This window comes from Haliotis rubra, unplaced genomic scaffold, assembly GCF_003918875.1.
Source record: "Haliotis rubra isolate DU_JTF1 unplaced genomic scaffold, ASM391887v1 Scf348, whole genome shotgun sequence".
NCBI classification, from domain to species: domain Eukaryota; kingdom Metazoa; phylum Mollusca; class Gastropoda; order Lepetellida; family Haliotidae; genus Haliotis; species Haliotis rubra.
In genome coordinates this window covers 450,761-584,955 of record NW_025767022.1, presented here as the reverse complement: position 1 = coordinate 584,955, position 134,195 = coordinate 450,761, and the positions used below count along the sequence as shown (strand labels likewise).

At 41.8% G+C, this 134,195-nt stretch overlaps 8 protein-coding genes and 1 long non-coding RNA gene across 11 annotated transcripts in view; 7 read left to right on the top strand and 2 right to left on the bottom strand.

Annotated features, from left to right (window-relative positions):
* Positions 1–12,673: 12,673 nt before the first annotated feature.
* On the top strand, positions 12,674–45,782 carry LOC124284915. Its single transcript, XM_046721046.1, has 24 exons — positions 12,674–12,813; positions 13,117–13,132; positions 13,240–13,342; positions 15,687–15,931; positions 16,079–16,178; positions 16,313–16,539; positions 17,867–17,957; positions 26,429–26,624; positions 26,724–26,791; positions 27,847–27,929; positions 29,756–29,846; positions 31,934–32,172; positions 32,502–32,589; positions 33,097–33,329; positions 33,473–33,563; positions 34,021–34,152; positions 36,189–36,326; positions 36,649–36,872; positions 37,311–37,456; positions 37,778–37,914; positions 39,165–39,255; positions 41,159–41,330; positions 42,118–42,229; positions 45,251–45,782. The coding sequence occupies exons 1-24, from the start codon at positions 12,674–12,676 to the stop codon at positions 45,394–45,396; spliced, it is 3,309 nt and encodes a 1,102-aa protein (XP_046577002.1). The 3' UTR covers positions 45,397–45,782.
* Positions 45,783–49,753: 3,971 nt separating this feature from the next.
* LOC124284921 lies at positions 49,754–65,756 on the top strand. Its single transcript, XM_046721053.1, is given in 16 exon segments — positions 49,754–49,869; positions 50,294–50,350; positions 51,030–51,145; positions 51,763–51,966; positions 52,139–52,320; positions 53,023–53,182; positions 55,149–55,272; positions 55,989–56,106; positions 57,486–57,657; positions 58,733–58,789; positions 58,792–58,907; positions 59,870–60,004; positions 62,217–62,261; positions 64,479–64,616; positions 65,217–65,330; positions 65,435–65,756. Coding segments are annotated over 15 exon segments (1,857 nt in total). The 5' UTR covers positions 49,754–49,869; positions 50,294–50,330; the 3' UTR covers positions 65,591–65,756.
* LOC124284923 lies at positions 60,019–61,754 on the top strand. 2 transcript variants are annotated; one of them, XR_006900671.1, is made up of 5 exons: positions 60,080–60,109; positions 60,288–60,392; positions 60,451–60,485; positions 60,810–60,914; positions 61,317–61,754. It is a non-coding gene; the product is annotated as an uncharacterized LOC124284923 (long non-coding RNA). The 2 variants fall into 2 exon arrangements; XR_006900672.1 differs by lacking the exons at positions 60,288–60,392; positions 60,810–60,914 and having other exon boundaries at positions 60,019–60,214; positions 61,387–61,754.
* A 15,957-nt stretch (positions 65,757–81,713) lies between the features above and the next one.
* Positions 81,714–83,416, top strand: LOC124284914. Its single transcript, XM_046721045.1, has 5 exons — positions 81,714–81,847; positions 82,013–82,110; positions 82,396–82,515; positions 82,696–82,772; positions 83,373–83,416. Exons 1-5 carry the CDS (start codon positions 81,821–81,823, stop codon positions 83,414–83,416), a joined length of 366 nt encoding a protein of 121 aa, XP_046577001.1. The 5' UTR covers positions 81,714–81,820.
* Positions 83,417–83,426: 10 nt separating this feature from the next.
* LOC124284913 lies at positions 83,427–84,537 on the top strand. Its single transcript, XM_046721044.1, has 3 exons — positions 83,427–83,623; positions 83,850–83,986; positions 84,368–84,537. The coding sequence occupies exons 1-3, from the start codon at positions 83,427–83,429 to the stop codon at positions 84,535–84,537; spliced, it is 504 nt and encodes a 167-aa protein (XP_046577000.1).
* A 3,389-nt stretch (positions 84,538–87,926) lies between these two features.
* On the bottom strand, positions 87,927–90,036 carry LOC124284912. The gene is made up of 5 exons (XM_046721043.1): positions 89,885–90,036; positions 89,371–89,511; positions 89,141–89,243; positions 88,819–88,998; positions 87,927–88,445 (listed from the first exon to the last, which is right to left on the bottom strand). The coding sequence occupies exons 1-5, from the start codon at positions 89,989–89,991 to the stop codon at positions 87,927–87,929; spliced, it is 1,050 nt and encodes a 349-aa protein (XP_046576999.1). The 5' UTR covers positions 89,992–90,036.
* Positions 90,037–92,780: 2,744 nt separating this feature from the next.
* Positions 92,781–121,299, bottom strand: LOC124284902 (sodium-dependent multivitamin transporter-like). 2 transcript variants are annotated; one of them, XM_046721032.1, is made up of 18 exons: positions 114,844–114,970; positions 113,743–113,815; positions 110,344–110,692; positions 109,483–109,551; positions 108,786–108,837; positions 108,318–108,385; positions 107,872–107,952; positions 106,840–106,913; positions 106,269–106,406; positions 105,512–105,647; positions 103,668–103,756; positions 103,171–103,283; positions 101,892–101,965; positions 101,217–101,303; positions 100,570–100,802; positions 100,121–100,221; positions 99,843–99,970; positions 92,781–93,815 (listed from the first exon to the last, which is right to left on the bottom strand). In XM_046721032.1, the coding sequence occupies exons 3-18, from the start codon at positions 110,680–110,682 to the stop codon at positions 93,732–93,734; spliced, it is 1,866 nt and encodes a 621-aa protein (XP_046576988.1). In that variant the 5' UTR covers positions 110,683–110,692; positions 113,743–113,815; positions 114,844–114,970; the 3' UTR covers positions 92,781–93,731. The 2 variants fall into 2 exon arrangements, with proteins under 2 accessions (XP_046576988.1, XP_046576989.1); XM_046721033.1 differs by lacking the exons at positions 113,743–113,815; positions 114,844–114,970 and adding an exon at positions 121,186–121,299.
* Positions 121,300–122,159: 860 nt separating this feature from the next.
* LOC124284911 (solute carrier family 49 member 4 homolog) lies at positions 122,160–129,517 on the top strand. Its single transcript, XM_046721041.1, has 11 exons — positions 122,160–122,682; positions 123,102–123,192; positions 123,851–124,014; positions 125,529–125,589; positions 126,241–126,335; positions 126,436–126,565; positions 126,717–126,885; positions 127,245–127,312; positions 127,956–128,074; positions 128,227–128,409; positions 129,311–129,517. The coding sequence occupies exons 1-11, from the start codon at positions 122,307–122,309 to the stop codon at positions 129,430–129,432; spliced, it is 1,578 nt and encodes a 525-aa protein (XP_046576997.1). The 5' UTR covers positions 122,160–122,306; the 3' UTR covers positions 129,433–129,517.
* A 2,576-nt stretch (positions 129,518–132,093) lies between these two features.
* Positions 132,094–134,195, top strand: part of LOC124284910 (glyoxylate reductase/hydroxypyruvate reductase-like) — a 3,519-nt gene continuing 1,417 nt past the window's right edge. Inside the window, 2 exon segments of the mRNA XM_046721040.1 lie at positions 132,094–132,230; positions 133,581–133,803. Coding sequence (XP_046576996.1) covers positions 132,120–132,230; positions 133,581–133,803 — 334 coding nt within the window. The 5' untranslated portion in view covers positions 132,094–132,119.

Below are 134,195 nucleotides of genomic sequence, written 5' to 3'. Positions count from 1 at the left end.
AAGTACAAGACACTGTGACAGTTAAAGGGATATGTCTCGTATCACCCACTTACTTCAAGTACAAGACACTGTGACAGTTAAAGGGATATGTCTCGTATCACCCATTTAATTTCTGCAAGTATAATACACAATTAAAGGGGCTGTGCCTCTGTATAACCCACTTACTTCAAGTATAATACACAATTAAAGGGTGTGTGCCATAGTTTAACCAACTTACTTCAAGTATAATACACAATTAAAGGGGGTGTGCCTTAGTTTAACCCACTTACTTCAAGTATAATACACAATTAAAAGGGATATGTCTCCGAAGAAACCACTTACTACAAGTATAATACACAATTCGTCCACATGTCGTCGACTGTAACATACAGTGATTATACAATCTATGCATCAATGACACGCAGCAATCCATGTTTGAAATGTATCTCTGCATGTATTTTCTATTTTCCCACGTATATCAAAATGAAAATTGTTTCTGGTTTGAATAAAATCAGTAAATGCCCTACTGTACCACTGGAATTTTCTTCTGGTTGTGACACGATTGCTAATGGGCCACTGTCGAGTAATACCGCCCTGCTAACGAGTTGCAATTTCAGCTCGTTCTTAATAAGTGGCAGAGGACCAAATGTGGCCATGGCCACAGACATGGCAACACCGGAAGTAGGACCCAGACGACCCCAGACTCCACCACAGAACGGGGTGGCCCTGGCGAGCAGCTTGAGGATCCCACAAACCAATGCCCCCGGTACCAACACCACAGGTACTCGGCCTCCAGTCGCTATCTGTGGCGCCCTAGTTCCTACACGACCCACCTCGTAGTAAAGCACATCTTAGTTCAACGTGGTGGAAGGCCTAGGAAGCGTCACGACGGCCGTCATTGTTGATCACAGAAGAAAACGACGATAATCAGAAGCCCGGACAATCCGATCATGGTCATCAACAAGTGAGCTAATTCCCAAATACTCCCCAATACTCCCCAATACTCGCGGTTTAACACCGATGCTTCTAGAAGAACACAATATGCTTCGAATCAGGTATACCTAACACAAGCACTTCACACAAGACAGTCCTACATGCCACAGGCACTTCACACAAGACATTCCTTCATGCCACAGGTACTTCTCACAAGACAGTCCTACATGCCACAGGTACTTCACACAAGACAGTCTTACATGCCACAGGAACTTTACACAAGACAGTCCTCCATGCCACAGGCACTTCACACAATACAGTCCTACATGCCACAGGCACTTCACACAAGACAGTCCTCCATGTCACAGGCACTAAACACAAGGCCGTCCTACATGCCACAGGCACTTCACACAAGACAGTCCTACATGCCACAGGCAATACACACAAGACAGTCCCACATGCCACTGAACACAAGACAGTCATGAGACTTTTTTAGGCTCTTCGATTTCGTAGAGGACGGAAATAGGCCTTGTCTGGTGTTTGTGCCTAACTTGTGTCAAATATAGCCTAGTAAAAAGTTGTCGGTGTGACGGCAATTTGCTATTTGTAATGGTTGCGTACGTGATAGACACATTGTGTGAACCTTTATGCAAAAGTAGTAAATGGAATATATATGGCACGGATATTATCTCAGGGTATATAGTAAAATGCATTTGTCTCACTTACAGACTTCCCATTGCTTGTAAACCAGCATAGTGATAGTGTTTCGTATGATAGAATTTCTGTAAAGATAATGAGCTTTCTGAGTTAATGTACGACATCCCTGCTCAGAACTACTTTTCTAAGAGATTATCAACAACATCAGTTTATTCAGATGAAATTACTGGGACCAGTGTATTGCAGTGAACACACAATGACGGTAAAAATAGCGTCAAGCAGTCTCTATTGTACTGGCATAAGACCAAACTCATGACAGCTCATCGACTGGAACTTGTAGTCAAAATGGTAGTTTTATGTTCAGTAATAGGTCTCCCGCTCAAGGGACAACTAGCTTGATTCTCCCTAACTCAAATTTGCGGTTGAATCAGCTCCGTGCGTAAGCCGAGTGAATGTGTGTAAACAACGGAATGAGGTTATTTGCCAAAGTCTTTATAGTAATTTGGGGTACATATTTTATTAAGCGCCGTGTGTGATGGCTGATTTGAGCCTATCGATCCCGAATTACAGTCATCAGGCCATAACTAACCACTGTATTCTTCAAGCAGGGACCGAGGGAGAAGGTGGCGAGGTATATAGGTACTGACAGGGCTGGCGAGAATGTCGGCTGAAGGGCGGTCAGAAAGGTCGGGTCGAGCGTGGAGAGGTCACTTAATGTAAAGCATTCCTACGTCACATGTACTGACATGGTCATCTCCGTCTTCATCAACTCCATCACAACAACATGCAAGTTGGCACACACCGTCGTATGTGTCAATATGGTCTGAAGAGGTTTTTCATCAATGAAACTGACGTTCGGTGTTAAATGAACAATGGCCAATATAATCAGGAACGACTTATGAACACAACGATTCAAATCATCAAAGAAGGTTTTGGACGAGGCGTGACCTTTGTCTGATCGTAATTGTTGTCATTTGCGGGAGGACATGAAAGGCCTGTGTTTTAACGTATCTCAGTGCTACAATGTTTAGGCGAAATGTAAGATCCTATATCTCAGCTCAGTCTGGTACCACATGGATGCCCCATTATGGACGTAGATTCGTAGAAATAAAAGCAAGATATTTTATGGATGACAACGTCATTATTATATTATGATGTGACGTCCTTCCTGGACACGGTATAAGAATCCTCACCGAAACGTAGCATCATAATATCAGTATCAATTGATATCCTCTCCGTTATTGATATGGGCACAACCACACCTCTCTTAAACGCCTTCAAGTCAAAACGCAACGTCAAACACAACGCATCCCCATTACGTGCCTTACTGTGCTGTAGGCGTTCTTGGGGATACAGTAAAAATCTGGTACTACAGTGCTGGAGGCGTCGTAAGGGATACAGTAAACATCTGGTACCACAGTGCTGGAGGCGTCGTAAGGGATACAGGAAAGATCTGGTACTACAGTGCTGGAGGCGTTGTTATGGATACAGTAAAAATCTGGTACTACTGCTGGAGTCGTTGTTAGGGATACAGTAAAAATCTGGTACTACAGTTCTGGAGTCGTTGTTAGGGATACAGTAAAAATCTGGTACTACAGTGCTGGAGGCGGTGATAGGGATACAGTAAACATCTGGTACTACAGTGCTGGAGGCGTCGTAAGGGATACAGTAAACATCTGGTACTACAGTGCTGGAGGCGTCGTAAGGGATACAGGAAAGATCTGGTACCACAGTGCTGGAGGCGTTGTTAGGGATACAGTAGAAATCTGGTACTACAGTGCTGGAGGCGGTGATAGGGATACAGTAAAAATCTGGTACTACAGTGCTGGAGGCGTCGTAAGGGATACAGTAAACATCTGGTACCACAGTGCTGGAGGCGTTGTTAGGGATACAGTAGAAATCTGGTACTACAGTGCTGGAGGCGGTGATAGGGATACAGTAAACATCTGGTACCACAGTGCTGGAGGCGTCGTAAGGGATACAGTAAACATCTGGTACCACAGTGCTGGAGGCGTCGTAAGGGATACAGTAAACATCTGGTACTACAGTGCTGGAGGCGTCGTAAGGGATACAGTAAAAATCTGGTACCACAGTGCTGGAGGCGTTGTTAGGGATACAGTAGAAATCTGGTACTACAGTTCTGGAGTCGTTGTTAGGGATACAGTAAAAATCTGGTACTACAGTGCTGGAGGCGTTGTTAGGGATACAGTAAACATCTGGTACTACAGTGCTGGAGGCGTTGTTAGGGATACAGTAAAAATCTGGTACTACAGTGCTGGAGGCGTTGTTAGGGATACAGTAGAAATCTGGTACTACAGTTCTGGAGTCGTTGTTAGGGATACAGTAAAAATCTGGTACTACAGTGCTGGAGGCGTTCTTGGGGATACAGTAAAAATCTGGTACTACAGTGCTGGAGGCGTTCTTAGGGATACAGTAAAAATCTGGTACCACAGTGCTGGAGGCGTTGTTAGGGATACAGTAAAAATCTGGTACTACAGTGCTGGAGGCGGTGATAGGGATACAGTAAAAATCTGGTACTACAGTGCTGGAGGCGTTGTTAGGGATACAGTAAAAATCTGGTACTACAGTGCTGGAGGCGTTCTTAGGGATACAGTAAAAATCTGGTACTACAGTGCTGGAGGCGTTCTTAGGGATACAGTAAAAATCTGGTACTACAGTGCTGGAGGCGTTCTTAGGGGTACAGTAAAAATCTGGTACTACAGTGCTGGAGGCGGTGTTAGGGATACAGTAAAAATCTGGTACTACAGTACTGGAGGCGGTGATAGGGATACAGTAAAAATCTGGTACTACAGTGCTGGAGGCGTTGTTAGGGGTACAGTAAAAATCTGGTTCTATAGTGCTGGAGGCGTTGTTAGGGATAACGTCAGAATGTTGTCTTGGTAGGAATAATGTTATATGTGGCCTTACACTGTTGCATGCTGGGTTAGGGATACTGTGAAATCTGGCCTTACGGTGCTGCAAGCGTTGTTATTGACACAGCGAAACTTATCCCAGGTAGGCCTTTACACAAATGACTAAATATGAACTGAACACGCCACATGCACACATCACGTGTCATCTACTTGTATTTCCTGGCGCTTGAAGGGTATTTGGTATTTTTTGCGGCTTCATCGTTCAGTTTCATGTGTAACGGAAACTGTAACGTCGTTTTTACACGTGTACGAGTGAAAGTAGTCCCTCCTCTTGTTTTAGCAATTGAACAAATGTGTTAGCCATTTTGGAAGAGTCGATGATGTTCGTGCAATGGAAGGGACGTAACTCTAGCTGAAAGCGTAATGTGTGTTATCCATCTAACATGTACTATTGAACAAGATCGAATCTTCATAAACATGTTCCACCCAGGTATTCCAAATTTCTGCTTATATCAGTTTTACAGTCTTTCGTTCGTCTGAAATAAATAAATAATTGTTACTTATTTGACTTAATAGTATTGCTAAAAATATTCAACATCTGTAATGCTCCAGACACATTTCTCTGGAGGTCATGCTACTCCGTGTATTGAAATCCACATGCATCACCGAGTAGGACAACTTGCTGTGTGGCCCAGCACAAGAGAGAATACTGCAGCAGATGTGGGTATTATAGTGAAACATTTGTATTCCCAACACTGGACAGTCTGATGTTGTCATCTGTCAAACGTGTGTCACACGCTGTACTGTCAAGGTACTGGGGTCAGTGTGTATATGTCCAACCATCGTAGACCTAATAATATTTCTACATCTTGCTTGTGATACAATGACTATCTACTATGCATGGCTGACCCCACTGTTTATGTTTACTATGCCTAGCAACAGCGTATTTATTTATTTAAGTTACGCTTCAGCGGTGTAATTCGCTTTTCGGGCTTCAGAAACTTATGATTCTGTGTTCGTATCTTGATTCGACCCGACCATGTTTCAATGTTTATTACCGTCATCCCAGTGGTCCTTCACGGCGACGGTGTGTATATAATCGAGGAGCATTCCTCCCACACAAACATTTCGCATTGTGATACAACTATTTAACTCTTTAAAACGGCGTAAAACCAAATTCACTCGCTACCTGACTTCCACAGCTACAGCTGCTGCTTCTACTACCACTACTGTTCACAGCTACAGCTGCTGCTTCTACTACTACTACTGTCCACAGCTACAGCTGCTGCTTCTACTACCACTACTGTCCACTGCTACAGCTGCTGCTTCTACTACCACTACTGTCCACAGCTACAGCTGCTGCTTCTACTACCACTACCGTCCACAGCTACAACTGCTGCTTCTACTACCACTACTGTCCACAGCTACAGCTGCTGCTTCTACTACCACTACCGTCCACAGCTACAACTGCTGCTTCTACTACCACTACTGTCCACAGCTACAGCTGCTGCTTCTACTACCACTACCGTCCACAGCTACAACTGCTGCTTCTACTACCACTAAAGTCCACAGCTACAGCTGCTGCCTCTACTACCACTACTGTTCACAGCTACAGCTGCTGCTTCTACTACTACTACTGTCCACAGCTACAGCTGCTGCTTCTACTACCACTACTGTCCACTGCTACAGCTGCTGCTTCTACTACCACTACTGTCCACAGCTACAACTGCTGCTTCTACTACCACTAAAGTCCACAGCTACAACTGCTGCTTCTACTACCACTACTGTCCACAGCTACAGCTGCTGCTTCTACTACCACTACTGTCCACAGCTACAGCTGCTGCTTCTACTACCACTACTGTCCACAGCTACAGCTGCTGCTTCTACTACCACTAAAGTCCACAGCTACAGCTGCTGCCTCTACTACCACTACTGTCACACAGCTCACCACTACTGTCCAACTGCTGCTTCTACTACCACTACTGTCCACAGCTACAGCTGCTGCTTCTACTACCACTACTGTCCACAGCTACAGCTGCTGCTTCTACTACCACTACTGTCCACAGGCTGCTGCTTCTACTACCACTACTGTCCACAGCTACAGCTGCTGCTTCTACTACCACTACTGTCCACAGCTACAGCTGCTGCTTCTACCACTACCACTACTGTCTACTACAGCTACAGCTGCTGCTTCTACTACCACTACTGTCCACAGCTACAGCTGCTGCTTCTACTACCACTACTGTCCACAGCTACAGCTGCTGCTTCTACTACCACTACTGTCCACAGCTACAGCTGCTGCTTCTACTACCACTACTGTCCACAGCTACAGCTGCTGCTTCTACTACCACTGTCCACTGCTACAGCTGCTGCTTCTACTACCACACTACTGTCCACAGCTTCAGTTGCTGCTTCTACTACCACTACTGTCCACAGCTACAGCTGCTGCTTCTACTACCACCACTGTCCACATGTCCACAGCTACAGCTGCTGCTTCTACTACCACTACTGTCCACAGCTACAGCTGCTGCTTCTACTACCACTACTGTCCACAGCTACAGCTGCTGCTTCTACTACCACTACTGTCCACAGCTACAGCTGCTGCTTCTACTACCACTACTGTCCACAGCTACAGCTGCTGCTACTACCACTACCGTCCACGCCACAGCTACAGCTGCTGCTTCTACTACCACTACTGTCCACAGCTACAGCTGCTGCTTCTACTACCACTACTGTCCACAGCTACAGCTGCTGCTTCTACTACCACTACTGTCCACAGCTACAGCTGCTGCTTCTACTACCACTACTGTCCACAGCTACAGCTGCTGCTTCTACTACCACACCACAGCCACAGCTGCTGCTTCTTCTACTACCACTACTGTCCACAGCTACAGCTGCTGCTTCTACTACCACTACTGTCCACAGCTACAGCTGCTGCTTCTACTACCACTACTGTCCACTGCTACAGCTGCTGCTTCTACTACCACTACTGTCCACTGCTACAGCTGCTGCTTCTACTACCACTACTGTCCACAGCTACAGCTGCTGCTTCTACTACCACTACTGTCCACAGCTGTACAGTAGATGAGGACTGGGAGTAGGCCTTGGAAGAACCTTGCTGCAACAAAATATAATAAATATAACATATTAAAATCAATATAATTCATATACGAAAAGTATCACAATGGAATTTCGAAACCACTGAGCGTGATATCTTGATGAAATACTGGGAGGTATTTTCGATGTATATTTTCAGAAACATCATACAGCACTGCTAACAAGAGTTTTGCTAAACGTTGAGTACAAAGGGGGGTCTTCAAGGTGTCAAGATAGATAACCATTTCGGTTGGCATGGTAACAGGTAAAAACAACACTTGTTATTTGAGACATACGCAGTGACCCGTCCCGTGACTCGGGAGTGAAGTCGAGTGAGGGTATTCTGTCTTTCTTCACACAACGTTCCAGTCTGGCAAACACCGACACTTGATGACGAAGCTGCGTCAGAGAACCTGTATGAACTGCAGCCGTCAACAACGTTCTACATTAAAGCATGTAATCATGAGGTAAGTGCTTTGTACTTGGCAGTTCTCGTGTCTGCATCTTCCTATTGTGTGTGCTCACCAGCTGCGTGAAGTCACAGACAAGATCCACGGGCACGAGCTTGAGGGCAGGTTCGTTTTACATGCTGTAATTACATTGAAAGTTAGCAATCTGAATTGGATCAAAACAGAAAGAATAGTATTTTATAAGATGCGGTATCCTTAGTGACACGAATGTGTTTGCATGTGCCATGTTTCTTTTTAAAGCAACCCGTGAAGGTCCGGGTGGGGTGAACCTTCAATAACCCGTGCTTGTCTCCCGTGAAGGTCCGGGTTAGAATGAACCTTCAGTAACCCATGCTTGTCGTAAGAGGCGACTAACAGGATCGGGTGGTCAGGCTAGCTGGCTTGGGTGACACATGTCATCGGTTCCCAATTGCGCAGATCGATGCTCATGCTGTTGATCACTGGATTGTGTGGTCCAGACTCGATTATTTACAGAGCGCCGCCATATAGCTGGAATATTGCTGTGTGCGGCTAAAACTAAACTCACTCACTCACCCTTTTTAAAGCAAGGGAACAAATCTGTGCACGTCACACAATGGTGTATGCCCATCCACGTCACGTGACATTGGCACATACTAGTATCTGAATTAACAAGGACTCAATAACATCATCATTGTCACCTTGCCTTGTGGATAGAGCACCTTGCCGATATGTGACCACATCTAGGCTAGTGGATAGAGCACCTTGCCGATATGTGACCACATCTAGGCTAGTGGATAGAGCACCTTCCCGATATGTGACCACATCTAGGCTAGTGGATAGAGCACCTTGCCGATATGTGACCACATCTAGGCTAGTGGATAGAGCACCTTCCCGATATGTGACCACATCTAGGCTAGTGGATAGAGCACCTTGCCGATATGTGACCACATCTAGGCTAGTGGATAGAGCACCTTGCCGATATGTGACCACATCTAGGCTAGTGGATAGAGCACCTTGCCGATATGTGACCACATCTAGGCTAGTGGATAGAGCACCTTCCCGATATGTGACCACCTCTAGGCTAGTGGATAGAGCACCTTCCCGATATGTGACCACCTCTAGGCTAGTGGATAGAGCACCTTCCCGATATGTGACCACATCTAGGCTAGTGGATAGAGCACCTTGCCGATATGTGACCACATCTAGGCTAGTGGATAGAGCACCTTGCCGATATGTGACCACCTCTAGGCTAGTGGATGGAGCACCTTCCCGATATGTGACCATCTCTATACGAGTGGATAGACCCGATTTCACCTGACCTCTCGATATGACCAGCAGTGCCGGACATCCGTAGATCTGAACCCATGACCTCAAACGATGTCAATAACTCAGCCTCGTGTAGTGTGTTGTGTTAGTTCATAAGCACCTAGCAAGAACAAAACCACATTTTATTCAGGACATACATGCATAAACAACATTCTACTGAATGGCCCTCTGGGTTGGCTGCTGAATGTAGCTTCAACAAGTGATTGAGGAAAGTCGTTGTTGTGTGTCATTTCGATGACGCCCTAGTATCAGCATGACAACGCCATGTGGGATGACATAAGTTGAATGTAGTGAAACCCACTTGACAGCTCGGCATGTTTATCACGCCAGGGTGACCCAGCCAGAACACCGTGTAGTCGCCGACTCACAGCGGAGGGGGATCATAATCGTTAACCCATAGAAGCGTCCATTCAAGACACATTATTCCGTTGGTCTGTCGTCTGTCAATTTGACCTCACGTGCAGAGGTTGTGATCGAGAGAGGCGACCGTTAATGTTCGAATATCATTACACTCAAAACGGTAACAATTTGGACATCATGCAGTCTAGACACATCACAGCCTATGAATCCGACACTTGGCATACGGTAGTCTAATGCTTAGTCTCTGAATATATATTATTTTGATAGTACCAAACAAGCCCGCATTTAAATTGAATAGGAGCCCCAGGGAGACCAGAGATTCAGAACCTGAGGAAGTCTAGACTTGCTTTATTTGGGGCTTTAGCACTGTAGACAGGGCTTGGCAGTAGGGACAATAATGTGGTTCAGGGACTGTGAGACAGACTAGGCATACGGTAAACATGTGAGCAAGTTCCCCGAGTTTCATCATGACTATAAGCCCGGAAGTATTTATCAGTTACGCTGAGTTAACTACAAAATATATATTTGAGACATTAAAACTTAACTCTCAACATTCGTAACTGATGACTCGACTCAGGTGCAGCCTGGCTAATGAGTGCAATACAATTCATGGTTTTAAATTAACTTTCATGGTGGCATAAATAGCAAAACAGTTACTGTTACGTGCAACTGAAAACCTAGCTTCAAACTTGGATAAATGTGTGTACACACGATAGGACCGACTTGGTGTGGCGTGTCAGGTTAAATGAGTTCCGACGGGTCAGCAGATGGTCTGTGTGTCATGACATGGGTTGTAATTGTTAAACTATACCAGTTATTCACGACTTAAGACTGCATTTTTGCAAAATGAGGATGGAATTTCAAACGACAGTCCATTTGATCCAAGGGGCGCTACTCCCATTTACAACACGAAGTTCAAGGTCGTGAGCGATGAATGTTGTGATCATCCGTCGACATACTGAAATACTCGGGATGCTCGAGACTGTCATCATAATGTCACGATGCTTGCACTGTTTGTTATTGTTATCAGGCCTTTCCCGATGAGGAATATCTTGCTTTAATCCTATTTACCGACACCAAGTCGAAAAATACGATTTCTTGTGCAAAAGAGTACATATTCTAAAGGCAAAATGTGTGAAAGACGGATGTATTCCCCTGGTGCCATGTCTTGTCATCACTGATTAACACTAATCCTTCCCTATAATCTTCAGCATTAGTCTGCTTCCAAACCCAAATGGAATTTGTTTCCACGAATACTCGAGGGTGCGTAATCTCTGCTCTTCAGGTTTTGTATGTGAAGCATGTAAACTATGAAATATGTCCGCTCAGTTTGCAAATTAATGTGTGCATTGAAGCCTAACTATGGACTATACAATCAGAAGTATCCTGTGAATTTTGTAATGCATGTCTTACAATACCGTATTCATTTAATTGCTATACTGTTACCTCACGTTTCTCACACTGGTTACAAGGACTGTGGACATCTGTCTGAAGCAAGAGTGAAATAAAATATACCAACATGTAACTGTTCTACCATTTACAATGAACGGAGACTTTCACCAGTCTAGGATAAATTGCGACATGCATGGTATCAGCAGTCCTGTCCCCATCGTCACATCCGCTTCTTGAGAGCACGAGGAAAGTTAAATTCAGCATCGGTTACCCACCCATGAACCAAGGCTCTAGAACAGTATGTTGTAAGCGGCGGTGACCTATTCTTGAATACTTAACAAAGACTTTGTTTTGTTTTACAGTGCAGCCTGGTCGCTCTCATCAGTGGAAGATGTTTGTTGACATGTTCAGCAGAGCGTTAGTCGTGTTGCTGGTGTCCTGGTTTACCGATGGAGGTACGTACATGGAGTGCTGTATACAACTAAGCACATTGGAATACCGTTTAAGTGTTGGCTAACCTCCAATATGAAGCTGACATGCTTTGAAATAACTAAAATACTAATCGGCGTACTCGTACAGAATATACCTGCATTTATTTACTACGTTCGTAAATGAGTGTGTTACCGTGCTTGTTTGTTTGTGTGACTACTGTGATTGATCGATTGCACATATCAAACCATACTATTATGTTCACATATTGACACCGTAATGCTGTCAACAAGAAGTAGACATGTAACACACAATATCTATCATGTACGTTCAGTGTAATTAGCGTTCAGGTGTACCTTTGTAATACCGCATTTAATCACAATAACATTCATCGTTGAACGGTTCACCGTACATACAGAACCAGACGTGTGTGCACCGACAGGGCACTTCTGTAGTTGAGCTAAGTACAGCCTTGAAGGTGCGTCTGAGACAGCATCTCAGGAAATGTAATGGCGAATTATGGGAACAACAGAAAGTGACGTCAATATCCGAAGTGTAATATCAAAATCAAAAAGTGTAATTTGTCAACCGTAAGCTTCAGTTAGACATGGGCGTGGCAGGCATAACAGACAGAACAGCTTGACAAGATCGCCTCATGACATTAATTGCACTGCGCAATGAATTCAAATGTGTCACTGTTATTAACAGAGAATTCTGTACCATTACAAATGCAGTAATTGCTGTTGGCGACGTTGCGACGATCGCTATGCAAGCGCAAATCCTCTTGGCCATGATCGGTATTGGGGCGGTATTGTCATCTTTGATAGGAAAAGTGTCACACATGACAGGCGAACTAGTTATTGTGAAAGGGTATCCGAATGGCCAGCACTATTCTTAGGTGATCTATTCGCAAGAACAATCCCCGGAAACCTTTACCTGCGAAATGACAATATTTATTAATGCCAGACCAAATTTGGTTCAGATGATCACTGCTTATCTACTATGACAAGAGTACGTAAACTACGTACACGTACCCTGACATACCCAGAGAAGACCCCTAATAGAAACGGCGCGGTTACCGATGTTCCAACGATGTTTCTTCTTAGCTTATCAATGTAAGCCCTAGAAGAGTTCAAAACATCATTCATTTTTCAATAATTTCAGTGACGTCTTATCCACAATTATCTTCCCCGTTCGATGAGTCTTCGTGTGTGGGAAGAGGACGGTCAAGTGGTCATCCCAGTGCAGGTAACAGGGAACTTCACGGACCCAGTGACACTGACCATCAACACCACGGATGTCACTGCCATCTCCCCTGGGGACTTCACTGCCCTCTCGTCACACACCGTCACTGTGACCCCTCCGGCCCGGGGGGACGCTCGTCACCATTGGGATTGTGATTGACGGGGTGAGACGAAATATACTTGTCATTATGAGATTATCTCAGTCAGGATTGGTGCAGTAGAAATGTTCCCAATATTTTACAACATTTAATGTCCAGTTAAATAAATACATAGATAATCCACAGTCCAAGAAATGATGTTTTCACAACATGTCATGAATCATACCAGTTCATATGTACAAGGTTAACAACGACGAACACTAGTTACCTAATGGTTACCGTTTCAAAAACCTCGCAGCATTGTGATTGATGGGGTGAGATACTGCAAGGGTGGCTTATTTCACGAGATGTACGCGAACATGAGGCATGTTGTTTATAACGGGTCCAGTGAGGAATATATACCTACACTTTCTTACTCCAGGACCCGGAGGGAGAGGAAACATTCAATGTAACAATTGAAGCTCCCAACCTGACCAGACTCGACCTGACTGTTTGTATTTCGGATGAGGAAATCGGCCATGACGGTAGGCACTAGGGGTTAATTATTGCCCAAAACATAATGTGATTACTTCAACTATATCAATAACATAGAAACTTTGGTTTGTGTGTATTTCGATATAAATGTACATACATACACATACTCTGGCTCCATGTGTGCAGTCATACCTCTTCATTAAACCGTGCTGTTTTAACAATACCAACACTTAAAGATAACTTTGGTTTAACGTTATTTGGCTGTTTTATAATTCAATAGCCTGCTGTCGAATACAGTTGCCACGTGTATTTAAATATTATTTCGAACTCCCTATGATGATGAGACCACAAATACCTAAAGATGGTAAACAAAATCATGTCAAACATATACATCCAGGCTTGTAAGGAGGCTGTTGTTTGTGAAGAAACGGCGAGTTGCTATCACTTCTCATTACAGACGTAATATAGAAAAAGGGCAACGAAAACTGCTGTGTGACACGAAGTACACAGCAGCATGTACGACGAAGACGTATTTCACTTTACACATAGAAATAACATACAGTTTATCAATGGATTTATTTCACTTTACTCACCAAATATAGACAATATGCACAGAATCATATATGCACTAAATGTATTTCACTTTACGAACAGAAATTGAACAATGTGCTCAACATTGTATTATGCCAAACACCATGAGTTTGTAGACGATGTGTGCAGTTAACTTTATGCGGTAAATGTGTTTGATCACAAACACGCAGAATGACTGTCACTGCAATCGGCGGGAAATGCTGTATCACCCCGACAACAACATCTACCTTCACTCGCAGTAGATTGTTGGGTGCACAAGACTTGTATTCACTGAAAACATGCACACTGAATAGAGCTGCATAGATAATCCCCTACACATGTACAGATACCGGGGCTTCACAGAGCATGACTGAATCTCAACAGTAAGTATAAAAGCGAGAAACATCCATCCGCATTCATAAGAAATCTCTGCTTAAATCAGAATCCATTGCACACAGCCACACAATGACGTAATAATTGGACTGCGCTGGTGGCGCCAGTCACAAACACATGCAACGGCAAGTGTAATGTTCTCCTGAACATAATTTATAACACTGGATTATATGGTTTCAGTCAAAAGGGATTTGCATGGGACTTAATTTTTGTCACTGGTGCGTCAAGTTTGAAAAAGTGTCTACGCATCTAAGAAATACTATCAGAAAGATAAGAGTGACACAACTTTTGATATAATTTTATATCTTTCTTTTTTAGATATATTGTTTATCAGTGTAACAGGATATCTGACGGAGATTTGCATTAGTCGTTGAGCGTCATGTGGCCATATATTTTGTCAAGATGATTGACCAATTCACAAAGCGCCTTATATCAGGTTATTTATCACGAAAAGTTAAACTCATTAATATCGCGTGAATTCGGCTCTATTCCCAAGACAATCAAGGATTGGACGAAGCATACTCGTAATCAAACGTCCACTGTCAACGTATTGCATCCCATTCTTCCTGCAGGGCAACGCCATGATACCAGTAATCCCGCCGCGCACACTTCACTGAGCTACCCCCACCCCCACCACCCGACCCCACCCCAAACAACAAACAAAAAAACAACAAACATCGCTACGGTATGGCAGCTACGGTGGGCCAGGTCACTGTCTGTTGCACCTGTCAATGAATGCATAGCCAACCTTGATCCGTCCGAAAACAACGTTTGCCCAAGAACGACTGCTCCAGCGCTGTCGCTTTTGACACCAACGGCAATGTGAACGGATGTGACGGTCAGTCAATTGTGGTGTTACACGTGGAGGTCAGGTATGGTGGTTTGTGTAGCCAGTGTCCCCACTCCACACCCTCAAACCCCTGTGTTTCTGTGAAGCTCATCTCCAGTTTGAGAGGTACTTTGACCAAGTGCAATATTTCACCAAAGACGGGTTCTGTTGGATATAGATCAGCACTGAATGGAATTCAAAATTGAATATTGACTTTCGACTATTATATTAGAAAATTTAGTCGTATGGCCTTGTGGGGAGTATTGTATCATTTCGTTTCGTCATGCATTGATCTAAATATGAAACAGATGAACTAGAGCCCCCGGAGATTCCTACGTTTCTTCTCCTGAATGTCACATAGATGTTAAACAAGACGAAGTCAAGCAATTATCGTTCTCTCGGTTTACCAAAGATAACATTTAAAGATGACAGTTACTTTCATTTTTAGACGATCTTTCATCGATATATATGCTCCCCAGGATAAACAAACAATAATATTACAAGGAGAGTTTTTTCCTGATTTTGATTGCCAAATCAATAACCTTATATATGTATATATAGGTTTATAGGTTGATGTAGAAATAGAACCTCTATGATTTCAGGTAACTCTCCTCCACAATTATCTTCCCCGTTCGATGAGTCTTCGTGTGTCTGGGAAGAGGACGGTCAAGTGGTCATCCCAGTACAGGTAACAGGGAACTTCACGGACCCAGTGACACTGACCATCAACACCACGGATGTCACTGCCATCTCCCCTGGGGACTTCACTGCCCTCTCGTCACACACCGTCACTGTGACCCCTCCGGTCCGGGGGACGCTCGTCACAGTTGGGATCGTGATTGATGGGGTGAGTTATAATGCTAGACTTGTAAATATGCTACCTAGATCTACTGAAATTACCCTTGACGAAAATATGTTCAATTTGATAATAGCACGCTAGCGCTAAATGATTCATGTAACATGAACATCTAATATATTGCACATAAAATGACAGAATCAAGAGGAAGAGGAAAGTTTCGAAGTGAGAATTGAAGCTCCTGGACTCAACACACTCGTTGTGACAGTCTGTATCAGTGATAAAGAGGTGACCAAAGGTACGTTCTGCACGACACATGTAATCGTGCATGCGAATATTTTAGCTCTTAATGATTGTGCCTATAAAATCGTCTAAGAAAATATGTATAGAAAGATGATCAAACCTATTTTATAACTTTGACCCTTTGCTCAGGTGACCTCCTGAAGCTGAGAGTGCCCAGAAGCATATCTGTGTCTGAAAACGAAACCGCTAAGATTCCAATATGGAGGGGACCCTTTGACACAGGCCCTCTGCCCCTGGCTGTGAAGTATGAGTTTGGCAGCGCCAGAGGGGGCCGGGATTATTCAGCTGTCAGCAGGCTGGCGTTTGGGGAGGGAGAAGCAAAGGCATGGCTGGAGATCCCAATACTCAATGACGAGGTACAGGAAATGCTGACACAAGATTCAGCGAATAGGGTGCATTTTACACCACTTTTAGTAACAATTCAGCAATAACACTGCCCTCGTCTATAGAAATGGCCTTCACACATAGTGTCTATACAGGCAATTGACACTACGGCTTGGCCGTGGCGAGCGTCCGATACAGTTTTTTCGGCTTCATTAGAATAATACATTTATGTTTTCTATAATACAAAACAAACTTTGTTTTATATATAAATAACATTTTGCACAGATTGCCTATGTAAAACGGTCCCTGTAACAGGAACCTTGCTACTCAGGCTCACTGTTAAGCAGCAAGTAACATCTTCATCAATTATAGTGAATGTCAAATTGTCATATCAGTTGAAGAACGTTTTCACTGTTTGTGCTCAATGAAAACAGTTACATGTCCAGATATTATAATAGTTGGAGATGTTCCTTGTTGTGTCAGTTACAGATACTCTCGTTGCGGTGGTGTTCAAAGCGTTCGCTCACGCCGAAGACACGGGTTCGATTCCCCACATGGGTATAATGTGTGAAGCCCATATCTGTTACGTCAGTTACAGTAGTCTCGTCTTATGGTTGTTACGGGTTCTGTGTGCTACGTCAGTTGCTGGTGTCTCGTCTTATGGTTGTTACGGCTTCTGCGTGTAACGTCGGTTACTGGTGTCCCGTCTTATCGTTGTTACGGGTTCTGCGTGTCACGTCAGTTGCTGTTGTCCCGTCTTATGGTTGTTACGGGTTCTGCGTGTCACGTCAGTTGCTGTTGTCCCGTCTTATGGTTGTTACGGGTTCTGCGTGTTACGTCGGTTACTGTTGTCCCGTCTTATGGTTGTTACGGGTTCTGCGTGTCACGTCAGTTGCTGGTGTCTCGTCGTATGGTTGTTACGGGTTCTGCGTGTCACGTCAGTTGCTGGTGTCTCGTCGTATGGTTGTTACGGGTTCTGCGTGTCACGTCAGTTGCTGGTGTCCCGTCTTATGGTTGTTACGGGTTCTGCGTGTCACGTCAGTTGCTGGTGTCTCGTCGTATGGTTGTTACGGGTTCTGCGTGTTACGTCGGTTACTGTTGTCCCGTCTTATGGTTGTTACGGGTTCTGCGTGTCACGTCAGTTGCTGGTGTCTCGTCGTATGGTTGTTACGGGTTCTGCGTGTCACGTCAGTTGCTGGTGTCTCGTCGTATGGTTGTTACGGGTTCTGCGTGTCACGTCAGTTGCTGGTGTCTCGTCGTATGGTTGTTACGGGTTCTGCGTGTTACGTTAGTTACTGGTGTTTGCTACAGGTGTTGCTTATTGTGTTGTACATGTTCTGCTTGTTATGCCTGTTACAGGTGAATGAGTCGGGAGAGACGTTCTATGTGACATTTATCGCGGAGGGATACTTCGATGAAACCATGAATGTCACAATCCTCGACGATGATGGTAAGACACAGTTTCCGTTACAGCTGCCCAACTGTTCACTGACATTTATTAAAAACATTCATCTTGTAATTGTTATGCTTTTCATGGAATTCTGAACTTAACATTTACGATTTGGTTTAAACATATTTCATTTAAATCAAGAAGAAAGAAAAGGATTGGCAAACAACCCTAAATGGCTTAAATTAATGCCGCTCCATAGTACACGTGAAGGTTCACATTCGTGCATAATGTTGTACATATTTATAGTGGTTATAACAAGTTATCTCTGAATGGTAACAATCATGGATATCAACAATTTATCTTGGTTTTGTTTCGTGGCCAGTTGATACAAATAGAAAATAAGAGAAGCTACAAAACTTTTATGAATCAAATCGTTTTGAGTAATAATGAATTGATGGACTTACCGAAGAATATCCATATTCGTCTGATGAGATACTAAGTTATTGCCAGTTAGCACATCCCGCAGGGAGAAACCTTTCGCATAGAAATATGATTCGTATCGAATGGTATTATATTTAGGACACATGAAAAAATAGTGGAATACATCCTCATAATCTTGTGAGCAGGAACAAGAAGCATTATCAGAAATGAAACGATTATACTTATCGCTGTTTAAGTCACTGCATCCCAATCTAAGGCGACAGTGTATTATTTGACAAAATCGACTTCCAAAAGTTAGATCGAACAATGTGTTGGCATTAACTTGTGGTGTGATGAGATTCTTAAACAGTCCAACAGAGGAAGCGTTTGTAGCATTTGTAGGTAGGCCATTCCACAGTTTAATTGTATTGGGCAAAAACGATTTGGCATAATTAGTAGATTTGCATCTTATAGTCTGATAATTTTCATTATTCCTAAGATTGTAGTTACTGTTATCAGAAACATTCCCTGGAGCAAGATCACAAAGATAGTCAGGAACCATATGGTTTACCATTTTGTAAAATAATGTTAATATAGAAGTTTCTCTCCGTTTCGCTAAGGAAGTCAGGTTTGTCTCATGATACAGTTTCGCATGGCTCTGCACTTCATTTATAGGGGTACCATTCATCGAGAGGGGTGGTTTCATAGAAGGTTTGGTTTTGTGTGAAAATTGGAAAGTTTCAGATTTGTTTGGATTAAATTTTACTTGCCAGGTTTCCTCCGATTTAGATATTCTGTCTAAATCTGAGTTAAGAATAAATGCACTCGTATGGGGATCGTCGATTATTATACTGAACCGCAAAAGAAACGCAAGTTGATGTAGAAATGTCAATATTTCTGAATCTATGGAACAAACAATCTGAACACTACGAAACAACAACAGACAAGTGATTGTTTAAGAAATGAGTCGTGATCTCCGGTGAAAACAACACTCAAGTTTACTGTAAAAGCATATGTAATCACTCCACCCTCACACACCAAAAATGTCACGAAACAGTGTGTCAATCAGTAGCGTGTGTGACCACCATTGGCTGCAATGCAGGCAGCACAACGACGTCTCATCGAGTCAACAAGTGTCTGAAAGAAGGCTTGGGGAATTTGATTCCATTCCCTGACCAATCTGGCTTCCAAATCTCTAAGGTTTTGAGGTTGAGCAGCTGTCTGTATCCGTCTACCAATTTCATCCCACACATGCACGATTGGTGCCATATCCGGGGACAGAGAGGGCCAGGGCAGTACAGCAATGTTGTTCCCTCTGAGGAAGTCCATAGAGACCCGTGCAGTGTGAGGACGAGCATTGTCTTGCTGGAACGTCTGGAGCTGAGGTTGGGCCTGGAATAGCGGTACAACGTGGTGTTGAAGGACCTGGTCTCTGTAGACTACAGCAGTCACACGTTGACGAAACACGTGTAAACGTGTTCTGTGGTGGTAGCTGAAGCCACCCCATACCATGAGACTCCCACCTCCCCAGCGGTCAGCTTCCACAACACAACAGTTGGCGTAACGTTCATTACGTCGTCTCCATACACGTAATCGGCCATCGGCGTGGGACAAGTTGAATCTGGACTCATCAGAAAACAACACTTGTTGCCATTGTTGACGTCGCCAGCGCCTGGTGTTGTCGCGCCCACTGTAAATTATTTTGGCGGTGACGTTGCGTCAGAATCGGTCCGACGTAAGGACGGCGACATCTGATCCCTGCTGCCCTCAGACGACGACGAACAGTGTCTGCAGAGATGTGACGTTGTGGCCCTTGAATGGTTGCAGCTGTCTTTGTTGCTCGTTGCTGTCGGTTACGCAGATGAGTAACCCGGATGTGACGATCTTGCGCTGGAATTGTTACCCTGGGACATCCTTAACGTGGTCGGTCTCGAACATTACCGGTTTGACGATACCTTGCAGATAGTCTTGTGATTGTTGTCACGTGACATCTGAAGTGCCTGGCCACTGCAGTTGGAGTGGATCCGGTCTGCAACATTCCAACGGCGATTCATCGTTGCTGTTCAGTTAGACGTGGCATGTTTTCTCCGCGTTGTCACAGTCAATTTTGTGTTCTATGGTGTTTTTTGAATGACCTGCCTTATAAAACTTCAAATTGGAGTGAAATGCACGCATTTTTGTGTGAAACACAAAAACTTCATGCGAAAAACACGAAAAACATGAAAATGATTGCGTTTGGGCGATATGGTCAAGAATAAGCGGCAACAACGGTAAAACCATCTTCGAATGCTTGGTTCTATAATGGTATACTTTGTTGTCCTAAAAGGAATGCATTTGGAACGTATGTTTTGAAAATAGTAACTTGCGTTTCTTTTGCAGTTCAGTATACATAGAGTGATGTGTCGTCTGCGAAAAGGCATGTATTGCTTTCGATTCCATCAACTATGTCGTTCATGTATATTAAGAATAAAAGAGGTCCAAGGACTGATCCTTGGGGCACTCCGGCTATTATCGGTTTTAATTCTGATTTGTAACCTTGAATAACTACTCTTTGCATTCTATTTTGCAAATAACTTCCAAACCAATTCAATAACTTCCCATCTATCCCACATGATTTTAGTTTATGGATAATCCATTTGTGCCAAACTTTATCAAATGCCTTGCTTATATCGCAAAATACAGCTCTTACTTCTTTTCCGTTGTCTTTAGCTTTAGCAATAAGATTATACAAATGCGTGAGTTGGTAAGCTGTTGAATCTCCTGGCATGAATCCAGATTGTAAATTTGAGAGGCAATTGTTATCTCTCATGAAGTTAAAGACATATTTAAATAAAAATACATTTTTCAAAGACCTTGGATAAACAAGATGTTAAGGCAACGGGTCTATAGTTCGAACAGTCGTTAATATTACCTTTCTTGTGGATTGGTATGACTGATTCTTTCCATATGTCTGGGAAAGCTGATGATTGAAGTGACTTGTTAAAAAGGATAGTTAATACTAGTGACAAGGAGGGGGATACCAAACGTAGGAAGCGGTTTCCAATACCATCTGGTCCACTCGCTTTGGTAATGTTTAACGATGATAGAACATCTTCAACATCCTGCCTTGTAAGATATAAATTCCTCATATATTTACTATTATTGTTTAAGGTCATATTTAGAAGATCCTTATTAGGGTCAGCGATTGTTGCCTGGTCAAAAAAGTAATATTTAAAACGTTTACTTTTGATTCTGGTTCTTGATAGACTTCGCTATTGTGGGTAATAGGAGGAAAGGAGGTACTTTCAGATTTTTTGTTCATATAGTTTTTAATTAAACGCCACCATAGTTTAGTGCTATGATTACTCTCCAGAAAGAACTCTGCGCTCATCACAACAACTGTTACTTGCTGTCCCGAGCTACAATCTCAAATCATTTGGCTCAATGACCTTTTCATATGCAGCAGCTTCTCTGTGGAACTCTCTCCCTATCGAGTTAAAATCATCTCCTTCCCTAAGTACATTCAAAACACGATGACTTCCAATCATCCGTACCTGCCAACTGTATATAGTTTTAACTTGAACTCAGGAAGCGCTTTGAGCATATCCCTGTGACGTGGAAAGGCTCTATATAAATGGCCTATTATTATTATTATTAATTTGAGTGTCTAATTTTGTTGTTTAATCTTTCTTGGCTTTTCTAACTGCAGAAGTCACTTGATTTCTTAGTGATCTAAAAGTAGCCCAGTCATTTTCACCATTTGTTTTGTTTCGCTATTTTATGTTGTCGATGAGTTTGCGAATGTTATTATTCATCCAGGGAGTATTTTTACATCTTATTGTAACAATTTTGTTTGGTATATTGGAATCGCAGATATGAGATAAGGTTTTCACAAATGCACCTGTGCTCACATTTATGTCAGGTGATGACAGTACGTTTTCCCAATCAGTATTATCAACGTGGAAGCAGATATCGTCTGTGTTTACCAATGTGTAATCATAAACTATTCTCAGATATGTTTTCGTTGACTTCATACATTATGTTATTGTTACGGATACTGGACAATGATCGCTACAAAAAGGTTCTAAAACATTTTATCAAATCAATAAGGGTTCTACTGTTTTGGGTGACTCTAGTTGGTGAGTTTATAAGTTGATGCAAGCCGTAAGCCACTTTAAGATTGCTTACTTTAGCGTCTAATTTGTTGTAAAGATCAATGTTAAAATCTCCAACAATGATTGTATCTAAATCCATATCCATTGCATCTCCAATCGATTGATCTAACAGGTTCCAGTACTGCTCACTTTTGTCTGCTCTATAAAATACACCCACTAGATACTTCCTGCTTTTGTAGCGGGGCTCTATCCATAATGCTTCCAGATCAATCTTATCTAAGGTTTCTACTCGTTTGGGGATGAATGTGTTCTTAACGTAGACAGCGACACCACCACCCCGTCTAGGTCTATCTTTTTCTAAAGGGACACTGAAAGCCTGGAAAAAGAGTATTCCTATCTAAAATACCTTCATGGAGCCAGATTTCTGTCAAACGGATAACGTCATATTCGTTCAGTTCTAGACCTATGATTTCAATTTTATCTTTAACACTACTAGCATTTAAATGGATAAGTTTAAGATCAGTATAACACGTTGGTCCTGGGTTGGGATGGATATCACCTCAAAGTAATAGTAATAAGGTTAGGAGTAGAGATATTCTAGCATCGTAAAGGCACGTCACCATTACTACAAACTTTCGAAAGTTTAATAGATGTATTTTTTCAGAAGAGTATTTTAGAGAGAACAAACCCACCGATTGCCTGTATTGAGAAATGTTAACTGGCATTATCGGTCGTTATGAGATCACATGAATGGCGACAATGGTGGGGATACAAACTAGAACTGGTATAAACTGACCACGAAACATGAATTAAGTCACGTCTGCAAAAGTGGTAACAATCAATTACATTCTGAATACATTAAAATATAACATTTAGAAACATACATGCACTATGTGAACTCAGATCAATTGTCATGAAGGGGAAAGTCACGAACAGTAATTGTTGTAAAGAACAAAGAAGGTAAAAAGTAAAAAGGCAGATTATAACCATGATCTGCCGGATAGAAAGGGGGGAAAAGGACACTCATGGAGTTTACAAGAAAACAACTCTTAAATTCAGAAACACAAACTGTGAAAAGAAATTATAACCCCGTTTACGAGATGTAAACCTGCATACTAAAACACATGCAATCAAAGAAGACATATATTTTGTCGTATAATGTTGATTAACTTCAATAACATGAAAGTGAATGGGAAAAACACACACAAAAGACCAACAGAAAAACCCAATACAATCAAACTAACATAATGAAAAAGAAACTTACACGTGAATCACGTCGCACCATGTCAATAACGCATGCTTTTCTCGTGCATAACTGTTTCCATGCCATTTCATATCACGTCGAGCATAATTAAAGCGGGCATCAGGCAGGATTAACTGTTTCTACAAGTTTATAAGTGTTGTGGCTGATTTGTAATACCGAGATGCATTGCATAGCATTGTGATGTAACTTGGTTTGCATAGTTTAAAAAACATTAGGAAGATATCTACAACAGGATATTAAGAAATATGATAGGATTGCAACGTTGAATGACGTAAATTTAACCACAGCGTCATCAATGCACTCTTCTCCCGGGCGGTATGCCGTTTTCGTGCTAGTTCAAACCGTGACATACATGATTAAGTCGGGAAACAAGATTTCCCCATTTGCAAAACATCACTGAGATGACTCCTAAATATAGCAACACATAATGTTTGTGTTCCCCGTCATGTAATAACATTATTAAGGTAATAAGTCATTCAGAGTGAGTGCATACTAAAACATTGCATATCAAAGAAGACATATATATTTGTCGTATAATGTTATTAACTTCAATAACATGAAACTGAATGGGAAAAACACACACAAGAGACCAACAGAAAAACCCCAATACAATCAAACTAACATAATGAAGGAGAACGTTACACGTAAATCACATCACGACATGTCAATATCGCATGCTTTTCTCGTGCATATCTGTTTTCATGCCATTTCATATCATGCCGAGCATGATTAAAGCGGGCATCAAGCAGGATTGACTGTTTCTACAGGTTTATAAGCGTTATGGCTGATTTGTAATACCGAGATGCATTGCATTAGTAAGGTACTAAGTCATTCAGAGTGAGTGAGTATGGTTTTACGCCGCTTTCAGCACTATTCCAGCAATATGACGGCTAGGGACGCCAGAAATGGGCTTCACATATTGTACCCATGTGGGAAAACGAACCCGGATCCTCGGCGTGACGCTTAAACCGCTAGGCTACCTTCACCGTCCCCAAGTCATTGGGAAGTGTGTAAGGGTTTTGAATAAGGATTGCAGAAGAACATCAGGATGTGTCATTGACAAGTGAACGGGATGTATGTTTACATGCTATTTCCATACATTACTGTTCAAGGTTAAATCGGACAGCAATCAATACACTTGTTTTCTGTTTCCTTAAAAACAAATATAAAAATACGTTATTGTGATACCAGTAAAGTATATTTTGACTGAATGTATTTGTTAATTATTAGTCATTCCCTTTGTAGAAAAACCTGGAGAAATATTCAGACATTTGCACAGTCGTGATTCAACGTATTACGCATTTCGTTTGAAGCGAGAACAACGTCTATTTCTGACTAAGGTTGATCACCATTTTCGACCTCGTGGCCTCGCAGACCTCCTGGAAGTGGGTATTGTTAGCAACTTTCTTTACAGTGCCATCCAAGAGTTTAATAAGAATAACACCCCTTGTAACCCAGGTTCCCTCGACTTTCTTCTCCTTGACATGTTCACGAGCTTGTCTGGCAATGGTAGTTCAAGGGCCAGTGAGATCTTCGTTTATGAAGATCTTAGGGGCTCCTGGTTTACGAGCAAACTTGAGTTTAGAACGTGATGCCAGAATGGCGCGCTTGGAGGCGTTACTGACAAATCTCACAATAATGGGACGGGGAGGGTCCTGGGGCGTAGCTGGGCGTCGGGGGACGCGGTGGCTGACGTCAATATCAGCTGGAGTCAGATCTACACCGATAGATTTCGCCACTTGTAACACAAGATTGTCAGTGTTGTCGTTCTCAGTCTCAAGTACACCCAAAATACGGAATATTGTTCACTGCGGTCGAGCTTTTGAGTGAGCGTTTCTATAACTTTATCTTGCTCTGTGATAGTGTTTGTCAACCCGGACACTTTCTCCTCCAGGGCTTTATGTTTAGCAACTAACTCTTCCATTTCTTGACGGAACATGGGTCGGATAACCTCACCAACAGCCGCGGATATAGCGGGAAGGACGTCCTTATTTTGAAAAGCCTTCAACATTTCACTGACTAAGTGAACAGAGTTAGGTTCAGTGTCACCAGCATGGAGCTGTTCACTTTCCTCGCTCATATTGACAAAACTATCACAAACGTTTAGCTCAGAGTTATTTTGACACTGGCGTTTCTGATCAAAATCAGAGTCAGAGTCTGGTCAAGTAAACACTTGTTCACGATTTCGTTTACTAGAAGATGGCGTACTTGTACAGGCGTTTTTTCCATAGGTTTCAGTTCAAAGTTAATTTGATATACGCAAAATAACATCAAGTACTCACTTTGGTAATTCAACAAATCCGAGTCAAATCCTCAGAAAACCAGTGAATCACATCCAGAGCACATTTCACTGATTGTCGACGCGTCATGCACAACCAATGGCGTGGGGCACGATTTTCACGATCGTATTCACTTTCTGACAATCTGACAGATATCGTCAAAAGTAAAAGTCATCTTCTCATAAAATTCAGCTTTCAAGGGCATTATACAATGCTACACATGATTTTGGGTGTTATGAAAGTGGATGCTGTGAATTAATCCATGAAAGCCTTTAGTTTGTTAGTTCAGTGAGAGAGGCCCCAGAACACGTCCGATCTCCATCATGACGTCACAATATCTCGAACATTCACGATTTAACTTAACTATTACGTTAGATGGAACCACGAACAGAGTAATGCATTCATGAGAATGTCATTATAAAAAACAACAAAACATATGCGTGAAAGTGAACGAACTGTTGTCAATATTTGTAGGAAAGGACACGGTACTGTTGGACTTCATCGTGTCTGATCAGAGGTGTATCTCTGAAAATGAAACAACCATCCAGCTGCAGGTGGGGCGGCCAGCCACAGACACGGGTCCACTGAATGTCTCTGTACAGTATGACAACGACAGCGCCGAGGCTGGCAGCGACTTCTCCACAACTACCACCCGCCTGGAGTTTGCTGGGAGTGACGAGAATGTTACGCTGCTGATTAAATGACGAGAATGTTACGCTGCTGCTGATTAATCTTGTCCAGGACGAGGTAAACTACATGGGGTGGATCCACATGACGAGAATGTTACGCTGCTGATTAATCTGGTCCAGGACGAGGTAAACTACATGGGGTGGATGAGTTTGCTAGAAATGACGAGAATGTTACGCTGCTGATTAATCTTGTCCAGGACGAGGTAAACTACATGGGGTGGATGAGTTTGCTAGAAATGACGAGAATGTTACGCTGCTGATTAATCTTGTCCAGGACGAGGTAAACTACATGGGGTGGATGAGTTTGCTAGAAATGACGAGAATGTTACGCTGCTGATTAATCTTAATCTTGTCCAGGACGAGGTAAACTACATGGGGTGGATGAGTTTGCTAGAAATGACGAGAATGTTACGCTGCTGATTAATCTGGTCCAGGACGAGGTAAACTACATGGGGTGGATGAGTTTGCTAGAAATGACGAGAATGTTACGCTGCTGATTAATCTGGTCCAGGACGAGGTAAACTACATGGGGTGGATGAGTTTGCTGGAAATGACGAGAATGTTACGCTGCTGATTAATCTTGTCCAGGACGAGGTAAACTACATGGGGTGGATGAGTTTGCTGGAAATGACGAGAATGTTACGCTGCTGATTAATCTTGTCCAGGACGAGGTAAACTACATGGGGTGGATGAGTTTGCTAGAAATGACGAGAATGTTACGCTGCTGATTAATCTGGTCCAGGACGAGGTAACTACATGGGGTGGATGAGTTTGCTAGAAATGACGAGAATGTTACGCTGCTGATTAATCTGGTCCAGGACGAGGTAAACTACATGGGGTGGATGAGTTTGCTGGAAATGACGAGAATGTTACGCTGCTGATTAATCTGGTCCAGGACGAGGTAAACTACATGGGGTGGGATGAGTTTGCTAGAAATGACGAGAATGTTACGCTGCTGATTAATCTGGTCCAGGACGAGGTAAACTACATGGGGTGGATGAGTTTGCTAGAAATGACGAGAATGTTACGCTGCTGATTAATCTTGTCCAGGACGAGGTAAACTACATGGGGTGGATGAGTTTGCTAGAAATGACGAGAATGTTACGCTGCTGATTAATCTGGTCCAGGACGAGGTAACTACATGGGGTGGATGAGTTTGCTAGAAATGACGAGAATGTTACGCTGCTGATTAATCTTGTCCAGGACGAGGTAAACTACATGGGGTTGATGAGTTTGCTAGAAATGACGAGAATGTTACGCTGCTGATTAATCTTGTCCAGGACGAGGTAAACTACATGGGGTGGATGAGTTTGATTGAACGCCGTTTTGAACACTACTTCAGTTACATCACGGCGAGTCAATCTGGAAAAACTCCAAAGATATTGTTGTTATTGTTGTTGTTATTGAGAGATTCTGGTCATAGGCTTGGGCATGATGACAGATGAAGAGCCAATCAGGGCAAGGGCGCGATATAAAAGGACAATGAATAGTTGGTAACATTTTTCAAAATATGAAAGTCGTTTCTGTCAAGAAACATGTTTCAACGTTCACGACGTTTACTCTGCTTGTATGCTTGAAATGACGTATTGATAGACAGACTAATCACACATTCCTGGGGACCAATTACAGGATACACTTCCAGTGCTGACTGAATTAACTGACAGCTGTGATTGGAGGAGTTTGTGTCAGACTTGTGTGTTTCTTTAAAGGTACATCTAGTAAATAAAACTGACCATATTTTATAATAGATTTTTACATGATGACTTATACACGATGTGACCACAGAGACCATCGAACGGTTGACATTTTGTGCGGAACTGGGGTTGGCCTGTTTAGTTTCCTGTACTCGGAAAAGAAGCTGGCTGATGGGGTCATATTTTCTATTTGTGTTGTTTCTTAAGGCCAGAGTATGCCCCTATGTACATGTAATAACTTATCTTAGTTTATGTTTTAAAGAATATAACAATACTATAGAAGTCAATGTGGAAATACTTGGTTTTGTGTAGCCCCAGCAACGCGATTAAATACAGATTATTTCAACACTTGAATCTTTGTGTTTCTGCATAGATGTGAAGATGTTATTGTGTTTGACAGTAAGCCAGTTATCGACAGTACTAGCGGTGACCATCTTGGTGAACACAATTAAGATGGACATCAAATCTATCGACTCGATCCTTGCCAAGACTGACAGTGACAGTAAACAGCATTTTACAGAAGTCCTTGACGGTGCTTTAATATTTAGTTGAAACATCTTAATAATCACATCTGAATGATCGGCCAGTTGATCGGTGATGACAAACACGGCATATTGTCAGCTGCTGAAATCTCCCCAGACACATTGGTCGTGTCGGTCATAATGACGTCCTCTGCTTGATGTGAATGTAGTACGACGCTCTGTCACTGCGACTCAGAAGTTGTTCGTAACAGGCGATTCTCGTCTAATGTGGATATTGTTTAAATCTATTAGTTGCAACAGAAGTATAATCGACTATATTGAAGTCCTATATGAGCTTACATACTCTGATCTCGTCTTGAGGGTGTATCTGTTTCTGCGATCCTACGGAATAGTCTGCCAGTGTAAACATGAGGTCACACGTACTAATTGTCTCTTCATCTTTCGAGGACCAAAATATTGACATCAAAACTATAAATATTATTACTTCCTCTTCGTTCGAGTTCACTGGAGTGTGAAGTTTTCATGAATGAGGGCCAAACTGGGGTCATTCAGTGTGTGAGTTATACGAACAATATGTCAGCGATACTATCACTACAATCGGTCAACTCACTCTATCAATGGTGAGTGTACTGCTGCTTGTAGAAACAAACAGATATATTTTTATAAACATTGGGGGACTACTGGTCGACTAAGACGAGCCTAACAGTTTAACCACCGCCTGTGATCTGTTCATAAAGACTTCACAGCTGTTTTGCGTTTTGGGCCCACTTATATATGTTGAGGTAGATACTTCACCTTTCTCTTGGGTTGGGTTACATTAACATGGTAACACATGAACGTATAGCTTACATGTAGGATATATCCTGGAATTGTGTTTCTCCTTGGTGGTGAAGGGAAGGAGTGATGAGTCTGTAATGATCGCCTTTATTTTCTCAGGTAATTGAGTCACGAGAAGTCTTCTTCATAACTCTGACCGCCGAGAGGTACTTCAGTAAAACTGTCAAACTCTGCATTTCTGGAGACACTGGTTTGTAACTTTAGAATACTGAGTTTAAACGTAATCATTTTTCCCTTGAACTGCATTATGTAAAGCAAGGCACTCACAATTGAATTTAGACTGAATAATTTCGTATTTGTATTTCCACCCCCACTCCCCCACCCCATGTAATGCGGGGGGATATAGCCGACGCCTCGTCCGTCAGTCCGTCCGTCCGTAATAATTTTGTTTCCGGAGCATAACTCAAAAACCGTTCAATATTTTTCAACATGAATTGGTGTACATGTATATATCAAACAGAACCTAAAGTGGTGCCTTTTGGTACTTACAGGTTTTGGTCATTTTCATTTTTCCCGGTTTCCATGGAAACGATTCAGACTTAGTCTCAAAAGGGAGGGGTGGGCTTCGTTTCCGGAGCACAACTCGAAAACTGCTCTATATCTTTCAGTAAAATTTTGCAGATATATGAGGCAGATCCAAAAGTGGTGCCTTTTACTATTTACAGATTTTCTGTATTTCTATTTTTCTCGGTTTCTATGGAAACGTTTTGGACTTAGTCTCAAAAGGGAAGGGTGGGCATCGTTTCCGGAGCACACCTCGAAAACCGTCATCGAAGGTTTGTCATCTTCTGATGACTCTTGTTTGTGAAGTTTAGAGTGAGTGAGTGAGTGAGTTGGGTTTTACGCCGCTTTTTGCAATATTCCAGCAATATCACGGCGGGGACACCAGAAATGGGCTTCACACATTGTGTCAATGTGGAGAATCGACCCCGGGTCTTCGGCGTGACGAGCGAACGCTTTAAACACTAGGCTATCCCACCGCCCCTGTGTGTGAAGTTTAGAAGCAAATGTGTGAAATATGAATTGTTCATAAAAAAATATATGATCGTAATGTTGAATCTATTCGAAGAGACAGCTTTCAGTAAGGCCATCTTCAATACCAAATATTTCACGTATATTATTCGAACTATTTTCCCTTGAATATGCGAACTGTCCAAAATAGATAAGCAAAATATAAACGTGTCATAGATTATTACTGTTAAAAAATCAAATGAAATAGCATAAAGACCTTTCTGTGATATATATACCCGTACGTATTTACGCTGAAATAACTTGTTAACTACGATGCTGAAATAAACAAAATATCTTCTATTGCAATGAATAGCTTATTGTTAATTACCCAAATGTTTTCCTAAATACCTATCTTTATGGGTCCCACCTAGTATCTCCAGCATAACAGGATACAACCTTCGTAAATCCAATGAGTTTCAGACAAATGCAGGGCGCTTATCCCAGTATAACCGATCGTTCCTGCCTTCTGTTGTTAAAGCATGGAATGCACTTGATATCAATACTAGAAATGTAGATTCCCTATCTAGGTTTCAACAATTCATTTCCACAGACACATTCCACATTCAGATTTCTTCAAATGTTACATACATTGCTAGTTATTGCCAGCGTCAATACCAAGTGATCCTATCCAGAATTAGGATAGGTTGTAGTGATATAAAAGCACACTTATTTGACAGATTCCTGGTTGATGATCCCACTTGTTCATGTGGCCATAACAGAGAAGAAGGTGTAATACATTTTTTTCTGTCATGTGCCTGCTATGCCCAGTTTAGACTTGACAGATACTTTGTCCTTAACCACCTCAGCATATATACTATACTTCACGGCAATGACAATTCATCTCCTTTAGACAATGAAAACCTTATAAAATCGGTTCAGAATTACATAACTGAAACTAACCGCTTTACGGAATTCAAGTAACAACCTATAAACATAAAATGCACTTGGTATCGTGTTCTTTATTTTCTTTATTTTATTTTGTTTTGATTCATTCATTAATGTCCTAATGTCTGCTCCATAGAATTGTGTCAAGAACTAACGAACTATATGCGGAGAAGCATTGACATAGGCCATATGGCCTGTTCGCTAATCCTATTTCCATTTTGTTATGTCGTGTAATATGAAACATGTAAACATTAATGGAAATAAAATATTGTTTATATCATAAATCCAATGTTTTGAATGATAGTGTTGTTACACATGTACCTGTTAGGGTGCTGTCTTCATTCTACAGCAGCTGCATCAACTCTGTCTTACTGTACACAGGTCATCTTATACTCAAGGAGTTCACTGTTGTGGGCAAGGATTGCTTCTCGGAGGACGAGGATGTTCCACACCTCCATGTACTGAGGCCCCAGTGCGACACGGACCCGCTGACTGTGACGGTCGAGTACAGTGACGGCACCGCCAGGGACGGCAGCGACTACACATCAAACATCAGGAGTCTGCAGTTCGCTGAAAGGGAGAAACAGTCAACACTGGACATATCGATATTAAAAGATAAGGTACAGGACTGAGACAGTGTTCGGAGCAACGTTCAAGACTCACTCACTCATGCTGAAATATGACAATATTAGATAAAAGGATTGTAACATTTGGCTGGGACATGATAACTTGACAAGAAACCATTGTAATTGGGCATGTGTGACTACTTTGAACTCGATAAATTTAGTGTTAGACACTATATCTCTAAGCCTAGACAGGATTAATCTTAGTTTGGACATGGTAAGTCCAAGCTTGGACAGGTATCTTATGTGTTGCTCCTATAGCCTTACTCTTCATCGATACAGGCTTCCCCCCTAACAGCAATGTATGACTATTTCGCAATTTCTAGATTTTGGAATCCAGGGAAGACTTCTCTATCACACTTCATGCGGATGGATATAAGAATGAAACTATACGGATCTGCATCAAAGATGATGGTGAGTGTTTGCTGTATCCTTCCTCACGTCAGTGGGCGGTGAGGAGCACTGATCTAGTAGCGTTGCACGACACTACTAAATGGTGCTAGGGACAAGTGAAACTCCAACACTGGCAGTCCTCAATAGTGGTAATTGAGGTAAAAAATCTGAACTGTTTCTCTAAGCGTCACTTCTACTGCTAATCAGAGCCAACTATAACCAACAGAAAATGTAAACATAGTATATTTTTGTTTCCTGTTCTCGAACAATTACCTACCAACTGATGAAATAATGTTTTTCATTGTCTCCTTGACATGTCATAAATAAAGGTTTCCGAGGCTGTAATATAAAGGGGTAATAAAAAGGATACCTTTTCAATACAACAGCGACAAAATGCACGCACGCTACGTCACTTACGTCAAAACCATTATCGGCATATTCATTTGAGCTGGCTCGTAAATCCACTCGTCCAAGATACATGGTGTATTCAACTATAGTTTACAGATTGACGTTTGTTTTGTTTTGCAGATAATCCTTTGGAGTTCACCATATATGGAGCTATCTATGTCCCGGAGTGTCTTGGTGCTATACGTCTTCACGTCTACAGATCCCAGCATGACAGAGGACCACGGAATGTGACGGTGCTGTATCTGGACGCAAGTGCCAAGTCTGGAAGCGATTACCTGACCACTGCGCGTACTCTTGAGTTTTATGAAAAGGAAAAATATGTAATTCTGGAAATTCCGATTGTTGAGGATCTGGTGCGTGCAAGTATAAATATACAATTTAGTTCCATCATTATATTTATGTAACATTCTTATGTTTAATGTATCCCTGGAAGAACTCAGGAGATAACAAATATACTGTAAATGTGTTTTCACATGCAAAGTGTTTATATTTTCAGAGGATTGAGTCCAAGGAAACGTTCTTGGTGACACTGTCAGCTGAGCACTATGCAAACACAACTATTCACATCTGTATAGAAGACGACGACGGTGATGATATACTCATCAGCAAAATAAACCAAAATTATGTTTAACTGTCAGACAGTAGGGTTTGTATGGCATAATATCTTTGGATACATTCTATATATAATGGTGATGTCAACAATCTACAATGCCAGTGTTGAGTGACACCATAATCTGAATATAACTAAACGAACATTTATTGCGGTAAGTCAAATTTGAAGAGGGGGGCGGCATTCAACGGGTATAAATATAGTTTTGTGAATACTGTGAGCAGATGGGTGGACATGTCGTCTAAAGGTCTGGAAGCATGCCTTGGTCAAGTCCCTAATTGGCTTTGATTTTTTTCCTTCCGCCAAACATGTGCTCGTAGATTTCCCGGAAGTGGTAAACGTCTTAGACAACCGCTTTCATCCCACCTCCCGATACAGGTGGCAGACACCCACTCAACGCGGCGCTAACTAACTCGTTGTTGTCTGTCATCTAGCTCCTGTGGACTTCGACTGCAACAGGTACGGCGTGAACTGTGCTGCCGGAACAACGTGCCCACCCAACGGCAAAACGTGTGATTGTTCGGGTGTTTCCGGCAGAATCGGCCCTGACTGCAGCATCATAGCAGGTGAGAGGGCCATCCCCTGGGTTAGCATCATGGTCATCGGAAATGTTTATAGGGTCGAAAACTAGCAAAGTATTTCCTCAAAATGAATGTGTTCATCTACAAAGCAGAGACGGACGACAAACTAATATACTAAATACTAAATGAAAACGCCCATGGTGACTAGCCGATCCACGTTAACGTCTTCTATCACGACAGCCTTGGATACGTTCACGTCAAGTATTATGACAGACTTGTTTTGGTACCGTTTAGAATACCGTCAGTGTTGTCGTCATCATTATCATAGCTGTATCGACAATCATTGGATGGATTAACAAACATTGTATGTTGTTCAGCAAACTTCTGTACATATGAAGGCAATTATGAATTGCTATATCATTATCCATTGCTTTAAACTCTTCCAATAGGCAACACGTAAACGTATCTCTAAGGCTTTGATAGATACATCTGAATGTTCTAACTACCGCACACGCTTCTCTATACTGTTCTGATCATCTGTACACTTGTTTCTGTCAGAGTTAGATTTGACAGAACATGAGGCAGGAACGTGGTCTGATTCTGTAAGTGTGTGTACCATTAAGACAAGAAAGAAATCAAATAATTCTGATGGAGGTAAAAAATAATCAACAAGGACCATTATTTGCAAAACAAGGAAAACTGCCACATGGACCATCAGAAAAACGACAGTTTAACCTGTGTTGCATGTGTACCATATAAGTGTATCAAATCTTTAACAAAGTCTTTCTGGGCATATTCAACATGTCGTCTGGTTTCTGAGTATATTCATTCTATCAATGGTATGTTAATATAATTATCACTTTCATCATCATCACCATCATAATCATGTAATATATATTCTGTCACTGTGCCTGTTCGCATCAGACAAATACCTTTAACATCACTGAATTCTGTCAGGAATGAAATACGACACGATTCAATGTAATCAGTCCTGCATAAGTATACAGGAGATAGAAGAAACACACCAAGCCAGGCGTGCAGAGATGGACCAGATATACGGCTGATAACAAAGTAGTGTAATCAGAAGATTCCGTCGTGCGTAAAGATTGGAATCACGACACATTGAGAAGGAGAGGAAAGTGTGCAATTGAGGATATATAAGTGCCTTCATTGTTAGCATGATCGCTAACATAAACATCCTTTAGAGAACCGAGAATGGATGCTGAGAAGGTCACATCTACTGTGCATAATACGACTCTCACAGTAGGTTGTTTTTTTAAAATATGTGAGATACGTAGGAAGCCCTCGCCAAGTACCGTCATGTCATTAGTGGGAACCGCATGACGGGTAACGAGCACAAATTCGTGAGAGTTGGATAATGAGATATTTTACCTCACATGACCTATAATATGGACTGAGCACAGTTATTATTTTCCGATGGTGTCAATAAGGAATTAGTAACTTTGTGTAAAGTTTAGAATGAATTATACGGAGAATATTAGTAAATGGCACTCAACCGACACTGAAACGCAAGACTTGAAAATTAAATAACTTAAAAACAGAACTCTCTATTCTTGATACATGTATAAAGTAGAGGTGATCATCACAAAATAAAGGGGATATTTCATTTTGGGGCGAAAGTATTTGGGAACCAAGTTGTATGATTGTATATGGACTTAGAATATCATTATTCCATTCACAGCGTGTTATGATTTTGTGCAAAAAATGCCATTCTCGCCAGAGCGTTTCCATAATGTGCACGTGGTCGGGTCGGGATAAAATATATATGTACAGTCCCTCTTATCTTTCGTGAAGATTGAGGATTACAGTTCCGACCCACATTTAAATTCGGGTAGCGGTGGGGTAGCCAAGTCGTTAAAGCGTCCGTTCGTCGCGCTGAAGACCCGGGTTCGAGTCCCGACATGGGCACAATGAGTGAAGTCCATTTCTGGTGTACCCCGACGTGATATTGCTGGAATATTGATAAGAGCGTCGTAGAATCATCTTCACTCACTACATTAAATTCAGAGGAACTTTCGCTTCAATGAACAGGTTTAGCATGGAATATGCTCTTTTTTCAGATGACGTCAACGGGACTGGCTGCCAAGACGTGGACTGTGGGAGTGGTGGTCAGTGTGTGTCCGTTAACGACACCGGGCAGTGCCACTGTTATCCCGCCTTCTACAGCGCTGGAGACAAGGCCTGCCAGATGAAACGTAGTAGGTTGACAAAGATGTAATAATATATTCTACTGATAAATACATAATTCTCAATCTGTCACAATACCGCAAATTGTAAAAATATAAGTATTTTATAAAAATAAGTATCAATGTGTGCTACCGCAGATAACACTTTCTCAACAGTTCGAACACCAGTTTTTGGTTTGTCCACTCCAAACCCCTATTGGTTGATCAAGATGGCAACGTCTAAAACCTTTGATCATCCACACACCTTAGCCGTCACGTGACATAACTCCAGTGCTGTTTCACAGCGTTAAACCCACCTACTCACTCACTCTGTCTCAACATCATCTCCCGGCAGCCATCATAACGTCATGTGACACCAGCAAGATGACAGTCTGCATGAACCCAATCAACGTATACCAGCCTCTCATCACCGTCTCTGGCTACACCTCGACTCAGTGCACGGCCAGGCCAGTTCCCCACCCCGATGACCCCACAGACAGGATCCCAGCAGGGGTCAAGGGTCAGTGTATAACAGTGGAGTTTGAGGGGAACTGCGGGAGATACCCCTCTGTGCAACGGGTACGTATTCTGCTTCCAGGAGTACTCGCTGAGTTCATACGAGCTGCGTGACTGGTCTCATGATCCACTACGTACCGCAGAGTGAGTCAGATGACTTAGCATCACTTTGCACAGGATATGTCCCTTGTCCCAGCACAATGTGGTGACAGAATCAGACATGTACCATTCTGATGTCAGCTATGATCTTGGGGCGGGGGAATTATAACTATTAGTACTACTCAGTCACGACAGTCTGTTTGACCTGTCAAGTCATTCACAGATGTAACTAGCCACCAGTTGTGCGTCACCACGCCTGGTCATCCGAGCCATTTTGTCACCTCATCCCTTACGTTTAGATTACAGTGGATCTCTTCTAACCCGGAATCCCAGCGAGTGCTGAAAGTTTAGTAGCCATGTCGTCCCGACTCACTCACGGAATACTTCCATCATTCTTTGCAGGAGAATGACTCATGTCACACAGTGTTGTACCGTATACAATACAATCCAATCCTGCTCGCTGCTTCCGACGAAATCATATTTGCGAAGTGTTGCCTTTCTCCAAATGGCACCGTGTCATTATCATCTGTGTATGCAGACGTGTCTCAGTAAGTACAAAACTAACAATACTATCGGCAATGTTCTGTTTGTCTCCAGATATTGTTAGGTACAGAGTGTTCATTGCCATGTATCGTACTGGCATTCAATAGCTTTTGGGATATATTTTGCAATGCATCGTTCCCTTCTGTAGTTGTTTCGTGATTTGACCTTTCACCCTAGTAAATACACAGTATGAGATATAATCTATATAGCTATCTTTGGCGTGTGTATAGTCTATTCACACAGGTCCTGTTCAATAAACTTGTAGAAGTTTAAATCTTACTTTTAGTCGTAGACAGACAGTAAAGTGTCAGATTCTTTATCTACAGGCAGTACTTCAACAAACAGTTTGAGGAGAAGTTTTATAAAGCCAAGCTGACTCTCACTCTGGCAAACGATCTTCCCGTTGTTGGACCGATACCTCTGAATCAAGTATACAGACTGTGTCTCGAGACAACAGCTGGGGGTATATACACATGTCCATATATATATACACACATCATAGCACATTGACAAGGTAGACAGACACATAAGTGTCAATAAAACAGACATTGAGTTTTGTCTGTGACAGAGGCATATCTACATCACATGTTAGAAATTCTGACAATGCTAAATAATGACGTTGGTGTTAAGTACCGAACTGAGAAAGTGACTCGGTAAGAATGTGTGGTGTAATGGTCAAATGAAATTATATAAACAGTTAAATCGGTAATCTCCTGTCATAACATATGAAAAGTTTGCGACTGTGAAATATCAACAAAACATTAGAAAAATAGTTCACATCAAAGCCTACTCCGAGTACTCACCGCCACCGAAGTTTTTCCGTCTTGAAATGTCGAACGGTTCGGTTCTTTTATGTAACGAGTAGATTATTTACTATATGTTGTTTGATAAGATACGACCACTCCTGCTCACGACTTTATAATTCGGACATCACGCTTCCAAGCTGCGCGAACCCATTCACTGCGCATGCACCATGATCGCAGTGCAGCGCAGCACAGCTGTTGAAACCACTTTTCACCCCAGCTGGGGTGAATTTAGTGAATCGTTTGAACTCCGATTTCGCGGGGTTTTTTTCATCGCGTTATTTTGCAACTTTATAAGTTGAATTTGCATTTTTGATCATTTTTACTGTAAGTCCATACCAAAAGGTATCAGAATCTGCAAAGTTGTGTTTTACGTTGCATGTGACCTTTAAGATAGTTGGTAAATTCTTTAACGCCACAATATAACCGATCTATTTGCTCTCGATATTTGAACATGGTTATAACATTCAAGGCCTTCAAAACATCTTCTGGAAGATGTGGAGAAAGTTTCTGAACTTGACGCACATTTTGCCTGTGCTGTTGTTGGTGATGGTAGTTGGTAGGATAGGCCTACCAGGTAACAGCGCTGAATCATAGTGATTCTTGAACACATGATTAGGACAAAGTCGGAATGGTACGATGGACTCGTATGATTGTTTGCATTATTAGAACCGAGCCACGTCACTTGTTAGCTGCAGGGTTTAAAGGAAGATCGACTGATTATTGTCTGATTGTAAGTAACTGAACATAGTTGGAAGGGGCACCGTTATGTAGTACACTGTCTATGTCTGTACACAGTAGTGGAAAAGTGAATAAGTACAAAAACTATGTACACGTTTACTCGTTGTCGATGTATAGGATTTTCAATGCACATACACCCCTAGATATAAACTTACTCTTGTCAATCCAGGGTTTGCCTATCTTGGTTTGGTGGGTGTACTCGGGCATAACGGCGCATCCGGTGCTTCGCGGAAGGTAGCTGTAACTTACGGCAGTGATGGGTAAGAGATACATGTATTTATAAATGTGGGTGAGTGAGTGAGGCAAACTAAGCAGCAGTTTCAGTGAAGCTTGGTGAGTATGGTGGATGCATTACGTACATCCCCAAAGCTACAGTAAAATATCCAAATTAGTTTTTGCCAAGTGTAGAATTTCTATGGCCAACCCCTCTACGTTTTCATATTAGAGGTATTGATATATGGAAAGAAAGAATAGAAAATAAATAAAAGTCCTTCATTCTTCCTCAAACTGTTTTCCTGCCAAACGTGAGGGACAACATGGTTCAGTGGTACACACGATGTCGTGATTGTAGGTGCGCTTCGGACGCGACACCAGCTGCCAACGAATGATTGGGGTTTAGGTGCTCTTTGATTAAAATCATCAGACACGGTAATGTAAGTGAGCCGGGTTTTACATGGCCTTTAGATATGGCATAGGAATATCACGACAAGAGAGACAAGAAATGAACTTCACACAATGTGCGAAATACTGAGAGAACTCACCAACCCATATGCATATAGAACAAGAGACATGTCGGGATGGCTCTGTCTGCCAGAAGGAATGTTTCATGATTACACAATGTCATTTAGAATGGCGGTGGCTGAGCGGGTTAGGCAGCTGACTTTGTGTGCTGGCGATATGGTGCCTGACTCTGGGGGTGTGGGTTCTAGAATTTGTTCTTTCCAAGGAAAGTGTAATCCCAAATATAACATATGTTTCATATATGTTTCAGAATGAACCTATATAGCACATGCCACTTATTGTTAAATATACATAGGGCAAAATATATTGTCAAAATATTGTCAAAGAATAACCAGTCTCAATCATTCGCCGAAAACTCTGACAACTATCACCATAGACGACTGTAAATTAGTGATGACGCCAGGTATTATCCTAAATGATAGCCTACCGGGTTCTGCCATGCGACAGCAGTCTTTGGAAATTCTAGACATTAAACGTCTGGCATTGAAAAAAACACTTTCTGCCGTCTTCATCGGAATTATGATCTATCAGATAAAGGTGACTATTTGCTCCACAATATGCCTCAAGAACAATGTGTAAACATAAATATACAAAGACAGGAACTTTATCATGAAATCTAATCACCGATGCTGTGATACGAATGATTTCCTTGTCGAAAGCTGAATAGCCGCTGTTCCTTGACAAAGACAAGATTATCGGCACTATGTTTCCACTATATATGTGACAATTATGTCTGTGATCACGCTAATATCTCTGAGATATAAGAAACTGAGATTTACGATTGAAGATAGTTTTTCAGATTTGAATACAATCTTCTTTATCTCTACCGGATCATCTTCCCTATCTGTGATTCTAGACGGCCTGTGGTATTTTCCAGAAACAGTTAGGTCTAAAGATATTAGAAACGTTATATTTGCATGTTTCATCTTGTCAAGCGTTCTTTGAGGTTTCGACAACAGAATGAAAGAATTACATTATTGAAATGTCTATCACACTAAAGCTCTCAGAATACTGAGTGTTTATTACAATAAAGGAAATGTACCCTGATACCAAAATTGCAGCGGCCACAAACGACAAAATATTCCACTGCCGTCACCTTACCATTGTTTACTTTTTGTGTGCTGTTTACCATTTTTCGCAAGCTAAATATGAACGCTGTAGGATACATTACGATGTTACAACTGTCAAATCTTGGATAAAGTATACAAACCCGTAACACGAAGAGCCCACCCATAACTAAACAACATTCGTATATATGTTCGAAACATGATCCAAATTCCTCTTTGATTCCTGAAAGCGTTTATTTCTCGTTAATCTTCATTTCAGAAACATTTCTTCTTAACTCGTATTTAATTTCAACAAGATCACTTTCACGGCGCCTTGTTGTTGAAATGGATGCATGTTCTTATCCGAACTCTTCAGCTGTCCAGACGAATCTGGCAAGTCTCTGGTCCACGTGTTGCCATGGAGAGAGACCGACACGAAGATCTGCATGGACTTCAAGCCTGGTTACTTCACCCCGGGGCCGTCGTCCATGATATACGACATCACCTACAAACTGTGCCTCGCTGACAGAAAGGAAGACTGCAATCTGGTACGTTTGGAAAGTACACCTACATAAAATATATGTCTTCAGACTGTGATCTTAGGTGTGACAACACACATACTCTCAGGTTGAGAGCTGACTAAGCGTTGATACCACCGACCGGACATTGAGACACAGTTAGTCCAGAGCTCATGTATTGATGGCAACACACGGACATGTCTCCACTTAACGTTAACAGTATGTAATGTGTGAATCACATGCATAATAGATACGGGACAGGAATGAAAACGTATCTTGATGGAGAAACGGGTGAGACGTGACAATGAACGGGACTGTAAACGTATCTTGATGGTGAAACGGATGAGACGTGACAATGAACGGGAATGTAAACGTATCTTGATGGTGAAACGGGACGGGAATGTTAACGCAATATGATGGTGAAACTGGTGAGATGTGACAGGACTGCCAACCTATCATTCTATTAGAACGTTGAAGTATACGGTGTCGAAATGACAATTAATGCACCAAATTATCATCAGTATTAAACATACTGCCCTATCCGTAGCATACCCGTTCATATGTTCGTATGTGTTCGTTGCTTGACGCGGCATAGCAGTACTTCTGTCAGTACTTTACAGGAACCAGACAATAAATGTTTGGCATTGAAGTTCCACTTTCTGCCGTCTTCATGGTCTGACTCAGTAATCAGATAAAGACCACTGCCTTTACAACAATTACTCTTGACTAAGACTAACAGAGGATAAGGTACACGGGTACGGTCAGGTGGTCAGTTGATGGTAGTGACATGTGACATTGCGTCTTTCAACTGTTGAAGATCCCGTGCGGCACTACGACCAGACGACGACGCCAGGCTCTCGACGGAAGCGTACAGAAGAAGACATCAGCTGTTGTGTATTTCCTCAAAGAATCCACAGATGAGGCAGCAGGTATTCTCTAGCTTCTGCTTCCGGTAATAATGTGTGCTTCTACAAGTGGTGCTACTTATAAGAGATCCATTCTACTCATTTACAGTATCAGACTTTAAATTGCAGGTATTCCTGGAGCCTTGATGGAGGTTCCTTCCCAAACAATCAAAAGATTTTGAACTGGCTCATTCTGCAGCCTATAATGTCCCAAACTTACTGTATGGGTTTAATATCTGAAATCCTGGTGGACCAACGTAGTGTCGCTATCGCCTCTTGATGTAAGAAAACAACAATGCACGTGCACGATGTTGCCGAACGTTGTCATCCATGGAGACTGGTTTTGAGGATGTTCATCGAAATGCGGGACAACAACCCTGTCTAGGATGTCCGTGATGTACCGCTGTCCATTTAGATCTCGTTTGATCGTCAAAAGGACAAGTGTACAGTCGTGTAAGAGGCACCACTGCCCCATCAATAATCCCGAGCGGAACGGTCCTTGCTCCAAGATATTCCAGTGTGGATATGCAGTGTTTCTGCGCCGCTAAACACGAGCTCGGCAATAAGTCAATAACAAAAGAAATCGACTTTGGTCCGACCAGCCGACCCTTCCCCATGACGTTAAGTTTCAGTCACGTCGAGCTTGACACCAAGCTAGTCTTACTGCTTTCATGCTCTGGGGAAACCAACGGACGTCTGAGAGGTCGTCTGCCTCTAACCCGGCCGATTGTAGGCGATTTCGGACCGTTCTGTGGTACAAACAGCAACGTGAAAGCCACTTTTTTTTTCGTAACGCCACTTGACATGAACGAGTGATGTCTTATGATTCTGAGGATTGTTACCTCCCGAAGCGTTGCCACTTGTCCTCTACCTGAACGCTGACAGTCTTAATGTCCTGGGTGCCGTTCCACTAACCGATCTTAGCCCTATGCCAATCGTAAACCCCTAAAATCCCAATCTTAGCGTGACGTTACGATCGGCACACCGTTCCACTAACCAATCTTACCTAAGTCAATCGTAAAGTTAAGATTCAAAGTCTAAGTTGCTCATGACCAACTTAGGATAGCTAAAATCAATCGTAGAGAAACCAAAATGGTGACTTTCCTATTCTTTGTGAAAAATAAGAGCGAGCATTTCACCGTAAGCGTCCCCTAAAGTCCCCCCATGAAATGAATTTGTATATTTCTGTGATGTAAACAAACACTGCACTGAAGCCTTACAAATGTCAGGCCAGTCTGACCACTGTCGTCATGGGAACACAACCGAGCGAGTCGGTGTAACACATTTGTACAACAATATTGCAACGTCATGGTTAAGAATAGGGACAGCCGTGAAGTGAACAATGTTCTGAAGCAAAAAGATACAAATATGTTTGATTTCACTGCGCATATTTGGTGGGGGATTCTAAAGGCAGGCCGCGTGTTATTCAAGACCACTGACAGATTCTACATACGTTATAGCCTCGTCACGCCTTGTTTATTCTGATTGACAATGTTCAGGCACATATTAAAAGCTCTGACACAATTGACATTTTTAAAGTCCAGACTTAAAACCTGTTCTCAGTATATTACTTATAATCTCGGCTGTAAATATTCTCGTGTAAATTATCTGTACACAGCGCTTTGAGCATGCCCAAGGATGTGGAATAGGCGCACTATAAATATGCATTTATTAATATTATATTATGCTTGATACCCAGCGTTCTCACGCACTTGCACCTGAAACCAAGGTGCTCACTACCCTAATATTTTGCTCTAGGTTTTTTCTCCACGTTTACACTTGGTTGGAAAAATACCCATGAAGGCCCGGGTTAGAATATTGAACTTCAATAACCCGTGCCTGTGGTAAGAGGCCACTAACGGGATCGGGTGGTCAGGCTCGCTGACTTGGTTGACACATGTCATCGGTTCCCAACTGCGCAGATTGATGCGCATGCTGTTGATCACTGGATTGTCTGGTTTAGACTCGATTATTTATAGCTAAGATACATAGCGTTCACTAACATGAACGCTCATGCTAGTGAACGCTATGCATCATAGCTAGATTATTTACAGACCGCCGCCATATAGCTGGACTATTGCTGAGGGAAGCGTAAATCTAAACTTACTCACTCACTCAGTTGGTTCGTAAACTACTCGTAGTACTCGTAGTACTTCCATCATTTGCTAGACTATGCAAAGGGAGATAACTCGTGCCTCGCATTCCTCTATCTCTCGCACGAAAGAGTCTCGATCTAAGCTTGGATCGGATCGTAAGATCGGGACCGGCTACGATCGGCCTAAGATCGGTTAGTGGAACGGGTGTAACTTTTAGCTAAGACGATTGTAAAATTGGCGTAACTTTCTAAGATTGATCTTAGTTAAGATCGGTTAGTGGAACGGCACCCTGGTCAATCGGCTGACACTCGATGGATGATAACCAACATCTCTTGTGATGTATCCCACGTGATGCTCGACTTTGATCGTATAGCATCTGAAATCATGGTGCGACTGACTGGTCAAAATAAGTATACGAACATAAATATGATATGATTATCCATTAATATATGGGGGTTCAAAATCATAGATGTTGCGATACGTATTTCTTTGTGCAATGTGACTGTACACCTTGACCCGTGAAGATCCGGGTTAGAATTGGTCTTCAGCAACCCATGCGTGTTGTAAGAGGCGACTAACGGGATCGGATGTTCAGGCTCGCTGACTTGGTTGACACATGTCATCGTATCCTAACTGCGTATATCGATGCTCATGTTGTTGATCACCGGATTGTCTGGTCCAGACTCGATTATTTACAGACTGCCGTCATATAGCTGGAATATTGCTGAGTGCGGCGTAAAACTAAACCCACTCACTCCCTGTACACCTTGAAGAGCCGCATCAGGCAGCTTGGATTGTATTCTTCGTGGGAACTGTACAGAGATCCGTTGACCGAGAAAAAAATATTAAAGTGTCGTCCTGAGCATAATTGAGCATAATAGGCGTACTTATCATGGCATTATTATTTGCAGTTTTTAATGACTATTGCTTTCTCCATCGTTGTTGTCAGGTAGCGCCTCCGGCAACCGTATCGGTTGTGAATGCACTCGAGAGTCGTCCGTGATGTTCCCCGCCATCATCGGGGTCAGCATGGTCGCCCTGATGTTGCTCCTGGTCGTCTTCGCCATGTGTATCCGCAACACGAGGTTAACATAAGGTTAACATAAGGTTAACAAGAGGCTAACACGAGCCTAACACGGTCAGCAGCTACATCCTCAGGGGACAGTGAAATCACGTGACGGAAACACATCGTCAGTTGGTGCCATGATGAGTTCCCCAGGACGAAGATACAGATAGTGCATTGCTGACACAGCACAACCACGACATGTAACTACGACTACAACAATTAACAATAACTGTAACATTAGACACTAGACACTAGACACTAGACCTGCAGTAATACATGGAACACTTGTAAATACATGACCAAGTTTCACGTTTCTGAAAACACAGGACCAACATTAAACTGTATGTATCTGTAAACACCTGTATTAGTTTTAAATCATTGGTAATAGCTCGTGCAATAAATGAACTACTTCGAACGATTTGTTTTTATTCATTCACTCAGGAATAGGATCATTCGGGCGTTAACGGAAGCAGCCGGTGCACCGACTCTCTATCTCAATTAACGAAACAGCGACCACAGACATTATGCTTTACATGCACATGCCTTTTCAACATTTTTTTCTTCTAAATTACCTTCACGTCAGGTATAGAAACTCTGGACTGCAGTTATTTCGAAAGCCAACATAGCGTGCACGTCCGTGAAGAAAACTCAATACTTGTGTTTCGACTGCACATGACGTCACACCGTGATGCCAGGGAAATGACATCAGACGCCACATCCCCAGGTTTCAAAATAAAACTTGAAATAAACTGTGTCGACTTCTGTCGCCTTTCCATGCCGACAGCACACTCACAGCAAACAGCTCTACTGTTTGCAACCTTTCATGGTACATGTATATGCTATTTCAAATTGTCTACCTACTGAGATTGAGAATGGAGACGTTTCTACAAATATTCATTTCCCTGATGGTATGGCAGTCAAGTCTCCCGTTTCAATCAGAAATGTCTCACTGACCAATCAGAATCCAATATCTTATAAACTAATGGTGGAGTAAACTAAAATGAAAGCACGACTCTCGATCCCACGGGTACAGTTGAAAGTAATCTGTGGTAAACGTAAAACTGCGGCATGGGAGGGTTACACAGAGCATCCTGGGCTAATATTCGTCTCAATCTTCACAGAGTTATTTTAGTCTGAACCCCAGTGCAGATCATGCCTCCCAACGCGCACAATAACACAGTAACTGATAACTTTCTGTATTCTACAAAACATCTTTTGGGCGATCTCTTCGAAGGAAACAGTAGTGTTTAATGCAGCTCTTCTTTAAAGTGAGTGAGTAAGTTTAGTTTTACGCTGCTGCTCGCTGAGGAATTCCAGCTATATGACAGAGGTCTGTAAATAATCGAGTCTGGGCCAGACAATCCAGTGATCAACAGCATGAGTATCGATCTACACAGCTGGGATACGACAACATGTGTCAACCCTGTCAGCGAGCCTGGCCACCCGATCCCGTTAGTCGCCTCTTACGACAAGCATGGGTTGCTGAAGACCAATTATTCGAGTTCAGTTGTCTTTTTAATGTTCTATATTGATCTATTTTAGTGTCCCCATACCATTTCTAGTTTCCTCTTGTCGTCTCAGTGTTCATTTGTCTTCACTGGTCTTTAGAAGTGTTTCTCGGTTCTATCAAGCGTTCTGTAAACACCCCAGCTGTTCCCTACTCTACACTAGAGTGTGGTGACTGAACGTGAGAGTATAAGTGCGTGTTGTTTCGCCGTTTACCAATATTCCAGAGTACTGGTCCTATCATCTCCAAGAGTACACGAGTGTAAGCTAAGATAAGATAATGCTTTATTATCCCGAAGGAAATTTGCTTCACACGGTTAACATTGAAAACACATACAACACGACAAGAGATGCATAATAGATAAGACCACAAAAATACCCATAGATATGTCAAATATTACTGAAATAGCTAGCCACAGGGCCAAATACATGAGGCAAAGATAAATGATGAATAAATAATAATAATTCAGATTTAGAGCTATAGTGGCGACATTAAAAGTTTTGCTGAGGTACATTAGCACTAAAAGTATATTAATACAACAGTTTGAAACAATTGATAAAGTAATATAAAATGATTAACAAAGATTAAAATAATTCATTTAAAACATTGATCCCTGTATGAATAGGATTGATGCATTTATGAATAAACGTCAATAGTAGATGTACAAAACCAGTAACACCAGCACGAACTAGGAATTTTAAGAAAATGACATTAAGAAATAATCACCTTTATGATATGTACTGGTCCAACTGTAACAGTGTGTAAATAAAAGTGTTTCATTTTAATGTGTTAAACTTCATTATTTTAAAGCTTAGGTATAAAACTTTATCATTACTAAACTGGCCTGTGTTAACACTAACACTTGCATTGTTTAACTAGCTCACTGGTAAGCTAGCTTGGGGTCTATTGTTAAGGTTAAGTGATCTGTGTCAGGTTCAATCTCTGCATTGGCCTGTTGTCAAGGTTCCTATTGTTTCAAAGGTTTCAGCTTCTCATCATATTTAAAGCCTTCTACTGCCTTTCATTTGTGGCAGTATACATTTTCTCCTTGAGACTTGCAATACCTGCACAGCACCAGCACATTATGGGGTAAGTTAAGTTAGATCTTTTAGTATTACATGTATAGTAGGGCTATTAGGATTTAGTGCATTAGATTACATGTTTTAAGGAATAGTGTTTTATCATATTTAGTGTATGTAAGGTGTTTGTCTATAAATATATGCATGCTTAGTATTTTAGACAAATATATGATGTATTGTGTACCAGTACACTAGTATACTACCATGATACAGTAATGTGTATCATGCATGTTTATTATAAGGTTTAGTTTCTACATGCAATATTTATGTATGTATAGGGTAAATAACTATTTATGTGTACGCTAATGTCATTTATGATGTATATCTGTATATACTAGCAGTATACTTAGGCAATAGTTTGTTTATTTAGGTTCACTGAGAATCAGATGTTCATATTAGCTGTTGGCCTATTCTGCCTGCGTCCCTGAGACGAGGTGAGGTATTGTTTTCAGAATGTGATTGTAAATATTAGTAATTATAATTGTTATATATGTGAGTAATAATCAGAGTACATGTCTTTACTTAAATCTGGATGATTGACAGTCATCAGATGTATTAATAGTATAGTTGTAACCATATTGAATGCATAACATGATACGTATTTTATGACAAGAGACATGTATTAATTGATGGATATTTTATTATTCAGGGCGTTTTGTTATAGTTCTGCCAAATGGGGATCTCCTTATCCCACGTCACCAGCGCCGAATAAATCCCTGAAACCCGAAACAAGTGTTCGTCATCATTGAACCTACATACAGTGTACGTGTACGAATACCTCTGTTACACAACCACGATGCCTAGGAGGCACAATTGCCAACATATACATGGATGTTGACCGCATCACTGGTTACTGTCACTACACAGTTCACAGTGTGAGTGAGTTTGGTTTTAGGCCGCTTTTAGCAATATTCCAGCAATACCACGGTGGGGACACCAGAAATGGGCTTCACACATTGTCCCCCAAGTGGGGAATCAAACCCGGCTTTTGGTGTGACGGGCAAACACTTTAACCACCAGGCTACCCTACCGCCCCCATGTAAAACAGATGCGAATCTTCATGGGCATGACGATAAGGAACGTATTTTAGGATTACTGGGTATTTGCTAAACCCACCACAAACCCTTTTTCTGACAGACTCTTGTACACACCCACCCCACCCACCTCGATGTACAAGTGTGATCGCAACGCACGCGACCAGCGAGACAGATGTATAGGGCCTACATCTGAATTAAACCATTTTGCCACTCCGAATATGAAACACAACAAGTATGCTTATTCTGGACGAGGATTCAATGAACCATCTATTTTCTGTCAAATAATGTTCGAAAGACAATATTTTAGTAGTTTTGGGTTAACACAGTAGCCGAAATCTGAATCATCATACCCGTCGTCCGTATACTATGGTCTCCGGGCTGAGGGACAGATAATCCGTAATTTCCGAGTGATATATTTTTACAAACTAATATTGAAAATAACTAGAACAGGCTAGCCAATTAGGAGGTAAAATATAATGAAGCTAGGTGAAAATTTCTGAGAATGTTGGCTTGCCCATATAAGTCTACTTCTTGTTTCTCCATCATTGTCCCTTTCTTTGAAATATGAAAAAGGCTCTAGGGTTTCAGTGGATGATATTAATATCATGTGATGACTTGTATAACATAACATGATGATACGATGAATTAGTCCTTTAATTTGTGTTCTGAAGTTACTGCTTATATTTTGTTGTGGTTGGCCATGCAAGATTCGCACAGAGTTACTGTTCTTTAATAACGAAGGGATTTCCCCGGTAGATGGCAAGAACCTGTGACGCAAGGATAGGAATTCCCGATGTTGTGCAAGGAAACTGTCGCTACGCTCTCCCTAAATCTGCACATGATCGCCAGTTGCCATATGTACCCATACTGCAAATATTGGTAAGAATTCTTAACGAAGCATTTATGACACAAGTTTTAGAATGGATATATTTTGGACATCATACGATTTCAGACGGACAAGTTAACGTGATTACTGGCGCTATACCGGGGGTGTGGCGTTCCGCAGACATTGTGTAAACATCACTTCATTCAGATAGTGAATTGTGTTGAGACGAAGAATTTTATGAGTTATGTTTACTAGTGTCCATGTGGTTAGCAAAACAGTACATATAGGGAAGACGGAGGAATCACACGGGCAGATCCGTCACCAATTTAACCTCGGATACGTTGTTTCGTGATTGAATTTCCATATAGGCGACATTATGTTTCATCCATATATTTATACAAGGCACTACTTGCAGCATATAGCTTCAACTCATGTATACTCAACTGCAATACGTCCATTTGTTTCTTAATTTTTCAGACCTTATTATTTCCTTCAGCACAGGACACTGGATGACATGGACTTCATATTTGAAAGGTAGACAATATCCGCACTTTAATTCTAAAGTACATTAATTAAGACCCTTGAAAATAATGATAGAGTTTCATATAAATGCTTCAACAACGTGAGAGAGAACCATTTCATCTTTTCTGTTAAGAAAGACAATGAAGGTATGTCAGTGGCTATAACTGGGAAAAGCTTGTACACAGGACAGTGCTTACATGATAATGTATATGTTTTCAATAGACAAAGAAGTTAACACCTGTAATGCTGTACATTCAGCTGGGTGAGGTCACTACATTAGTACCTCTCACCCTCCTCCAACAATCATCCTACCATCCTACAGCAGTGTTCTGCCAAGAAACAGTGGGTACTTAGACCCCTAGAGCTGGCTGAAGCAATATCTTCACTGCAACATTTTAAAGTCAGAAAGAAATGCCAACATTACCGACTTGTTGTGTAGCAATGGAGTTCTATTTCCACTGTTATTGTGCTGTATATCACATGACTAAGCATGGGTCCAGGTAGTGCTGTTGGTATTACTGCCCTGGCCAGAACCCACCCAGTGCCAGAACACAAGTTACACATCTCAAGTGATTACATGTACCAACAGTACCAAAACTCCTTTCTTGTCTTTAAAATATGGCATATATTTCTTTTATATTTTTGTTGTATTTTCCACCTGACTGGAATAAGTTGTGCGTGTGTTTGTCAGTCCCCAGAAGAAGGATGTGGACACTGAAGCTCTGAAGCTGGCCACACAGTCTCTACAAAATCTTGAACAACTTCGACTGAAGGTGAAAAGTTCGCCAGTGCAATACAGTGATGGAGGTTTGTGGAAGAGATAGGCCAATTTCAAATCATCTTATTAGTGTATAAATTTGGCATGCGATTGACTTGAATCAAATTTCATTATTGTATATATAATTATAAATTTTCTCTCAAAGCTGGTAAATGTATTGTTGTTTTAACAACATTCTATTTCACATTTTAGACTCCTGCTAATCTCTCAGATTGTTTATATGGGTAAAGAGCATATTCACAAAATTTGCTTCTGGGAACTTTTACCTCAGATTAGGGGTGACTATTGAGGGGGAAACAACTATTTGCGATAGCAATCCATTGATAATCCGTACAATACATCGTGACATCCCTACCTGAGAGAGATGACAAATGTAGTGTGCTAATCTGGTTGGTGGAAAGGATGATGGAAGTTTGTTGATTGTATGGTAAACTGCAGCATGATTAGACAATTGTCATTTAATGCTATAATTTAATCGGGTGTCAGTTGACATGAAAGGCCATACGTTCTGACATGTGCTGGAGGAGCTGTACATGATGAATATATTTACATAAGAGTTCTAGGTAGTATTTTCCTGTGAACACAACACACCTGTTTCTAATGTGAGATATTTAAAATATATTTGATAGCAATATTCCCCTTCTAGTTTCTGTGAAGATCAGGTCAACTCTTGACGAGCTGCGTGACATCAAATCCGAGGTGGAGGGAAGCTGTGACAACTATGTGGCGATGTCCATCCACGAACATCCTCTACAGGACCTCCGACAGCTCACCTTGATGCATGTACCCAGCTCATTGACCTCAGAGGTCAAGGACAAATTCTGTGCTCTGTTGTCACAGGTGTTTGAAGGTAAAAATATATCATGTGCAAGACAACTAAGGAAGAAGTTTGGAATTGGAAAAGAATATTTGAAAGTTATTCTTTACATTATTACAAACTAACATAGTCACTAAAAGGACTTTTGTGAAAGTATCCAGCATCTGATGTGACCTGGCTGAAGTTCTGACTTGATCTCCTCCAGGGCGGGCCAAGAAGATGCTGTCAGCAGTGTTGTTGACGTGTCCGTGGTATGCAGCGTCACAGCGGGAGCGAGGGGAACAGGCTCGACACAACATCATCCTGGTGGTGTACCTGGGGCATGACGACCAGTTCTTCACACCGGCTAATCCACACAATCAGATAGAAGGGAAGGTCATCGACCTGGTGAGAAGCAGCAGCATATTATCTTGGATATTGAGATATATTTAAACACTCACAGGTCATGTGACTAGGAAAGGTTAGGAATCTGACCCTGTATTGTTGAGGAATTGAAGGGGATTTGGGATATATTTAAGTGGGCGCAATCCAAAACACATACAATATGATGGAGGTAGTGTGGTTTTAAATTGCTTTTAGCAATATTTCAGCAATATTATGCAAGGGTCAGTTCATTGTCTGGGATATTTACTGACTGTCACAGTTCATTGTCTGGGATATTTACTGACTGTCACAGTTCATTGTCTGGGATATTTACTGACTGTCACAGTTCATTGTCTGGGATATTTACTGACTGTCACAGTTCATTCTCAGTGACTTTGGCTGTCGTCAAATGTGTCTTAAAGACAGAGTTCAAATGTTGTAGATATAGAAGTAGGTCCTATCAAAAGTTGATAGGATTATGAAAATGGCCTAATTCTGTTTGGGTCTTGCAAATTCACAGCAAAGTATGTTCTTATTGTGGCATAATTTTACACTTGATGCCATTGAGGTGTCTCAGCAAAACAGTGTTGAATAACGCACTTGATGTAGCTTAGATGCTTCTAAACAAAACAAGTGTTGAATAACGCACTTGATGCAGCTTAGATGCTAAACAAAACAAGTGTTCAATATCCATGTAGCATGTTCAGGATGTGTTATATTTTTCAGGGCTGGTTACAGGGTGTGGAGTTATCTCACTTCGGCCACTTTATGGCCAAGGGTCGGACACGCTTTGTGGAGTCTGTGTTGAATGACCCACAGGCCGTGCTGTACGCCAGTCCAGAGTGGACGGCGCTGACCACTACACTACAGCACACACAGGTCATGGGTGAGTAGGCTCTACATCTTACACTCACATTTCTACTTAGCTCATCTTGCTTAAATCATGCTTCATCAGTGGGAGGCCACGGTACAATACCTCACATGGGTGTACAGTGTTATCCTTATTCTGGTGATATGTCAGAAGAATACTTTAGCCCAACACACTCACATATCCATCAATGCAATTTAGTGTTGACTATTTTGTTATTTTTTTACACTGGAATTGAATGCATTGTTGTAATTGTATGTAAAATATATGTAGAGGTGTGTCAAGAGTCCAGTATATGTACATGGATTGTGACAGGTTCCTGGGGATGTGTGCGTGCATGCATGTGGTTTTCTGTGGCAGGTTCCTGTGGATTTGTAAATGTGTACATTGGTGGTTTTCAGTAACAAGATCTTTGGGATTTGTGGAGGTGTGACAGAGACCAGTGTATACATATTGGTGGTTTGTGGCAGGTTGCCGGAGATTTGTGGAGGTGTGACAGAGACCAGTGTATACATATGGGTGGTTTGTGGCAGGTTGCCGGGGATTTGTGGAGGTGTGTCAGAGACCAGTGTATACATATGGGTGGTTTGTGGCAGGTTGTTGGGGATTTGTGGGTGTGTGACAGAGACCAGTGTATACATATGGGTGGTTTGTGGCAGGTTGCTGGGGATTTGTGGAGGTGTGACAGAGACCAGTGTATACATATTGGTGGTTTGTGGCAGGTTGCTGGGGATTTGTGGAGGTGTGACAGAGACCAGTGTATACATATTGGTGGTTTGTGGCAGGTTGCTGGGGATTTGTGGGTGTGTGACAGAGACCAGTGTATACATATTGATGGTTTGTGGCAGGTTGCTGGGGATTTGTGGAGGTGTGACAGAGACCAGTGTATACATATTGATGGTTTGTGGCAGGTTGCTGCAGGGATTTGTGGAGGTGTGACAGAGACCAGTGTATACATATGGGTGGTTTGTGGCAGGTTGCTGGGGATTTGTGGAGGTGTGACAGAGACCAGTGTATACATATTGATGGTTTGTGGCAGGTTGCTGGGGATTTGTGGAGGTGTGACAGAGACCAGTGTATACATATTGATGGTTTGTGGCAGGTTGCTGGGGATTTGTGGAGGTGTGACAGAGACCAGTGTATACATATGGGTGGTTTGTGGCAGGTTGCTGGGGATTTGTGGAGGTGTGACAGAGACCAGTGTATACATATTGATGGTTTGTGGCAGGTTGCTGGGGATTTGTGGGTGTGTGACGGAGACCAGTGTATACATATTGATGGTTTGTGGCAGGTTGCTGGGGATTTGTGGGTGTGTGACAGAGACCAGTGTATACATATGGGTGGTTTGTGGCAGGTTGCTGGGGATTTGTGGAGGTGTGACAGAGACCAGTGTATACATATTGATGGTTTGTGGCAGGTTGCTGGGGATTTGTGGAGGTGTGACAGAGACCAGTGTATACATATTGGTGGTTTGTGGCAGGTTGCTGGGGATTTGTGGGTGTGTGACAGAGACCAGTGTATACATATTGATGGTTTGTGGCAGGTTGCTGGGGATTTGTGGAGGTATGACAGAGACCAGTGTATACATATTGATGGTTTGTGGCAGGTTGCTGGGGATTTGTGGAGGTGTGACAGAGACCAGTGTATACATATGGGTGGTTTGTGGCAGGTTGCTGGGGATTTGTGGAGGTGTGACAGAGACCAGTGTATACATATGGGTGGTTTGTGGCAGGTTGCTGGGGATTTGTGGGTGTGTGACAGAGACCAGTGTATACATATGGGTGGTTTGTGGCAGGTTGCTGGGGATTTGTGGGTGTGTGACAGAGACCAGTGTATACATATGGGTGGTTTGTGGCAGGTTGCTGGGGATTTGTGGGTGTGTGTCAGAGACCAGTGTATACATATGGGTGGTTTGTGGCAGGTTGCTGGGGATTTGTGGGTGTGTGACAGAGACCAGTGTATACATATTGATGTTTTTTGGCAGGTTGCCGGGGATTTGTCGAAGCCTCTCGGGGGCAGGCGGTAGGTGGCATCAGCAAGAAGAAGAAGACGGGCGGCCTGAAGTTGAAGGACACAACCACCTTCTTCCAGCTGTGTGAGTCGTGCAGGTAAACACAGACAGCAATATCATTCTTCCACGCCCATATGCTCAAGACGGTCCAGGGCTCGTGGGGTAGCCTAGTGGTTATATTGTTCACTCATCACGACGAAGATCTGGGTTTGATTCTCCACATGGGTACAATGTGTGAAGCCCATTTCTGGTGTCCCCCGCTGTGATATTACTGGAATATTGCTAAAAGTGGTGTAAAAGTCAAGTCACTCACTTACTCAAGAGGCTCCATATCCACCCAGTTGGGAGTAACTGACACATTGTGTACTTTGTGCAGTCAAAGGTATAATTCATTACCTTATGAACATTGTGTTAAAACATACAGGACGGGAGCCTTGTCTGACACTGCGTTGCTGGCTGCTGTACTGTGCCGGGTTCACGAATAGTGTCGGGCCCTCGGACAAATCCGGCAGATTCACCGACGGTCCGATGGAAGTCTACAACCCCTCCCTCCCAAGTGTCCTATTATATATTTCATAATGACTTTGATTGAAGCTAATATATGTGACATGTCACACTTGTTTGCTGTTTATAAAGTTTACATTTGTTAATAATTTCAATGCCAGTTATAAGAAATGTTAAATCTGAAATGTGTGTTTTATTTTCATTCGATGGGTCCTGTGTATTTTCAGTGGGTCAGACAGACATCTGAAACTTACAGGGCCCTATGTCATGTTGCTTTGAAACACCATTTGTGAACACTGTGTTGTATAGACTCCTGCACCACCTTGAGAGGATCCTAGCCGGTCGGTCCGTCTGTCGTCAGGTGGAGGAGGAGGACTTGTCTGACATAGCCAGGAGAGCTCTGGACATCCTCAAGTCAATGTATCAGGTGAGTGATAATTTTTGGGTGGGAATTCTGTGGTACCTGTGTCATTTGAAAGAGAAATCCCTGCAGTATTTTCAGAACTGTGACAACTATGTTTGCAAACAGGTGAATGATCAATTTTGAATGGAGCATTCAGTTATTGAAACTGTTGGCCAACACCAGCTTCCAAGTCTATTTGTGCTACCCTGCCATGATATTGCTGGAATATTGTTAAAAGCGGCATAAAACTAAACTCACTCACTCACTATTCGTGCTGCATGCACAAGGTATGAGGACCTATTCTCACTCAGTGATATGCTAGTGTGAAGCCCATTCCTGGTGTCGTGATATTGCTGGACTATTGCTAAAAGCAGAATAAAACTAAACTCACTCACTCAGTGATATACTACGGTAATCCTGGTTAACAGAAATATATTGTAGTAGAGTTCAGGAGAAATGAATTCCTTCTTCATACAGTCTGGTTTGATGCAGTGTCAGTGTGAGTACCAAGAGGGTAACTGAAATCAGCTGAAATTTAACATTCTCTAATTTCCACCAAATGTTTCCCATGGGATTTGAACAATTCACACGTGAATATAGAAAACATGACCTATAACAAAAATAAAGTATGGGGCCTGTTGTGCAGAAAATGTACAACCTGTGCAACCAAGTTGATCTTGATTGACAAATCACAATATCAAATATTATTTCATCACCCAAGAATGCCCAATTTGCTGAACCATCTTTGTCTACACTGCAGTTAAGTAAGTTAATTTTCCAATTCCTCCCAAAGGATTGAGGTAGATATGATTTGAATGTTTGAATATTATGAATAGAAAAAAGGTTTGTATTTAGCAGTGTTTAAAACTCCCAAAATTCCAAGCCAGACAGCCAGACTGGTAACTTAACAAATTTACCAGCCCGGATACAAACTTGCTTGTTCAGTTTTCAACAATGAAATAAAAAAACAGGTTTCTGAATACTTTACTATTTGGGAGCATCGCAATGAACAACATAGCACATACAGGCAATGCACCAAATTTAGGTAAACTAAAAGTACATGTGTTGTGATTGGCTGTTGTAAAATGAACTGTCCAGTCGTAAATAGTTTAACATAATTATCATAATACCTTAAACACCTCAAATTGACAACAAGAGAACCTGTCTGATATTATGAAATGTTTACTGTTCGGGACAAAAACATCTACCAGACCACCGAACAGGCTACTTTTGAAATTTGACCGTCCGAGATGAAAATAGACCGTTGCGGACGGTCGGGCAGGCGGGAATTTTAAACACTGGTTGCAGTTGTCAGTAAACCATGGAGTGAAGAACATTCACTCCAAGACAACACTAATAAGCCCAGTAGTGCTGATGAAGTTTATCATATATGTGTTTTACAGGAAGGTGGGGGCACCAAACATGAGTTTTTCCCCATCCTCGTCAAATGGAAGGAGGAGATCGATCCTCAACTCAAGTCTTTCCAGTTTACAAAGGCAGCAGAATTGGAACAAATCATTGGGGGCTGGATGGCTGAGACTAGGCTACAGGGGAGACAACTCATTCCTCTCAAATGTAGGCACACACTATACTAACAGGCAGTGCCTGAAGTTAAGCATTGTTCTAGAGATAAACAAGTGATTCAGCTGTAGAGTGTTCAGGGTTTAAAACTTCAAAGAGTATTAGGTTACTCACTAACAGTATAGTGAAGCAAACCACAAATAATGAAAGTTTACTCAGTGGGAAGTATCAGGCCTTACCACTCAACTGTTTTCATACTTTGAAGATTGTTTTCCTGTACATGCATATGTGATTTGTGTCATGTGATCTAACTGACGTGACATGTCCAATGTATTTTTGACCAGTATGTTTGCTGCACAGGAATGCTGAAATATAGGCTATACTCTGGCACTACATACATACCATATATTAACTACATGGTTGATTGTGTAGCCGTATAAAAACTGTTTATATCTGATGTTTTCTCATTTACATGTCTCTATGTTAACTTCATATCATCATGATTATCAGTAAAATGAGTTCACTCATTAAGTCATGATCAATAACCAGGCAAAAACTAGCCCTGAAATATCTTAAGTGTCCTCCATTGGATGGGAGAGCTGTCCCCGTCTTACTTTCATCTGAATATCATGGGACATTACTCTGTTAGTTGAAGGGACTGCATGATACCCACTAAGAAATCACGGAGGGATTCAGGGCAGATTACTACACAGGTCCCCATGTTTGTTCCCTGTCCGATGGGGGCGGTGGGGTAGCCTAGTGGTTAAAGCGTTGACTCGTCACGCCGAAGACCCGGGTTCGATTCCCCACATGGGCACAATGTGTGAAGCCCATTTCTAGTGTCCCCTGCCCTGATATTGCTGGAATATATTTCTAAAAGTGGCGTAAAACTAAACTCAGTCAGTCAGTCCCTGTCTGATGATGTAGCCTGAAATGATGTGACACCTGTTTAATCCTGTTGGTGTTGATGAATGTGGCACCTGTGGATTCGTCTTACTGTGATTGAGGGGAAGTGATGTGTCACCTGTCTGACCATGTAAACCTAAAGTGTTATGTTACTCATTCCCAGCACTATTCACTATATCTCTCCCCAATGTGCAATGTTGTGAGAGAGTTGTCCTCTGTGCAGGTATTGAGGACCAGCACTCCAGTCTGGTAAAGTTGATGGACATGATCGGAGGACCAGTCAAAAGATGGAGCCGAGCCAGATACTCCTGGTGGCCCGGGCAGGAAGTTACATGTATGGGTTATCTACCCCTGACAGTGATGTCGACTACATGGTGGTGTATGCTGCACCAAACATGGTACGTTGGAGGTTTGCTTTCCTCAAGTGTTGTTTCTCGGATTAGGGGGACAGGCAGCCCTGTTGTGTGAGGCCCCATATCTCACTTTCATTGCTTTCATTATCATGCCAGAAGAATATGATCTTGTTGATTTGAAACCCTGTTCACCCAATTATGTTGCAATGTCTGTGAGCATTGTGCCCATGCTCATGAGACCACAAGCAAATTGTAGCACAAATAGGGTTGCGCTATAAAGAGAAAATGACCAGTCTTCCCATATCCGACGAGTGAAGCGAGCAAAGGTTGGCAACGTGCTTCCCTCGCTTTGGGTTCGAAAATATTTTTAATATCCAAATAAAATATCGACATCATCAAAGGTAGACACCCATGTCCTCACAGAGTTGTGCTCTCAGATTTCCAACCTCATATTTAATAATTACTCACATACAATATATTTAATTCAACATTTTAAGCACCACTCGTGGCATGTCAAATTCTTGTTCCTTCACTGCGTTGAACCGGAAGCTGGCAGGGGTAATGGAGGCGAAGAACGATTTGACATCTACAATTTGCGCTTAAAATGTTGAATTAAATATATTTTACGTGAGTAATTATTAAATATGAGGTTGGAAATCTGAGAGCACAACTCTGTGGGGCAATGGGTGTCACCTATGATGATGGCGATATTTTATTTTGATATTAAAAGTATTTTTCGAACCGAAGCGAGGGAAGCACGTTGCCAACCTTTGCTCGCTTCGATCGCATATGGGAAGACTGGTCATGTTCTCTTTGTTGCTCAACCCTATTTGCGCTACAATTTGCCTGTGATGAGACCAAATAGATCCGCCTATGATTTAATAACATTTCAGGACAAAAGGGAGGGGTGTGCACCCTTGCACCCCTCCTCTGGATCTGCCTATGACAAACAACGTAAGAAAAGTATTCAAAATAATTTGCTTTGTGAATTAAATTGTGTTTTCCAGAAAGTGTTATCAGCATGTATCCAACTGACGGAGAGTGTGGAGAACAGAGGGCCGCAGAAGCAGTTCGAGTACGGAGCATACGAGGCCCGGCTGTTCTGTGAGATGGTGATGAAAGCTAGTGTGGTTATTCTGGAGGTCAGTAGATGAAAGCTAATGAGGTTATTCTGGAGGTCATGAGATGAAAGCTAGTGTGGTTATTCTGGAGGTCAGTAGATGAAAGCTTGTGTGGTTATTCTGGAGGTCAGTATATGAAAGCTTGTGAGGTTATTCTGGAGGTCATGAGATGAAAGCTAGTGTGGTTATTCTGGAGGTCAGTAGATGAAAGCTTGTGTGGTTATTCTGGAGGTCAGTATATGAAAACGGGTGAGGTTATTCTGGAGGTCAGTAGATGGAAGCTTCTAGTGTGGTTATTCTGGAGGTCAGTAGAAGAAAGCTTGTGTGGTTATTCTGGAGGTCAGTAGAAGGAAGCTAGTGTGGTTATTCTGGAGGTCAGTAGAAGGAAGCTAGTGTGGTTATTCTGGAGGTCAGTAGATGGAGATAGTGTGGTTGTTCTAGAGGTCAGTGCTAGTTATTCTCTGGAGGTCTGTAGATGAAAGCTTGTGTGGTTATTCTGGAGGTCAGTAGATGGATGCAAGTGTGGTTATTCTGGAGGAAGCAGTAGACTCTGGAGGTCAGTAGATAGGAAGTGTGGTTAGTCTGGAGGTCAGTAGATGGAAGTCTGTAGTTATTCTGGAGGTCAGTAGATGGATGCTAGTGTGGTTATTCTGGAGGTCAGTAGATGGATGCTAGTGTGGTTATTCTGGAGGTTAGTAGATGGAAGCTAGTGTGGTTACTCTGGAGGTTAGTAGAAGGAAGCTAGTGTGGTTATTCTGGAGGTCAGTAGATGGATGCTTCTGTAGTTAGTGGTCAGTAGATGGAAGCTAGTGTGGTTATTCTGGAGGTCAGTAGATGGAAGCTTCTGTGGTTATTCTGGAGGTCAGTAGAAGGAAGCTAGTGTGGTTATTCTGGAGGTCAGTAGAAGGAAGCTAGTGTGGTTATTCTGGAGGTCAGTAGATGGAGATAGTGTGGTTGTTCTAGAGGTCAGTAGATGGATGCTAGTGTGGTTATTCTGGAGGTTAGTAGATGGAAGCTAGTGTGGTTACTCTGGAGGTCAGTAGAAGGAAGCTTGTGTGGTTAGTCTGGAGGTCAGTAGATGGAAGCTTCTGTGGTTATTCTGGAGGTCAGTAGATGGATGCTAGTGTGGTTATTCTGGAGGTCAGTAGATGGATGCTAGTGTGGTTATTCTGGAGGTTAGTAGATGGAAGCTAGTGTGGTTATTCTGGAGGTTAGTAGATGGGTTAGCTGGAGGTCAGTAGATGGAAGCTAGTGTGGTTGTTCTGGAGGTCAGTAGATGGATACTTCTGTAGTCAGTGGTCAGTAGATGGAAGCTAGTTTGGTTATTCTGGAGGTCAGTAGATGGAAGCTTGTGTGGTTATTCTGGAGGTCAGTAGATGGAAGATAGTGTGGTTGTTCTAGAGGTCAGTAGATGGAAGCTAGTGTGGTTATTCTGGAGGTCAGTAGATGAAAGCTTGTGTGGTTATTCTGGAGGTCAGTGGATGGAAGCTAGTGTGGTTGTTCTGGAGGTCAGTAGATGGAAGATAGTGTGGTTATTCTGGAGGTCAGTAGATGGAAGATAGTGTGGTTATTCTGGAGGTCTGTAGATGAAAGCTTGTGTGGTTATTCTGGAGGTCAGTGGATGGAAGCTAAGACACATGTCACCAGAATCCATGTGTGGACCCCTTTATGTACAAAATATAACACAATGCTACAATTTCAGTGTTTCAATGTCCTGCCTGTTCAACCACATGAATCAGTCTGAATATTTACCGGGATTGTCAACTAGTAAAACATCAATATCTAGTGGCCTGGCTGGAACTAATCTGAATTTTAGATACAGCCAGTGTGTCATATGTCTTTTCATCTTGTTGAACTTAAAAAATAAATAAATAAATATGAAAATATCCATGAGCTGTCACCATGGTTCACCGTGAACCATTTGTAACTTTAATTAATATAATTGCCTGTTTGATACTCACCTATTTGAGCATTTACTGCTAGGATATGTCTGTTTTATTATGAAGCCACGTCATATTTCATGAAGAAGACAAGACTTCAAGTGTTTGAACGACTGGGTTACTAGGCAGTAGAAATGCTTAGTTTTACCTAAGACCAACTACTGATGTGAAAGAATCAGTGTGACTACCAAACATATATATCGTGGTGTTTTTATTTATTCAGTTCTTTTGTCAAACAAAAAGTTGAAACAAAATGTTTGTTAACCTGACAATGTTGAAATGTATATTTTCAGCTGATCTTCACAGACAGCCATGAATACATGAGCCCAGCATGGAAGGTACGTTCACTCTAGTATGTAGGTTTGTGCCCAGCATGGAAGGTACGTTCACTCTAGTATGTAGGTTTGTGCCCAGCATGGAAGGTACGTTCACTCTAGTATGTAGGTTTGTGCCCAGCATGGAAGCTAGTATGCTGCCCAGCATGGAAGGTAATGCTCACCTAATGTAGGAAGCCCAGCATGGAAGGGACGCTCACCTAGCATGTAGGTTTGTGCCCAGCATGGAAGGCACGCTTAGTATGTAGGTTTGTGCCCAGCATGGAAGGGCACGCTCAAGGTATGTAGGTTTGTGCCCAGCATGGAAGGTACGTTCACTCTAGTATGTAGGGTTGTGCCCAGCATGGAAGGTACGTTCACTCTAGTATGTAGGGTTGTGCCCAGCATGGAAGGTACGTTCACTCTAGTATGTAGGTTTGTGCCCAGCATGGAAGGTATCGCTCACTCTAGTACAGGTTTGTGCCCCATGGAAGGCACGCTCACTCTAGTATGTAGGTTTGTGCCCAGCATGGAAGGTACGTTCACTCTAGTATGTAGGTTTGTGCCCAGCATGGAAGGTACGTTCACTCTAGTATGTAGGTTTGTGCCCAGCATGGAAGGTACGTTCACTCTAGTATGTAGGTTTGTGCCCAGCATTGGCCCAGCATGGAAGGTAATGCTCACTCTAGTATGTAGGGTTGTGCCCAGCATGGAAGGCAATGCTCACTCTAGTATGTAGGTTTGTGCCCAGCATCATGCTCTAGGTATGTAGGTTTGTGCCCAGCATGGAAGGTACGTTCACTCTAGTATGTAGGTTTGAGCCCAGCATGGAAGGTACGTTCACTCTAGTATGTAGGGTTGTGGCTGCTTTAAGGAAGACTGCTTTATGGATGTCAATTTCTTTATTATGATGAACACAAGGTATTGGAGTGTAACAATATCATGCAAACCATGACAAGGGTTACAACAGGTGTCCTGCAGCCCATGACAACTAGTGGGACAGGTTGGTCTGACTTGGCTTACTTGGTTCATGCATGTCATCATAACCCACTCAGGAAGATTGATGTTCATCATATCAATCACTAGATTGTCTTGTCTAGATTCATTGCCCCCTGCCGCAACGCGGAATGGGCGACTATGTATTCAGCGGCATCTGTCCGTACGTACATATGTCCCGATTCTTGTTAACGTGATATCTCATGAACTGTTGATTTGCGTGACCTTGACTTTATTTTCGAGGTCACCACTACACTTTGACCACTTTTCAAACTGTTGTTAACGTGACATCTCATGCACTGTTGTACCCAGTGTCTTCAAATTTGGTGACAGCATATATTGGGGTATTACACAGACACCAGTTGATTTTGGTGACCTTAACCTTATCTTCAAGGTCACCATGACACTTTGCACGCTTTTAACTCTTGTTAACGCGATATTTCATGGACTGTTGTACCCAATGTCTTCAAATTTGGTGACAGCCTACACTGGGGGATTTCACAGACACCAGTTTATTCAGGTGACCTTGACCATATTTTCAACGTCACCACCACACTGAACACATTTCAAACTCTTCTTAACACGGCATCTCATGGACTGTTGTACCCAATGTCTTCAAATTTGGTGACAGCATACATTGGGGGATTACGCAGACACCAGTTGATTTTGACCTTGACCTTATCTTCAAGATCACCATGACACTTTTCACACTTTAACTCTTGTTAACGCGATATCTCATGGACTGTTGTACCCAATGTCTTCAAATTTGGTGACAGCATACATTGGGGTATTACACAGACACCAGTTTATTTGGGTGACCTTAACCTTATCTTCAAGGTCAGCACGATACTTTGACTACTTTTTAAAGGCCATATCTCATAAAACATTGCACCCAATGTTTTCAAGTATGTCGACAGCCTACATTGGGTGATTATGCAGACACCAATCATTTCAGGCATCTTGTATGTGACCCAAAAATAAAAAGTAATAAATATGGATATTCCATTCTTTAGCGGTGGGTGACATTGCCATACCAGTGGCAAACACTTGTTTATTTAAAGACCACTGTCACTCAGTCAGAATATTGCTGAATGCACATTTAAACAAACATCAATTTTTCTGGCTTGCAAACACATGATAGGTAATTGAAAGGCATTTAGAAGTGATACACATACGGAAGAGAGATTTTACTGAAACCATTCACTCTGTCCAAACTGACCTCAGTATACATTTTGCTTTATGAAGGCCCTGTCAGACAAGAAGTCCCAGTTTGTGACAGAGAGAGGCATCCAGCAGTACCTGGGCCTCATCAAGAACAACTTCAATCTCATTGAGAGCCAGAAACACATTGGGTCAGGCAGGGACAGGAAGCTGTTCTACCAGGTGAGCTAAGTTTGAGAATGTTACTAACAGGTCACTGAAGGTCTGTCAAGAAAATATGTTTAACATGAGGGCAGTGTATGTTCCGTGGAAGTGCCAGTAATAGATTGACCTTGATGACCCTGATTTACCCTGATGACCCTGATTTACCCTGACGACCCTGATTTATCAAGGTCATAAATATCCTGCATCACTTTTGGCTTTCTTCCAACATTCCGATACACAGGGATGGAGATGATCATGATGCCTTCTGTTCAAAGTAGGTTCACTCACTCACTCACTCACTCACTCACTCACTCATGATCTCATGATCTCACTCACTCACTTTTAACTACTCAGTTGAAAAATTTCAGACTTCTTTTGAAAACTAGTAAACATTAAGATGGTCAAACTGATACACAGTGACAAAATATAACATTCAAGTTATAAGCCACCAAATTGACAAAAATTGGCAGCGGGAGATTGTTGAGTAAGGAGAACTAACATGTAATGATGTAACTATTGCTGGCCATTGTTTGACATGGTTGTCACAGCACACCTGATGATGTGAAATACTGCTGTCGTTGTTTAACAGTTTCATGGTTGACATGTTTGCTGACACAGATATTCCACAAAGTGGACAGTGTGAACTACATGGCGCGAGGGGACTGCCCCCCGGTCAGGTGCGAGGGGGAGGTGCGAGACTTCATAATGAGGGTCCGGACACAGCCACTGGAGGTAAGAGTCATAGAATGAGTATATTAAGCTGACATAAAGATGAAAATGATATATGCTGTGTATACAATCATTAAACAATACTCACTCACTCACTTACTGTCCAGGGTGACCTTGAACGAGAGACACTCCATCAGTTGGCCAGAGCCAAGTTCAACACACTGGTGGGAGATCTGTCCAGGAGGGAGAACAGACTGGCTGAAAACACTGACTACAGACTCATGCTGAACTGGCTGAAGGCGGTCAGAGGTTTAGGCTCCTAGAAAAGAAGCTCAAACTCTTGCAACACTCATGGAGAGGTTCCAGCAACACAGACTGCTGACAGAAGGTTGTGAGAGGTGGAGACAGACTAATGCCCACTAGCTACAGGCCAGGTTGTGAGAGGTGGAGACAGACTAATGCCCACTAGCTACAGGCCAGGTTGTGAGAGATGGAGCCAGACTAATGCCCACCAGCTACAGGCCTACAACTCATGTAATGCTCAGTGGCGAACACTAAACCACAACCAGGTAGCTGTCTGATTGAACATCAGATAGTGTCCAGTACAGAATGAATCCTGTCTTTTTAAGATAATGCAAGTTCAACCTTTGAAAATGTGTTGCCAACAACGGACTTTAGAATGAGTTATTCCAGAACAGCCCTTCTCAACTGACCAAGAACATGTTGGTTTCTCGGCTCTTGTCGTTATCAGTGTGGGCATCCATGTGCCCAGGTTTCTGTTAGCACTGAACTGGAATCACTTTAGATTTGTAAATGTACCACAAAGCTAGCGTTTTATTTAGATGATTTCTTTTGAAACAACACCATTTAAGAACGGTAGACAACTGTTTCATTGGCTCTAAAGGAAAGCGTCTGTTTCAATAATATGATTTCTAAAGTATCTCCTTGACAAGCAACAATTTCTGAGGTTCTGAGTTGCATGAGATTACGTACACTAAGTTGGAGCACCATCGTGTAATGAAGAATATGAACGTTATGTGTGAGTTACATCTACATCATATATATGCTTCATTGTGACTAAGGTTGTGTTTTAGTATTGACATCACACCTCAAGTGTGCTGCTGGTGTTACATCGAAGTAAACTATCAGGTGAAATGTTCAGACAATTACAGCTGATAAAGTAGCAGTGTTACAGTACCGTGTTCAGTAAATATATTCATATTTATGTTTATAAGGATCAGTGTTTGTTGACTTGACCCTCACACCGCCACCAATGGGGGTCATCCTGCTGTCTCCGCCAGACACTGACTTGCATTGGTGCCTATTTTATATTTTATAGACAAATCCTCTTTTAAACAAATCTTCACCAGTTCACTCCATCTTATTCATGATGTAATGCTCTGATATTGATCTGTTACTTTTAATCCTTGTCTCTCTGCTATTCATCTGTTCATTTTATCTTTGAGAAGTAGATGAATCTGCTTATGTATTGCAGGTTTCTTCAAACACCTTTGATCCTGTACCCACCCTAACACCTACCCACCCTATATGGCACCCGCCCTTCCCCTACTGTGCCTCCCGTCCCCCTACTGTGCCTGCCACCCTGCCCAGAATCAGGTGTCTCTCTACCCTTTACTGTGGCTCTGTATATTGCAGGGCGGTGAAGTAGCCTAGTGGTTAAAGCGTTGGCTCGTCACACTGAAGACTCGGGTTTGATTCCCCACATGGGTACAGTGTGTGAAGCCCATTTCTGGTGTCCTCCACCGTGATGTTGCTGGAATATTGCTAAAAGCAGCGTAAAACCAAACTCACTCACTCATTTGTATATTGCATATCGGCCTTCTCCACAACTAGTTCAGCACAGCCTCACTTGTATTTAATTTGTATCAGGACCGGTAAAGAGGAACATGTTTTAAATTCAGAATTTTAATACAATACCAAGTTTTATCGTCTTTATGTACTGGGTTTGGAATGGTGGACACATTCCACTTAGGTGCGTCATTGGATATATATACATATACTGTTTCCATTGTAAGTTGATACTGTATATTATACTATTGTTGTGATAGTCATTATTGTTTTCGTTTTTAGTATACTGTCTGTGATAGATGTGTTAAATAATGTATATGTACTTTGTCAGGTCCCTTTAATAAAGTGTACACTCACCTGTGCATGTTATACTGTCACCCAAACACATGTGATGTGTGTTTCAGCTGTCATGTTCATCTTAGCCCCTATGACCTGCTGGCATGGTGCAATATGTCTCGACCCATCTGAGATCGTCGGAATTGGTCTTCAGCTACCAATGCTTGCCGTACAAGGCGACTAACGTGATTGCTGACTTGGTTGACACATGTCATCGTAGATCGATGCCCATGCTGTCGATCATTGGATTGTCTGGTCCAGACTCGATTACTTACAGACTGCCACCATGGCTGGAATATTGCTGAGTGCGGTGTTAAACAACAAACACAACAAACAAAGCAATATAACTCTATTAAAGAAATGTCAACTCTCTCACTTAGCTTATATTGTCATTTCAAACTTCCTCTGCACTTGAATTTTCATTTTTTATAGACATTTCCTTAGAATCAATTTGTTCCATTTCTGCTGATCATCATTTATACATACTGACAGAATATTAGTTCACATAAAAACCAGTTTTTTTCTCAACCCTTACCCCAATTGTCCAGCAGATAACATTATTTGTCTTTCTCCTGGCTGAATGTTTTGTTTATCAAAATATTATACATTATTCATATGCAACAATAAATCGTGTACTTAAATACTACTGAAGTGTTGGTTGTGTGGAAAAAAACTGTCGATGCGTGATCAAGGCTGTACAGATCTGTGATGTCTCGCTCTGCCTTTCCATCATAAAGTAAAGACGTGTCACAAAATACCATATTTAAATCATATTTACAGCTGGGTTTTATTTTTCACTGGTGTTTGTTGGTTTGTTGATATCATTCTGGCCTGTAACGTGTCACGATTCACAAACATCTGTACAATATTCACAAGTCTACGCGAGTGTGCATCTGACGTTGTGACCCTCATTCTGAAACATTCACCAGTCAAGTCGTAAACACTCGTCCATTTCCGCTACCACTCGGGTTGTCCTAATGACAGGCGTACCAACGATTGTCACCAACCATGTCACATGATTTCAGTCAATGCTGAACCATCCATACAATGGCCTGGACAAATAGGTTACACAGACAGTAAACTATGTACACAGACAGTGAACCAAGTCCATCATAAGTTCTCCAAGCGGGGATAAATGGTCTGTTTCCGGGTCATGTCCATCCCTGTCGGTGTGGTTCTTGCTTCATCTTCAAAATGTACCGCTCGGACGGGGTCTGGGACACTTAGTGAGGCTCTTGTTGCCATGCCAACACCGTGAGTTGGGGACAGGGATGTTGGGGACCCATCTTCAAACACAGAATCATTACCGTCATCAACTTCAAAGCCCCAGTTTTCATCTCTCCATCGTACACTGTTATTTGCTGGTGCGTCTTTCACTGACTGTAGACGGACGCGTGTCTCTGTGTCCCCCCACAATGAGTTCCGCTTCTGGTTGACCAGATTCTCCTTGGAGAGACTAGTGTTGCTGCTCTTCGACAGATGGCGCTTTGTCCGGTTCCGCACGCGGTATATCTTGGACTGTCCGCTGTAAAAGCGTACATATTGAATCAGCTTGAGACGAAGGAATACAGCATATCATCTGTTACAACTCTTACCTCGGTATCTGTTAAAACTGTTTACTTCGGTATCGGTTTAGATTATGTACAGACCTTGGTGAATACGACTGTAGTACCACTAAATGCGGTGCCAGGCAAACATCCTCATGACAAAGTCAGAATTGTATAATCTGTTCAAACTTGGGCTATTATTTCTCACGGATGTGGAAATGGGTTTGTCGTTTCTATTGACTTCGGTATCTGCTAATTGCCGCGGACTCAATTAGCGAAGTGTATATTACGAGTATTACTGCATACTGATCATACATGCAACTGATCATAGTGCCTGTCCCTGTCACAGGTCCCCCAGAGAAGCCAGATGACATACCTCCTGTTCTTACAGTAAACCTGCAACAGCAACAGCACCAGCAGAACAACCAGAAGAAGGCCGGCGACCACACCCACGCCGATGTACAGACCTGTCCAATGTAACGTCTAAACCATTAATAGTCAATAAAAAGTGCAGGTTATTTGGATGCATAGCAAAGCAATGGGAGGAGGGTTTCGGGTTTGTTTCCATTAACCTGATAACACGTGGGCCTTATCAACTGACTCCTGAATGGCAGATAGGGGACCGAGCTTGTGTTTGCATTTTTTCGCTGATTGTCAATAATTTCGTATTGCCAACAGGTTATATTGTGTTAATCATACAATGATTAGTCTCTGAAGGTATAATTGTTTGACAATATATTAGTTCAGGATAAGTGTCGAGTGATCCTGTGTTTGAGTGGTCGGATTTGCACAGAATGTCTTACGTTTGTATCCCCACGAACGCGAAAAGATCCTTGTCAAAATGAAGTCCATAGCGATAAACCATTGAATGAAGACTGGTGATTGTTATTGTTATCAATACCTGTGATATCTACTATCTAAGAGGATACAGTGCTTGAAAGCCTAAAGCCATGCCCCTTCACCATGCCGTGGCGGGGATGTTGATAAAAGCAGAAGTGAAATCACTCACGAACCCGCCCCTCAGCGCTACAATACAACTGAGCAGCAATGTGCGTAGCAGAGAGTATGCAATCAAATATACTCAGCAACAAAAGTTCTTGTGACGCTATTAAATATGGTGTAGAAAAACACATGAGAAAACGAAGTTAATACAAACACTTTTATTTCATAGAACAGACATTTGACCTGCTAATGACACCTTAATTTCGGATTAGTGACAATTTCAAAAGGTAAAACACCAATCTGAATGCTTAGGGGGTAAAATGAAAAGTCCCACTCTAATACCGGCCGGTATGACCACCAGCAGAGTTGATACAGGCAACACACCTCCGTCGCATGGAATTAATCAGTCGTGTATGACATCGTTGTGGGATGTTGTCCCAGACCTCACGAAGACGTTGTTACAGTTGCTGCAGCGTTACAGGCGGATTTGGTGAGCGTCGCAAGCGTCTTTCCATTTCATCCCACACATGCTCAATCGGTGACTTAGCTGGCCAGGGAAGCACATCAACATTGTTCTGAGCCAGAAAACGTTGAACAATACGGGCATTGTGCGGTCTAATGTTGTCCTGCTGTAAATTCATCCCTGGTCCATGTTGCCGTATGAACGGTAAAACGGCTGGCTGGAGAACCTCATCCCGATATCGCTGCCCTGTCAGATTACCAGCGATGATGAAAAGGTCCGTCTTGTTTGTAGCCGTAATTCCACCGCAGATCATCACGCTACCGCCTCCAAACCGATCAATTACCATTACACAATTGTCAGCATAACGTTCGCCACGTCGACGGTAAACTCGCACACGGCCATCAGCTCTGTGAAGCGAAAATCTGGACTCATCCGTGAAGAGGACATGATTCCACTGACCTTGAGTCCATCTCACATGCTGTCTTGCCTATTGCAGACGTTGTTGGCGATGTTGTAACGTCAAAATCGGTCGTCTTGATGGGCGTCGTGCGATGATCCCAAAACGCCGTAAACGTCGACGAACGGTCCAAGGATGGTTGCTGCCGTGACTGTTGCTTGCTGGAAGCGGTTCCGGAGGTGTGTCTGTCGAATCCAGTTGTCTTGACGTCGGGTCGTTACCGGGGGTGAACCATTACGAGGACGGTCTCTGACGTGATTTGTCTGTTGGTGTCGCTGCCACAAGTTCCATACTGTGTTTCGATGGACATTGAATCTGCGAGCACCTTCTCGTTGTGGCATACCGGATTGGAGCATTCCAATAACTCGCCAACGTTGTGCCGTGAACACGATTTTTATGATTTGTATACAAAAGTTAGTATTCATTAAAAAATATCCGTGTCACAAGATCTTTTGTTGCTGAGTATATGGTAACAACTGAAATATTAGAGATATAGAAACATACCAAAAGCACTCACCTTTCAGGTCTGTTACATCTTCATGTGGCTTACTGGCTTCTCTCGATACAGACACGTGGGCCACACCGACAGTTGTGTCAGTTTGTGGAGGCGTTGTTGCACTAGTAGTAGCATCTCTGTGAATCCCAGTCTCGGTGTTGGGTTTTGTCGATGCTGAGTCGGAAGATCCTGCTGCAGAAAACGACGTCGTCCTTATTGTCGATGACGAAGATGTCTTGGTGGTGGAAGGTGTGGTCGATGTTGGCCTAGCTGTGGTCGATGTTGGCCTAGCTGTGGAAGTTGTTGAAGATGGTGTGGATGAAGGTTCTAGAGGCAATGTACTTGGTGGCGTTGTGTGTCTGGGATCGGTTGTTCTGATACCGATTCTTGTAGACCTGGCAGACGTGGAACTTGGTGCAGGACTTGTGTCAGGAGCTGGGCTTGTGGTGGAGGTCGACGTTTGGGTTGTTGGTTGTAAATCTGGTGTTGGTAGAGGGTGAGTGAGTTAAGATTACAGTGAATGATGATACTGGAAACAGAGTGGTGGTATTAAATACTCTGCAAACAAACCTCAAACAAACGTAAATAAAGTAGATCATTTGAAAATATATGTTGCCGATATTCATACAAAATGAGAAAGGAGATAGTGGGGGAAACAGGGCATGGGATAGTGACATTCTACTAATCCGGGGAAAAAAGTAGTAATATAAATAATGATACGGGACGTTGGATAGTGATACTGCGATAATGCGGGACGTTGGATAGTGATACTGCGATGATGCGGGACGTGGGGTAGTGATACTGCGATGATACGGGACGTGGGGTAGTGACACCGTACTGAAACGAAACGTTGGGGAGTGATACTGTGTTGATACTGGACGTGGGATAGTGATACCATGCTGAAAACGGAAACAGGATAGTTCATACTACACTGCTTAGAGGTAAAGTATTATAACATTAACTATTACGGGGCATATGATGTAGATACTGTTAAGACCCTGCCCTTCCCCATCCACGAGTATATATATAGCCTATATGGGGTAGCGATTGTGTACAGATACCCGATATTGTGCACACCATTGTAACTCCTGGATTTTGCTATAGTAGATTCAAGTCACCAGCCCAAGTAAGCCCATGGTCCTGTCTACTCCCATTATCCCCCGATCTAACATCGTCTACAATCAGGTATGAGGTATTTCACCTGTAGCGCACACGACAATGGCTGAGGCGGAACAAGGTAACGTGCTGAGATGTATCTTCTCCCCGACGTCTTTGTATGCAGCCAGGCAGTCGCCACCATGGTCATCTGTATCAATGCGTTGTACCATGCCCTCGGCGCTGCTCCCTGCATAAGAGCGTAATGACAGGATTTGCAACGAGTACAAGAGCTATATGGACTTTGAAGAAAGTATCACTTACATCTTTGCTACCTCCTGCACGTTTTTTATGGCTCGTTCGAGTTACGTACTGTTTGATGATTGACTCGAATTCCGGTGATTCCTTCTAACAGCTAATCGACAAACTGCGTAAAGAGGTACACCCAGTCATTGCCATACCACTCATAACCTGAAGCGAATTTAGCGTCATTAATTTGAAAGCTTAGACAGAAGGATTACCTTGGTATACTGCGTTGTAGATTACGTATGTATTCGCTAATCTAAGTTGAATATGGACAAAAGCATGAGGTTACTTAATATGTTTTTAGATTTAAAGGTTTCAAATCAACTCTATATACCTCAAATTCACAACACTGCGATTAGCCCTCCTAACTGCCACGTACCATTACCCCACTGCCATACTGTGGTTCTGCTGAGACCGATCCAGTAGTATTCTTGTGTGCCTTGAATTTTCTCAAACGGTAGAGTGTCTCTCCTTGTCACATGGGCTTTCGTCAGCCCAGGACAAGCCTGTTCCCACGTGCTGTACGTCCTGTCCACCGATATGATGCCATCTGTACAAGGAAGTGCACCCATTCCAGGACCCATTGCACAAATTGATCTTAGCTTAAAGACCGTTTTAAGCATGTGATAGGGTAAAGGAGTTACGATAATCTGGCTTTGCGCTAAGATCACTTTGTGCAAGTGGGTCCAGTCCAGCTGGACGATGGGATCTCCTGTCTGATAAAGTTCTGTGCAGGTTAAACACTTAACGGATAACCAAATACAACATTGTAACATGTTATTGTAGAATAGACTGGGTTTCGTATGTTTGCAGACTGACCGAGAATCAGAAACGAGTCAAATTTAGGATTCGAACACTCAGTGAAGGTAACTCCTAGCCCGGCGACCTTACTCTCCTGGGTCCCGATCCACAAAGAGTTCGTAACGTTACTACCTGTCGTAACTCTATAGCTTGTCACAGGCTTACGAATGTCGTAGCACTACGAACGCTTTGTGGACCGGCACCCTGGTTTCACATTTCCTGCAGTTATTGATGTTACTCGAGCAACATGAATGCAGAGTGGGTGAATTAACAAAATATATCAGTAGCGAAATCAGAAGTCAGAACACATATCAAAGTGCACATTCAGCGTGAATATATTCAGAGCAGTATGAGCCTGTCTTGGGTTTTCGGTACCATATATTCGAATACAACTACAGGATACAACTAGAACAGTTACCGCGACCATTTTGGCAAAAGGCTGGTTTTTGAGTTGAGACTCTGGTTCCACACAGATCGGCCTTCATGACGACATTGTGTGGCGGGAGTCTGTACAGATATCCACATTGACTGTTGTCTGTATTCATAGCCAACCAGGGGTATATGTCGGCTGGAACACAACATGGGGTCGCAGATTGTAGTCTCATGACATGGTAACGAACATTACTCCACATACAGATGCTCAAATGAAGTTCATAAATACAAAAGTAAAAGACTTTGTTTTGTCAACGCTGTTAAAAAAGGTGAGGTGAAATGGAGTAACGCATCGTGTTTAAGACTATTACAAACACGTGCATGCTCGTGTGTATTGCTGTCTTAACCGGGCCGGAAGATAACATGCCGCTTTTGCGGCAGTATGACGATAACTGAATCCTGAATCCTGAATCTCAGAAGCGCCTAGACAAACCCTGTAGAACCCGTTCCCAGGCCATGAAAGGGTGTCAAATAAAGTAGGACATGTAAAGCCGCGGGAAACTACGCGCAACAGGATTTATCTTGCATTTGTTTTAGTATGCGTACCAAACACAAACCGATTACCACACATTTGAAACTCAAAATAGATACCCGAATCCCACGTACCAAACTTGGCCTGGGGCCCTCACTGATGGCATGTGGTGACATAAGGAACATACTGGGCGCTGCCCATATAGTTTGAGATTCAAACAAGTATCCGTCTTTTTCCTTGCAAGGGGAATCGACACGGAACTATCAACATCCATTTAAATACTGCAGTTAATTTAGTCAAGTATATCTAAATACATGTGTTGAAAGAAACGTTCAATGTTTAACAACGCGGTCTAGGCGTCTGACTTTGTGTGCTGGCGATTAGGTTCCTGACTCTGAGGGTGTGGATGGTACTCAACCCAAAAAGTACTAGAATCTGTACTTTACTGAGAAAGTGTAATCCCAAATATAACAGATGTTACGTTTAACAACTCATTTGTATCATTATATTCTGTACATTAATGGCCGTGGTCTATTCAAATAAAACTAATCGTAGGCGTTTCAAGCGGTTACTTGTAACTTGGCAATGCAAGACTTGTAAAGAGACGTGTCTGTATGAACGTATGTGGACAAGGAAGTAAGACCAACGTTGCCTGTAGATACTGCCGTAGCCTACACCTCCACAGCGCTCTCCGGCGTTGTGGGAACATCTGTGGTCGCACTTCCCTATGTCGGCTTTGGAAAGATTCCCTATATAATCCAGGCATCTGCACCTTGATTCCTTAAAAAACAACACATTTATTTGTTTGAATCTGCAAGGACTCGTTTCAGAAAAGAATTGCAAATAGTCTGATTTTTTAATAATATTTGATTTGAATTTCTTAATATCACAGGTGTGAATCAGTTCTATCACTCTCAGAACATGTTATATCACACAGTATCAATGTCTTATATCACACAGTCTCATAACATTCTGAATATGTTATATCACACAGTATCAATGTCTTATATCACAGTCTCATAACATCATATGTTCTTATACCAATGCCTTATATCACAGTCTCATAACATTCTGAATAATATGTTATATCATAACATCCTGAATATGTTATATCAATGCCTTATATCACAGTCTCATAACATTCTGAATATGTTATATCACACCTGACTCTGCTACAGCCCATTCTTAATCTGTTATCGTCCATACGCTGAATCTGTTCTGTCACAGTCTATCACCTGTGCTTGTGTACAGTCTATATAGTCGAAGATGAAGATCATGTATTGTCGATTACATCAAGTGTATAATGTGGATACCTATCTACATAGAAGTCTATTCACGTTCAACACATTGCCACCAGGTATGTGGTGGCACGTTGTACATATTGCATATTGCACTTTGTACACCCAGCACTGAGCAAGTCTCGGATAGGGACGGAATCAGGTTTTTAACGATAATAAGGATATCGGTCTATGAAATAATCGGCACATCGCCTCTGGTATATACTCACGCTCATGACCGCGAATGCATAGGCTTGTTTGCACTTGAGGTAACAGTCGAACACCTCTGTGACCCCCATGTGGTTCAGCGTGAGGGTCTGGGGGAGAACGTAGCACCCCACGTCCGTGTATAGTGGGGAACCATCTGCAACATGGCAGACAGACGGGGTCAGGAAAACAGCTGCTTGTGCAGGTAGCAATACTGTCTTGTTTATTTCGTCAGATACAATTTTACGAAACGGGTTGACACACCATGTATCTCAATACTAGGTCGTTCTCAAAACATGACAGGAGTTTCAAGTCGGGGAGGTGACAGAATCATGTGTATTGGAAACATGGACCCTCTCATTCACATATCTGGTCAAAAGTTAAGCCGTTATCGATCTGGAAAAAATGCCCAAACCTTTGACAATAACCCACAATTTTGTTCCCCTCGATAATAGTGGAAACATGAAATTGAATCACAAGACATTTTCGTAGGATACGGGAAAATATATTTTTATCTCTTTTTCTTTTCCCATGTTGTTTGTAAACACAGTAATTATTTTTTAAACATACACACCGTCCCCAAAGTCACATCACTACTAAGATGTCAGTGAAAGACAGTACCTTGCCACGCCCATGATGAGTGCATCTTCCTTCCCCCCAGCCACACACGTGTGGTGCCAGCCACCACCCCTCGAAGATCTTCCAACGACTCATCATGAGGAACAATCATCCCTCCTCTCGTCTCGCACAGGTTTTGTCCATTATCCCACGTACGAAGCAGAGAACACCCTGGAACGTCACGACACACAATGAACATTGACTGTGACTCTTGTGTACTATATATTTCAGTGACATCCACAATGGCCACCAAATTCACCAAATATGAAGAGCAATAACAACAATATTATGTTACGGTTTGTAACTAGAAGTACGTCAAAAGGATCGTTCCATGAAATAATGTCAGGACAATGATATAATGAGGTAAAAATTACTTACGTGCTGTTACAGAGAGAAAAACCAAGCTGAACGCTGAATGTAACGTCACAGTTGATAACATCTAAAATAGAACGGTACTATTTATCATGTGAACGAATCTGACACTCTTTAGAAAATAAAGACGATTATCATCAGCTGGAATTCATAGAAAAATGAAAATAATGGTCACCATTATCAGTTTTATATAAAAAAACGAGGTGTATTCATCTTGACTTACTGTTGGTCGAGTGTTTCAGCCGTGCTCTGGGTTGTGCAAGTGTCTATAAATCGGAGGTGCGCTTATCACACAAACTTTAACCACACCCTTGTGAGCAACTGGTCAGCGTTTCACCTCCGAATGGACATTCTAGTCCGCATTCCATGTGAGCAGAAACAAGAATTGATAAAATATCCAAACAAAAGAATTGTCCTTGTTTACACATCAGCAAGGTGGGAAGTATGTGAAGGGAGCTGTTGTAGTATACGATACAGGTCGACTCATAAGCAGGTAGCACTTCCTATATACACAAGTAGCTGACGGTTGATGCACTGGAGTCAACTTTGCGTTTTGTCACAGGAAAAGCAAGTATATTTGTGCATGTCAGCCTGTTTACTCTATCATGATATCAATATATTGCCGTTAGTGTTAGTGTAAAATGCCAATCATGTAAACATGTTATTCAACCACACGATACTACATTAATCTTAGCTTTCAACTGAAGGGAACTGATAAATATATACAAGATATTTTGTGGAATATATAATTTTCATCACTTAATCAGCCTTTGTGAAAATAGAGATATTCATTGTAATAAACACACGAAACAATATAATTAAGGTCATCACCTTATGGTGATGTCTGGGTTTGTAAACATAGAGCTATTCGTTGTTATCAACACACGAAACAATATAATTAAGGTCATCACATTATGGTGATGTCTCGGCTGTGGTTCTAATAATGTCTTCGACGTGGCATACCATGGACCTGTGCCACTTGTGTTTGTCCGATACTGTACCCGTCCATTTACCACCTGCCTAGGAAACATATACCAACACACTGGAGGCATGCAGGGCTGTTTTATCCTCCCGTATCTCTTTCTATAACACTGCCCCACGATCAATTAACAGACGCTCGCTTGGACACATCTTCGTAATGTGGGGCAGTCGTGACGACAATAGTCTCTGGTGCTGCCTCACCGGAAAAAGACGTGTCTAGGTTGTCAGGGAGAACACAGTTATCAGCTGTTGATTTTATTACTTTCAGTGATTAATATACATATATGATGGTTACAATGTCTTGACAAAAACTTGTTATCACCCAGTCCTTTCCAACATACCCAACATGTTGAAGAAATCCACAAGCCTAATGATAACGGCAGGCAACCCCGGTCTCTACAGACATCCTTTCAGACATGGTTTCGAATACAAATATTTGCTGTTTGCGTAGTTACAAGTGCGACTGAACAGGTACTCTGTCCCATAATAAAACCTAATTTTCTTTAAATTTTCTTAAGCTTCTGACGAATAATCATGTAAAATGTTTGTTTCTGGCATGTTTGGGAATACATCGACCCTCGGGCTTAAGAAAAACAAATGACCTTTAGTTCAGTGCCAAACGGAACAGTCGAGTTGAAGTATCCTAGTCACACCCGTAGTACGGGGAGAATGCTGACTGTGACTTGCAGTAGCAGTTTCTACTGCTGATAAGTTCAGGAAAACCACCCTGTGTCATCACTATGGAGCCCCAGCCGATTGACCTTAAAACCTAGGTTATCTCAGCATCGCGCAGTGGTGAGGTGTTTCGTATTACGAAGCAACTACATCAGACTGTCAGTATACAAGTGATGTTTATTCATATCTCCGTTATTTCCTTGTCTGTATCAGTTATCGGGACAAATGTGAACATGCAGTTCTCCCTGAAAGTATAACTTGGTAGTACAGTCTTCCGGAACTGTGAACGTTGCCCTGCATCTACTTTTTTGTTGTTGCAGAACCGCTATCGAATATAGTCCAACGATCAAAGTTCAAAATTAAAGATTGGGAATAACCTTTGCTGAACCTAACACAACTAACCCTTAAAATCGAGAAGGCCCTAGAAATCGCCAAAGCGACACTAAGATCTTTTTTTATTATAGATATCTGTTCTTTATGATAATATATAGAGGCTGGCGCATTCGGATCCTATAACGACAGACGCATGTGTTTCATCATTCAAACATCAATCATACGATTACACTGAAAGACTGAAGAAATGCACTCCGTCTACACCTCCCTGTATAGTTGTATGTGACATGCTGGACATAATACTGACACCTATCAGGAAGTAAGTGAAATGTCACCTAACGTGGAGGCAGTGTAAACAGATAACAATGAAGGTTTTCAAGACATATGAGGGAAAACTTTCTTGTAAAGAGTTCAATTATTTAATAGCTTTTCCTCGCCCGTCTCTCGGCGCCCGTGTTTCAGTACATCTACTGTTTGCCTGTGTTGACAATTCAAATCCCCGCATTTCTACAGCAGCATTAAGGTTAGGTTTCTTCGTGCTGGACATATCTGCTCCGATTTGATATATACCCGACTTTGAAGTCTACACTTCTGTAAATAGTTGGATCTTTGTCAGTGTAACTGTACGAGTATGGTGAATGTGAGGTTATGGCGACATTGATTACGTATGTTATAGGAATGAACTGACGTGATGGAACGTTTTCACAAAACATGTCTGCAAGACGTTTACACCCCATCTCCCACCACTCTCTGATGGTATACAACTATACATTGTGTCAGGACCATCCACACCATCCCTGATAGGGTGGACATTGATCACTATCCGATTCCTTGTATTACAGGCTAGCATGCAGGTTGTATTTAATTCTAGGCATGGCGTGAAGATCCATGTTTCATTGAAAGTAGACAGCTGTTTTTAAACATCGTCACTAGGCATTCAATCGCATGTTATATTTCCACTGTGCATAGGTTGTAGTTGGTGGTTCGACGGAGACTTGATCGGCCCTCTGTATGTAGAACCAGTTACGTGTTTCAGTCAAGAGACCCACAACAGCTGCTCTGATATCGAATATACAGTCATCTTTGAAATATCGATGTATTCGCTGATGTTTCATCAGGCTTGCCTGTTCTTCTACATGCCTTTATCTGTATACAGTAACAGCTCCATTGAGACCGTTTAGTGGCGTGTTTGTCATGTGTCAGGTAGTCATTGTAACTTCCAACATACCTCAACTCGATATAGATCAGTCTCAAACCTGAGTTGACAAACCTACAAGCATAATCAGGGTGTACCAGGTCTCGTACCTCGAGGGAGTCTTAGGCGTGCCCGCAGCACCCATCTATAAGCAGCTATTGTCCTGGGGCCTGCGTGAGGCGGCCCCTTGAGCTCCATATAGTATAGACACGAGTGTTGACAGCCATGTGTTACAGTGTTTACCATGTATTTACTGTATGGTTTTAACCATGGTTGTCGTAGTGTTCATTGACGTGGTTGAAGATTGTCATCGTGTCCCAGTTATGTAGATCGATGCTCATGATGTCAATCACTGGATTCTGTGGACCAGCCTCTATTATTAGCAGACAGATGGAATACTGTTGAAAAACAAACAGTAATTGAATTCTTATGTTATTTACCGTGCATTGCTCTCAAATAGAACGAACGATATTTCATCCGAATGTGTGATCGTCTGTTAGAATAATTATTCGTCCAGCTATCTATCCTCTCAATGACATCGCCAGACAATTTCTGACGTGACAAAGGGCGTTAAAATGGATACGCTGACTGACCCTTACTTCAAAGTTATTTGATATAAATACTGAGGATTACATATACAATAGTTTTGTTTCGGTGTATTGTGGACGCGTGCCTGAAAAGACTGTACATTGGGACAAAAGGCACAATCGTTATGGAGTAATTCTAGGCATGCTGTTTTTGTCCTACGGATAGTCATATTATTGTTTCTGAGTTATTCTGAAAAGAAAGTATATTGTACAAACATCCTGGTAAGGAGTCCTTGAAGTAGATTGGTGACGGAAATATGTCAGCTACGCGTCTAAATGTAAACCACTGAGTTAGAAGCAATTAAACTGGGTTCTACCGTAAGTAACAAAGGTATGTCGTTATACTGTCTGCGAACAAACATTATAATGAGGAAGTTGAAATGGAGTTAACATTCGCGTTCAAGATTATTCCACGGATGTACAATCACGTGTACGTGCATGCGTGTTTGGGTTATAATCACAAGAAATGTCTGTGGAAAGTGTCCATTGTACGATTACTGGTACATGATTTATCATCCAAAACTGTGTTCCACAGGAGATATCGCTTGTGTGAGATCAAACGATATCTCCTAGGAGATATCGTTTTGACAGTAGATTTTGTACAATGCCCTGACAATGCTATGACGTCATGTACTTGATGACGTCACAATGCTATGACATCACTGCACTGCAAGTGTAATGACAATACCATGTTCAGAGATGTACATTTTTCATTGAAAATTAATGAAGAGTGATTTTAGATGATAAATAGAATCTCACCCTCGTGTCTTCTGATATCAAATATATCAACACTCGTTGATAAAGTAAAAATATCCTCGGCAAGCCTCGGATATTTGTAACTTTATCAACTCCTGTTGATATAATTGATATCAGAAGACACTTGGGTGAGATTCTCTATTTATCATCCAAAACTGTGTTCCACAGGAGATATCGCTTGTGTGAGATCAGACAGTAGATTTTGTACAATGCCCTGACAATGCTATGACGTCATGAACTTGATGACGTCACAATACTATGACATCGCTGCACTATAGATTTGCAGACAGGCCAAAATTGATTCGCAAGTCCGAAAATTCTGTAAGCTGCGATCGGGTACTTAGGTTTTTATATGACCCAGAGCTTAGACACATAGAAGGCCATGTTCAAGCGTCAATGAAGGACAAATCCTACCGAGTGCAGGTCAGTGCTTTACATTTTTGGCGCGAAATACGAACATTATTATGAATGAAATGTGTTGTAAAAGTATTCATTGGGAAATCAAGAAGGTATAAGTTCCGTGTGTCTGTCTGTAGAAACCAATAATTTCGAGAATACAAAAGCCAACTGTACACTGTTTACTTACAGATTGAACTAAATGACCTCTATGGGACGGACGTGACCAGGTGTGATTGTCCAATGGGTAATTTCTATTGCCACCATGTCGCCGCTGTTCTCCTGTTTGGGTGAGTGATTGAATTTATGTGTGTTCATTTGTCAAGAATATTTCTTTTAAATTGTGCAGTATTTTCAATAATATTTGCTGAAAAATATACCAGTTATATTACTTGTGAAAGTCTATATCAAGCTGAAAGTGACAGAACCATTATTAAACTCGGGTGTACCGTGTATATTTTTATGAACTTAAGCATTTATATCAATAAAGTTTTAGCTGTCATAATGACATGTAAACAACAAAACAATAATTCAGGTTATTTCTTAGAGTTGTTGTTTTCACTTTTACTTTGTAGATACAAGCGTGCAAGCAAGACAGATGTTAAGTGCAGCCGGCTGAAGAAACCAAAGTCTAAGATGAGGGCTGACACTGCAACTATGGAGGACCTGTTTCCTCCAAGAAAACCAGGATACAGGTAACTCAAACCAACATATTTCCACATGGAAAACATTACAATAATGTCCAAATCTTACAATTTTATCCAATAGACTAGTATATATGTTTTTCAGTTACCTCAGTAACAACTCATGAGCTGTTTGTAAATGAAAGTATCTGTAATAGTAATGTTTTCCTGTTACTTTTTTTATCTAAACAGAGCACTAAATAGAGAGGTTACTCAAGAAGATCGAGACCAGTTATGTAGTGAACTGGAGAAGCTTGGAAGATTTACTGGTTATTAGTCTCCTCAAATTTGTGTTGTGTTATATTACTGTGTGATGTTTCTCCTTTTATTCTGATGTTATTATATTTTTTGATTGTGAATGAATTTTACCTGTTGTTTTTCTTATTTGTTCTTGTCACCTTCATGTTAGAATTGGGAAAGATTTCTTCATGTTCTTTGCTGTTGTTTTTGCTTCAAATCAAAGACCACAATTATTTGGTGTAACAACTGAGTTTTGTTTTGAGATAATTGGAAGGAGCGTAAGGCCAAACAAAAAAATGTTCCGATTTCCTACATTTCAGAACTAGGGTAGGTAGGTAGGTTTTGGGGTGGTTTTGCAATATATTTTTACATTACTCATGTGTCAGAAAATAAATTTAATTTATTATGTGGTGAGTAAAATTGTTAGGCTCGGCGGGAATATTTAGGGTCGGTCGGGAAATCGGAACAAGCTTTTTTTAAGGCCTAATCATAATTGCAACTATTATACTTAATGATAACAATTAACATGAACAAGATTTAACAAGTCGGAAGTATTCCTTTGTTATCAACTAACATCTACCAGTTTTAAGTGAAAGTCCACATTTATTAATTTCATTTCCCCCTTTCAGCTTTGCATTGGATACTCTCACCAGAGCCAAAGGGAGCCTGTTGAGGATGTTATTATGAGTGCAGGATATATCCAAGCGTTGTGTAAGAGGACATTTCTGGCTAAGACCCTTCTCCTTTCACCAGAGAAAGTGAAGACCATAGCATCAGCTACCTCAGGCCAGCGAAGCAATCCTATGTGGTCTATCGTACGTAGACACAGGATTACTTCATCAAACTTTGGATTCATTTTGAGAGCTATCCAAAGAAACAGGTACGTAATGTTTTGTTACTTTGTTGATTTTATACATATTGTGTGAATTGGTTTATTCATTTAAATTATATATTCATTCATTATGTAATTGATGACTTTTTTGGGGTAATTTGGGATTACATGCAGTACATGTTTGAAGTGAAAAAGCATGAAAGGAGCATTGCATTTATCAAGTTGATACATTGCATGATCTTTTAGTTGTACAAGTATCATTTTAATTTTTCAGCTACCCACCTTCATTTTGGAAACGCCTCAGTTCCCCTCACAACTTGGAGAAGAAGGACTCAATCGCTTGGGGGATCAACCATGAAAGGAACGCTATTGACAAATATCGTAAACTTGGGGCTAAGGTTGAAGAAACAGGTAGGAAAATATATACAAGAAAACTGTCGCAGGTGGTGTTGTCAGTGAACTGGTTTCAATCACAAGTTGAATTTTACAATATTCATGAAGAGTGCTCCAAGGGACAAAGGGAGGTAATTCTATGGGGTTCGCAAGAAATACTGTTCAACCAGTTCGGTCGAACTTTTTATTGTAATATTGTAATCTAAATACGTAATTTTAATTGGAATAAATTATATGGTAGCTTCCTTGGGGATTGATAGTATTATTGAGAGAAATGCAATATATACTTTGTAGAGATGTGTGGCGTGATATTGTTGCCTTTTAAAAAATGAAAAACAAAGTGTAAAGAGAAACAATTTGGTTGTTGGATTTTTTCTTATGTTACATGCATCGTTGTAGGCATATGGCTTCACGAATCAGGAAGTCTCGGCGCTTCCCCAGATGGAATTGTGGTTACCCCAATTCCACAGTCTGCAACACCACCACCAGACATCATCGAAGTTAAGTGTCCATTTTCGGCCAGAGACAAGCCACCGTTGGATGCCATTGGTCAAAGAATTTTTGCTTAGGTATTAACAGAAGTTTAAAGTTTGTTTAGTACTGTGAAATTACAAATACCTCTTCAGTGTATTACCAGTTGATATAGAATATGTCAAATTACATGCCAAAAACAAGAACATCAAAGTTTGTTTTTATTTAAGTTATGGGAAAATAGTATAAAGATACACTCAAGATTCTGTTATTGAAATGGCATGTTACTTATTGAAATGATATTGCTTTGCAGTCAGAACTGATGGGAGAATTACTTTGCCAAATGACCATGAATACTACCACCAGATCCAAGGCCAACTGTACATCATGGGGAAGACATGCTGTGACCTCCTCATTTGGACACCCCGTGGACTTCTCATACACAGGATATACCCGGATCCAGAATGGGCTTCAAATATCTCAAAGCTGATAGATTTCTTTTATGACAAGTACTTTCCAACCATATTGTCTTAGTGTGGGTAGCTAGTCAACAGAAGACCAAGTGACTGCAGAGGATATGAAGAAGGATCAAGGCTATCCTGAAACAAGGTATCAGCACCCCAAGGATCGGCTCTGGATCACCAGTAGACTGTTCACCACAACATAAACAGCAACACGAAGCTGAGTATTCAACTTGTTTCCATCATGTTACACATATCTTATAGTAATATGAAGCTTTTGTGTCGTTTGTAATTGAAGTATGTTTAAGAGTTTCATGAAAATATAATCTAATTCTTTTTTTTTATCCAAATATTTTTTTATTGGAGCCTTCATTACACTTCAAACACACCAGTGCCTTGTATACACATAGTAGCCTATTATTGTCTTATCATGCTTTACTAACTGACAATCATTTGTTTATAAGAAACATTTTGCAGTAACTAGGTAGCCCTTTTTAAATGTATTGATTACTGTTGGATTTTCTGGCTTATAAAAGACTAATATTTTTAGATGTTCACTTACTTTATGCCTTCTGAAACAATTCTTCATGGTTTGTCTTATGAACAAGATGAACTTTGTTACATGATTAAATAATCTCCCATGTTAAGTTATAATTATAAATTTCTTTTTATTTCAGCATGGCCATATGGAGATATTGTGAATGGTGACAACAACGCTGACATTTTGAAAAAAGAGACTATGTTCTTTTAGTGTGCAATTGATGATTTGTTGTAAAATTCAGGTCGGTTTGTCTCAGTATCAACTTAAACAATGCCTTTAATTATTATCCTGAAACATTTTTGTTTCGGGTTAACCACCCATGGGCTTCATGCAAGGAGCATGATTTGCGGATACATGACGCACCATGACAGTTATTGGATACCCCAGGGGTAGGTTGATCCCAAACACCTGTATTGAATGGTTAATTGTTTAGGGCATGGTGTAAGTTGATCATGAAACAAACTTGTCTGAACCAATGGGTATGGTTGTATTTGAATCTTGTACAGTTTGTCAATTGTAAATTTCAACTTCCATTGTAACGTGTATCAACTTATTTATTTTTACGGGAAACTGTTACTGAACATATCTTTATCAGATGCCCAACCACAAAAAGTACTCAGTGCTTATCCACAGTCCATGTATTTATTTACAAGTGATCTCATTTTACAACTTAGCTATAACAATGTACAAATGTTTGGTGAGAAAATCAGTCATCCATTATGTTTAAAAAGTTATTTTCATTAGTATCTGTACAGGACACATTGTAAAAATAATATACATTCAACTAATATACATTCAACATCTTGTTGTATTGTGTCTTGAGCTTGTCCACAGTGTTCCTGAAATGAAAATACACTTTTTAGTATGTTACATCTAATTAAAGTACAGTCGAGCACCGTTGTCTCGATGTTCATGGGACCAAGAAAAATATCGAGTTACCCGAACTTCGAGACATCCGACCAGGCCGTATCACTATGAAAGAAAACAAAACGCTTCTCAGTGTGTTTTGATTCGAAACTATAATCCGTTATAAGTAGTGTGTAGTCGTAACAGTGAGTACTTCCCTAATTAATTCCTTCTTAATTAATCCTAATTAATAACAAACAAGTGACACCTTCAACTCAATTAGCCCTAATTAGTTTACACTACCACATCCCTTTGATTCATGCCGCACCATGTGTAAACGTGTGGAAACAACCTCAGTTCAGAGGGATACTTGCCCATGCAGTATGTGAATATCGAGTTTGTTTGCAAATATCGAGTTAAAAGGGTAATATTGCTTGTTGGGACGATGAAATTATATCGAGATATCCGAAATATCGAGACATCCGTAACGAGTTAAAAGAGCTTGAATAATGATTAATCATGAAGGATTTTGCCGGGACCGAGATGTTACATCGAAACAACCGAGATATCGAGTTATCAGAGTTCGACACAACGGTGCTCGACTGTATGTTAATATTCAAAATGTGTTATTACATATGGAGGGAAGCGATAACACACCATCTACTCCAAGCCTTGCATTATGTGTTTCCAGAATTTTCATGAGTATTTTATTTTATATGTAAATGTCTGGAAATTATGAAAGGGTTATTATGATGATTAGATGTATCCTTAGGTTTTTCATACACATGTAATGGCCTTAAGTTATGGTGTGATTTTAATATATGTACCATATCAATATGTGAAGAGCCTGTAATAGGCACATAGACTCTCACTGACTTAATTACATTTAATATTGTTTACTTAAGACACTTGTTTACATGAATCATGCCCTGAATATATCATACAAAAAATTGCTTCATTATAGTGGATTTTGTGAATTTTTTGTATTAAAATGTCATTCATTTCGAACTTGTTATCTGATAATTTTAGACAAATAAGGTACTCAGCTTTAGAGCTAGTAGCAGAGATTCCTCGTCCCATCCCTAGTGGTAGGCAACCAGGCAATGTTCCCAGCAGGAGTCAACTTGAAACACCTCACCTATATCAATGGAAAAAGATGGCTGATTTATGCAGATTTCAGAAATACATTGATGAAAATACTTGAATATTTGCAGTTGTGAAATATATATTAAAATATACTTCAGATTGATCTTTTGTGTTCTTGTTCTTTCATTTCTTTCAAAGGTTGGTGATAATTGTTAATGTTCAATCTTTATTTATTTCTTTGAGTAATGGAGCTTGCAAATTTATCAAAAAACAGCAAACCTGAAAAATCTTACTGGAGATAGGGCGATAAATTGCAGGAATGTGGTTTAGAATATCAAAGTTTTTAATGCGCTCATTCGCCCTTTCTATGTGTATCCTGGCTCTTGCAATCTTGTAACACATTTTACCTTCCTCTTTTGTGAAAACAGACTTACCTGACAGAAATGGAGGGATATTTAAACTTACACCTGGTGGCAACATTTCATGAATAGTAAAACCCTTATCAGCTAAAATAAGATCACCTGGTTTGAAAGAAGACAACATATTTGAATGGCTAACAATAGCAATCTGATGTTGACCCAGGATACAGACTGGTGCAATATGTTAGAGCGTCATTGGGTGCCACAGCTGTCACAGCTTTAACAGTATGGCGGAACTTGTAGTTGCTGTACGCTCTATTTTGACAGTCAAGGTCTTTGGGGATATCCTGAGACATCTCTATAGCATCGATAGATGCCCTAGCACTACCAAAATCTTCAAAAGACTTAGGCATGCTGCCTTTACACTTAGTCTGACTGGGCATGTAGTTATCCATAACACCTGAAAAGAGTTCATGTAAAGCATGGATTAGGGTATTGAAGATACTGGAAACCTTAGCACGACTGATTTGAAATCTTTGGGCCAAATCGAGATCTTTGCTGTTCATGGTAAGTTTCATGAGAGTTAGCAAAAGCTGATTTTCCAAGGATACAATTGATGGTTTCCATCCAGCATAGTAGTTGAGGTCGAAGCGTTCCAGCATGGAGCAGATGATCTTGAAGACATCGTAGGGTATGCTTGTGTAGAGTAGCATCTGTAAACACACATTCAAATTAATACCAGTACTCAAAAATTTAGCACCCAGACCTCCTCTCACACACACACACCAACACTCATAAACATATTTGAGGTTTACTTAGATTGTTGCGGTTGCATTTAACATACATTGTTAACTTAATTGTAGTGGCAACAATATTATTAGCACACCTGAAAGCCCTCCTTTAATAAGAATAGGTATTATACATTTTAAGTGTTTTTTTAATGTGTACAGGAGAATGACAAGTGACTTAAGTTCCCATTATTTTCAATTTTGTAATGGCCAAGGGGTAGAGATAAATGAGAAAGTAAAGACAAAATTATTATATACATTTGTTTATGCTGTTTAAATCTGTTATTTGTTAACCAACCTTTTCTTCACTGTCACTTATATCGTTGATAGAAAAGGTTGAACGCCTTAGGTTTAAGGAGTGGATTTCCTGCTCCAGGGACTTTATTGTGGCCTTCAAGTCTTGGACTTCAGCGGTTAACGAAGTCAGCTTCCCCACACACTGGTCTCCACACTGTATGGCGTAACCATGTTCCATCACCTATGGTACAAATATTGGTATTGGAACAATAAATTCAGCACAAAGATTTAGAGAAGTAAAAAATAATGAAATAAGTGAGTATAATGTGCTATATGTTTTTTAAACAAACATTGATTTATACTGACATGAAAAAAATACTTACTACATCCGTCCTTCCATTGTGTTCAGGTTCAGCTTGGACATCAGGACTCTGAGCCAGTGGGATTGCCGGTACATCACTGCACTCCAAAGGCACACTCCTTTTTCTGTAGGAAAAATATATAATAATGATAAATATATACCCTAAATACAAATAAATAAAATAAATACAAATTTAATTATAGATTACTCATTTAAATTGCAAATGTATGTCTTAACTGCAAAATATTATACCTCTGTGGTTTGGGATCCTTGAACTGAAACAGTTTTCCTTTGTTGTGGGGGAAAAATATGGGATCACCATCCTTTGTGCCACCTTCAAAATGACATGAACAAATCCTGTCATTCTCGGATGTTGGGCATCTGTCGAGCCTTCTGAAATTACAGAATGATTTAAAATAACAATTAAAACCGATTAAGCCTATCCATTATAAAGGTTGAAATACTTCCAATAGCATATGTTGTATGGCCTCACTACACGAGATCCATGACATTGTGTGAAAATCAAACCTCAAGAGTCAATTTAGTACTGTAGTATTTTACATTTTAATCCCATGGCTATCTGATTCGAATTATTCACAAAGAATTATCCATTAACTGACCAACTACATATGTGTTAATACATGAACATTTTACAGCATAATTTCTGTAGGCGTTTTAGTCAGCACGGCAGTAGGGGTCTGAGATGACTCGACTACGGACATGTCCGAAAAAAACATGCTAAACCCGTTTACTCTGGTAATCTTACCTTGACAGACGACCCCATAGGCTTCGTTTATTGTCCGGAAACCTGAAAAAGCTGCAGGAATCCCTATTGCTTCGGTGATTACACCCAAACACGAAACAAATAACCATGCTTTTACCGTTCGAAATTTCCCGCGGTGAGAACGACTTGGCAACATTCTCCTTGGCGGGCGAATAGGAACGAATGTGACGTAGCGCAACTGCATTGTATAACCGGTCCTCCGATTGGTTTGTTTGTCACCGGAAGTTGGACACCGGAAATGAGAATACGCGAGACCTACACCCCCTATGGCAGTCCAGTGTTCAAAGATGTACATTTTTCGTTGAAAAAAATGAAGAGTGATTTTTGATGATAAATAGAATTTCACCGTCGTGTCTTCTGATATCAAATATATCAACACTCGTTGATAAAGTAAAAATATCCTCGGCAAGCCTCGGATATTTGTTACTTTATCAACTCGTGGTGATATACTTTATATCAAAAGACACTCGGGTGAGATTCTCTATATGTTTGTCAATCTCAAGCTAACAGTGATGATACCAGGTACAAACGGGAGAGTCTACCCTTCATCTGACATAAGTTCAGTGAAGCTTGTAATGTGGAGAAGTCGAAGCTCCGGTTTGGAACCATTACTAATGCTTGAATGTGGTAACCGTGATAATATTTTTACCCAGAGTTGCATAGCGGTCTTTGTAATTTGTGTAGATATTTCTGGTGATGCAGTTAATGTAGATACCAGAGGCGGAAATACTGCCGGACATAAAAAAACAGTTTAATCTGAATCGTTATGCATATAGACTCAGCAAAAGCGGAAACGCAAAAGTAGAAAACTTGGAAACGATTGCGTTTTGCTGATATCAAAATCTCATGTCTGCATGCATCGGGAGTGAATTTGTGCGTGTAGAATATAGTATGGCCCCAAAATACCGAAAAAGTTTGGGAAACGCAAACAAAGCAACCACGTGAGAGCGTGGCGGCTAGACAAGAACAAGAAATGAACGTGGATTATTGGTCTATGAAACCTATGGGATTTTATTTCTCTGTGATCACAATTGTACGGGTTCGTCACCTACGTGATATACTCACTATGACAATGGCCTTTTTAGGAAACAAAACATCCATGTACTGCCATGGCGCTCAAGGTATCCAGCTCTAAATCCTACCGACCATTCATAGGACACTCTTGACTTGACAACCGGAACACCATTTCTGCACTGGTGAGACGTTACCAGAACACAAATGACGTCATCGATCGGCCACGTTCTGGACGTCCATGTGTAACAACGCCAAGACAGGACAGATGGATAAGGGTGACCCATCTTCGCCACAGGTTTCAGACTGCAGTGATGACTGCCCGAACCATCCCAGAACTTCGCCGTATCCATCCCAACACAGTTCGACAACGTTTACGTCATCACGGGATCACACCACGACGTCCCGCCATACGGCCTATCCTGACACAACGTCATCGACAGGCTCGCCGAATGTGGTGCCGAAATCATGTCCGCAGACCCTTGTTTTGGTGGAGAAATGTTGCTTTTACAGATGAGTCCAGGTTTAACATTTCCCATAGTGATGGACGTCAACGTGCCTACAGAGGTGTGGGAGAACGTTATGCACAGGCCTGTGTCTTGGAGAGGAATAGCTTTGGTGGTGGTTCCGTGATGATTAGGGATGGAATAACAGCACGCCAAATAACTCCTTTGGTGATTGTTCAGGGCAACCTAACTGGTGTGGGCTACAGGGATCAGATTCTTCGACCTGTGGCAATTCCTTTTCTGCAACGTCATGGCCCTGGGTTAACATTCCAACAGGACAATGCCCGCCCTCATACGGCAAGGGTTGCTATGGATTTCTTGCAACACCACAACGTTGACTTACTGCCTTGGCCTGCAAATTCACCGGGTCTCTCCCCGATAGAGCATGTTTGGGACGATATGGATCGACGTCTACGCCGTCTTCCTCATCCGCCGGATAACGCCTTTGACCTTGCAAAAGAACCTGAGAGAATCTGGCGTGAGATCCCGCAAGCCTTCCTTGCACGTTTGATAGGCTCTATGCGTCGTCGATGCACTGCTGTTCTCAATGCCGATGGTGGACATACCCGTTATTGAGCTTGTGACATGGTCGTTTGACCCCTGTCCCGCTTGTGGACTCGTGACGTCATTGTGATTGACTTTTCAGTTGAAATTCTCCCGACTTGTTATGGTCTCATGATCCCTCCATTAAAGTTTATATGTACCTTTGACATTGTTATCATGTTGACAATGCACAGTTTCTTTATGTGGCTATTATATATATAATACTTGGATTACACACCTGAAAAGTATATATGAATGAAATGTGGCAATTTCTCTTGCAGCTCTTATTTCTAGTTCAGGTGGGTAACGCAGTGGAAGGACATACATAGTGGCTAGTGAACGATATAAGAGTACACCTGATACAGAAGGTTGTAATCCCACGGTGAAGGAGGCAGCTGAAAGTATTTTGGTTCATGTTTCAATAACTGATCGTAGTTTGTTCTGTCAGAGTCACCCATTATTCCGTGATCCACAAGTTGGTAGCAATATGATGAATTTTACATCATCACCTGCAAAGTCCGCACTCAGCAACCCGTCCCTGCCATTGATCAATCTGGGTGAATTGGTGTTCGTGTAGGGAAATGGAACTGTAGGTGGTTGTTGAAATTCGTACTGTGCGGCATTTAGGAAAACTATTGTCCATGTTTGAAGCTTCAAATCTTGTTTCCAAATTTTAAATCTGTTTCTAATGTCGTATGGTAACGTTTTGGTTTGGTCAAACAAGCAATATTAGGAAAAGTAGGATATCGTGTTCCAGTCGGACGTGTGCCAACAGGATATCAGGCGGCTGGAATATCAAGAAGATAACATAAAGCAGATTTAGATTGGTCACCTTTATTAATAATGCCACACTGGTATGAGTGATGTTATAATTAGTCATGTGTAAACCGTACACAGCAAAAGTTACCACCATAAATTAGTCTTGATGTTTAACAGATTCCATCTGGAAATATTATATAAAGACATACTACAAAGACCCACTTCCGTTACTCCCCGAACAGGACAACAATTGGTATGCACTAAACGAACATTTACATGGTGCATATGTATGAGAGGCAGGTAAGTTACGGGTAGGGCGCATAATGCTTGTACAGACTTCGGGAACACCTCTTGTTATCACCGATATTTAGTGATCTGTTCGTGTGCATTTCGCCCCTATTTTGCCCTTAACACCCCTGGGATCTGTTTCGGAAGATAAATGAATTGGTTATTCTCTGGCGTTGATGTTGCTTTTCATATTTACTTGAACTCATCGACGTTTCTGCCGGTTAGCTGAAGTTCCCGAGTTTCACCATAAGCTGAATAGGATTGATCAGTTTACCACAAAATAATTTTTAATCCGATACTTTAAATTGCCGGGCTGTTTATAAAGGAACATGTGAAATTAAAATTTTCTTTACTTATAAGCAGATGTTTTGCACGTGTACACAGCGGACGTAAATTGGAAGTAGCATAGTGTTTTTTATTTCAGGAAATCAGTAAATCAGGTACCGTGTCATTTGATTATCTGGTCCATCACTAGACTGTCTTGCCTCGTTTCAGTTGCCTACAGACTGTCGTCGTATGGCAAGATTCCCATGAATAACGCCAATGACTGGGCGCATCGGTGGAGTTCCGATCATGTCATCAGCCGCTTGAAATGAAATTAAAGCGACAAATAGACCACACTCGTTGATTAGTTGAAGACACCAGGTGTTGCACCTTTACGAGTGAAGAAGTTCTTGGATGCTACACAGTTGACAGTAGGAAGAGTCTATAACAGTGTCTGGTCATATTCGTGTGTCATACTGAGGGGGTGACCCATTTTTGATGAAGGGGTCCTGGTGATCTTCGCTGGGCACTCCAAGGTCCAACTGTGAATGAAAATGATAAGTTTAAAACAGGGAATTATCAGACAGTGTTTTTAGGTATGCATGTCTCCCTGGATATTCACTACGCGAGGAATTCATCAGACCTATTTATGACCAAGGGGATTCAACTAACAATCGGGTGGTGAGGATGCACCGTCAGGTCTACCCCTCTTAATGAACAACAACCGTTTATAGTAAGAATTTCTCAATGAGATTTAGAATAACGGATAATTAATAGGTATCTGATGAATATGAGATGTTCTGTTTTGTGCCTATATATAATGTTTGTTTGTCCATTTCTAATGTCATGAAAATAAAATATTTTATGTATCACCACCTTGCATGTACTCCATATATCCGAGCTGTACTGGAGCTTGGGTCGAGTGTACCGAAGTACATAAGTCCCCTATGGGCGTGGATGCTATGGCGCTCAGCAACGACAGGATACATACAATATTTGCCACACGTATATTATTTCAGAACAAAACACGAAGTTCATTATGAAATACACAATGCCATTTTAGAAAGTCGCCAAATGTAACATGTGTTATATTTGGGATTACACTTTCTTAGTAAAGTACAGATTCTAGTTCTTTTGGGTTGAGTCCCATCCGGGATTCGAACCCGCACCCTCAGAGTCAGGCACCTAATCGCCAGCACACAAAGTCAGACGCCTAGACCGCTCAGCCACCGCGGCTTCCACAAAAATGTTATGAGACTGTGATATAAGACAATGATACTGTGTGATATAACATGTTCTGAGAGTGATAGAACTGATCCACACCTGTGATATTAAGAAATTCAAATCAAATGATATTAAAAAATCAGACTCTTTTGCAATTCTTTTCTGAAACGAGTCCTTGCAGATTCAAACAAATAAATGTGTTGTTTTCCAAGGAAACAAGCTGCAGATGCCTGGATTATATAGGGAATCTCTCCAAAGCCGACATAGGGAAGTGTGACCAAAGATGTTCCCACAACGCCGGAGAGCGATGTGGAGGTTTAGGCTACGGCAGTATCTACAGGCAACGTTGGTCTTACTTCCCTGTCAACATACGTTAATATAGACACGTCTCTTTACAAGTCTCGCATTGTCAAGTTACAAGTAACCGTTTGAAACGCCTACGATTTGTTTTATTCGATTAGACCACGGCCATGTATGTACAGAATATAATGATACAAACGAGTTGTTAAACGTAACATCTGTTATATTTGGGATTACACTTTCTTCGTAAAGTACTTTTTTGGGTTGAGTTCCATCCGGGATTCGAACCCACACCCTCAGAGTCAGGCACCTAATCGCCAGCACATGTACCCCTCTGATAAGTGTTAATTGGCACGGCTCCCACGACCGAAAGCTATGAAATACACAATGCCAAAAAGTATTAGAATCTGTACTTTACTAAGAAAGTGTAATCCCAAATATAACATATGTTACACGAAATTCATTGTCTCTAGTACTACGATTCTAAGTAGTTCAGAATGAGCTAAAATCATGGAGTAATGTCAGGATCTGAACTAATCTCAAGTGTTGCCCCTGGTTGTCATGGAGTAATGTCAGGATCTGAGCTAATCTCAAGTGTTGCCCCTGGTAGTCATGGAGTAATGTCAGGATCTGAACTAATCTCTAGTGTTGCCCCTGGTAGTCATGGAGTAATGTCAGGATCTGAACTAATCTCTTGTGTTACCCCTGGTTGTCATGGAGTAATGTCAGGATCTGAACTAATCTCTAGTGTTGCCCTGGTTGTCATGGAGTAATGTCAGGATCTGAACTAATCTCAAGTGTTGCCCTGGTAGTCATGGAGTAATGTCAGGATCTGAACTAATCTCTAGTGTTGCCCTGGTAGTCATGGAGTAATGTCAGGATCTGAACTAATCTCAAGTGTTGCCCTGGTTGTCATGGAGTAATGTCAGGATCTGAACTAATCTCAAGTGTTAATCTCCTGGAGTTGTCATGTCAGGATCTGAACTAATTCTCAAGTGTTGCCCCTGGTTGTCAAGGAGTAATGTCAGGATCTGAACTAATCTCTAGTGTTGCCCCTGGTTGTCAAGGAGTAATGTCAGGATCTGAACTAATCTCTAGTGTTGCCCTGGTTGTCATGGAGTAATGTCAGGATCTGAACTAATCTCTAGTGTTGCCCTGGTTGTCATGGAGTAATGTCAGGATCTGAACTAATCTCTAGTGTTGCCCCTGGTTGTCATGGAGTAATGTCAGGATCTGAACTAATCTCAAGTGTTGCCCCTGGTAGTCATGGAGTAATGTCAGGATCTGAACTAATCTCTTGTGTTACCCTGGTAGTGTGTCAGGATCTGAACTAATCTCTAGTGTTGCCCTGGTTGTCATGGAGTAATGTCAGGATCTGAACTAATCTCTAGTGTTGCCCCTGGTTGTCATGGAGTAATGTCAGGATCTGAACTAATCTCTTGTGTTACCCCTGGTTGTCAAGGAGTAATGCCTGTCAGGATCTGAACTAATCTCTAGTGTTGCCCTGGTAGTCATGGAGTAATGTCAGGATCTGAACTAATCTCCTGGTTGTCATGGAGTAGTCATGGAGTAATGTCAGGATCTGAACTAATCTCTAGTGTTGTCCTGGTTGTCATGGAGTAATGTCAGGATCTGAACTAATCTCAAGTGTTGCCCCTGGCTGTCAAGGAGTAATGTTAGGATCTGAACTAATCTCCTGTGTTTTCCTGGTTGTCATGGAGTAATGTCAGGATCTGAACTAAGCTCTAGTGTGCCCCTGGTTGTCATGGAGTAATGTCAGGATCTGAACTAATCTCTAGTGTTGCCCTGGTTGTCATGGAGTAATGTCAGGATCTGAACTAATCTCCTGTCATGGAGTTGTCCTGGCCCTGGTGTCATGGAGTAATGTCAGGATCTGAACTAATCCTCTCAAGTGTTGTCCCCTGGTAGTCATGGAGTAATGTCAGGATCTGAACTAATCTCTAGTGTTGCCCCTGGTAGTCATGGAGTAATGTCAGGATCTGAACTAATCTCTAGTGTTGCCCTGGTAGTCATGGAGTAATGTCAGGATCTGAACTAATCTCTAGTGTTGCCCTGGTATGTCAAGTCATGGAGTAATGTCAGGATCTGAATGTAATCTCTAAGTGTTGTTGCCCTGGTTGTCATGGAGTAATGTCAGGATCTGAACTAATCTCTAGTGTTGCCCTGGTAGTCATGGAGTAATGTCAGGATCTGAACTAATCTCTAGTGTTGCCCCTGGTAGTCATGGAGTAATGTCAGGATCTGAGTTAATGTCATGGATCTGAATCTGAACTAATCTCCTGTGTTGTTGCCCTGGTTGTCATGGAGTAATGTCAGGATCTGAACTAATCTCTAGTGTTGTCCTGGTTGTCATGGAGTAATGTCAGGATCTGAACTAATCTCTTGTGTTACCCCTGGTTGTCATGGAGTAATGTCAGGATCTGAACTAATCTCTAGTGTTGTCCTTGCCAGGATCTGGTTGTCATGGAGTAATGTCAGGATCTGAACTAATCTCTAAGTGTTGAACTAACCTCTGGTAGTCATGGAGTAATGTCAGGATCTGAACTAATCTCTAGTGTTGTCCTGGTGTCATGGAGTAATGTCAGGATCTGAACTAATCTCTAGTGTTGCCCTGGTAGTCATGGAGTAATGTCAGGATCTGAACTAATCTCTAGTGTTGCCCCTGGTAGTCATGGAGTAATGTCAGGATCTGAACTAATCTCTAGTGTTGCTTCTGGTTGTCATGGAGTAATGTCAGGATCTGAACTAATCTCTAGTGTTGCCCCTGGTAGTCATGGAGTAATGTCAGGATCTGAACTAATCTCTAGTGTTGCCCTGGTTGTCATGGAGTAATGTCAGGATCTGAACTAATCTCTGGTTGTCATGGAGTAAGTGTTGCCCTGGTTGTCATGGAGTAATGTCAGGATCTGAACTAATCTCTAGTGTTGCCCCTGGTAGTCATGGAGTAATGTCAGGATCTGAACTAATCTCTAGTGTTGCCCCTGGTAGTCATGGGGTAATATCAGGATCTGAACTAATCTCTAATGTTGCCTCTGGTAGTCATGGAGTAATGTCAGGATCTGAACTAATCTCTAGTGTTGCCCCTGGTAGTCATGGAGTAATGTCAGGATCTGAACTAATCTCTAGTGTTGCCCCTGGTAGTCATGGAGTAATGTCAGGATCTGAACTAATCTCTAGTGTTGCCCTGGTAGTCATGGAGTAATGTCAGGATCTGAACTAATCTCTAGTGTTGTCCTGGTTGTCATGGAGTAATGTCAGGATCTGAACTAATCTCTAGTGTTGCCCCTGGTTGTCATGGAGTAATGTCAGGATCTGAACTAATCTCTAGTGTTGCCCCTGGTTGTCATGGAGTAATGTCAGGATCTGAACTAATCTCTAGTGTTGCCCCTGGTAGTCATGGAGTAATGTCAGGATCTGAACTAATCTCTAGTGTTGCCCCTGGTAGTCATGGAGTAATGTCAGGATCTGAACTAATCTCTAGTGTTGCCCCTGGTAGTCATGGAGTAATGTCAGGATCTGAACTAATCTCTAGTGTTGTCCTGGTAGTCATGGAGTAATGTCAGGATCTGAACTAATCTCATGTAGTGTTGAACTAATCTCTAGTGTTGCCTCTGGTAGTCATGGAGTAATGTCAGGATCTGAACTAATCTCTAGTGTTGTCCTGGTTGTCAAGGAGTAATGTCAGGATCTGAACTAATCTCTTGTGCTACGCCTGGTTGTTATGGAGTAATGTCAGGATCTGAACTAATATCTAGTGTTACCTAGGGTAGTCATGGAGTAATGTCAGGATCTGAATTAATCTCTAGTGTTGCCCCTGGTAGTCATGGAGTAATGTCAGGATCTGAACTAATCTCTAGTGTTGCTTCTGGTTGTCAAGGAGTAATGTCAGGATCTGAACTAATCTCTAGTGTTGCCCCCTGGTAGTCATGGAGTAATGTCAGGATCTGAACTAATCTCTAGTGGTTGTCCCCTGGTAGTCAGTGGAGTAATGTCAGGATCTGAACTAATCTCTAGTGTTATCCTGGTAGTCATGGAGTAATGTCAGGATCTGAACTAATCTCTAGTGTTGCCCCTGGTAGTCATGGAGTAATGTCAGGATCTGAACTAATCTCTAGTGTTGCCCTGGTAGTCATGGAGTAATGTCAGGATCTGAACTAATCTCTAGTGTTGCCCCTGGTAGTCATGGAGTAATGTCAGGATCTGAACTAATCTCTAGTGTTGCCTCTGGTAGTCATGGAGTAATGTCAGGATCTGAACTAATCTCCTGTGTTGTCCTGGTTGTCATGGAGTAATATCAGGATCTGAACTAATCTCTAATGTTGCCCCTGGTAGTCATGGAGTAATGTCAGGATCTGAACTAATCTCTAGTGTTGCCTCTGGTAGTCATGGAGTAATGCCCGGATCTGAACTAATCTCTAGTGTTGCATAGGGTAGTCATGGAGTAATGCCCGGATCTGAACTAATCTCTAGTGTTGCCTCTGGTAGTCATGGAGTAATGCCAAGATCTGAACTAATCTCTAGTGTTGCATAGGGTTGTCATGGAGTAATGCCCGGATCTGAACTAATCTCTAGTGTTGCCTCTGGTAGTCATGGAGTAATGCCAGGATCTGAACTAATCTCTAGTGTTGCATAGGGTTGTCATGGAGTAATGCCCGGATCTGAACTAATCTCTCGTGTTGTATTGTGTTGTATTGTAACGTCGTATTGTGGTTTCACACTCTGAAGTCTGGACTCCCAGTGTTTTAATACAGCAACCAGGTACACCTGGTGCAGGCTTCGTTCAATAGTACTGACATTATAGATGCCTCGACGCTGATGGGCTGCTGAAGTCGATGACCTGAAGCGTCTATCGTTGAGGTTGTCCTCCAACCTTCACTGGTAGAGCGTGAAACTCAATCCTGGTGTCACTCGCAGTAACATTGCCGGAATATTGCCATAAACGGTATGTAGAAGATATTATATTACAGTAAATGAACTGATTGGAAATAAATGGGACAAACAAGAATTTGAGTAATGTGCTTAACCTTTTCCGTGACCTCTCGGGCGTCGGATTCTGTCTGTGAAGGCTTTTCCTGCCCGCCATGTTTGCCGCAGCACGTGGCTAGAGACGTTGCCAGGTAACGTGGGTCAACGGGGTCATCTTTGTTGCCACCTGTAGACAATACAATACGTCGTCACACAGCAACATGGAAACTACAGCACGCCATATGACTCAATTCCCGGGAACACTATCAACACATAAAAATACTGAATACAGTACAGCTTGGACGTGCCACCGCCATGATGGTAAGGATATGCGTACCTGTAATCAGACTGACAATGGAACCCATGCTCATGACCGCTGCTATGGCAACAACTCCATACCATGTGTATGACAGTAGGTACAGTCTCTCGACACCCGTCCTGGAACAAACAGACACATGTGAAGCATAATTGACGCGAAAGGCATAGGTGTCCATCATGACGTTGTGTACTGGCAGCGTATTCTAGACCCTTGTGTCTTCAACACAGGGACTGGATACAATACGAAAATTAAATTAAAGAATTAAAACTTGCAATCGCTTTTCTAGTCACAGTGAAGAAGACTATTTATCGAAAGTTCACAGGTTTTGCCTTACATGTGACTAACAAAAGATCGAAAGCCTATACTCGACCACTATTTGGCAGTGGTGAGTTTCTAGCTCTGTGCAAGTATACAGGGGTCAGCCACCTCGATCCGGAGTAGCACAAACAATTGTTAATTATACTTACACCTTATCTTTCCATGCCATGGCCGACTCCGGAGTGGTTGCTATTGTAGTAACGTAGTCGCCGAACACCGTCACGTTGTCCACAGTTGTGTTGAACACGTTGGTGTAGTTGAAGCAGGCAGCAGTGGAGGCGGCCGGTAACCACGGCGTGGTCTTGATTGCCTTAGAGAAGGTGGTGCCTATGAAGATCCACCCAGTGAGCACAATGCTGCTGCCTACCCCTGCCACTACGCCCTGTAACACATCTACACTTTACATACGTGGAGGGTGGGTGGGGGTCAACTTTCGTAAAAGACAGATGTCAAAATCTGTTCTTAAACTGTTACAAACACAAACAACTAACAAAACTCGGACATGACCATCTGCATATACATCGCACAATCAGCACGTGGTGCTTCATGATTCAGTAGTTAATAAGTAAGTGTGATCCTCTCATGCCCGTTCTGTATATTTGGTGGGGTAGACTAGTGGTTAAAGCGTTGGCTCGCCACGCCGAAGACCGGGTTCGACACCCCACATGGGTACAATTTGTGAAGCCCATTTCTGGTGTCCCCCGCCGTGATATTGCTGGAATATTGCTAAAAGCGGCGTAAAACTAGACTCTCTCACTCACTGACTCTGTACATGTGGGTAAAGGTTTATTCTCACCTTGTCGTTTGCCCAAGGACATAGTGCTGCTAAGAGGAACATTCCACTCAGGGGTCCATATGTCAACGTGAATATAGTAAAGGCGATCTGTCAAGGTAGACAAGTGTGCGTCATATCGTATGATGATACTGAATGGTGTATATAACACATGGGCAATAACACATTCTTACTACACTGCAGGTAACCCTAGGCAGGGCGTCTGCCCAGACCTACTTTAATTCTCAAATATCCGACCCGTGAAGATCCGGATTAGAGCTGATCTTCAGTAACCCATGCTCGTGAGAGGCGACTAACTGGATAGGGTGGTCAGGCCATCGTATCCCAATTTGGTGGATCGATGTTCATGCTGTTGATGTTGACTGGATTATCCAGACTCGAATATTTACATACTGCTGACATATAGCTGGAATATTGCGGCGTAAAACGAAACTCACTCACTCAAGTATCCTGAAACATATGATATATTAGAATTACACTTCCTTAGTAAAGTACAAATTCGCGATTCGAATCCACACTGTCAGTGTGACATACCACATCGGTCACGAAGTCAGCAATCGAACCCACTCAACCACCGAAGTTTGTACAGAAATGAAGGTCGATATTCTAGAGCCCATACATTTTGTACCTCTCTAACAGTTTATTTGATGAGTACCATGCTGGCAACGTATAACCTACCTGTGGTAATGTTGTAAGTTTCAGCGATGTAATGCAATAGGCGACAGCACAGGACAACACCCCGCACACCACCACTGTAACAAAACAATAGGCATTCCCTTGAAGATCGCAGAGAATCTATAGTGGGGACTGTCTGGTAAGACATCAGTTCATGTTATGTCACTGGTGTTTTTGCTTTCCAAACTTATAGATTTATTCTTTGCTTTTGGATAATGAAGTATTGTAGTTTACATTTACACATTAGATCCAATCAATCTTCTATCATTTTCACAACCCTAGCTTCAGCGGCAAAAGGTTGTCAAGAATACATCTGTTATATTCAAGGTACACAAAAGATCACAAGCTATTTTAATAACCTTTCTGGTGATTGTATCAATTATCTGTTACAGGGATAACAAACATAACAACACGTGGAATGTCTTCGACAAATGGTTTCTTGGGTGTTTAAATTAAAGATACTTTAACACTGCAAAAAATCCAAAATGTTCAGTTTTCTGTTTGTATTCTAAATCGGTTGCAGTGAAAACGCAGTGTAATTATGTCATAATTATTGTGTTTATCAGTGTCGAAGTTTTTTTTATGTGATACGAATGAGTGAGTGAGTTTATTTCAGTTATACAATGGATATATCTGGAGGTATATTTACTACTTAGTTGACCACTGGAAGCGATCCTTATCGTATTACCTGAGTTTCACAGTACATGACTAGGTGACTAGTCAGCATCCGCACAAGTGAAATGTATTGACCTGGACGACATATCAGAAACGTTCAGAAACGATACCGGGGAAGTATGGAGCCAGACCAGGAGGGTAGTAGGAAGAAAGGTTAGAAAAGAAAGAATTCCTTATGAGTATACAACACAGCGTGCCATCCCGGTGTTGGATGACATCTACATAATGAATATCTCAACAAACACCCCACACACACACACACACACAAACACCCTCTCTCTCACACACACAAAAAAACCACACCCCTCTCTCTCACACACCTTCTCTCTCTCTCTCACACACACACACACACACACACACTCACGCACGCACATGGCGTTACATATCCCCGACTCTGACAAAAGCTCAAATGACAGTGCTTATATTCCATTTGATCAGGACACATGCGTGCTGTACAGGCATATAAAGGGCACAATATAGCCTTGGGAAAATGTACAATGTTTGGGTTATTTAGGAGTAACGTTGTGTAAACTATACCAACGATGTGTCAAACAGACAGTCCTATTTGATATTAGCCACATGTACCGCAACTGTTTACAGTGCTGACCTGACAATTTGGCCACGACGACAGCTCTCTTCTCGGAAAAGGTCGGCAGCAAGGGCTGGAGAAAGTCCCTCCACATGTTCGCAGAGAAGCTACTCATGGAGGAGCTGATGGTACTGAAATACGACAGTTTCATTACAATACCGTGTCTTTAGTAATCAGGGCTCTGTTTCACAAAGCTCTCGTAAGCATTAAATCTCGTAACTGTCCTCGTAGCATTCCTACCCCCTATAGCGTAACACTGACATAGCGCTACGAGAGCTTTGTGAAACGGGGCCCTGGACTTTTACTTTCATACGAAGGATAGGATCAGCCACATTGCAATGCCGTGATTATCATCATGCTGAGTATTGATATCATGAATACAGGACTACCGATGCACAGCGTGATGCTGCCTTTTCTGAAAAGGAAATTCTCAGGCATTTCCGGCAGACGGGGCATATAGTACATGGGGGAATGTGATACAGGTGACAGTCCTGGAGTTGAATGTAGACACGTACCTGAGAGCAGCGCTGAATAGAGATGCAAGAAACACCCCAGACATTCCTGGCACATCCCAGAACAAGTCCTTCACCAACAGGAGGATAATCTACAAGGGGGCAGATACCACACTTGATATCAGGATAATCTACAAGGTGGCAGATACGACATTTGATATCAGGATAATCTACAAGGTGGCAGATACGACATTTGATATCAGGATAATCTACAAGGTGGCAGGTACGACACTTGATATTAGGATAATCTACAAGGTGGCAGATACCACACTTGATATTAGGATAATCTACAAGGTGGCAGATACCACACTTGATATTAGGATAATCTACAAGGTGATAGATACGACACTTGATATCAGGATAATCTATAAGGTGGCAGATACGACACTAGGTATCAGGATAATCTACAAGGTGGCAGATACGACACTTGATATTAGGATAATCTACAAGGTGGCAGATACGACACTTGATATTAGGATAATCTACAAGGTGATAGATACGACACTTGATATCAGGATAATCTACAAGGTGGCAGATACGACACTTGATATTAGACCATACTTGATATCAGGATAATCTACAAGGTGGCAGATACCACACTTGATATCAGGATAATCTAGAAAGTGGCAGATATCACACTTGATATTAGGATAATCTACAAGGTGGCAGATACTTGATATTAGGATAACACTTGATGATATCAGGATAATCTACAAGGTGGCAGATACGACACTTGATATCAGGATAATCTACAAGGTGGCAGATACGACACTTGATATTAGGATAATCTACAAAGTGGCAGATACCACACTTGATATTAGGATAATCTACAAGGTGGCAGATACGACACTTGATATTAGGATAATCTACAAGGTGGCAGATACGACACTTGATATCAGGATAATCTACAAGGTGGCAGATACCACACTTGATATTAGGATAATCTACAAGGTGGCAGATACGACACTTGATATTAGGATAATCTACAAGGTGGCAGATACGACACTTGATATTAGGATAATCTACAAGGTGGCAGATACCACACTTGATATTAGGATAATCTACAAGGTGGCAGATACCACACTTGATATTAGGATAATCTACAAGGTGGCAGATACCACACTTGATATTAGGATAATCTACAAGGTGGCAGATACCACACTTGATATTAGGATAATCTACAAGGTGATAGATACGACACTTGATATCAGGATAATCTACAAGGTGGCAGATACCACACTTGATATTAGGATAATCTACAAGGTGGCAGATACCACACTTGATATTAGGATAATCTACAAGGTGAGCAGATACCACACTTGATATTAGGATAATCTACAAGGTGGCAGATAAAACACTTGATATCAGGATAATCTACAAGGTGGCAGATACCACACTTGATATTAGGATAATCTACAAGGTGGCAGTTACCACACTTGATATTAGGATAATCACGGGGCATCTATCTCATGGCGTGGATTCAAATGTATGATTGAGGAGGGAATTCAGAGAATTGATAAATTTAAGATATTTGATAAATGTAGCTTCATTTAATAGCGTCAGTATTTTCGGCAAGGACACGTGCAACACGTTTATACACGTGCATGAATGTCTGTCGGCTGGTTTGTTAACGTTAGTTGTGCATGTACCCCACGACTCACGATAGCACAACGTTGAGAGGCTGTTGAGATGATGCGGGGGTTATTGTCGCAACGTTAGGTCGATGCTCATTTCATTGCCAGAAACACCAATTGAACACTGTTGGGATGGTATCGTTCTTTCACTTCATGTTGTGACTAGTGTACCTTTAAGGGAGCTTGTCATGCCTGTAAACAGTAGTCTCTCACCTGATTAGGACTAGACAGTTGCCCCGACTCAAACGGATCGCACTGAATTTTGTCATAGTAAGCGTATGCCACCAGTCCCATCAACAACGCCAGCCCCGTCATCAGAGGGAACGCAGGCGCTGACACTAGCATCATTCTGGAATCGACGAAAAGTGTCGCATAATATTGTTTGATGAATCTGTGTCAGATATAAAAAAAATGATTACGAATGAGAAATCCCAATCCACTGTAACAAGAAACACTTGTTACAGAGGAGCCCAGTGTACGATTCCGACAAAATCATGAGAATGTTTCTACCATCAAATAGTGTTGATAACAGGTGTTTGCGAAAAGGTGAGCGTATCAGTTAAAGAGGGTCTGCTGCCCCTAGACTTCTGGCGGTAGGTACACTTGCTACTTTGCAACCGTCCTTGAAGACTGGCCTTGTGTTCAGAGGTGAGTGAGTGAGTTTGGTTTTACGCCGCTCTTAGCAATATTTCAGCAATATCACGGCGGGGAACACCAGAAATTGGCTTAACACATTGTACCCATGTGGGGAATCGAACCCGGGTCTTCGGCGTGACGTGCGAACGCCTTAACCACTAGGCTACCCCACCGCCCCTGTGTTCAGAGGATGACCATCAAAATGTGATTACCCTGTCTAGGATGTAAGTGATGTAAGTAATTCACCGTATCTCCATTTAGATTTGCGATGAAAGATTACAGTGAAATCCCCCATGTATATATATGCATGCCTCTGTACACGTGATAGACGTACTTCTTGGCTTCTGTCTCTGACGATGTGGAACTGACCCTTTGAGCGGATGACTGACTGAAAACAAAGGCGGACTCCCTCACGATTGTTGCCACAAACAGTCCCCAGAAGGTGTGTCGAACTGTGGGGTCGGGGTCAAAGCTGGAGCAAAGAAACCCACGAACTGGTAAGAGTAATATGTTATTATCTAATTACGGTAATATAATTTCCCCGTCGTATCATAAAACCTTAATATTCCTCATCCATTGTAAAAGCGTTGAGAACGTTGCCAGCACAGCTGAATCACCACCTGAAGAATGTAGCATTTGGGAAGTAACGCCGCTCTTAACATCTTTCATATGGCGACCGGTAAACTGATGCAAGTAATACACGAGTACCGGTATGTGGTGATGCAGGGATTCGAACCTAAGATCAGTGTACTCTGGCACTACTAATGGACCCAACTCCCAACAACTTAAACTAAAGACTCAGAAAACTAGCTCCCAAACGGGACCCTTGATATTGTGTGTCGCATACGTCAGACGGTTAACCTGTTATAATCGTAGAGCTAAATGGTTGACATAGATTCACATACTTGAAGAAGTTCATTCTGCCACCAGCAACCGATCGTGCCATGACCTCATGGCCACCACCAACAACCTCACACCCCTGCAACATGACATATGCATGACATTCATTGACCGTGATACTATACAATCTCGGTACCTCACCCGAACATACTAGCATACTAACCCTGATGATGATGGCGATTATGACAGACTCACCCTGAGGATGACGTTACATGACAGACTCACCCTGATGATGATGATCACGACAAACTCACCCCGATGATGATGGCGTTACATGACAGACTCACCTTGATGATGGCGATCACGACAGACTCACCTTGGTAATGATGACGTTACATGGCAGACTCACCCTGATGATCATGCGTTACATAACCGACTCACCCTGATGACGATGATATTACACGGCAGACTCACCCTGATGCCGATGCGTTACATAACCGACTCACCCTGATGACGATGATATTACACGACAGACTCACCCTGATGGTGATGGCGATCATGACAGACTCACCTTGATGATGATGCGTTACATGACAGACTCACCCTGATGATGATGCGTTACATGACAGACTCACCCTGATGATGATGGCGATACATGACAGACTCACCCTGATGATGATGCGTTACATGACAGACTCACCCTGATGATGATGGTGATCATGACAGACTCACCCTGATGATGATGCGTTACATGACAGACTCACCCTGATGATGATGGCGTTACATGACAGACTCACCCTGATGATGATGCGTTACATGACACTCACCCTGATGATGATGGCGATCATGACAGACACACCCTGATGATGATGACGACTCACCCTGATGATGATGACAGACAACCACACCCTGATGATGATGCGTTACATGACAGACTCACCCTGATGATGATGGCGATCATGACAGACTCACCCTGATGATGAATGCGATCATGACAGACTCACCCTGATGATGATGACGATCATGACAGACTCCTGATGATGATGACGATCATGACAGACTCACCCTGATGATGCTGGCGATCATGACAGACTCACCCTGATGATGATGGCGATCATACCAATGAACATGAGTACACATTGAAACACGTCCGTCCAGATGACTGCTTTCATTCCTCCCTGAAACCAAATAGAGAGTATCATCCACAACGTTACTATTGCTTTACTGCGAGGTGAGAGGGGCACTGGTTACAGCGGTGTACAATCTGATTTCATTGTCTAAGAGGAATCAATTTGTAAATCAATTTCTTCTATGCATGCATTACCCTATATTAAAGCAATCATTCAGCATTATGGGTTCTGTAGGAGAGAATCAACATGCTTTCCTCGTGCGACATGACGTGATTGAGCTGCTATTGACATTCATTATTAATAATCAAACAGTAGGCACACCATGTGACGAATCGAACCCGTGACATTGCCTCGACAAATGACCGATCAGTAGAAATAACTCATGACATGGTAAAAGACGGACTGTGACTCACCAGAGAGGTATAGACTACGGCGAGGACAGTCGACAACAGCATGGACGTCTCCACGGTCATTCCCACGGCTGAGGCATGTGCAAAGGTAATTGTAAATTTCGTAAGTTTCATTGGTCAAAGTGACAGATTGATATTGCTCATTTGCAATAAGTTATCCCAGCTAACAGGAAGATATTTCTTTCAATGTATTCACAAAACCATAAATAACATTGATTTTGGATGGGAAGGTTCCCAGGCCTGTGACTGGTGTCGCTCTTTATATATCGGCCTGTTATTGGACCAAGCAACGTCAAACAAACCATTTCGGTTATCCATTCAGGGTAAGGCACCCTAGGTACATGTAACAATAGACGTTATCACTCGGGGGGTGTACTGTGTACATTGACGTTAGGGAGCCTCGGTTTACCACATTCTTGACGAAACCGAAATCATGAAGCGTGTACAATGCATGCAACGTGTTGCCCTTACCAGCCTCCAGTGTCAAAGACTGAACAAAGATAACGATGGCGATGTAGGTGATCTGCAACAAAGATACATCTGATTAGGCCGTGCAGTGAGTGAATGAGTGAGTGAGTATATGGGTGAGTGTTACACAACACAACAGTCCCAACCTGGATAGAAACGATCTGATGTGTAGCAATCATATGCCAAGTTTGGGTCCTCATCAAATAAAGAGTTTAGGTATATCTAACATTATCACAGGCCGGGATCTATATTTGCCACGTGGGGAATCAACAGCCGTAACAGTGATCAGCAACCCCTTCACCCACCTGGCTACCGAGCCTCTTTACAATATATAACTGGCATTTCCTGTATTGTTTTGGTCAAAACCCCACCCCAACCCACCACACACCTCACACACCCACCCCACACCCCCTCTCCAATTAAAAATTTTGAAGGGGGTGACAACCATTATTGACATGAGTATATGTCACTCATGATAGCCACCACAGACAAAACACGATGTTCTTCAGTCAACACGACGTTCTTCAGTCACCATAATGTGCAATACGAGAAGGTAACAGATGAACGTACAGGCATTCCAAACCCACCAGAGGTCCGAATATATAATATATTTGAAAGGAACTATGTATGTTTCCTGGAGTACCAGCCAGCCAGTGAGGTGCTATGCGCGATGTCGGAGGATGTATCTACAGCTTGTTACCTGCTGCAGGATCCCCAGACCTGCCCCAATCAGCCGCACCAGCCTCGACTTGAACCTCACTTCCAGGTACTGGGAATGCAAAAATACAGGTGTTATATCAATGAATGTTAACACACACTGATTACACGTCACTAAACATCATTCTGTCTGGAAGCAAATCCACGAGACCTTCTACTCCACTTCCTTACATCAGAAATGCGCAATTCACACTGTAAATGCGTGCCTACAGTATTACCGTAAAGCAAAATAATGTTCCCATTTATTCCGCACCGTAACAACACCCTAACGTAATACCCTGGTCAGGGGACTAGTAAGCACTCTTCTTCATTCTCAAATCCAATGGTAGTCACCTTGCGATCCCATCCTGCCGGGTACCCATGCACTATCTTCAACAAGGACACCAACGTTTGTACTCTAGTGTCGGGGAAAGGGGGAGGGGGGCTGTTGCCAAAGACCAAGACACTCTCAGGAGGCATGCAGTAATCCAGCTACTGTGCGCAGTGCAGTTTCACTTAACGATATTGTATGTGTCCTATGTGCACATACTCCCGTACTGGCGTTTTTTTAAAAGGACTTCTGGTCTAAAAAAACATCACCTTTAAAAGAAATGATAAATCGTGACCCTTAGACTGGTTTACCTAAAGTCACATGACCTCAACACGTGACAGTGGATTTCAAAAAAAACGTTTATGACAACAACTGCAATATCTTAATTGAACTTATCGCACGAACAATACATTTTTTACAATGCTAAATATAAATATACATAAGACGTTTTACCGAACAGCGCCTGTAACGAACACTACACTACACTACATTCGCATAGTTTTAGTTGATTGGGTGTTTCATCATTGAGATTACCTCATAGATACTTGTGATATTGAGCCGGTAGATCATCGGGACGAACATGTAAGTGGCAAAGATTTGAGCGACAACAAACCCCATGGAGGACATGAACCACTGTACGCCGTACACATAGGTTTCAGAAGGTTTGCCCAGCATCATGATAGACGACTCGAACGTCGCCAGGTACGACAGCGCTACGGGGAGGTAAGGGGCTTTCCGGCCCGCGAGGAGAAAGTCCGACGTTGTTTGACGACGGCGTGATCGAAAAGCGAAGAAGATGCCAATACCTAGTGTGAGTAGTAGCAGCAAGGAGAAGACCACGTAGTCAACGGTGCCGTAGCCGGGAGACGCCATGGTACCCGATCTGTCGACAGAAGGCGCTGTTACATTGGTTACCTGGTACGTGGGGTTAGGTTGTAAATCTAAGCTGCATGTCAGTTGCTGCAAAGACTCATTGATCAATATTGACAATAATATACATTGTAAGTAAATACTATTCAACCAATATGCATTGTAATTATATAACATTCAAAGTAAATATACATGGTGATTATTAAAAGACAACGCCAGCTAAAAGCCAGGCTCGATTACCTAACTAAATAGAATCATCTGGGCATAAAAGCCAAATAGTGGTGAAAATTTGACAGTGCGCTGCACTTCTAAGACTGGAGACTCGTGACCTCTTAATCAAAATGTGTAGCGAAAGCCGTACATGCATATTATAATTAACCGATGTCAACAACGTATACCTGCTTACATATTTCATATACTCTCTATACTTGATTTGGGAACAATAAAACAACAACAACAACAACAACAACAAAACGATTTTGCTAACTTCCTGTTCTCGACATTACATAGTCGATACCAGTGGATGCTATATATGTGATATTTCTGATATCTGCTCAGACGGCAGCGGTTGTCTTAAAGGAGAAGTGTACATGAAAAAATCATTTTTTTCTTGCATGAATCAAAATGCAGGTTTAGAATTAGTGAATATTCATGATTGGAAATATGCAGTCATCTTTTTCATATTTACAGTTGGAACCTCATAATAGGTGTGAAAATGGTGCGCCGTTATAAGGCCTTCGATTTCAGAGCTAAACAAGCCTGAGTTACACCCCTACATATGACGTAGTTGGTGCCAATCCAACTGGTTTGTCTTATGTGACGTGAAAGACATCCAGAACCAGTTTACTGTTACACAACATGGCCTCCGACACATCGTCTGATTACGAAGAAGTTTCACTGAACCTACAAGAAATCGTACAACCCTATGCCTTTGAACCCACACCGGCTAATTTACCGAACTTCAAGATAAAGTGAGTGAGTGAGTTTAGTTTTACGCCGTTTTTAGCAATATTCCAGCAATATCACGGTGGGGGGACACCAGAAATGGGCTTCACACATTGTACCCATGTGGGGAGTCGAACCCGCGTCTTTGGCGTGACGAGTGAACGCTTTAACCACTAGGCTACCCCACCGCCCCCTTCAAGATAACGACGAGATACGGAAGCAATCATGAAGTGGAAACGAGTGACGACCATTTCATAGTGTCGTCAAACTCCGACTCATCGAGACCACCATGGTAAGATCATAATACTACTTCTAGCTGAATATAGTACATTTCAAGAACAGAACCATATTTGTAGAGATGCTTGTTATGCCAAGTAACCAGCACTCTTCGTTTGCTTCTCACCTTGTTCAACCCTGTTACTAGTGTCAGTGGCGTCACGACGGCAGTGTCTTCAACTATATGCCTCTCCATACGGTTACTCTTGGTATCACCTACATGTTACTTCACAGGCTGTTTACACTATTATTACCGTTTTTCTTGAGTAGTCTGCTCATTTTCTTCCCCAAATACGTAGTTCTGATCGGATTTTTTTTCCAGCGCACAATCATTACCATGGGCACATAACATCCGGATATTACAATGTTAACAAATCAGACAGCAAATACGCAATTTTATCATGTGAACACCATGTCTGCTTATTAAAAGTGTTTACTATATATGTCGATTTGTGTTTGTTACAGTTTTTTTTCATTACATTAATTTGTGCGAAATCTTCACCAACTTTCCGGTTTACTATGTTTACTGATCACAGCCAGGATCAGAGAACGACTATTAACGCCTTGAACGAACTTTAGTTGACAGAGAAGGGATATATTTTTTCCAGTACCATGTTTTTACTCGATAAAACACGTTTCTACATCCACATTATATTATGGGCTGACACTGACATACGTCTTGTTTGTGAACAGGCACATTCATTGATCACGAGATATTAGTGTTTCTGAATTTTGACTTTGTATGAAAACATTGTAGTAGCTCTTGGAAACTTTTAAAAAAGTTCTTCATTCAGATATTATTTATATATATTCAATAACGATAAAGGCCCCATAATTTATGCCTCAAAAGAAACAGCGTATTCATGAGTCTGTAAGTCAAATAATATAACAGTAAAAGTATATCTGATGCAATAATGCTACAGGTGAACTTATGGTCACTGTGTTTACATGCAGTTTGAGGTAGATGAGCTATGTTGTCTGGTACTCCGATCAGGAATAAGCTTCAAATCACGTAAATTGGATTACTTCTGGATTAAGATAAATGAATCTTCAGGACGATGGCACGGTTGCAGGCCGGAGTCAGTAAATCATCTGAACTGTATGTACAGCTAGTATGTACATGTACGTGTCTAGTTGACAGTTAATCGCTGTTGTTACCACATCCATTGTTATGTATTGCACATCTCCCGTACGTAAATATATCACTGGGTTGATGTACGTGGTACATATGTCACAACAACTGTAATGACGTGTACAATTCTCCTGTGTTAGTGTCAACTCACAGTCAACTGTGCGCCAGGGTACTCGCACCATGTTCTGAACACCCGGTGTCATGACTAGCTGTGAATGATTCATATCTCTTACCATATTCGGAATCGTTTAATGGAGGGTAAGTTTTAGTAGAGTTTTCTAAAGGCTGTACATTTTCCTTTGGCTGCTTTATTTATCGACATATCACCTCTGTCCTTGACTGAATGTGGTGAACACCATTACTAAAAGGTCTTGCTAACTAGACGAACTGACGTGAATAATATAACTACAGTTACTTGGATACGGGCATCAGTGTAAACTAAGAGAACACACTTTGTACATTATAAAGTAACAGCATGTGTAAAACGAAAGAATATATTTTTCAATGAAGCTAAAAATCAGAGAAGTATGTAGCGCTCGATATTTTCAACTTGAGCATGCATTGAGTATGGCCGTTGATTCCCAAGCTGAAACTACAAATTATCCGGAAATCAGGCCGTAAATAAACCAGGTGTGAAACTAACAAACAAAATGTGGTGTAACTAATAATTATATTTAAAGTTCACAAATCAATACAAAGTTATCACTTACTATATATGTACAGTATTACAACTAGCAGTTAGGTCAGGCAGGTATGCTGATCGTCACACACAAGGCTGCTCTTCTGAAGATACAATGGATGATGGAAGGCAAGTGTTACCTCCCTTTATATACACAAAACTATGTTGCTAGAAGACTCTACGCCAAAGGAGACATCTGTACAATAGTCTTATCCAGCTGGTTATGGGATAATGAGTTATATTCCTTAAAATAGAAGTCAGTGATTAGTCCAAAGAGATGTTTCAACATATATTGTGGGGTCAAGTATGTTGTACATAAATACATATGGTTAAAAGATCTTCAAACAATAATCTTATACATATTGCGACTGGTAATTAGCACATCAAACGGTAGAGCTTGTATACATTACAATATGTTTCTTTCAGTATAATATAACATTATTGATCACCCGGGAACTATTCATACAAATCATTTTACACATACATCAATTATCCTTCAGCTGTCGTTTCAAAACCGTGTTAGCATGTACGCCGAAACGTCGTATCTATTGCAACAAAGAAGCTGTCTATCCATAAAAAGGTGTTCGTCTTCATCATACCAGCTTCTAAATGTCACTTGAAGAAGAAAAATAAAACACATAATGACTCTTTTCATTTCAATTTTGGTTGGTTGACATAGATCAAGTATTTTTACTAACAGTAACTGGGTCCACAACCATTTTTCGTTTTTCGTTTGATTTTATACTGACGAGTATCCCAAACGATGAAGTGCACACTGACCTTATTGCATAAAGTATGTATTTAGGGAATCCACTCTTACGATGAAATGTGAGATGAGAGGCAATAGCTAGCTCCCCTTTTATACAAGTTGCTAGAAAATTCTACCCTAAGGCATATCCTTGTATCAGAGGATGGTTTTAATACTTTTCAGCACAAGTCTAAATATAGCACCCCAATTCCTGAATCTACAGGTACACCGTATTACAGGCGAGACATTATTGACACAACGTATTAGACTGCCACATAACATTATGCAGTTCATGAAACAATGCTACTGGTTTTGATTTAAACCCGAATTAGGTCAACTCACTTTCAAAAACGTTTATACATATGCTAACCCTGTCTAACATACCTTGAACACCTCTTCTACTCCGCCAAGCAAACGTGAAACTGATTCGCACTGAGAGTGAAAACTGAATTTACGTTGGCCCAATCCAAGAGTCCATCTGTTCCACCACCTTATCATACAGCACGGCGATTGCTTGTTGATGGACAGATTTCATTGGGACAGTAACATGCATATTCATGACCTGACGTGGAGGCGGATGCAGCTATTGTTATGGCTACTGTGCTGCCTGCTGTTACACTGACACGACTGATGCACCTGATATACGGTACAGTCTGTCAGATACGGATGCACACCAAGTGCTTAATTTAACATGATATTTCAAGAACATAAATAAAGGTGTTCGTGGTTAGAATAATTCAAGCATGTTCCGAATTACATTCACGTAGGCATAATTCCGAAGTGAATATTACAGAATAGTCTGCCAACAGAATAGTAAGGCTCCAGTAAAACACACATTTATTATATTGCTACTTATCAAACGGGGAGAATTTGTGGGTGTAGATCGCCAGCAGCAAAGGTCGTATCACCTTACTAGGGGCCGTGGAAACCCTACTATCTTGATAAGAATGACATAAACACACCTTCTACAAATAAAACAGAGAAGTATCTGAAATACTTTGAACGTTATAGAGTTACGATGACTCGGAGAGGGGACAATAATTTCAATCCCCTTCCAGGGTACAGCCATTAAGTGTCTCAGCGATTTATATGTACCCATAAATAAGAAATAAATGTTTTCGGTTTGTGCATCAAAACGTATCATACACATCTATTTCGTTAAGAAAACCAACAAATGATTAAATTAGGGTTTATATTTCTAAATCCTAAACTGAAATTGTTTGGAGATGTAAATTCTCCGTCGAAAGCAACACAAGGGATGTAAATTTGAGAATCATGGATTGATAAGCCTTGGATTTGCATTAAATATCTGATGTTGATTTTTTTTTACCAGTTTTTTAAAGTTGAGGTGAGTTAATATTTAGCGCCACATCGACAAGATTGCAGCCATATTGTGACGAGAACAATTTTATTTATATCACTTTTAAAATGAGAAAACTAGAACGTAAAAACCTATCATCGAGGGACAGTAAAATACTAGATTATCACAGCTCTTAATTTCAAACTAGTACGCTATCATAAAAATAAATCATTTGAGACAACAGTAAAATATAAAATATATATAAAACGGGCTATAGATCACCAGCAACCGAAGGGTGATCACCTTGCTAGGGACCATGGGGACTTACAGTACTTTTGCTACTTTTAGCTGGATTTATATCAACTCTTCAGCTGGGCACAATGTGTGAAGCCCATTTCTCGTGTCCCCCACCGTGATATTGTTGGAATATTGCGGCGTTAAACCATACTTACTCACTCAGTCCTCAACTGTTCAGCATCTGGAAATTGTAGTCAAATTTAGCCCAAATTACTATGGCATATACGACATTTATAACATCTGGTAAATTTAAATTTGATTTGAAAGTTTCGGGACTTACGCACCCTCTCAGTAGGACAATACTTGTACAATACTTAAACTCCCCTTCAGGATACAGTCACTAACAATCTAAACTACTAATCATTAAAACACATCTATCTACAAAACATATCAATCAAAATTTAACAATAATTAAAGGAAAATTATCAGAAGTAAAAAAAATTCTTAACAGTTTTTGCATTGAAATATTTATCCCTTGTGATGGAAAAATCAATACAGTCAAGTAGGACATGCTTGACCGTGATTCTCTCATCACAAGGGATACAAATCGGAGGATCTTCACCTTTGAGCAAATATTCATGAGTGTATCAAAATGGGCAATCGTCGTATGAGGGCCTCTTAAAATCTGGACAGACAACCCAAGTAGATGTAACCAATATAGGGTTTTATAGCATGTAATTTATTAATACCTACGCGAGTGTCCCACTTCTTCTGCATCCGATCACGAATGTACGATCTAACGGTTGCTTTGTAATCGGAGTATGGAATGAGAAGTGGTGTCACAGATTTGTTGAGTCCTGCCTTAGAAGCAAATTCGGCCATTGCGTTACCAGAGACACTAACATGGCTGGGTAGCCAACAAAGGACGATGCGTACTGGCAAGTTGCAAGTTCATTATATAATTCAGTTATATCGATTAAAAGTGGATGTTTGCAAGAGAGATTCTTATAGCCTGGGGGCAAGAAAGAGAGTCTGAAAATTATGATATATTGTTTATATTTAGGATGGTTTTTAATCTATGCACCTCGTCATAAATATCGTACCACCCACTGGATCAACAACCTCATAAAAATGGTGCTAAGAAAAGCACATTAAACTGTTTAGTTGGCCCCATGTGAACGTTCAGTCTGAAAATTGACCGAATTTGAGCACTAATTGAAGGTTTAATTGTATCAAACTAAAGTTTACTAAAATCACCGTAAAATAAGGTGAAATACGTATGGGGTCGTTACAACACATAGTTCACATTTCCTTAATGTTGAACACACTAGTAACTCAGTATCTGGTGTAACGGCCTCGCACTTGGATAACATTTCTACACGCCGTCGCATGCTGGCCACCAGACGTCTGATTCTCTGTTGGGGCATCTGCTGCCACTCATCATGCAATGCATGGGTGAATTCCTGAAGGTTCTGAACTGGAGGATCCCTTGCTCTCACCCTACGTCCCAAAATGTCCCATACATGCTCAATAGGATTCATGTCTGGACTTATGGCTGGCCATGGTAGTGTCTCAATGGCGTTGTGTTGGAGATGCTCGAGCACGATGTGATCTGGCATTATCGTCCATGAAGACTGGACGTGTGGCGAGAGCATGGTTATCAAATTAGGCAATACAGCACCGTCTAGGATCAAGTTCTGGTACCTATGTCCATTCAATGCCCTGGGAACTGTGATGAGGTCAAGTTTACAGTAATAGGAACAACACCCCCACACCATGACGGATTCACCCGCAAATGGAACTTCAGCTTGAATGGTCATCTGATCATATGCTGTGCCTCTCTGCCTCCAAACTCGTGCCCTCCCGTTTGTATGAGGCAGCACAAATCGGCTTTCATCGGACCAATGGATCCTTTTCCTTGTCCTTAGGTTCCAGCGAGCACGTGCTTGACACCAGGCTAAACGGACATGGCGGTGCTGATTTGTGAGGAGTGGACGTCTGATTGGTCGTCATGCTCTCAATCCTGCAGAATTTAGGCGTCCTCTGATGGTGCTGATGGACACTCTGTTGTATGGATGCCATCCATGTCGCAGCTGTGTACAGGTAGACATTGGGCTTTGTCTGGCATGGCGTACGAGAGCACAATGTTCCCTGTCATTAGTTTTTCTTGGACGTCCAGACCTCGGTGCATCCTTCACTTCACGGGTAGCAGTATGCTTACGTATCAGCCTGCTGATGACAGTGTGATTCATGTTCAGTTGTGCTCCAATAGCAAGGCGTGACATACCAGTCTGGTGCATACCAGTAATTTGCCATCTTTGGTTCAGAGGCACTGGACGCTTGGGCATTTCACTGGATGGTCAAAATAAAGCTTAATTTATGCTGTTAATATGGCATTTGCTTCTGCTGTGAAAAAAGAATTATCGCCTGGTAATCTAGAAGAGATTCTTCTGGATCCCATAACAACTCCATCATCATCATCGCATCCTCCTGTACTATACAGATGTACATCATAGGTATCTTTGTTAGTGTTAGTCTATCTGTGGCTTTACAAGTTGCCATGGGAGGGCAAGAGACGAGGCAATAAATATAACCAGGTTCGTATGTAACTGCAGCAATACATTGCACAGATTCTAAAGTGCCAAGTTTGGATTCTGTCTTGCAGTTTAATATGTAAATTAAACTTGATATGATAAAATCCGTTGCTTGCTCTGACCCTTTACTTCGGAATTCTCTCCCTATCACCTTCAAATCAGCAGTTGATTTTAATTCCTTCAAACGACTGCTCAAGACTCATCTGTTTTCATTGTATATGACTAGCCACAATTCCCTCTTTGTATATAATGTATACTGAGTCAAAAAAAGAAACTTCACATTATTTCTTCAGGGCACTATAAAAGAACAAGAGATGGTAAGATGGTTAAATTGTTATTATTTCATTGCTGAGATCTGTGTGATGTACTCGATACACTGACAGTGCCATAATCAGTTCCATTAGGCTACACCGCCGTTCCAAAACATGGTATACAGAATGTCAAGTCACAAGAATAAAAATGCGAAATTTCTCAGTTCAATATCGTGTATGGCCGCCCCGGATTAAGGTCAGGGAACCTCGATGGCCAGTCCATGACGTTGATTCAAGCGTTTTGAAGGAAATTTCGTGTCAACATCGCGGTATGCGGCCGAGCATTATCATGCTGGAACTGTAGACCTGGGCCATGAGCCGCCATGAAAGGAACGAGATCAGGGGTTAGCACCTGGTCGCGGTAAGCATCAGCTGTGAGGTTTCCACGGATGACCAGATCGGGAACGGTTGTTCCCACAGAAAGCATCCCACACCATGCAACTTCCGCCCCCCGAATCTGTCGACTTCCTGTACACAACATGGGGCATACCGTTCACGACGTCGTCTCCAGACTCTATGCCTGCCGTCCGCGAATCTGAGGGTAAACCTGGATTCATCGCTAAAGACGACTCGATTCCAGTCTCTCTGGGTCCATCGGAGGTGACGTTGGGCCCACAGCAGACGATGACATTGATGAAACGGCGTCAATATTGGCCCACGATATGGACGTCGAGAATGGAGATTGGCAGCCCGCAACCGATTTCGAATGGTCTGTAAGGACAGTCGACCTCTAAACATCTCAGCCCTGGTTCGTGTAGCCGGCAGAAATCTGTCACGTAGTTGACGTAGGACGATTTGAGGGTCTTCTGCTCGTGACGTCACACGTGGACGACCCGAACTTGGGCGATTAGAAGTGGTGCCAGTTTGTTGTAGACGACCTCGCAAGTCATACACAGTACGGCGGCTGCGTCCCATTGCTCTTGCGACGTCAATAACTGATCTTCCCGCTTGCAACATGCCAACGGCACGTTCACGTTGCACATTTGACAATCGTGGCATTTCAAGTACCGTTAGAACTGTGGTTTCAAAGTGTTTTTTCAATTCTTGAGGCCAATGCAAACACGTGCATATGAAGAAAACTTCGATGCGAAGATCACGTGATCGACTGCACGTGCAAAAGTTGATTTGGCACTAACGTCATTTGCACGACGAATGGATGGGTTTGAGTTGGTTTTGCTAACGTTTTTCTAGAGTCGAAAGATAGGGATCCCATTTCGGATACATAGATGTATCATCATAGAAAAATTATTCATTATTTTTCAAATTACATTTTGTGAAGTTTCTTTTTTGACTCATTATATTTTATCCATCCACTGTGTTAGCGCTGAGAGCATATGACTTGTGCATGGAAAAGACGCAATATAAATTCACATTTATTATTAGCATATTATTATGAAACCCGCAGTGTCATATCATGACAGGTAAGCGACTGGTCTATAGAATCATTCTGCGCGATTGTATTATATTATAACGCCCGATTGACAAAATACTGCTTTTTAAGACATTCAAATTCTGATGACTAGACACAGTAGGACTGAATCAAACTTAACATGGTCTGTCTTTTTAAAGCTTGGAATCGAACTGAGACTAATTCGAAATCATGTGAATCTGGTAATGTTTTAGTGTACTGTCACATACTTTTTCTACATCCAAAAATATCACACTGCGGATTGTTTGTTAATAACTGAATTTTTAAACAAGTGACACGAACCTATCTTTAAGGCCAACACTATCTCGATATTGCAGAAAGCAACAGCGAATATCTATGGTTAACTTACTGGGTTCCAGATAGCACGTCAATTGTTGACCATGCGTATTATACTTGCTGTATACATGTTGCATAACAGAATAGCCAAGATACTTATCTTCATCCTCACATCATATGTACTATATTTCATATATGCTGTTCGAGGGTATAAGAGCAATGAGCTTAGTGACTTGAACGACACGAAGGCGCACTCGTGGTGGTAATTCTGTCAATTCTGGTCGTCCTTCCGGCTTTCTGTCCTGCGTCACACAACGATAACACGAAGTGATACAAACTATTAATCTAACAAACTATTAATGGTATTCAGCTCACTTATTTAGACCCATTTGCTTCTGTAAAAATATACATAGTTACTGTAAACATATACATAGCTACACGATACAATGTCAAATCCATTCTACCCCAGCAATGTATGTTTGGATTACACAAAGAATTCCATTGATGGATGGACACAAACGTTCATATAAAGAACACACTAATTTATTTTAGAAACTGCAATGCAAAGAAAATACGTACCTGTTCTGAAGTGGGTGTGACCTGAAAAAGCGAGATCAATCCAGAAAAACTAAGTCGTTATCAAGTGGAGCAAGCTAGTTCCATAGAACGGACTAGTCACGTCATGAACACTGATGTTAATGCTGTCACATAGTTATTTTTTGGTCATACATTACCGTGACGCTTGACCACGTGACCCAAGAGAACCTTGTACACACACGGCACTGACTGCGCATACCCAGGTGTCGTTACTGTCAATCCACTGGATGAAATAGTGCACCCTGTGTCATTCTCCAAATTCTCGCAATGCTGGCTGAATGGTGGTGCTGGGAACAGCATTTCACAATGCCATGTCGCCATTGATGTGACCTAGTTCGCTGACAGGGACGTAGATACATATACACTAACATTCGTATGTTCAGAATAGTTTTTGTCACTCCCAGCACACGGTCTTAGTATTGGGGTCACGTTAACTATTGGCATGAGTATTCAAGTATCCACGTTCAGATTCCCGACAAGAGTGAATGAGTGAGTGACAGCAATAGTTATATGTTAGTTCTCTTTACTCAACAACCTCACTGCCTACTTTGGTCTGTGTAGTGACTTATAAATCTTAATGCGTACTAGTTTTGCAAACAAGTCTGATTTGTTTTCAAATGAGTACTAGTTAAAATAAGTAAACAAAATTATGAGTGGACGATTGGGTGGGTTGACGAGTGAGTGAGTGAGTGAGTAGGGATTTTAGTGAGTGGGTTATTTAGGTGAGTGAGTGAGTGATTCAAGCAAGATTTGATTTGTACCAAGAGAGACAGTATGCACACGTGCTGAATCGAACGCTTCCTGTAACAGGTAATGCAACAGGCCCAACCAAGATAGAAACGATCCGATGTGTAATAATCATATGTCAAGATTGGGTTCAGTTAGTGAACCTAATCAAAGTGATGCAATCGTATCTCCCCGATAAGCGACATGAAGCTCGTCTGTGCCGCTGGTTAACTATGTGCTGGCTGTGTTGGTGAAGTTATATACTCAGTTCGGGACAAAGACTCGCAGTCAGCTGTTAAATGTAGAAGGGTCACTAGAATCAAACTTGGTGTATGGTACGATTAGCATTCTGGTAGACTTTCCGTGACAGTATAAACATGAATACAGAACTTTCACCAGCAGTACAATCTCAAGGGCGAATGGCAAATTCAGAAGAAAGGCAGAGTATTCGTTCACCATTAATGGACGGACATACAGATTGTGGTGTAAGACAGTCCGTGAATGGTGAAGCATCCCCTCTGCTGGGCTCCAAGGAGGACATCAGGTCCTACAAGAGACGCTGGTATGTCCTCCTCGTCTTCTCGTATGCTGCGCTGCTCCAGGCAGCAGTGTGGAACTGTTTCGGACCTGTAGCCCAGTCAGCGGAGGCTGTGTTCGGCTGGACCGATGCTGAGATTGGGATGCTGAACAACTGGGGAACTATTGTGTATATTGTGTTTATGGTCCCCGTCGCCTGGTTGATGGATGTCAAAGGTAAAACTGATGGGGCAACTGACTGATTATCTTATCGTCATGATTAATGTATGATTACGCCTTTCTTTGTCAGTGATGCAGTATTTTCGAAGTAGGAGAGACAAAGACTTATATTCGTAAATTTACCCCCTCGTGGGAAATATTGAGGACCCCGTTCAACTAACCTCTCACTCACATCCTCAACGACCACTCCCCAATCACCCCACCCCATCCCGACAAAATACCCTTTCCGCCCCCAAAACCAAAGCAACAACAACAAAAAGGAAACCAGCAGAAACAAAAGCAAAACAAAGCTACTTAAGACCAGTCGTTAAAGAAGTAAGAAAGATCTGAAATTAAATATCCGAGAAAAAAATACCCAAAAATATTATAAACTTGACAATGCAGTCACTATTGGTGGATACGATATGTCTTTTCAGGCCTGAGGGCGTCGATGCTGTTGTGTGCCGTGCTGCTGGTGCTGGCTACGTCACTACGATGCATCACGAGTGAGCCTGTCCCTGCAACATGGTCAGTGTATCTGCACAGAGTTGTATGGCATTACAATATTTAAGCTGATATTCCAGATGTCAGGACATGAATAACGTATGAAGATGGAGCGAGAACATATATCTTGTAAAGTATTTCTGCTATCGCCAACGCTGTATTGTCTCATTGAAGATTTATAATGTTCACAATGGATCTGACATACTCAAGCGATAACCTATAAATGCGGCTACAGAGATAAAGGTGACCATGGTCGAATATTCGAATGATAAGGGGATGAATATTAAATGTTGGACATCTGCACTTATCTCCACGATAACCGCGTGTCTTGATAACACTACATTTATCGAGATAGTTATGTATGAATTAATATGAGGAACTGCTGGTTTTGTGAGATACCGTTTCGAACATCTGTTTTTCGTTTTGCCTGTCTATGTACATTGATGGCATATTCAGGCAAACAACTTTGGTCTATCTGCCAATCATGTCACAATGGTTACATTTACAAAATCAGTCACACACACCCTCATTGGTACCATGAATGAAAGCCCTTTTGTTTGTTTTCATAATTTGTCAATTAATGTTGCTCGAGCAAAAATCGATACGTTGACATTTAGATTGTACACTTGTGCTTAATGTGACCTAAAATGCGTCTTTATTACTCCTTGTGTTTTCGGTGTAGGTTGATCAACATTGCGGCCATATTGAATGGTGTTGCCGGCACCGTAACGTTCGCTGGCCCGACCCTGATGTCCGCCACGTGGTTCCCACCCCACCAGAGAGCCACTGCCACGGCCGTCTCCACCGTCCTCGGATACATGGGAATCTCTGGAGGATTTATAATAGGTTAGAAGAAGTTGCCTAAAACAAATGTAAACTATATCGGTTAAGCAAACAACTTGCGCGCCTGTATGAAAGTTACCGATACTGACCTTAAGTCGTCCTTGTGACCGGTATTGGTTACTCAAAACCGCCGATGGTGGATATATTTAGAAATTCAAGATTTGCCCTAATTATGAGTGGGTATGTCATATATTCAGACACATGGTTTCACCATAGAGGTTCACGTCCCAGAATTATATTGCTCATGCCACATTTAGCCTACTCATACTGACTTTCATAAAATACTGCTCAAACAGCTCTAAACACAATTCACTCACTACTTCGTTGACAATGATTGTTGACAAAAACAAAGACAAAGCCATATACACACAGGCATAAGGACAGGCATAGATGCAGACACAGTGACAGACATGTACAACATATAGTAACGTATTGATACAGGCATAGACACGGATACACAGAGCATAGCTACAGGCATAGATGCAGGCATAGTGACAGACATGTACAAAATATAGTAACGTATTGATACAGGCATAGACACGGATACACACAGCATAGCTACAGGCATAGATGCAGGCATAGTGACAGACATGTACAAAATATAGTAACGTATTGATACAGGCATAGACACGGACACACACAGCCTAGCTACAGGCATAGATGCAGGCATAGTGACAGGCATGTACAGAATATAGTGACGTATTGATACAGGCATAGACACGGACACACACAGCCTAGTTACAGGCATAGATGCAGGCATAGTGACAGGCATGTACAACATATAGTAACGTATTGATACAGGCATAGACACGGATACACAGCCTAGCTACAGGCATAGATGCAGACATAGTGACAGACATGTACAACATATAGTGACGTATTGATACAGGCATAGGCTCGATACACACAGCCTAGCTACAGGCATATGTCCAATGTAGAGAGAGGCATACAGACAGGTATAGATACCGTCCACGTTTAACGTTATTCTATACGTATGAGAGGCCACGTATATAGTTTCATGCGAACACGTAAACTTGCATAATCGGATGGTAAACATGTGCACATTAAACGTTCTCTTTTAGCTTTTTCCTGCTAAATTTACATGGAATATGGGCTAAACATGTCAATAATTTTCAATTTAAATTAGGTTGACTAATCGAGGAATAGGTTTCTCTATGAGAGTTGTACATAAGGGGAGAATATAGCTGTGCCCACGACATGAATATAGCATAAAACTACTGTAAACTGTCTTGACAGTTGTCTGTGTTGGTGTTTGTGAGATGAACGAGCAGTCTGTGAATTCTCCGTTATATAATCAGTTGTTGATTGTTATGAGCGCATATTTATTTGTTCGATAACACGATGAGAACTGTCATGTGTATGATCAATCATGTCTTTTAGACGTTTGGAGTATTATGTCAGCAATATAAGGGCGAGGGACACCAGTAACTGACGTATAATGATCAGATACTTGATGTTGTTCAGTAATATATACACGACTGTCTCTTCCACTGTAGGTCCCCTGTTGGTGCCTCAGCCAGACCGAGTCACGAATATGTCAGATATACAGCCACTAAAGTAAGACTATTTGTTGTTACTATTTATATAATCATGTTTTGGTTTGTATCCGTTCTAATATTATAACGAGGTTTAAAAGATTTGTGTTATTGTCTGCAGAGCTCCAGATAAGATTTAGCTTATATGGGTACTGTACCCACTGTATTTTTTTGGAGTGGGTATTATGAATGTTGAGTGGGTATTTCATTTTCCGTTACCCACTGCTTTCAAATATGTGCGTATTTCAGTCATTTTACTCACCTAAGTATTATGTCATTGAGTAAGTTTACTAAGCAGGTATGTTCTGCCTTATGTCATACCTAATCAAAACCAACTTAAATATAATGGAACTGATTTCTTAAAAAATCACTCATCCTATACTGACAGCACAACGCTTGTCCTATAATACTAACAGTACAACTTGATAGCAATCGATGTCTTTTTCATAACGCAAGCGATTTTTATAAATATATTCCGTACGCATTTGTTTTAAACCTTTTGCTTTTTGCGTATCTAACATTTTAAATGCGTAATTGGTACGCAAGAATAATTTTCAATGCGTAATTGGAAATTTTCTATGCGTATTTTACCCGGATACGCAGCTTATCTGGGCCTCTGGTCTGTCAGCAGAGTACAGCGTGGTCTGTATGATGTTGTTATACCTGGTTGCAGCTACTCCAGCGATGAGGCGGATCAACCACCGAACATCACCAGTGCCATTGATGTCAGCGCCGAGAGGGATGGTTTGATGCTCCTTATGTATGTAGGTGAGGACTAGACTATGTTCACAATGCTCTGTGTGAGAGACAGTATGGTTGGCTTGTAAGCTGCCAATGTTCAGAAGAACGTGTGATGTCTCTGCTCCAGAATGTGCGGCGTGTGTGCTGCTGCTGCTCCTGGTGGTGGTGTACTTCCCCGCAAAGCCCCCCTCTCCCCCTAGTCTCACAGCGTCCATGGAGAGAACAAGCTACCTGCAGGGGCTCAAAGGATTGTTCACGTAAGTCTCATCTCATTCACACCCTCGCAGCTACCAATAAGAGAACTATTAACCTACAGAGTAGGACTGGACAGTTCAGGTGTCCTAAGGCTGTAGCCGGTAGTATTGTCCTCTAAGGTATAAGCATAAACCAGTGACGTTCCTGTTCTAGACACAAGCGCTTCCCTTTGATCCTGATGGCGTATGGAGTACCTACGGGGGTATTCGCTGCATTCGGGGCAGTTTTAGACGTCAATCTGGAGGAAGTCAACGTGACGCAGGCGAGTCATGAATACACCCTCACTCACGGCGTGTGCCGGAATTCTTCCCAGTGTTCACAAGTTAATAATAACCACATAATTGTCACAAAACACAAGGATTTAAAAAAAAAAATGGAGATGTTATTACAATGGAGGCTTCATTCAACAGATACTTTTAATGGGTATTACTTGGAATAGAGGCATTATGGTGATTTTCATGTCCCTCAGTATGAAAATAGTAAAATATACAAATTTACAAATTGAACATTTCTACTCTTATGAATATGGTGTCATTTCCATCCCGTGATGGAGAATAGAGGCATTATAGTGATGAAAATTGTCAGGGTGACTACGGGTTGTGGCCATGTCAGTATGAAAATAGTTCAAAATACATACAACATAATTCCTGGATAATCGCATATATCCCTATTGTTTTACAGAACCAGGCAGGCTGGATGGGGTTTTACGCCACGATGGGGGGCTGTTTGACCGGCCTACTCATATCCAGGTACACGTTCTGTCAATACATATTGTGTTCTCACATGTTGATGCAAAAGTGGTTGATACAATGGTGAGGACTGTATTGGTGACAATGATACATTCTCCTTTTGTTCAATACAGAAGGGACTAAATGGATGTAAGAGTACCCGAACGTTGGGATTAATGACTGGTATGTACAAGATATGAACCAGTTCTTCCCAATGGCAAAAGTGACCTGAACCTCTGAGGACAGGGGCGGTGGGGCAGCCTGATGGTTAAAGCGTCCGCTCGTCACTCTGAAGATCCGGGTTCGATTCCCCACATGGACACTATGTGTGAAGCCCCTTTCTGGTGTCCCCGCCGTGATATTGCTGGAATATTGCTAAAAGCGGCGTAAAACCGTAGTCACTCACTCACTCACTCACTCTGAGGATAGGAGATGTGAATATAGAAATAAGTATTGACCCATATATTTGATCATGCTTCTCCGAGGTATATCGTGTCGGATAGTGGTGTACAACGATAAAATGATAATTGCTAAAATTATGCGTTTTGACAAGTGTGTTCACCAATGGAATTAACTTTTCTTAATAGCCATTATAGTTTGTTCGTGTAATGGCCTAAGCTTCATTTGAAATGGATTAAAAATCACAGTGCTCCTTTCTTGTCAGAGTCTCCGATATGTTCATGCGTCACATGAAGATGTTGCTGTTGCTGATGTTCTTCCTGGCTACATCAGCAACGGTCTGGTTCGTGCTGATACGTCTTTCATACGTCCCCTTCAGCATAAGTGAGTTTAGGCAGCTTGACGACATATTAACAAATAATGCATCACTGAGATATGTAATTTCTGAAATGCTGTTGGAACGTACGAGATGGAACTGATGGCTTTTTAATACTTTGTGTGGATTGGTACATAAACAATGCTCTCTACTTCCCCAGCGTCTCTGTACATATCCTTCATCCTGATTGGAGTGTTCATTCCGGGATCTGTGCCGTTGTTCTACGAGCTGGGATGTGAGGCATCCTACCCTATAGCCGAGGGCGTCACTACCGGCATGCTCACCCTGTTTAACAACCTGACCGGCACCATCTTCCTCTCTATTCTACAGATACCTGCAATAGGTAAGAAATGACCGGTTCTATATAAAAAAACAGACAGATATGACAATAATTACTCTCCACAGTCCACAAGTAACGATGACATTCATGGCTGTTCAGTAATGAACCTCTAAGCCCTCTCTATCTTTAATGTGATGTTTGCAAAGTTTGTTTCCCAGAATACACTTTCGTCTTCCATTCTTACAAATCTGTGCAGTTAACAGAAATATCACAAAGGTAAGATCTATTCAGTTGAGTTCGTGTACCCAAATTAAGCACATTTTCATGTAAATTTATCACCGGGTAAACATTGTAGACTTGACCTATAATCCGGGAACAAATCTACACCGAGGATCTGGCAACACACTTTTTACACTATCCACTACCAGGTAACACTGTGTCAAGGAGTCCTACGTTGCTAAGCGCTGTGCCTACCTCCATCAACACCAGATATGGAAAGCTAACCGTTTGTACGCCTTATACTTCACCAGACGCTATGGGCCCGCCTGACGATAACCCAACACTCATGACCTATGACTTCGTACACCCCATATCCACCATTCTTCCAAGTTATAAATGTACACTAACTGACATAGGTACATATTATAATGAGATGTTGATGTCAAGTAACGATAGTCAGGCAAATAGAAGAGTGACCTTATGCAATGTTCCTAACGTAACAATTCCTATCTTTAAGGCATTCTTGTGTAGGGTGAATAAGCTGCGTCAAGTCACATTGTGGGACCCGTGCGGGCGGAGGAGCAATTTGCGTTTCTCGAGGCTTTAACGCTGCTATGGCGACTACTTATACTGGAGGAAAGTGAAGTGATGAAGCTGTTAGATATTTCCGTTCATGATCCAGAGAGGGAGGGGGTGTAAAACTGAAAATATTAACACAGCTACAATCATCTGGTGTTCTTTTCAGGTGTTACTTGGATGAATTGGTGTGTGCTCGGAACAGTAGTATTTTCCATACCACTACTTGTGCTGTTCAAGGAGGGCTACACCAGGACGAACATTGACATGGAGAAGCACATTAATGCCTAATTGTGTTCCGCTGGGGTCGGTGCTAATGTCAAGGGGGCGGAAGCCAATGTGGACACGTTTATTGAATACAAATGTCTATTACTCACCCGATGTTTGGTCAGATTCGATTATTTACAGATCGCCGTTATAAAACTGCAGAATTTCTGTGTGCTGCGTTAAACAAACAAACAATCATAACATTATATTCCTTCCTTTGTGCAGTTCATTATAGAAAGCCCAGGGACTGGACATAAGTGAAGATATATTTACTAATCTAGCCATACCAACATAACACTAACAATCGTTATTATGTTCAGTGCAGATTTGTTTGTATAAGAAAGAAATCTGTGTGATCGTGAAGGAAGTGAGCGGGTCAGGCTAACATGAGATCACACGTTGACTGTCAACAGATGCTGACAGAGACGGGATAACAATCAAGGTGAAGCTGGGGTTCGGACTGTCATCGTACCTCAGTTACGTAGCTCGATGCTCATTCTGTTGATGACTAAATTGTCTGGTCAAGACTCCATTATTTACACACCGACGGAAAACATGGGTTACTGAAGACCAGTTGTTACCCAGATCGTCACGGGATGGAGTTAATAAGAGTGAGTGACTGAGTGAATCCCGTCTGATCGTGGAGGCAGAATCTTGGTTTACCCTGATTACATTTTCCAAAGCAATAAACAGAGATATGCCCTTTAGTCTTTAGAAACATCCACCGGAAGGGAGAGCCCCGAAAGAGGAGCAAATATTGTCTTGACCTGACACACGATTGGTCACTGTCAATTGGATGGTTGGTCAGCTCTCCTCCACTATGATTTAAATACCAAGAAATAATATATTTCATTGAAGCACCATAAAGATTTGGTTCAGACATTTCCTTTTATAATGCTTTTTGATACAGCTTCCAAAACTAATCCGCTGATACTATTGGTTATCACAAAAGCGATCAAGTATTGCCGGATCACCGGATATCGATACGTTTCTTGTTTCACGCGGACATACACATTCCAGGCACCAACATGTCACCCATAGTAACAGAAAACATCTAAAGTAACAGACAGACTTAAAATTCCAGTGTAGCTAATTACTGCGTAACGGACGGATAGTGTTATACTGCAAATGAGACGTCTATATAGTAATGTACACACACGCCTCAAGATTAGACTTGGCTGCTATGTCGTATGCAGCAATATGCATGAGTCGTTGACCACACACCAAGATCCCCCTTAGACTTCACAGACTTCTTGCTATGAATGTGTGAGTGATTATGGGTTTGTGCCGCTTTTAGCAATATACTTGCAATATCACGGCGGGGGACACCATAAATGGGCTTCCTTGCTATGACATGATACGAATTGGTTGTTTGGGATTGATTCATTACAACGTTTGTTAATTATAGAACTGATGCACTCTGAACACACACACACACACACACACACACACACAAACACACACACACACACACACACACACACACACACACACACACACACACACACACACACACACACACACACACACACACATCCGTTCACGTCATTGTCTCCTCTGTTTTGTGTTTCGCGTACAAATGATCGCTTCAACAGAATACCCGACTGACTACACTCTTCCGATGTCACATTAGTTTTACTACAAACCTGGCATTATTCCGAACTAGCGCAGGAAGACACGTTGTATTGTTATTATACACCCGTGAAGATCCGGGTTAGATTTGATCTTCAGTAATCCATGCGTAAGAGGCGACTAACAGGTGGTCAGATTCGCTGACTTGGTTGACACATGTCATCGTTTCACAATTGCGTAGATCAATGTTCATGTTGTTGATCACTGGATTGTCTGGTCCACCAGATTATTTACAGACCGCCGCCATATAGTTGGAATATTGCTGAGTGTGGCGTAAAACTAAAGTCACTCACTCACTCACTTTATCATACATGATCTTGAATGCAAAGGACAACCACAGATCCCCTCAACTCATGATTTTACAGTCGCTTTTACAGGTAATAATTGGGCTCAAGCAACCAATGATTGTGACAAGAGGCGGGTCAGGTTATAAGCATTAAGATGCACACTTATAATGGGTCTTATCTGTTTCTTAGCATATTAAAGGTTGATGAGCAATAATATAGGCTGACCTCGAGATGGGGAGGGGCAGGGGTGCGCACCCCACTTTTGACCTCAAAGTTGATAAAATGTTCATTTAAAACCGGTGAAAATGAAATGTGCACACCTCCCCCAACACACACACACACTCCCTTCTCAAGAGTGTGCGCACCCCATCCCTTTCTCCATAAGCTGTATCCACCCCTGAATAAGAAAGGTTAGATACTTCATGGATGACATGTACAACTTTTGTTATCTTAAAATTCCCAAGTAAGCAAGTAAGCAATTTAACCAAATATCGTCCCCCCCCCCACCTTTGAAAATTAATACGTCATAATTGACATGGAATATGCAAGCTCAGTGAAGAGGATGAACAAAAGAAAAAATAATGTTTTTTTATTCTGCTATTCCGTGTTCCGAGTTCTAGCGCATATCTCCGCCTCTGTCATCCAGTTCAAAGACAGGTGATTTATTTTGTAGATACTCGTCAGTGAAACGAAACGACACGAGGCATATTCATGTGATCCGTAACATGCTGAAGTCCCTCTTTATAGCGCTGGTAACACAGATAAGAGTAACCTCCCTTTCCCAGCTTTCCGATGTCCGCGATGAGTGGAAGTTCGCGTCCCGTTGTGTTTATTGCTAGAGGTGTACCACCCTCAGGGGCAGCCCGCCTGCGGGAGGTGTGTAACGTCATTGAGTGGGAGGGGTAGGGGAACATCCAACAGGAGACATTTGTTGAGAAGGTGAGGCAAGTCAAGCCCAACGCCATCTTGATTCACCCCCCAGATCGAATTGATCCATCTAATCTTCCCCGGGATCCCCTCAGTAGACTCACTAATATCATATCTTCGAATCATGTTACGTGTGACGATCCGTAAGAAACACCACCATTTAACTAGAGAGAACAAGCATTTACATGCACAAACAAATGCATACGCATGGAACCACATACAATGTTTTGTTGCCACTACAGGATGCGAATATATTTTGTCCTAAATCTAATAAAGAATGTGTTTTAATGTCACAGATTTTGGAAAGTTTTAAAAGAAACTATACATAGTATATCGTTTGTGTCAATACCATGGGGCTATGTACAGTTTGCATGGAATTATGATCTATGGTTCAATATCCCAGATCTCTGTTGGGAATAATTGTATGGATGACAGCGTTTGGTGGCTTAAGAGTTTCATGTTTGTTTGTCCTTCCTCACACCGAGGCACATCCTGTGATATCCCCTGAAACAAGGACTATGTTCCAAATGTGTCTCTGTCTACCCAACAATAAGGCAGGACGAGATGGTGGTATATGGTACAAGGGGTGGAGGTTGACAAACGTGTGTACACCATATCTTTGGCGTGGTAATTTTGCAGTGAAAATAGTACTGACACAACACAATTCTCCATTGACGACACTGTTCGCCATTGACGACCTTGGCTTTAAGCTGCCCCGCACTGAAAAGAGTCCGCGATCTGATGGTACATATTTTATTCATAGCCAATGAGCTCCTTTGCTCTTTTCAGTGCGGGGAAGTTTAAGGCCAAGGTCGTGAATGGCGAACGGGCACGACACAATTCTGTTTGCGATGAATAAATGTACGTAAACTCATTATGACAGTGAAGTGTGATGTCTCCGAAAGGATGGCGACTAGCGCGCTGACAGGTGCCATCAGTTCAACATGTTTTGGTGCATGTCGTTTTATGTATTCTGTGAAATAAGCAAAGAATTGGGTGAGCTACCGCTACAAATTATGAGCAGGGATTTTGGCTCGGAATTGAGAAATCACTATTTTTCGAGCTTCCGAAGACCCTAGCTCCCAAAGTACTGCTTCGATTTTTGTGCTCCATGTCTTATTTTGTAGGTAAATCTATTGGCTTGATATGTGTGACGTGTGCATGGGACAGATACATTGATCATTGTTGAATTCGCCCTGAAACGAACTTGATGTGTTGACCTAGTTACATCCCTTTCTTTTTATATAGTGATACGACCCCGTTAGTGACAGTACATACTTTGATGGCAGTTTTTAGCGTTACAAGCCCCTGTGGTACTGACAACAGTTTGTTTTCATATTTCACGGGGTTCTGTACATTGTTGTCATCTCTGCCTCAGGTCCACAACTGAAGGTCGTGGGCACGATGTCTGTAGGCTTAGACCACGTTGATAGGGAAGAGTGCCGACGCCGTGGAGTGGCTGTTGGCTACACCCCCAACGTGCTGACGTCAGCAGTGGCGGAACATGCTGTGGGTCTCGTCTTGGCTGCTGCCAGAAAACACAAACCAGGTATGTAATAGTTAACATTATACTTTAGCTACTTGCACAAACCTAGTATTGATTTAATTTATACAGATAACATTTTTTCAAACTTATTGTGTGTATACTTAAAAGATGAGACGTATTTCTCCGCAGCATTTGGTCTTATTCCCCTGAACCACCCCAAAGTGACTCCCCACATCACTCTTCCGATACCGAATCTGTCGACCCGCCAAACGCAGTTCAGTGCACAATGTTGATTTCGACATAGGTAGAAACGGTGTCTTTCATATCGGCGTTAGAGAAGAAATGGTAATTCACTCGTAGACTCGGCGCCAGTTTCTCATACAGTCTCGATGGCAGTACCATGACGATGACGTTGATGGAAGGCCCGGGTCTAGCGATTTTGTGCAGGCGTGGTG

Excerpts from the sequence above, each read along its gene's own strand:
- LOC124284915 (XM_046721046.1), top strand. The coding sequence starts at position 12,674 with ATGAGTCTTCGTGTGTGGGAAGAGGACGGTCAAGTGGTCATCCCAGTG. Across the intron at positions 32,590-33,096 it reads GATCTGCATCAAAGATGATG|ATAATCCTTTGGAGTTCACC; the intron begins GTGAGTGTTTGC and ends TTTGTTTTGCAG. Across the intron at positions 33,564-34,020 it reads CTGTATAGAAGACGACGACG|CTCCTGTGGACTTCGACTGC; the intron begins GTGATGATATAC and ends TCTGTCATCTAG.
- LOC124284914 (XM_046721045.1), top strand. The coding sequence starts at position 81,821 with ATGAAGGACAAATCCTACCGAGTGCAG. Across the intron at positions 82,111-82,395 it reads GCCGCTGTTCTCCTGTTTGG|ATACAAGCGTGCAAGCAAGA; the intron begins GTGAGTGATTGA and ends TTTACTTTGTAG. Across the intron at positions 82,773-83,372 it reads GAAGCTTGGAAGATTTACTG|CTTTGCATTGGATACTCTCA; the intron begins GTTATTAGTCTC and ends TCCCCCTTTCAG.
- LOC124284913 (XM_046721044.1), top strand. The coding sequence starts at position 83,427 with ATGAGTGCAGGATATATCCAAGCGTTGTGTAAGAGGACATTTCTGGCT. Across the intron at positions 83,624-83,849 it reads AGAGCTATCCAAAGAAACAG|CTACCCACCTTCATTTTGGA; the intron begins GTACGTAATGTT and ends TTAATTTTTCAG. Across the intron at positions 83,987-84,367 it reads GGCTAAGGTTGAAGAAACAG|GCATATGGCTTCACGAATCA; the intron begins GTAGGAAAATAT and ends GCATCGTTGTAG.
- LOC124284912 (XM_046721043.1), bottom strand. The coding sequence starts at position 89,991 with ATGGTTATTTGTTTCGTGTTTGGGTGTAATCACCGAAGCAATAGGGAT. Across the intron at positions 89,244-89,370 it reads AAGGATCCCAAACCACAGAG|AAAAAGGAGTGTGCCTTTGG; the intron begins GTATAATATTTT and ends TTTTTCCTACAG. Across the intron at positions 88,999-89,140 it reads ACAATGGAAGGACGGATGTA|GTGATGGAACATGGTTACGC; the intron begins GTAAGTATTTTT and ends TTTGTACCATAG.
- LOC124284902 (XM_046721033.1), bottom strand. The coding sequence starts at position 110,682 with ATGGCGTCTCCCGGCTACGGCACCGTTGACTACGTGGTCTTCTCCTTG. Across the intron at positions 106,914-107,871 it reads TGATCGCCATCATCATCAGG|GGGTGTGAGGTTGTTGGTGG; the intron begins GTGAGTCTGTCA and ends GTCATGTTGCAG. Across the intron at positions 101,966-103,170 it reads CGTCGTGGCCAAATTGTCAG|TGGTGGTGTGCGGGGTGTTG; the intron begins GTCAGCACTGTA and ends GTTTTGTTACAG.
- LOC124284911 (XM_046721041.1), top strand. The coding sequence starts at position 122,307 with ATGAATACAGAACTTTCACCAGCAGTACAATCTCAAGGGCGAATGGCA. Across the intron at positions 127,313-127,955 it reads ACCGGCCTACTCATATCCAG|AGTCTCCGATATGTTCATGC; the intron begins GTACACGTTCTG and ends CTTTCTTGTCAG. Across the intron at positions 128,075-128,226 it reads ATACGTCCCCTTCAGCATAA|CGTCTCTGTACATATCCTTC; the intron begins GTGAGTTTAGGC and ends CTACTTCCCCAG.